We start from the raw sequence: 136,746 nt of genomic DNA, 5'->3' as shown, positions 1-136,746 counted from the left end.
AGTGTCTGTAGCAGGTGCTATCTGGAGAAGGGAGCAGGAGGGTCTGGGGACGCTGTGGGGAGGGTTCGGGGGGAGAGGAACCCTTCCAGGCAGCAGGGCTGGAGGTGGGGTGCAGTGAGGGGGTCTGGGGGTGCCTGCAGGGTGCCGTGTGGAGCACAGACTGCAGGGAGGGAGGGGTCCTGCCGGTCATCCATGCCAGAGAGGTGGCCGCCTGGGCGAGGCAGTGGGGGTGCTGCAGGTGTGGGAGAGGGGCCGCGGAACCAGGGTGGCTCTGAGTCTCCCCTGGGCCTGGGAAGGAGGTGGAGGTGCACGGGGTGCCCAGGGAGCGGTCAGGCAGGAAACTCGAACCTGGGACCTTGAAGTGCAGGTGGTTTTACAGCTGGAGCACGGAGGCCGGCAGAGACCAGCCAGGGACACATTTGCTGTGGTGTCAGGGGGTCTGGGGCCCCTGCGTGTCTCCTGCCCAGCCTCACTCAGGCCCGTGTGTCCAGGTACCTGGCCGAGCTCTGTGGTGTGGGCGCTGCACCCCTAGCTGGGAGCGGCGGGGGACCGAGGGCCGCATTCCCGACCGTGAGTTGTGCGGTGGCCCTGCGAGGTCGGGACCGGGGAGGTGGCCGAGGGCGGGCTCCTTGCGGCGAGGCGTGTGCTGAGCCCCCTCTGCTGTCCCCAGGGGGTGAGGCTGCTGTCCTGCCTGTACCAGGAGGCCCTGGACAACTGCAGCAACGAGCACTACCCGGTGCTGCTGTCCCTGCTGCAGACCAGCTGCGAGCCCTACACCAGGTGCCGCCCGCCCGTCCGCGCGCGCGTGCCTGTGGCCTCGTCAGGCACCTGCTGGGCGCAGGGGTGGTGCAGGAAGGGGGACCGCAGCTGGCCGGTAGCCCACCGCCTCACGGCTGCCTGCCCGCAGGTTCATTCACGACTGGGTCTACAGCGGGGTCTTCCGGGACGTTTACGGCGAGTTCATGATCCAGGTGAACCAGGAGTATCTGGGCTTCAGAGGTAGGTGGCCGCTGGCTGCTGGGCTGGGCCTCTGCCATCAGGTGGCTCAGGGCCCATGCCTGATAGTGGCCAGCGGCGTATCCTGTCCCGTGTTCAGATAAGTTTTACTGGACCCACGGCTACGTGCTCATTTCCAAAGAGGTGGAGGACTGCGTCCCCGTGTTCCTGAAGCACATCGCACACGATGTGTACGTCTGCGGGAAGACCATCAACTTGCTGAAGCTCTGCTGCCCCCGGGTGAGGCCCCTGTCCCCTGAGACCTAGACGTCTGTCCTTAGTTTGTGGTGATCTCTCCCTCAGTTTTCCCTGAGTGTCACCTGCAGCTCTGTTCAAAGACAGGAAAAGCAGAGGCATTTCAGAGGCACGGGGGCAGGGGGTTCCCTCCCTCTCTGTGTGCGGAGGGGGGCGCTCCGGTGGGCAGGGGCTCCTTTCCTCTGTGCGCGGGGCCACATCCACAGGGAGTCGTGTCCTGGTTGGGAGAGTGGGGAGGGAGGGGTGGCCAGGCTCCAGAGAGGAGGCCTGGACAGCAGCCTACCCGTCATCCGTGGGGCCGAGGCCCTGTGGGAGGAGGGGTGCTGCCGTCTGAGCAGAGAGGTGAGCGGGCTGCCCGGAGTGGGGCTGGGGAGTGGCCAGGCTCAGCCTGTGGCTCACGGGGCCCCTCTTGCGCTGGGATGAGAACAAACGGGAGCTGCCAGGACATGGGGAGGGCCGGGGCTCGGGGCGGCCAGCGGTGGGGTCTGGGCTGACCGCAGTGCGTGAGTGCCGTGTCCGTAGCCCATGGTCTTCCGGTGAGGGAGGCTGAGGAGATGCGCAGGTCTTCACAGCTTTCGGAGGCTTGTCCCTGGGAGGCAGGCACAGCCTGTGTTGTGGGGCCGCCTTGGCCTGGCAGAGACCCCACACGACCCATCTGTGATGGTCCTGGAGCTGTGCCCCTTGTTTGAGAAAGCGAGCTGTCCCCACGGGTCACCAGAAACAGGCGGGGCTGGGCGTGGGTCTGCGTGTCACTGGGCTCATTTCAGGTTTTCCCTCTTGGTAGCACTACCTCTGCTGGTCCGATGTTCCTGTCCCTCGGATCTCGGTGATTTTCTCCCCGGAGGAATTGAAGGAGGTCGAGAGGGACTGCGCCATCTACGTGGGGCGGATGGAGAGGGTGGCACGCCACAGCTCCGTCAGCAAGGAGGAGAAGGTGCCGGGCACCGTGGGCCCCGGGTTTTCCTTGCATCTCCTTCCCTCTGAGGGTCTTGGGCTGATGGGGAGTGGTGTGCGGGCTGGTGAGGCTGCCCCTGATGTTCTCTGTTCGGGTAGGGTACCTGGTGGGGGGTACCTGGGGCAGGGGCTCTGTCCTGTCTCTTCTGGGGCTGCTTGGGTGGTACACAGGCCCAGTCCTGGCTGATCCATGGCTCCAGGATGCAGGACCCAAGGCTCCTCTACTCTTGGCCTCTGAGCTCCTCGCCTGCCTGGAAGGAGCCGATGTATCAGGACCCGGGAGTTTTGTGTACCTGGGAAGGGGGTTGATGGAAAGCCCTTTGTGGCCTGGCACCTGGTGGCCGCAGCGAGATAAGAGCAGGGGCAGACCTGAGAGAGCGAGTGGGCGTGGCGTTGGGCAGAGCTGGAGGCAGGGAGGGGCACGGTCCTCCTTCCCTGTGGGGAAGCCCTGCAGGTGGGCACACACAGGCCTGGGGGCTCGGCCCCAGGCTGCTCTGCGGGTGGGTGCACTGCCTGGCAGTGCTGCCGTGCAGGATGGGGCGCCTTCATAGCTGGCGGGGGCTGCGCGGGCGAATGCAGCCCCCTCTCCCTGGCTGGCCGAGCCGAGGGCTGGGGAGCTAGGCTGTGCTGTTTACAGATGGCTTTTTTCAGGAATTACGAATGGAAATCGCCAAACAAGAGTTAATTGTCCAGGCCCGGGAGGCAGCATCCAGGGTCCTGCGAGCGCTCAGTGGTGCGTGGGGCCCGGGGCCTCCCCCTGCGGTTCTGGGCCCGCCCACTGCAGGTAACGCTGCCCCTCCCATCTCCACTAGACCGGCAGACGTCTGAACGCATGGCCTTGGACGCCCGGAAGCGAGAGCAGTTCCAGAAGCTGAAGGAGCAGTTTGTGAGGGACCAGGAGGTAGGCCGGGGGGCCGGGGGGCGGGGCCGGGGGCGGGGGCGGCGGGCCCACGGAGTCCGGCTCTGAGCAGCAAGACCGTGCGTGGCTACTGTGTGCAGCGGCGCCGGGCGGCCAGGCAGGAGGGCCTGGACGACGACTTCGGCTATGCCCGAGAGCTGCGCGACAGGGAGCGGAGGCTGCGGGCCCTGGAGGAGCAGCTGGAGAAGAAGGCGAGGTAGGCGGCCGCCGCGGGCTGCCCCTCCGGGGGTGGGCTTGTGATGGGCTTCTCTTTACTTGGAAGACTTCCCAGGCAGGGAGAGGAGGAGTCTGAACGCAGAATGTCCCCTTGCACTGAGAGCTCATCTTGCTCTGGTGCCATGAACGTGTCCTGCCTCCCCTGTGTCTCTGGGGTGTCTCCCAGCGGCACCTTTGTGGGGCGCTCTCACTTGCTCCTTGTCGTCTGTCTCGGGGCCCTGACCTTGGATGCTGTTGAAGGAGCCTGCGTGTGCGTGTGGGGCTGGATGTTAGTCTCCTGTTTGCAGCCGCAAGGCTGTGCCCCTGGTCTGGGGCAGCCAGGTGGGCACGAGCCAGCCCAGGTCTGAACCCGGGTGCCTGTGGTGAGAGGGCCCAGATCGCCGGGAGCGACGTGGTAGCTTTGGGGGAGCAGATGCAGAGTTTGCTGCCCTCTGTGTGCCTCTCGATTTATCTCAAGCTCTCTACAGTCGGCACCAGAGGTTGGGAGGCACATTTTGTGAAGCTCGGGAAGAGAGGCCCCTGACAGTCCCGGCCTCCTGCCTGTCCAGCGAGGCTCCAAAGGGAGGGACCGCCGGCCTGGGAGGGTGCCAGCTGTGTGGGCCGCCTGCCGAGGGCCTCTGCCAGGAGCCTTCCCAGCCCACCAGGCACCAGCTGGCCGGCGCTGGGCGGCTGTGGCAATATCTCTGGGTGTGGCTTCAGGCAGGCGTTGGTGGACCATTACAGCAAGTTGTCCGCAGAGGCAGCTCGTCGCGAGCAGAAGGCGCTGTGGAAGATCCAGAGGCACAGACTGGCAGGCGCACGGCTGCGCTTTCTCGTGGAGGACCGGAAGCATATTCAGGTGTCCCGTGGTTTCCGATGGGAGCTCTTCCCAGGCTCGGGGGGCTCGAACCTGTGGTTACACGCAGACTTGTGTTCTGGGGGAGGGGTGGTAGCTCTCGTCAGTTGTCACGAGCAGAGTGTAGCACGAGCCTCTCGTCGTCTCCATGCGCAGCGGTTTTGGGCGGTGGGTGAGGGCGCTGAGGCTTCGGGTTGGCTCAGTGGGCTGGGTGGTCATAGCGGCCGCCACACACCCTGGTGGTTGGATTTCAGGAGATGCTGAAGGACGTGTCTGAGAAGTCCCTGGAGGCACCGGCCGAGCTCCCTGGCGCACACTCCCAGGTGAGGGGCTGGGGGCAGGAGTCAGGCACACAGCATGGGGCTCTGTGGGCTGGATGCCCCGGGGACACAGTGGGTGCTGGGCCTGGCTCGCCCCAACACCTCCCCACTTAGTGTTCATACTGCTTGCAGAACTGAGCTTGGGGGATGGAGCCGGGTAACTGGAGGGACCGACACCCACTTCTGTTTCAGGCTTCGTCTGCAGGCCCCGCGCACTTAGCTGGAGGCAGCACCTGTGACTCTGGGTATGCGGGGCGGCACGTGGCTACTTGGGATTGCACGAGCTCACTGACACTGCAGCACCCCCAGCCTCCGGTGCCAGGGGCCTGTGGCCCGGGACTGGGATCTGGCCTGCAGCCAGGGCAGGTGCACAGGCCAGGGGCGTTCTCTGAGGGCCTCAGCATCCAAGACTTCCTGCCCACAGACCGCCAGGCTGAGCAGCCTGTGCACCCTGGTGCAGCCCCTGTCCTGGAGGAGGCGCTGCAGACCATCGGCTCAGACCTGCCTCCCTCTGCTGCGTGTGAAGTGGCGGGCACAGGGCCCCCTGGGCCACAGGAGTATGATTTCAGAACTATTCTGAGGCCAGCTATGGTCACCTTGGCTTCCCCAGGGGCTCTCCAGACCGTAGGAGGTGGCTCGAGTAATGACAGGCAGCGGCTGTGGGGAGACAGTCTCATGCAGCTGGAGGACACCTGTGTCCCAGATCTGCCTCACTCACAGCCCCCTAGGTCCAGATCCCCCCAGGAGGGGAGTAGCCAGGCCATGGAGCAGCTACTTGGGCACGTGCCAGAGAGCAGCATTCCCGCGGGGGGTTATGCTTCTGGGATGGCTCCCTCCCGACCACAGTGGAATATCTGTGCACACGTGTCTGATGCCAGCGTCAAGGTGGGAGAGAATGTGGACGACGTGGCCCCGTCCCGACCACGGTGGAACGTCCACGGGCACGTGTCTGACGCCAGCATCAAGGTGGGAGAGAACGTGTGCGACGTGGCCCCGTCCCGACCACGGTGGAACGTCCACGGGCACGTGTCTGACGCCAGCATCAAGGTGGGAGAGAACGTGTGTGACGTGGCTCCGTCCCGACCACGGTGGACTGTCCGTGGACATGTGTCTCAGTCCCACGTGGTGCTGGGTGCACTCGCTGGGGAAGGCCAGCCTGATACCCCCGGGCCCCACCAGAGCCCCAGTGACCATGCATCCCAGTCAGGCCTCGGCCTGGCAGCACAGAGCGCTGCTGGGGGGCAGGAGCCGCGGCGGCCTACAGACAGAGCCTCAGATGGCTCCTGTGGTCAGGCGGCAGGCTCCGGCAGCGGGGAGGCGAGTGGCCAGGCTTCGCTGTGTGCGGCGGCTGCGTCCAGGGTTCGGGGAGACGGCACCCCTGAGGAGCCAGGTCAGTAGCCCTAGGGCTGTCGTATCGCTGGTGGCACCGGGGACCCGAGGGGCTTGGGGCAAGGAGGAAGGGGAGGAAGCTGCAGCCCTGGGGACTAGGGAGGTGCCGCCTGGTAGGAGGCACTTGACCGTGATACTTCCTCCTGCCCAACTTGTGTTGCTCAGGGCCAGGGAAGAGCGGGGACAGTGAGGACCTCTCTCCAAGCCGCCCGCCAAGCTCACAGGTCAGGGCAGACGCGGTTGGGGGTCAGGGGTCAGCGGGATAAGTGGCGCTGCCTCCAGCCCGCCAGCCTTGCATGGGCAGTGAGGGCTTTGGCCTTTTGGGACGGGGCAGCATGTGTGGGATCCTCCCACCCTCGTCCGTGGAAGGGGCGAGTTTCTTGAGGCCCGGTCGTCCTAGGAAGGCGCGGCCGCTGGGAGCAGCCCTGGCCCCGGTGAGGAGGAGGCCGCCGCCCAGCGCTGCGGCCGGGAGCAGGCCTACCTGGCGGGCCTAGCGGAAGGGTACCGCCTGGAGCGGTACCCGGACAGCTACGAGGCCCTGTGTGAGTGGCCAGCCGCGTGGGGGGGGTGGGGGGTGGGGGCGGGAAGGCGGAAGGCCCCGCCCTGTCTTCGCTGCTTGACGACTGTCTGCCGTCCTGCAGCAGAGCCTCCTGTCGCCCACCTGCTACACCACGGGCTTCCCCGGGCCTTTGCCCTCCCGGAGGAGCCCCGGGTCCGGTCGGATGCGGATGAGACCGCAGTGGAGCTCAGCGAGCTGCTGCCGCTGCCCGTGCTCATGAAGCACTCCATCTCCGCGCCGCTGGCCGCGCAGTGAGTGCCCGCCCCGTGGCCCCGCCCCCGGCCGGCCCCGCCCCCGGCCGGCCCCGCCCCCGGCCGGCCCCGCCCCCGCACGTGACTCTAGGCCCCGCCCTCCCGCCAGTGTCTCCTTGGTGAACAAGGCCGCCGTGGACTACTTCTTCGTGGAGCTCGGCCTGGAGGCGCACTTTGAGGCGCTGCGGCACTTCCTGCTCATGGAGGACGGCGAGTTTGCACAGTCCCTCAGCGACCTGCTTTTTGAGAAGGTGACCCCTGGGCGAGATGTGGGTGCGGGCGTGGGTGGGCGGGTGCGGGGACTCCTTCGCTCCTTCGCGACGCCTGTGCGCTCTCCTGCCTCAGCTGGGGGCGGGGCAGACGCCCGGGGAGCTCCTCAACCCGCTGGTGCTCAACTCGGTGCTGAGCAAGGCGCTGCAGTACAGCCTCCACGGGGACACCCCCTATGCCGCCAACCTCTCCTTCGCCCTCAAGTTCCTGCCCGAGGCGTTTGCCCCCAACGCCCCGGATGTGCTGAACTGCCTGGAGCTCAGGTACAAGGTCAGCAAGGCCTGGCCGAGTGAGTGGGGCGCGGGCTGTGCTGCAGGGGCGGCCGAGCCACCCCCTCCTCCCTGCCCTCCTCCGCAGGTGGACTGGCCCCTCAACATCGTGGTCACCGAGAGCTGCCTGAGCAGGTACAGTGGCATCTTCTCCTTCTTGCTGCAGCTGAAGCTGATGATGTGGACGCTCAAGGATATCTGCTTCCACCTCAAGCGCACGGGTGAGGCCTGGCCGGAGCCCTCACTTGCCCCTGGCCCCCTCGCCCGGGGCCCTGGCCAACCTCTCTGCCCCCCACAGCCCTGGTGAGCCGCGTGGCTGGCTCGGTGCAGTTCCGCCAGCTGCAGCTCTTCAAACATGAGATGCAGCACTTTGTGAAGGTCACCCAGGGCTATATTGCCAACCAGATCCTGCATGTCACCTGGTGCGAGTTCCGGGCCCGACTGGCCAGGGTGGGCGACCTCGAGGAAATCCAGCGTGCGCACGCCGAGTACCTCCACAAGGCTGTTTTCAGGTGAGTGGCTCGCTGTGCCTGGGACTGTGGTGGTGGGACTCCCCCCACACCCCAGGACCGCCTGTCTCCCAGGGCCCCCCACCCTCAGTCTCCGCAGGGGACTGTCTCCCAGGCCCCCCACCCCCACCCCAGCAGCCGCCTGTCTCCGCAGGGGACTGTCTCCCAGGGCCCCCCACCTTCACCCCAGCAGCCGCCTGTCTCCCCAGGGGACTGTCTCCCAGGGCCCGCCCCCCACCCCAGCAGCCGCCTGTCTCCGCAGGGGCCTGCTGACTGAGAAGGCTGCACCGGTCATGAACGTCATCCACAGCATCTTCAGCCTGGTCCTCAAGTTCCGCAGCCAGCTCATCTCCCAGCCCTGGGTCCCCGCCAGCGGCTCCCGGGGCGCCGAGCACCCCAACTTCGCCCTCATGCAGCAGTCCTACAGCACCTTCAAGTACTACTCCCACTTCCTCTTCAAAGGTGACTGTCCCCCAGGGCCGGGTGGGCTCGGGGGCTGCAGGGCAGGAGCAAATGGGGGGGGCTGGCTGAGCTGCTCCCCCTCCCCCCCAGTGGTGACCAAGCTGGTGAACCGCGGCTACCAGCCCCACCTGGAGGACTTCCTGCTGCGCATCAACTTCAACAGCTACTACCAGGATGCCTGAGGCCGTGACACAGGTGCCCTCCCACCCTGCCAGCACCTGGTCTCCCTGGGAGGGCGGGCTGGGGCGCAGCGACCACAGAGACGTGGGAAAGCTGCTGGTTTATTTGGGGACCGTGGCCGCCCAGTAGGTGGGGGCAGGGCCGCCTGCTTCCCACTGCCAAGCGCCTGTCCTTGAGCGAAGCGGCTGTAACGGGGAGCGGCGAGCGTGGGGCGGGGCTGCGGAGTCTGTGTCAGACGGAGACGGGTCAGGTGCTGACTGGACGTCTCGGCCGTCATGGAGAGACGGGGCGGGGGGGGCGGCTGTCCGCGGGGTGCTCCCTGCCTCAAAGACCCGGTGGGGCTCGGGCCTCGGGGGCTCCACGTGTGGAGGCCTCCAAGGCAGTTACGAGGATCACGTCACGCACAGTTCTGCCGCCCAGAGCGGGGGCTTGGCGCTGTAGGGGTGCCCCCCGCTGCCTGCCCCGCCGGCCCCCTCAACCTCTGGCACCTCGGTGGCCTCCCCCTCCGTGCAGTAAGGGGTTTCCAGTAGCTTCAGCACCCGCCGCACCTGGAGAAGGGCAAGGAGAGGGGTTTTAGGGCCTGCCCGTGCCTCGCCCATCCCCTGCTGCTGGACGCAGGGACGGAGGGGGACAGGTGTCTGCTTGCCTCTGAGAAGTCTCCGTTCTCGGCAGCCTCGATGGCATTTTGTGCGATGTAGTTCCGCAGGATGTACTTGGGGTTGTTGGCACGCATGACGCGCAGGTGCTCAGCCAGCCAGGCGTCACTGTCGCCGGAGCCCTCCCTGTCCTTCTCCAGCCGGGCTCTGGAAGCACATCTGAGTTCGTCTTTCCAGCAGGTACCACCGCCCCACCCCTCCCGTGCTTGGTTCCCTGCACGGGGGTCGTCTGCAGCCCCGTCACGGGAGGGAAGATGGTGACACGGGCAGTCAGTGCCCCCGACCTGGAGCCTCACCTGTACTCCTGGAGCCAGTCAGCCCAGTGGCCCCTGTTCCTGCTCAGCAGCTCGGCCGAGCTCAGCTGCTCCAGCCGCGACTGCTGCTCCACTCGCTCCAGCTCCTTGGTGACGTTCGCCCGGGTGCCGATGAGCGCGAAGAGCTGAGGGTTCGACTGTGCCAGCATCAGCATCATGGAGAGCTGCCTGCGCGGAGGGGACGCGTGAGGCGCGTCCCCGCCACTGGCTGTGGGCCGTGTCCTGAGACCACCGGGCACCCGGAAGACGGCTGTCTGGGCACGGAGGAGGTGGCGATGGCTTCAGCGGCTCTGGCTCTGCTGTGCCACCACCGACAGCCCCGTGGGGCGGGGACCGGGGCCTGAGAGGCGAGGCAGCGTCCACCCCTGCTCTGCGGCAGCGCTTCCGTGTCGTGGCACGAGCGCGCCGGGGGCGGATGCTGCAGGCTGACTCCTCCCGGCCGCCTGGCATCTGCCCATGTCCCAGCCCCGCACAGACGTCCCCCAGGGGAAGGTCACCGCTTGCTGCTTCTCCACAGTGACCCCAGTGCTGGGTCCTCGAGGGCCTGGTGAGCAGGGACGGCCATGACACCCCCTCCCCAGTCACGCTGGCTTTGTGCTTCGCAGGTCCTGCTGGTCTGTCGTCCCTGCGCGTGCCGGGAACCGAGGGCCACTGGCCACGCCGCTGCACTAAATTCTCTCAAACCCCAGTCTGTTGGCTTGTCTATCAAAACCCGGAAACCGTGCTTCCCGTGTCCTACTGTGGGTAACGGGCTGCACCCTCAGGACCCCGTGGGCTCCTCCCAGGGGGAGGTGGTGCAGGAAAGCGCGAGGGCCCACCAAGTTCTTCCAGGGCAGGCGCGAGCCATTCTGGGAAGCTGTCCCCTGGCCTGTGCCACTGCCCTTCCCTGACCAGTGGGTCTGACCACCTCCCTCCCCCAGGTGCCCTAGCTAGCTCTCCCCAGCGTGCTCTGTTCTAAATGTCCTCTCCTTCTGGAAGCACATTCCAAGGCAGCGAGACCTGGGTACCCACCGGGGGTCCATCTGGGGTCGGAAGGCGAGCTTCAGCTCCTCCAGGGAGGCACACTGTGCGGTCAGCGCGTCCAGGAACTCAGGCGCGTCCAGGGGCTCCGGCCCAACTGGGAAGGAGCTCAGCAAGTAGAAGGTGTTCGTGAAGTCGGCACCTGGAACACGCCACTGCTCAGGGCGCAGGCGGAGGCCCGGTCCTTGCCCACCAGCGCCCACACTCGGGGGTCCTCGTCAGGGTCGGGTCATGGGCTCCCGACCCCTCCTCTCCAGCCTCCTCCTCAGCCCCCGCACACCAGCCACCCAGCTTGGCCACCACTCCGGGGCCCGCAAAGGCCCTGAGGTCATCCCCTGGCCACCCCCCGTGCTCACAACCCCCACTGCCCACTTCAGGAGCTGCCGGGCGTCAAGGAGAAGCCCCTGAAACAGAATAAACGGGGCTCAACATAACAACAGATACTCTGAGTCCTTGGCCTGAGTTGTTAAAACACAAGGAAAACATCCTAAAAATACACACAGACAGAGATGAATCAGGACAGTAAACCATGAAACACAGAAGCCGTGATGGAGGAAGTGAGGGACAAAAATGGGGTAGGACACAGCAACCCCGAGCGGAACGGCAGAGTCTTCATCGGTTGGGACTCCGAGTAAACGGATTAGCAGGCCGCCGCTCTGCGGCCCGGGCCACCCCTCCGCAGCGGCGCGCTCCACGAACTGCTCTAGCTTAGAAACGAAACAAAACCTGGCAGGATGGGTTTCAAAAAGGCGAAAAGACGACTACGGGGGCGCCCGGGGGCTCAGTGGGGTGTCCGACTCGTGGTTTGGACTCAAGTCATGATCTCACAATCTGTGGGCGCGAGCCCTGTGCTGGGCTCTGCGCGGACGGCCCTGAGCCTGCTTGGGATTCTCCCCGTCTCTCCCCTGCGCGCTCGTGCACATCCTCTCAAAGCAAAGGTACACACTATCCCTAAGACACTTTCAACTGGTCGAATCAGACGAGTCGATTTTCAGTAAACAACCCGCAAATGACAAGGGTTTTCCTTACATCTTGTTAAAACGGTCAGTTCGTCAGACTGTAAGTAAACGTGCCAAACAAGCACCAGAACTTACAAGTCAACGTCCAGAATGTAAGGAGAAGCGGGCAGTTCTCTGAGAGTTGGCGGCTCTAGCGGCCAACTCTGGACAACGGGGTGTCCGGACCGCGGAACCACAAGGACACGGGGGCCTCGAAGGCTGTCACGCGACTGCATCAGACCCCCACAGACCCCCATCCCATCTTCTCAGGCACCAGGGACGATCTCCAGGACAGGTGATGTGTTCGGCCATAAAACAAGTATCAATATGTTTAAAAAGACTGTTATCTCCTCCAGCCACAGTGGAATGAAGACAGAAATCACAAACAAGGAAAACTGGAAAATTCACAAATAATGTAACATTTAACCAGTGGGTCCAAAAAATAGAAATAAAAAAAATCACAAGGGAAATTAGAAAATACTTAGAGGCAGAAAAATTAAAAAAACAACATAACTGAAATTTACAGGACGCCACAAAAGCAGTGGTCAGAGGAACATTTAAGGTGCTAAGTACCTATGTTAAGAGACCAAATGTCAATTACAAGGAAAAAGAAAGTTTGTAGCTGTGTGGTGATGGATGTTAACTATACTTACATGGTGATCATTTTGCAATGTGTACAAATAGTCACGTTGTACACCTGCAACTAATAGTGTTATGTGTCAGATCTCAAAAAGATCTCAATAATTTCATGTTACACCTAAGGGACTAGAAGAACAAAATAAGACCAAAGCTGGCAGAAATGAAGGAGATAAAGGTTAGAGCAGAGATAAATGAAACAGAGAACAAAAATCAGTGAAACCAAGAATTAGCTGGTTCTTTGAAAAGGTACCAAGATTGACAAACTTTTAGCTACTGACAAAAGTAGGCGCATGTAACTAAAACCAGAAATCAAAGTGGGGACAGGAGTAGTGATCACACAGAAATAAGAGACTCCGCGAAGACTGAACAACAACACGCCGATAAGTTAGACGACGCAGATGCAATGGACAAATTCCCAGAAACACAACCCACCAAAACAGACTCGAGAAATAGAAAATCTGAGAAGTCTTGTAACAAATAAGGAAACTGAATCAGGGATCACAACGAAGGAACGTTAGGGCCAGACAGCCTCGCTGGTGAGTCCCCCACAGACCAGTTCTCACCAGTCCTGAAAAGCAGGACAGAACGTTTGCTGACGCATCGTGTGAGAGCAGCAGCGCCCGGGCCCTGACGCCGCAGGCCAGCCTCCTGCACAAGGACCGACGGGCCCTCCTGGGGGTCTGCGCCCGCTCTGCTCTCTGCCCGGAAAGGAGGCCCTCCCCGCACCTGACCACCCTGCACCCCGATCTCCAGCCTCCAAGACGTGACAGATCGATGTGTGCCGGGTACGCCGCCGGCCTGGGTGCTTTACTGCGGTGCTTCAGCCTGACTAAGGGTGTGACGGGAGTGCCTTCTCCTACGTGCTCCTCTCAACTGATGCAAAATGGTAAAAATAAACTAGAAAAGAAAGAAACGCTCAACTTCACAAAAGCCATATCTGAAAAAGCCACGGACAACCTTCTCCTTGACGGTGACAGACGGAGCGCGCCCCCCGCTCCCCTACGGGCAGGAGCGAGGGCATGCCCGCGGTACCACTTCCGGGCACCGCGGTGCAGGAAGTTCCAGCCTGAGCCCTCGGTCAGGTCCACGCGGGAGCGCAGCCCCAGGTAACTGAGCAGGGACTCAGATGCCTACCTGTACGTGTTTCCGCAGCAGTGTTTTCCACACCAGCCCAAGAGTGAAAACAAGTGTGCATCAGTCCATGACGGGGGAACAAAGTGTGGCCCCTGCACACCACAGGGTACCACTCAGCCCGCAAAGGAACAGGATCCTGACACGTGCTGCCCTGCAGACGAGCCTCGGGCACACTGTGCTCCGTGAAGGCGGCCGCACACACGGGCCACTCCTGTGTGGACCCATCTCGTAGGAGGGCCCTGGAGGAGTCAGATCCACAGGCGGAGGGCAGAGCGGGGGCGCGGGGGCTGGGAGGGGGCTGGGGGCGGGTGTCATGGGGACGGGGTGTCGGTTTCATACACAGGCCTGGAGACGCCAGGGACGAGGCTGCGGCACAGTGAATGCGCTTGGCGCCCCGACCCGCCTGCTTTACGGTTAACGTGGTTCGCCTTACGCGCGGTCATTTCACCGCGGTGAAGACGCCCGGCCCCACGTGGCGCACTCGCCCTGCGCACGCTCACCAGTCAGGCGCATGGTCTCCAGGAGCCCGGCCACCAGCGCCCCGTCGCCCTCCAGCTCGGCGCGCACCAGGCCCAGCTTCCTGCGCATCTTGTGCAGGTGGTGCCGGCGGAACTCGGCGTCGAACTCCTCGGCCAGGATGGCCTCGCCCAGCTCGCGGGGCAGCTCAGGCTCCAGGGCCTCGGCCAGCTTCTGCAGGTTCCATTTGCACACTTCGGGCTGCTTGCTGTATGCGTAGCGCCCGGCGCCGTCCGAGGCGTTGCACACGTGGTCGGGGTCGTACCTGCCACACGGGGGGAGGGGGCCTCGGGATGATGCGGGACCCCGGGGGCCCGGAGGCCACGCCTGTGAGGCTGCTGCTCTCCCACCCCTAACCCACCAGGGCCCCTGCTCACCGCCCGCTCCCGCCCTGGCCCCTTGGGTCCGTTTCCAAGCAGGCATTTCCAACAGTTACCCGCTGAGCAAAACGTCGGTGAGAACAGGTGCGCGCCCGCGGGCCTCTCCCCACGGCCCCCGCGCCGCGCCCGGGGCCGCACACCTGTCCAGGAAGCCGAAGGGCCCGTAGTCGATGGTGAGCCCCACGATGCTCATGTTGTCCGTGTTGAGCACACCGTGGCAGAAGCCCACACACTGCCACTCGGCCACCATCCGGGCTGTGCGACGTGTGACCTGCGGCACGACAGGCGCGGGTTGCCCCCCAGCCCCGGCCCCTTTCCCGCCCCGATTCCCGCAGGGCCCGTCCCCCCCACCGACACCCGCAGGGGAGGACGAGCAGGTGCCGTCTCCCTCTTCCTGCCTAACTGTGGCTTTTACCCAAGAAACCAAAAATCCCAGGGAACCTCGACAGCCCCGACCTGGGCCCAGGAGGGTGACTGCCCAGACACAAGGAAGTCAGCACCCGAGCAGACAAATCCTGCCCTCGGTCCGGGCGGCTGTGCCCGGGGCCCGTCTTGTCCTGTGAGCCGCTGGCCAAGGAGGCCGATGACCTACCCGCCTCGGCCGGGTGGGCCACACACCTCCCCCGCGCATCCGCCGCCCACGCGGCCCCCCCGGGGTTGGGGACGGGGAGCTACCGACAGAAGGGCAGGGACACCCGGTGAGACCCTCTGCCCACGAGCCCAGCAGACCTGGCCGCCGCACCCACCTCGCGGAAGAAGGCTGCGTTCCTCTGCACGCTGTCGGCGGCGTGGGCGGCCTGGATCTCAGGATAAAACGTGCCAATCACATAGTCAAGCATCTGTATGCGGATGTCATTCCTCCCCACGCTGGGGCCCTCGCGCCCTGTGTGCTCATCTGCGGACTTAAAAATCTCAAAGGATCCGAACCTGGGGGGAAGACCCAAGTTGGTAACAGGTCAAACAAGACTCTGCCCTGGTGGAGAGAAGAGAGGTGTGGCCGCCAGACCCTGGCCCGGAGCGGGAAACTCCCGGATGAAAACAAAACCCCGCAAAAGCAGAGCCCATCTTCCAGTGACACAGACAGACCCAGCCGGAATCTGGTCAAGTCCGTGCGGGAGGCCCAGGGATGCAGGGCTGACTCCAGGCACGAGGAGGGCTCTGTGCCCACCCCCCTGCGTCAAGGAGCACGTCAGTGACAGGCATCCTGCGGTGGGGTGACGAACAGGGTCAGCACTGGTTCTCCACTGGGGTGTTGGGGTCACCCAGAGGGTGAGGCTCTTTGGAGACATTTTTGGTTTTTAGGTCTGGCATCAGCCCCGGCAGCTGGTGGGTGGGGGCTGGGGACGCCTCCTGACCCCCTGCCAGGCTCAGGGCGGCTGCGCATGAAGAGCGGCCCGGTGCCACCGCGGGGAGAAGCCCTGGGTCTCCCAGGGCAAGGCTGATGACCTGCCTGGCTCCTCTGTCCCCCAGGGTACAAAAGAAAAAGTCAGGGGCTCTCTGCTTCAGGCGTGGGTGGCCCGCAGGTGCCAAGGGAATGGCCCTGTTACCCCGATACACACAGGGTCTGCCGGGCTCCGGGGGCGGGGGGACCAGGCCACAGCCATGTCCTGACAAGTGTGACTTCAGGGGATCAGAACAGAGTGTGTGATACCAGACAGCGTGGTGACATCAAGGGGTAACAGGCTGGCATCAGAAACGGGAACCGGAACGGACTCTAGTTAATGAACCGAGCATGAGAACGGCCACAGCCAACTGTGTGGAGTGGCCCTGTGTTCAGAGTGACACAAATGAGGCCATTTTCTTGGTGACTTTGATGCAGTTCTTTGTCACAAGCTCCCAAGTATGCAGCTCTGTACCTGCCCCTTCCCAGAGCCCCACATTTGGGCAGCCCCTTTTCTGGCTACCGGAGGCCCCTGGACCCGTTCACTGCTGCCTCAGGGGCCCCGCCCATGCCAGCCTCGCTGTGGCTACACAGCTGGTCACCTGGTGGGAACGGGCCGGGTCAGGGAGTGTGGGTGGGCCAGGCACAGTGACCCCCACGTGGGCCGGGGCTCCTGCCCAGAAAATGCCCAGTGCCTTTTACACTTGCGTCTCCCTCTTGTGGGTGCAAAGCATCTACCTCCTGGCTGGTGCGCTTGTGCTGTTCTAGGGCCCGCCGTGGGATGGGTTCCAAACAGGGGTCACCGTGGGGCGTTTGGTCTACCGGACTCCCCGCTGTTTAAGCACAGACCTACAGCCTGATACGGCCAGCGTGCAGACGGCACGAGGGGCCCCGGCGTTACCTCAGGAAAGTGGAAGCTATACGCAACACAACCGTGCACTTCTCGTATCTGGGGTTACCGTCATAGAACACGTCGCGAACGACTGTGGACTGGGACGTGACGCAGGCCCCGGCCCGCGTGGTGGGGATGCCCAAGTGGAACATGGCTTCGCTGCACAGGAACTCTCGGATGCTCGACCGCAGGACTTTGCGGCCGTCAGCCTGTCTGAAATCAAACACAGGTCACCGTGCCGTCAGGCGGGGGTCCATCCAACACCAAGCTTCAGGCAGCAGGTGGGAGGGACTGAAGGCATCCTAGGGGCTTCTTAAAACCATTCACCGGCAGCTCAAGCATTACGCTCACTTGCGCACCTGCAGCCCAGTTTTTATAAAGCATCTGTTGTACGAGCGCGCGCCTCCCGCAACGCGCACGGCATCAGCTCGGAGGGGGGGTCTCAGGGTCCCGTGGACGGCCTTGGACGGCCTGAACTGCTTTACCCCAAGCCTCCACTATGATGAAGACTTTATCAGAGCAGCTCTAGACTCGCGGCAGCAACGACAGGAAGGTGCCTAGGCCCCCTGCCGCCCCCACGGCCTCCTCTACCGTCAACGTCCCCACCAGGTGGGACACGTGTTACCACCCGCAAGTCACGCGCCATGATGGCTCAAGGTCCACGTTTAAACGCGGGGTCACACCCAGTGCTGTGTACTCTGTGGGTTTGGACGGAGGGGTAATGACGTGGGTCCATCATTATGGCACCACACACAGACCACGACTGGCTTAACATTCTCATGCCTCGCCTGCACCCCTTCCCCTCCCCTGCAACCAGTGATCTTTTCCTCGTCTCCAGAGTCCCGCCTGTCTTGGAGGGTCGCGGCCGGAGTCGCAGCGCAGACCAGCTCCTTTCGCGTCGGCCTCCTCCATGTCTTCTCCGGGCCGGAGAGCTCGCTTCTCAGCGCACAGCGGGTCCCTCTGTCCGGAGGCGCCACTGTCCACGCGTCCATTCACCTCCTGAAGGACATCTTGCGTGCTTCCAGGTTTTGACAGGTCTCAGTAAAACTGCTGCAAACCTCTGCGCGCAGGGCTTTGTGTGGACACAGCGCTGGGCCACGGGGCAACAGCGCAGCCTGGCACCCACTAGCAAGGAGCCTCCCGGCGCCCGGTGCCATCAGTGCCCTGGGTCTGGGTCCCCCGGCAGGCGCATGGTGGGATCTCGTCGCTGTGTGGCTTTGCATTTCCCCGGTAACGCACTCTGTGAAGCATCGTTTCAGGCGCTTACTGTCCCTCTGTACCTCTTCCTTCGTTCTGGTCTGTCCAGGTCTTTGGCCCATTTTAAAATCAGGTTGTTTTTGTTTTCTTATAGTTGAATTCAAGGTGTTCTTTGTATCCTTTGGGTAACACTTCTTTATCAGATGTGGCTTTTGCAAATATTTTCCCCAGTCTGTGGCTTTTCTTTTCACTCTCAATTTTGTCTATTGCAGAGCAAAAAAGTTTTACCTTGAATGGGGCCCATCTGATCAATGACTTTTCATGTCTTGCATTTGGTGTCAGATCTTAAAAATCATGTCCAAACCGAACGTTTTCTATTTTGTCTTCTAGGAGTTTTACACTTTTGTATTTTACATTTAGGTTTATGATCCTTCTGAGTTTATTTTTGTGAAGGGTGGCAGGTTCAGGCCTAGACACGTTGTGTGTGTGTGTCCAGGTGTCCCAGCGCCATTTGTTGGAATGACGATCTTTGTCGCTTTGTCAAGATCAGCTGGCTGTACCGAGGGGTCCGTCCATTGTTCCACTGAGTTCGTCCTTCACCAACGTGGGGTTTTCTTAATGACTTTAGTTTTATAGTAAAAGGCTCGACGTCCGCGAGTGCCGGTCCTCCAGTCTTGCTGTTCTTCACGTTACGTCCGTCATTCTAGGTCTGCTGTGTCTCCATATGAACTTCAGAGTCCTGCTACCCGTATCTGCAAAGCACCCGAGGTGCTGGCATTGAAGTCAAACTGGGAACAAGTGACTTCTTGACAATCCTGAGTCTTCCTGTCCAGGGACATGTAACGTCTTTCCACTTCTTTAGTTCTTCTTCGATATCTTTTATCAATTTTGTGATTTTCCTCATAAAGATCTCGTAAATATTTTGTTAATACCTAAGTATTTCATTTTGAGGGGCGCTAATGTAAGCAGAACTGTTTTAATTTCAACTTCGAATTGCTCACTGCGTCTACAGCGAAGGGACTGACTTCTGTAGAACTTCAGACCCTGCAGCTGTAACTGCGTCCTGGTTCACTTGTTTGGTCACACCCTTGAGATCGTCTACAGGTGTTCGTCTGCAGACAGGGGCGGTTTTGTGTCTTCCGTCTCCATCTGTACACCTTTAATTTCCTTCTCTTGTCTTACCGCATTGGCAAGGGCTTCCAGTATGATGCTGAAAGGCAGTGGTGGGGAAGCAACTTTCCCTGGTCTCTGATCTCAGCGGGAGAGTTTCCAGGCTCTCATCACTATGCAGATGGTAGCTGGAGGTTTTCTGTACATATTCTTCATCAATTTGAGGAAGTTCCTCTCTTCCCAGTTTACTGAATTTTATCGCAAATGCTTTTTCTGCACGTACTGCTCTGATCATGGCGCTCGGGGCTCTATGAGACACAGGACTCCTGCCTCGCCCTGCTTGTGTACGGCTCCTGCGAGTGTGACCCCTGGAAACCAGACCTGGCAGTCACCCCGGGGCTTCCCGTGTCGGCCTCTGGCCAGTGTGACCCTCAGTTCACAGCTGCATTCCACTCACCTCCCTCTAGTCTGCGTGAGGAGTTGTGACAAGGAAACCGGTCTTCAAATGTCACTCCACCCTCCCTGGCCCTGGGACTCCTTCTCACCCGGTTAGATTTCATGTTAGGAGGAAGTTGGCACAGCCCAGTTTAATCCTGAATCTGATAGAAATGGCCGTAAAAATAAGTAGGCGGTATTCTCGCTCAAGGCAGGTTCCCAAAGCAAAAGTCAGAACTGAACAGTCGATTACACAGCAAGGGTAAAGGGCCTCAGAGAGCAGTCCTGCCCCCACAGAGCCTAAGGACACATGACAACAGTCCCTTGTCCTGTACACCCGTGTCTGTTCCCAGCCCAGCTGCTGGGACGGACCCAACTGAGACAAGCTCTTCTGTACCTGCCAGGAGACGCATGTCCTAAAATCCTAACCCCCATGGCAGACAGGAGGCAGAGGCAGGAAGTCAACGGTCCACCCCCAAAACCCACACCTGGGTAGCCAGCAGCAGCTGGCTTTAAGCCACTGTAGCCACTTTGGATGTTAGCCTCAAGTCTTGCTGACACTGGGGACCACATGACACATGGAGGGGTGGGGTGGGGTACGCGGGTGCCAACCTGAATAAAGGTTAAATAACCCCTTTTCTTTAAAGAAAAAATATTCTAGGTGCACCCGGGCGACTCAGTTAAGTGTCCACCTCGATTTCGGCTCAGGTCGTGACCTCACAGTTTGTGGGACTGAGCCCCACGTCAGGCTCTGCGCTGAGCGTGGAGCCTGCTTGGGATTCCCTCTCCCTCCTTTTGCCCCTCTCCCACTCGCTCACTCACTCTAAAAATAAATATTTAAAAAAAAATATGCTAGCAGACCTCAGGTCTAAAAACACAGGACTTAAAACTCAAGTCTTCAAATATAAAAAGCAAGTCCCGATGGCATATTAGTCACGAAAAGGTTTGTCTTTATAATTGGCAAAAATAAATGACCAAAGAGGGATACGTGAAGTTTAAAGGTGCTCAGAGGACTGAGCAGGCCCCAGGGTGAGAGGCGTTCACATCATTACAACGGGCAGAAACTTCCATTAGGCCCTGGTGCAGGCGGCTCTGAGCAGGTGCAGGTGTTGGCGGTGGTGGCGCGAGGCTCAGCTCAGCCTTCATCCACAGAAAGGTCTGGAGGCTGGGGGACGAGGAAGAACCAGGTGTTCTATAGGTCAGAGATGGAGCTGCTGGGGGGGGGGGGGCATATTGCGTCCCTGGAGGGAGGGCAGAGGGAACTGGGCAGAGGAGACACGGCCTCAGGAGTTCTCTGAACCTAAAATGACAACTGAGGTATAACTTTTTCAGCCACTTAACAAGCATGGACTAAATGCGCGAACTGTTTGCCAGGAAAGGGCAGAACGGACGGTCAGCACAGTCTGTACCTAAGAGGCAGGACGGCCGTGAGAGCGCCTGCTGGGTCGGGCCGTTGGGATCTGGACCCAGGCTCTGGCCCACAGGTGCCTGGAAGCCTGTGCTTGGGAGAGCGTCCCCTGGGGGAAGGTTCTGCGGAGTCTTGTCCCTGCCCAGGGCCCCGGCCACACACCGTGCATCTGGGACGCCAGCGCTGGAGGCAAGCCGACTGCCCAAGTGGCTCTGAGAGGAAGGCTGTGCTGTCTGTGAGGCTGCTCACAAGTCACCCTGCCTGCCCTGAGCTGGCGGCCAGGCGGGGCGTGGGGGGAGGAGTGTTACAGAACGGATTCCAAAGTCCCTGTGTTGTTTACGAGGGCAGGGCGAGAACAGCTGCCAGTGCTCTGTGACCAGATGCCCCGACACCAAACGCGGCAGGGTCCCCTCACTGTGCCCGTCACAGGGGACGAGGGCACCTGGCAGCAGCATTTCAGCGGGCACTGCCCCTCCTCCTGTCCTCTCCTTTTGATCTCAGGGCCTTTGCACCAGCTGTCCCCGCCTCCAGGATGCTGGGACCCCTCCCGTGTTGTGTCCCTGGGCCAAACGTCCAGGGAGGGAAACGGGCCGCGCACACCGCCCGCCCCCGATCCCACCTGCCGAAGGCGTGCGGGCCCCGGCACCCGCCCGGGGAAGGGCCCACCTGGAGAAGGGCGTGGGGCCGGCGCCCTTGAGCTGCAGCTCCCAGCGCTCGCCGGCCGCCGTGCACACCTCGCCCAGGTACATGGCGGCGCCGTCGCCCAGCTGCCCCGCGAACTGGCCGAACTGGTGGCCACAGTAGCAGTGCGCGGCGGGCTCGGCGCCCGGCAGCAGCGCGTTGCCGCTGAAGAAGAGCGCGGCCTCGGCCTCGCGCGCCTCGCGGGCGGCGGCGGCGGCGGGCGGCGCGCCCAGGCCCAGCAGCGCCAGCGCGGGCTCCGACAGCGCCACGAGGCGCGGCTGCTGCAGCGGCGCGGGCCGCACGCGGCTGAAGCAGGCGCCCGGCACGGCCCGCGGCGCGGACGGGGCGCCCTCGGGGCCGGGCGGCGGCGTCTCCACGGGCAGCGCGCGCAGGGCGCGGTTGTCGAAGCGCAGCCCCGCCAGCCAGCGGGGCGCCGGCTCCATGGCAGCGCCGCGTGCGGCGGCAGAGGCGGAGCAGGGCGCGTGCGGCGGGCGCCGGCCCAGGGGCCGCGACCGGACACTGGCTGCCGCGAGCAGAGCTCTGAGCGCGGCCCGGAGAGCGGCCATCCGCGCTGCGGCGGAAGTCCCTCTGCCCCGACCGGAAGCCCCGGTCCGCGTACCCTGCCGCCCAATCACCGGGGGAGTGGCGTTTACTATTGCGCCTGCGCGGGCCGCGCCCGCGAAAGCCTGTCTCTGACTGGCTGCGCCGTGCGCGTGTCCGCTCCTGCGGGTCCGCCCCGCGGCCGCGGAGTTGGGGGCGTGGGGGAGGGAAAAGGACTCGCGCGCGCGTGGCTCGTCCGCCACGGCCGACGGGGAGGTGGGGCAGCGCGGGAGCGGCCGTCTAGAATGGCTGCTCTGCGTGAGGAGCCGGCAGGTCCCCGAAGGTCCGACCCGGGAAGCACCGGACAGTCTGGACTGAGAGCTCCGAGTGGGGCGACTGTGCCGAGCGACGCCCCTAGTAGGCCGCCAGGGCGAAGCCAAGGTCAGCCCCGGCCCCGCGCTGTGCCGAGGATCTGTCTTCGGATCGCCCTCCGCTAAGCCGGGCACCGCGACAGGAGGGGAAGTTTGTCCCGGAGGGTCGGTGGGGACAGGCCGGGAAGAGCCCCGGGGCAAAGCCGCAGCTGAGGTTGGACAGGACTCTGGCCTGGCTCCTCCGGTGCAGGAGCGCCTCTGTTTCCCTCTGTTCGCAGCAGGATTCCTCACATGAGCTTCGGATCCCGCGCCCACCCGGGCCCACGCCTCCTGCACCCCGTTTTCCTTGCATAGCACTTCTCTGAAAGGAGCCCAAGTCCGTATTTTCCTGTTTCTTCTGGGTCTCTCTCCTCACCCGTGCTCCGGGAGGGCAGGGTCTCGAGGAGCTGGGTGCCCCTTCTCCCACAACAGCACCTGGCCGTGGACGCGCAGGAGGCTAGAGAGCCGAGCCTGGCTTTGAAGGGTCTGCACCCCCCACCCCCGCCCCCTCAGGGTCACTCTGCAGAATAACTCAGGTGGGCACTTCGGAGGAGCCCTGACAAGACCCCTTGGTGCCTGCACGGAGCAGGTGGCCCTTGAAGGGTTTGCCAGCGGCCTCCCTCCCCCCCGGGGCCCCATGCTAGAACTGGAGACCAGAAGCCGGGCAAACACACAGGCTCTCTCCTGGCTGGATTCTGCGTTTAAGTTCAAGGAGCCACCTCTGGAACTTTCTCCCGGGGCCACACATGGGCTTCCCAGACCTCATGTGAACCATCTCTGCCGCTGCCAGCTGTGTGGCAGTGGGAGACCCCTCAACCCCTTTCCAGCTCAGAGTCCTCATCCGTGTGGGGGCAATGAGGTTAGGTCCCCAGGGATGCTCAGTGCCCCAGAGTCTCTGCACTGACACTTTCCCTCCCACCTGGGCCTACCTAGGGCTTCTTCACTTGGCCTGCTGCCAGAGTCCCCTGTTCCCTCCTTCCTAACTGCCCATGGGACCTGGCCTGAGCCTAGTAGCCTAGTGCACCCTTCCCGTCTGCCCCAGGTCCCGCCCCCTTCTGACTCATCTCCGCCCCCTATCCCACCCCCCACCCCGCCCCCGTCTTACCCACACTTTGGAATCGGGTGGGATCAGGTTCTTGGAAGGCTCAAGAGCACAGGCTCTGTATCCTGCGGGCCGCCCTCCCAGAGGTCACGGCCAGTGGGGGCATCTGCTGGGTGCCAAGAGTTCTAGCCCATCAGCAGGGACGGGTAGTGCCCTCCCAGACCTGGTGACCTTGCTTCTGGCCTCAAGGTTGGGCTGCGCAGCTTCGTGGATTTCCCCAGGTGCATGGACAGGTGCCCCGGGTGGGCAGCGCTGGGTCTGGGCAGCCAGGCTGGGCAGGAGCTGGGCCCAGCCCCTCCTCTGTCCCCACCCCAAGGAAGACACCGCAGACAGCCGGGCTTGAACATTTAATGAGGCTCGGCCGAGGACGGGCCTAGGCCTTGTGGGAAGCAGTGGTGCGCACGCGCAGCACGCTGGAGCGCAGGGTGGGCTGATGGTCACCCGCGGCCCAGCGCATGCCTGAGGGGGCCCCTCCGCGCCCCGGCCACAGCCCGTTGAGGTCAGCTTGGCCGCAGTTGCTGTACCACCAGCCGGCGCCTGAGCGATCGCGGCTGCAGCTGGTGAAGGTCTGGGTGCCGTCCGTGCAGGGCGAGCAGCGGTCATGGTCGCGGTCCAGCGTGCTGAAGCCACAGCCCTCTTGATTGTCTGTGCCACCGGAGCCCCGGAACGCGTCCCCTGCGCGGTGTGGTGGCGTGGGTGGCGGGCCGGCTGCCCCTCTGGGCCATGCTCCCATCGTGGAGCTGTACTGGCTGCCTCAGCGTCTGGGACCCCAGGGTGGATGCTTGGGGAGCGACAGTCTTGCCCAGAGCACAGAGGCTGGCAGATGTGGGCCCGAAGCCGGGGTTTCCAGGGACTCGGCCTTCCCTACCCGCCCTGGCCCCATGGCAAGATCACCCCTCCCCTCAGCCTGGAGAGCCCAGTGGGCAAAGCGGGACACTCGGGGGGCAGGCACAAGGCCCCCTTACCCCCCGGGCACTCACCTGTGTTCCCAGAGTACAGGCCAAGGGTCAGCCGGTAAAACAGGTCCTCCCCATCCACGTGGAAGTTGTCATAGTGGCCCTGAAGCGTGTGGTTGTCCACGCCCAGGTCCACCACGAGCTCTGAGCGCAGGCCAGGCTGGGAGGTCAGGTCAGAGATGTGCTCCAGCCCCAGCCAGTGGTCGCCTGCAGGGGGCACCCAGGCTGAGCTGCCGCGGGACGGCCAGCCCCAGCCTCCTCCCGCCAGCTCGGCCCTGCGCGCCCAGGGACCCCCAAACACGAGGCCTCGGGGTGCCCGCCGCAGGCACACAGCTCCCCTACCTCTCAAGTCTCCGAAGCCCTGTTTGTACTCCTGCCAGCATCTCTCGAAGTCCAGACGCCGCGGCCTGCCCCAGTCCCGGCTCTGAATCACCGTCCAGCCGCCGTCGTCGCGCATGTCGCACAGAGCCTGGGGGAGGGCCGGCACGTGCTGGGCAGCGCCCGGCTGGGCCCCTGGCCCCTGCGCGCGCCCCTAAACGCTCTCTGTCGTAAAACTGAAACTGTTTTTCTGCTTGTCCGTGTCATGTAAACTTTCATCAGGGTGAGTCTGGATTCTCGGAAACGGGGGGGATTCACGGTGGCGTCCCAGGCGCTTTGACGCGAGTCAGTCTGCACCTGCGCTGGGGCTTCGTGTTTTCGTCTAACGTTGGATTCTGGAAACTTTCCTTGTTCAAACCTTTACAGGTGGAAGTTGGGGTTTCTCTCAGCCTTTCCTGACTATAAAACAATGACTGTGGGGCTCAGTCAGTTAAGTGTCTGACTCTTGGCTCGGCTCAGGTTATGCTCTCAGTTTGTGAGTTCAAGCCCCGGATCGGGCTCTGTGCTGACAGTGTGGACCCTGCTTGGGATTCTCTCTCGCTCTCCTGCTCCTCCCCACTCGTGGACATACACATCTCAACCTCTTTCTTTCTGTCTCTCAGAATAAACACTAACATACACACACACACAAAACGTTAAAAAGCCCCCCAACGAAGTCCGTGACCACCTCTGTGCCCAGGGGTGTGCAAGGACGGACTCTACCAGCAGTGCCCGGCCAGCCCTTCCCTGTCACCTGAACAAGTGACTTCCCTTGTTTTGGCCCAAGCAATTGGCACGGAGTCTCTCCCGGCCCCCGGGGTGCTGCAGCTGCTCACCTGGAACGGGGCGCCGGCTCCCTCTGGCTGGACGGTGTACACTCCACTGGGGGCCCCGGGCCTCTCCCTCCAGATCTGAGAACAGTCCCTCCCTGCGGGAGATGCGGCCAGGAAGGCTCAGGGCCTGGGAGGGGAACCGGAACCCTTCTGCTGCAGAGGGGCAGCCACAGTCCCCTCGCTCTGGGCCATGCCTGCCTCAGGCCTCTTCCCTGCGAGTGGCTGTTCCTTGGGCTCTGCGAATTTGCTGGGCCCCAGCCCTCAGCCAGACCCTCAGTTCTTCCCGTGCCCCCCAGACGTACCCTCTCCCCTTCACCTGCTGCCCTTGGAAGGTCCATCATGGTTTCCCTACCTTCCCCCCCACCCCCTCCCCCAAGCCTGGCAGTGATGTGAGCGGCCCGAGCCCAGCCGGCCCCTCGTAACATAGGGGCACGGTGGGGCCCGGTCCTCACGGGGAGTGAGGCCTGCTAGGGGAGGGCCTGTGGCTGACAGGCCAGAGGCTGCCCAGGCCTGACCCGCCCAGCTCCTCCCCTAGGCACCCCAGCCAGCCAGACCTTGGGGCTCCAGCAGCACCGCCTGGACCTGTGGAGAGAGAGGACGTTGGTCAGGGCAGGCTCGGTAGCCCAGGGAGACCCACCGGCCCAATGGCCACTCTTACCGGCCGTCGAAGCCGCACCATGGAGCCGACCTGGGGCACAGAGCAGAGGAGAGCCGCGAGAGCCAGCACGGGGTGGGCAGCCATGCCGCCTGAGGGTGCAGACCCGGTGGTGGGGAGCCCGGCCTGTGGCCCAACCAGCCTCCCTGGGTGCTCACTGTGGTCTTTCTGGGCAGATCTGTGCCACCGGTCCCTGGCACCTTTTGTTGAAGTGCTAGGCTCGCCCCGCCTCCCCTCCTCCCCTGTGCCCGGGGGTGGGGGGGGGGCGGGGAGCCTGAGGGTGTGGACCAGGGAGGGGAGGGCAGGGACGGCTGACTGTCCCCGAGCATACTTCCCCTTGGCTGCTGTCCTCCCTGGGCCAGGGTCCACGCGCGGGATGGGCAGGGGCCTGGGGCCTCTTATCTCCTGCTGAGAGGCAGGTGGTGGTGGCAGGAGGTCCTCCGGGCCACCAGCACGCTGCCACGCCGCCTAGGCCGGGCACCCCTGCGGCCACCCATCACCTCCTCCCTATCACTCGTGCCCATTTCTACACAGTTCACAAAACAGGAGCTTCCAAAATTAGACTTTATTTCCATTTCTCAGCACGAGTACACGTACGACAGGAAAACACGGTGCAGCCCCGTTCACGGCCGTGGGTCTCACCTGGTTGTCAGACACCGAGTCAATATAAACACAAGCGTGGCCCTGGGGCCCAGGCTGCACAGGGGCCACGTCACAGACGCACACGGGAGCGACGTGCAGGGCGGGGCCTGGGGTGGGAGCCCCGCGGGGGTCGGCGCGCCCTCGCGTCCCCGTCTGTCCCGCCCCACAGCGGACACGCGTCCTCCGTCCGCCGAGGCTGGGGCGGCCCGGTGGACGCACAGGCGGCAGGCTCCCTCCTCCGTGGCCCGGGGAAGGCTCCGCCCGGGAGCCGTGGGCCCGGCGCCCCACTGGGGAGGCCGGCCTTTCCCACGGGCTCCCCCCCCGGATCATGGTCCCCCAACACAGACGTTCTCCTTGACCCAACCAGGTTTAAGGCTAGTATTTTCTGACATTTACTTCAGTTTTTCTCTTTAAGTTAAAATTACCTGAGTAAAAAAATTTCAGACATTTTTAAAAGCCAAAACCACACATGGTCCACAGGCGGAGCCAGTGCTGGCGCACACCCGCCGCCACCAAGCTCAGCCAAGCTGCCCAGCCGGGAGGGACGCTCCCAGGCGCCATGACAGGGCTGTGTGGGCGGCCTGGCCCTTCCCAAACATGCCGGCCAGGAGCCCGAGGGCCCAGAACCCACTGGGACTCGCTCCGGCCAGCGAGCGAGAAGGCACAGTGAGGTAGGGGATGGCTGGCCGAGCCCACCACACCCCTCCACCTGGGGGTGGGGGTGGGGCAGTGTGCACCTTTGGCCCCAACCCCCACCAGCACGTCCTGATGCCCGTGAACCCCGTGAACCCCATGAGTGGTCCCTGCAGGGTCGGGGAAGAGGGTGGGGAGGGGGCTGCTGGGAAGCCTGAGCTCAGAGCAGTTAAATAATCCTTTATTTGGGCGGGTTGGGGGAGGGGAGGTGTGGCCGGGCCTGGACCCCCACGGGGGGTGGCACCCAACAGCTCCTCAGGGGGCCGGCCCCAGCGCCCCTCAGCGGCTACCCGGGAGCAGTCACAAGCTGGTCCTTCCTATTTGCGTGGCCGGGCGGTGGACACTCTCTGCAGACAGTACTGAGCGACGGGCAGCGACAGGACCAGGCTGGTGGCGCGGCGCCCCATCCAGTAAAGGCCGTAGCCCAGCAGGCCCAAGAAGGCGGCCTTCACGGCCAGCCGGGACACTCTGCCGGAGATGGACGGCGGGGGGACGCTGGGGAAGGGAGGGCGGGCTGGGCCTGGCTGGGGGGGGCGCACGCCGCCCCAGCCCCCAGCCCAGGCTCTGTGCTCAGGGACCGCCGGGCGCGGGCGGGCGGCACTCACGTCATGATCTCCTGGATGTTGAGGTCGGTGGTCCAGTTCTTCTCGATGCCCGGCACGTGGCCCATGCCCACGACACCCACCACCACCGAGGGCACACACTTCCTGGGCTCAGCTGTGGGGGAAGCGACGCGTCAGCACCCGCCTGGCGGGGCCGGTGCCCGGGGAGCCCCCGCCCGGGGCCGCCGGCGCCGTCACCGTCAGAGGAGCGCGGCAGCTCGAGGCGCCGGGCGGCCTGGCGCAGCATGTAGGTCAGGTAGACGTCGCGCTCAGAGACGATGGTGCGGTGCAGGTCGGGGAACGCGCCCACCATCTCGGCCATCATCTGCTCCAGCAGGTCCTTCTGCTTGCAGCGCTCCACGTCGTCCTTGCTGGGGGCAGAGGGCACGCTGCCAGCCTCGCGGGCACGGGGCGGCCAGCTGGAGGCTGGTGCTGTTGACCCAGGGCAGGGACCTCGGTACCCTCTTTGTTTGGGATCACGGCGGAAGGAAGGGGTGGGAAGGCCCTGTTTGAGGAGGCTCAGCCCCAGGACAAGGGGGAACGTGCCACGTGGCGGGGCCGGGCCCCGCTTCCTGGGTGGGGTTGCCCGTGGGAGGCTGAGGGGCCCTACCTGATGGGGTCTGACAGAAAGCACAGGCCCCAGGCCAGCTTGACCTTCTGCCAGAAGGAGAGCGCAGCGATGGCCCTCTTGAAGGTGACGGGGATAGGCCGGTCGCCCAAGTGGAATTTGCAGAAAGGCACCTTGCTGGCCTGGGGCAGGGGCTGGGTGTTGGTTGGGGAAGCCTGAGCTCCGGGGCGGCTCCCGTGCGCTGAGCCCCCTTCCCGGCCGGACCCGGGCCCACCTCCTTGAAGGCCTCTCGGAACTCGCCACCAGGGGCCATGCCCAGCTGCTCAGTGATGTGGGCGGACACCTTCAGCAGCAGCATCTGCATGAGTCCGGACATGACCCCGTTCTGCCGTGGGGGGGGGGGGGCGAGGGTCAGCGGCCGCTGGGTGCAGAGCACAGGCTCCAGCCTGAGCACAGACCTGGCCTAGGCCGGGAGGCTGCGCGAGGGCCTTGGGCAGGCGGCCACCCCCGCGGCAGACACTGAGGCCCCATTTCCCTCCAGCGCCCCCAGCCCACACCTCAACTCCTTCGTCCATGTCCCCGAGGGGCGCACGGCGGCGTGAAGGAACGCGCAGAAGACGTAGTGGGGGGCACCGCCTGGGCCGGCTGGTAGGCGGGGCCGCACTCCTGACCGCCCCCCCCCCCCAGGACCCGCCCAGCAAACCCCCGGGTCCCTGTCCGGCCCTTGCCTTGGTGCTGAACCATCACCCGCCTGTTCTTCCTTGTCCAAACCCAGTAAAGGGGTGCCCCTCTCCCGCCACGGGCCGGGCGCCACCCCGCTGCCCGGAAGGTCGCCCGCCCAGCGCCGCACCTGCCTCACGGCCTGCTGCAGCTTCTCCAGGCTGATCTCCTTGGCCTCCTGGAGCAGCGTGGTCTCGTCCATCTTCAGCATGGACACGCGGTACTGACACAGCTCCACCACCACCACGTCGGGCTGCACCTCCCGGATGGTCTGCAACGGACCTACGGGCCGGCTCAGCCCCGGGGCCCTGCTCCCGGCCCCGGCCCCACCGGCGGAGGCCACTCCGGAACCGCCCGGGAGGCCCGTCCCCAGGGGCTGCCTCGGCTGCGGTGGCCACAACTCATTTCCCGAAGCAACGGAGAAGCTACAAAACAGGTGTGCTTGTCGCTAAGTAGAAAAGTGCCGAGGCCGCGAGGCCTCCCTCCTTTCTGAGGGGCGCCGGCGTCGTGGAGGATGAGGCGGTGGCTCACGGGAAGGGGACGCTCGGCCCGAGGCCGGCCCAGCGTGATGGTCCTCACCTTCACGACGTCCTTCTTGCTGTCGTCGCTGAAGTGGGCTGTGCCCACCACGTACACCCTGCTCCCGTCCTCGGCCACCAGCTCCGTCACGGTGCGCGGCAGGCTGGGCCGTTCTCGCCGCCGCCTCAGCTTCATCTCCAGGAGCAGGGACAGAGCGTCGGCGTCGGCTGTAAGGACAGCGGGCCGGCTGGGGTGCCGTGCGCACCGGGGCCCACGTTCCCGAGAAGCTCTGTCCACGGCCCCGCCCCCACCGGCCTCGCCGGGCCTCGGCCCACCCTTAGCACTGCGGCCCCGCTCACTACAGTGTGCACGACAGGGCACGGCGCCGTCGGACCAGACCTTCCCTGTGAAAAGGGGCCTGGGCCTTGGCGAGGGCTGCTGCCTCCACGATGGGAATCACCCAGTCATCGAGGGAGCCAAGATGGGGGTGACTGTGACTGTGTAGAGCCGAGGCCCCCAGGGCAGCTCTGAAGCACTTAGTCTCCCACCCCAACCACCTGGGGCTGGCCGGGGTCCCCGTTCACCACAAACTCAGCCCAAGCCCCTCCTCGCCAGGGAGCTACCCACTCCCCCCAAGCCCCCAGCCCCGAATGGTGTCAGGGAGCACGTACACAGGTTCTGGGGTTCTCCGGAAAGCACCCTGGGCACCACCTCGGAAGACCCCACTGGGACAACGGGCTCCACGTCAGCCTGCAGAGGGAACAGGGAGGTCTGAGTCAGGGCACTGCCCTCCCTGAAGGCTGCGGGACGTACGGCACCCACCTGTCCCCGGCGGGCCCACCGAGGACTCACGAGCTGCTGCATGAACTCTGCGTGTTCCCCAGGATGAAATCTCGGTGACCATCCCCTTGGACACAGCCCACCCCCAGGGCTCCCTGCCGAAGGGTCCCCCTCGGCTGACCTAGAACTTGCCCCGAAAACCACATAAAGCTCTTCTATGCATAAAAGCAGCCAGGGTGACCCCAGGCGGCCACACTGGGGGGGATTCCACACTCTGCTGAGCAGCTGGCTGGACGCTAAGCCCGAGGTTGTTCAGGAAACAGGCTCCCTACCCCCCCCCCCCCAATCTGGCCCAGGCTCTGACCTCCTGAGGTGGCTGCTCCTCCTCCCCCTCCATGGCGGGCGGCAGCTCCTGGCACTGACGAGTGACGCCTGAGGAGACACGGGAGGCACGTTCTCACCTGGAGCCCAGGGCTGCGCACAGGGCTCAGGGCACCATGGGGCTGGTCTGATTTGAAAGATCCGTATGTGGGATCACCGCCTCTGCCCTTCCAGATAGAGTGACACCTGTCAGTCGCCAGCTACGAAGTCCAGGTGCCCAGGTACGGCAGGGGTGAGACTCTGGCTGCGAGCAAGCGAGCGAGCGGCATGCAAACCCCATACCATGCCGCTAAGAACAGAGCCGGAGACGCCTGGCTTTGCCCCAACCGGTGAACTGAGGGTCCTCTGCCGAGCAGGACCCGTCCCCCCCACCTCCCATTTGCCCCACAGAGAGCAAGGCACTGGAGCTCAGGGTCCAGCCCCGAGGGGCAGCCAGGCCTGCCGGGACGATCCCTTTCTGACTCTGGACACTGCGCCCAACTCCCTCAAGTGAGAAAAGCAGGCAGAGGACGTGAACCAGGGTGCGGAGATGGTGCTGAACGCCCCGAGCGGAGTCACCCAGGCTGCTGTGGAGCCTGGACTCAGCGCGACGCCTGCTGCCCCGTCGGGAGTCACGGCGTCAGGGTCAGCAACGCGGAAGCGGGAAGGAGCACAGAACACGCCGAGATTTTTCCTTCTGGCGTGAGAGAAAGGGGCGTGGAGACACCAAGGCTCTGGGGCTGCCCCCCCACCCCGGGAGCCGGGAGCTCAGGGGACAGTCACGCGGGTACCGTGGGCGCGCCTCCTGGAAAAGTCTTTGTCCCCAGGGAAGGCAACTCCCAAGGCCGGCGGACCACCGGACCTCCGGGGCCAAGGGGAGTGAGGGTCGGAGGCCTGTGCCGGCACGTGTGCTCCGGGACACCGGGTGTGAGACGGCAGCATCGCCAGCGTGGTGTCCCCGTGTCTCCCTGAGACACCATGGAAAACTCAAGCTGGGGTCTCCTGCAGCCTCCGGGGCCACCTCCGAGTGCAGAGGGGCCCCTGGGTGCCAGCGGAGGGAAAGGCCCTGCTCCAGGGGGCGCTGGGCGCCCAGGCCCCTGGAGGAGTCTGACCGTGAGGGCAGGGGGCCACCCGACCTGCCTGAGGCTATGCCGAGGGTCCCACTGGGTGTGTGTCAGATGTGCCTCGGGGGCCGTGCTGGGGAACAGGGTGCGGCCACCCTGGAGCGCCACAGACCCAGGCCTCACCCGCTTCCCTGTTGCCCTGCACTTCTCTCAAACTTTCACGACAAGAAGGAAGCGCAAGTGATAAGGTCAGGGAGACGCTGCCCCAGGTTCCTCTCCCTCTGAGCCCTGTGGTCACACAGCAGCAGGGAGCAGACAGGGCTCACCGCGGCCCCTGGTGCAGGCAGCTCAGGGCAGGGCAGGGCTCCCCCCAGTGTAACCAACACCCCCACATGCCCTGGGGCTGACCAAGGTCGGGGGGCCCTCCTGAGGATGGCCCGGTTTCTGGAAGAGGAACTGGCTTAGGGCCAGAAGACACAGCTGGGACCCACGGCGGGGAGGGTGGCCAGCAGGGAGGGGGGCTGGGGAGGGGAGGAGGGCCTGGCCTCCTAAGCTCCTAAGCACCCCTCCCCCAGTACCTCCGGTCCAGGATCCCCAAGCCCCTCTTCCTGCTTCACAGATGAGAGCTCTCTGCCAGTGTAAGGTGCCAACCGAAATGCAAACAGGAAGCGGCGCCTGGAGTCAGAGGGGTGGGGCTGAGCGGTCACTGGAGCTCCCAGCACCACCCCCCCCAACCCCCCCGGCTCCAGGGCCGGCCCAGAAGGGTAGCCAGAGACGATGGCCCTTCGTCAGGCTCCACGCAAAAAAGCAAACAGTTCTTACTTGCAAGCAGCACACGGCTGCCAAGGTGTTAGAAAAACTTCTCAAGAAAACAGCCTGTGCCCTGGCAGGAAGACTCCCATAGGAACCCGCAAGCGGGAGGTCGCCCCAGAGGTCACCGTGGTGCCTCGGCCTGGCCCTCCTCCCTCTTCCCTCTGATGGCGTGGTGGCTTCAGGTCTAGGGAGCGTCCTCCCTCCCTCCCTCCCCCACCCCACGGCCATCTGGCCAGACCCACCCTCTGTGCCCACAGGGGACAGGCGGGCCCCACTGTGTGGGGGCCAGAGGCACCTTTCGGGGGAAGCTCCCGTCCTGCGTCCTATAGGCTGGGGACGTGGGAGTGGCAGACAAGCCTCGGTTCCGCAGAACCCGGTCCCCTCCTGCACTGCTCCCCAGAGCTGGGTGCCTGGCCTAGTCAGGCAGGTAGGCCACTGAGCCTCCTTCAACACCAAGAGTCCAACATTCTGAGACGTCTCTTGGTCTCTGATGCTGCCGCATCCACACACCGTCCAATATCCTGGTTTCCCTCAACTGTGGAGGTGGGGTCCCCTGGCAATACCCTTGTAGGATGTCACTTCCTTGGGTTGTTAACCGCCCCTACCCCCCACGCAGTTTCAAACACGGCTGGGCCCTGAGCCTCTCCCAGCTGCCAGGGGGGAAGCTAAGTGCCACCCGCCTCCCAGACCTCTGGGCCCCCGCCTCCATCTCCCTGCACCCGCAGGTAGAGGCCGTGGGGCATCCACGTTCCTCCTGGCTTCCTGCCACACGCTGTCTGGGTCTACAGGTGCTAGCAGCTCCCTCCACCACCGCGTGCGCAGCACAGTGAGCAGGAGACCCCCTCCAGGGACATAACCGTGCCCCCTCCCATACCATGCTCCAGCATGTGGCCCTGCTACCTGGCCAGGCCACAGCCACCGATGCTGGGAGCCCGTGAACCTGACACAAAGCAGGAAGAGCCTTCGGCCAGATCCAGCCACTCCTTGCTCCCTCCAACCTGCTGTGGCTGCCAAGCAGGACTGTCCACGGAGGTGACCTGTGGCCAGATGCCAGCAGCCGTGCTGCAGGGGACGGCCCGCTGGGCCCGACTTCAGGCCAGCGAGACCAGTGCCTTGGTGCGGCAAGGCCCTGGGCAGGACCCTTCAACCCCCTGGGCTCAGCTCCTGCCTCGAGGATTGGGGTGGTCAGAGTGGTCACCCAGCCGTCCCACCCGTCTGCACACACTAGGCCCCCTCCTGGCGGCAAGTCCTGGACCACACTCGGACTTCGCTTAGGCCCATGACTTCCAGACCTCCGTGGACTTACTCCTGTCGGGGCAGGAAAAGAGCCAGCAGTCTGGTTTCAGAAGACCCTGAAACACAAGTCCTCCTGGGCAGTCTCCTGATCAGCAGAGGACACGCCGCTATCTGGCGCTGGAAATTATCATCCTGCTTGCGGAGGACAGCAGCAGAATCACCCGCACGCTTCCAGAAGACACACTCCCAAATAGTGGGAATTCCCAACAGCTCTGGGACCCATCGTGTCCAGGACTCCAGCAAAGGGCCCGCTCAAAGGACGGGAAAAGCTCTGCCTCCATTGGGAGGCAGCCCGAGCTGTGGGCCCTGAGACACATCAGAGTGGCGGGTTCAGCGGTTCTGCACTGATGAAGTTATCAGCATCGGAAACTGTCCTGCTGGGTGTGAGTTTCAGGACTGAACCTGAGGACATCAGACAGCTCAGCGTGAGTGACGGGCCAGAGGTTCCTGCCTGCCCGGCCCAGGCAGCCGACCTTCTCCTGGGTGCCACTGCTGTGCACTGAACTGTGTCCCCTGAAGTTCAGTACTGAATCACTAACCCCCTGGGTGATGGTGTTTGGAGGTGGGATCTTTGGGAGGTGACTAAGGTTACATGAAGTCACGAGGGTGGGGCTCCATGATGGTTCTGGGGCCCTTATGAGAAGAGACAGCAGGAAGCTGGCCATGTGAGCACACAGGGAGAGGAAAGCCGTCCTCAAGCCAGAACGAAAAAGCCCTCAGCAGCAGCCAGATGGGCTGGCACCTTGATCTTGACTTCCATCCTCCAGAGCTGTGAGAAAACAGTCTGCTATTTAAGCCCCATCTCTGCTGTTCTGTTACGGCTGCAGAGCAGACTGAGACACCATCGCCGCCCCCTCCCCGCTCTAAAAATCGGGAAGCGGCAAACTGCCTCCTGGATCCCAGCCCGCTTCTCGGTGTGGCCAGGGGGCTGACCAGCACCAGACAGAGTTCCCAGAAGGCCGCATCTCTGAACCAGCCCACCAGGCTTGTTCAGGAGGCCAGAGATCCCAAACTGGACAGACCAGTGAGCTGTAGAAACAAATGTGTCCCAACTGGGACACAGCAGGACGTGGTGAAAGCCCTGACCTTCCCAACGCCCCCACTTCTTAAGCCTGGGCACCCTTGGCCACTGGACACTCCCTGGGTCTGGCAGCACTTGCTTCACGGAAGTGTGGCAAAGTTTGGGATTGGGGTAGAGGCCACAGGCCAGCTTGCACTGGCTGGCTCTGCTGGAGCCTGCACACTGCCCACCCGTGGATCCCCACCCTGACCACCGCTGCAGGGTGCTGCGGGGGGCGCACCACCAGCCTGCGAGCCTGCCCGGCGGTCCCAGGGTCCAGGCTACCTTCCAGTCACACTGCAAGGGGGCAAGCAGGAGAGCAAAGGGGACAAAGAGACCCGCGGAGAGCGGGGGCTGGCGGCCTGCCCATCTGCCTCTCCAGGGAACCCCAAAGCCGGTAGGTTTCCACCTGGAAACCACCCATTCTCCTAACGAGGCTGTGCTGATCTCCAAAGGTGGCGAGGACTTCCGAGCGGACTTCCTGGCTGTTTCTGAGATGCGAAGCCAAGGCAGCCTTGCCTGTGCTGGGACAGTTTTACTGAGACTCTCCTGCGGGGTACTTCGTGGCACCTAAGTTACAGCCCAGTGCAGCCGCTTCACAGAGACACAGTGCAGACTGCTGCAGGCCCGCGGAGCTCGGCCGCGCCGTCCACCCCGCCATATGGCAGCCCCGCTCGCTCAGCCTGACGGGCAGAGGCCACCGGCCCTCGGGAAGGGCCCGGGGTCTCCGCCGGCAGAGGTGCGGACCCCGCTTCTCGCCGCGGCCCCCGGGCTGGGAGCCCCACCCGAGCCCGCAAGCCCGCTCCGCCCGCCCCCTGTCCCCGCGAGCCCCGGCCGCTGGCCCGGCCCCGCGCGCCCTCCTCACGGGCCCGAGCTGACCCTTCCGGCCCCAGGCTCCACGCGGGGGGCTGACTGGGCCCGGCCCAGAGCGAGATGGCCCCCGGCCCGGCCCCGGCCCGTCAGCAGGGACCCCCGCCGCACAGCGTACCGAGGCGGGGCGGCGCTCCTCAGCCGGCCTCCATGCGGCTCGTCGCCCCACCGGACGGGGCGGACCGGGGCCGGGACCGGGGGCGGGGCGGCCGGACGGGCCGGGGCCGGGGGCGGGCGGCGCTCGGCATGCCGGGAAGCGCAGTTCCACACGCCGCCCGTCCGCTCCGTCGGCGCGCCCGGTCGCCGCCGGCGGACTACACTTCCCAGGGGTCCGTGCGCGGGCACCCGAGGACTACACTTCCCAGGGGGCTGCGCGCGAGGGCCGGCGGACTACACTTCCTAGGGGGCCGCGCGCCCGAAGCCCCGCCCCGCCCCGCCCCGCCCCCGGCGCCTCCGGTTCCAGGAGGAAGGAGGTGACTGTGGAGCCGTGAGTTCGAGTCCCCGGGCTTGCGGCTAATCCCGGCGGCCTTGAGAAGCACTCTTCAGTTCTCTGACTGCAGCTCCCAGTCTGGAAAAGGGATGATGTTTCCACGATGTCTGCGGAGCGGCTTGCAGCCCATAGTGAGATGCAAGCAGCAGAAAACCCTGGTTGTGGAGCGAGCCCGCGTGGCTCGTCCTCAGATGGGGGTGCCCAGACTCCCGCCCGCAGGCGACCCGGCCATCCCTCGACTTGGTGGGCGGGGTCCCCTGGGAGGGCAGGACCGACCAGGCTGAGACCTGGACCTCAGACCGCGACGGTCTGTATGGGGAGGGGGTGTCTCAGGCTGGAGCCCCGTCCCTCTGCCAGCGGAGGGGCCCCTTGTCTCCATGCGGCCAAGTGGGCGGTGAGGCGTGGGAGGGGGCTCCCAATGCCCACGGCCACCCGCAGGGGGCCTCCTGAGCCCGCTCTCCCTCTTCCCCGCCTGCGAGTGCTCCCGACCCCTCCCTCCGAGCGCTGAGCCCCGGAGTGGCTGCGGGCGGGGGCTGTGGGGGCCCGGGAGCTGCTGGCCCCCCGCGCCCTCTGTCCTCTGTCCTTGCACCGGGGCTGTGGGGCTGGGCCCTTGCAGGTGGTGGATGTGGAGGTGCCTTGCCTGCTGGCCACATGTGGACGCCATCCTGTCCCCATCCTGTCCCCCCACCTGCAGCCAGCTCCCCTGAGCTTGCGCCCACATCCTAGACCTGTCCCCGCCCCCCCCCCCCCCCCCAGGCCAGGTCGCCAGTCCCCACAGGAAGCTGGTGAATGGCTGGGAGGGATGCCCTTAGGAAAAGAAAGAGGGAGGCGGGTCTGTACTTCAGGGCCCCTGGGACAGGCTTCTCTCTGGGGCCACTGGCTGGCGTGGGGGGCCTCAGTAGTGACTGGCTGGAGCAGGCTGTCCTGCCCCCAGCCTGGAGCCGCCCGGGAGCGAGGGGACAGTCCAGTCCAGACGGGGCGCCGGGCTTCCTCAGGTCCCGGGAAGGGAGGCCGTGGCCACAGCCCCAGGCTTCTGAGAGGCACCGGTGACTTGTAGGGGTCACAGGTTCTCACGTTCCAGCTGATGTGGGAGACAGTCCCCCGGCCACTCTTGGTGTCTGGTGGGGGCGCTGTTTGCGGCCGAGCTCTGTCCACAGGAGACTGCGTGTGGGGCCTCCAGGCCGACACACATGCTGCCCGCCCCCCTCCCGCAGCTTCCTGGTCCCCACAGGGCCTCCGGGCCTCGGGGGGCATGGTCGTGTCTGCCCCCCCGACCCCTCGGCCACCTTCACACAGGGGAGCAGCAGGGTTTTGTCAGGCAGCACAGTGGGGCCCGCACTGCGGGCTGGGGGCACTTTCCCGGGGCCCGGGGTGCGTCTGCTTGAGACGCCCCCGCGGTGCTGGCATGGCCGGCCTGGGCCGTGTGGGACCGAGTGCTAGGGCCTCCCTGAGGCTCCTCCTCTGAGCCGGGACCGTTGCCCACACCTGCCGCAGTGCCCCGGTCGGAGGGAAGGAGCGGGCAGGTGGCGCCCCCACCCTCAGGGGGCCAGCTGGCGTCGCCCGGCACCTGCGCGAAGAGGTTTGCCTCTATGGGATGCCGCCATGGGCTCTCCTCTTCCCCAGCAAACCGGGGCGGGGGCTCAGTCACGCTCCAGGGACAGACCTCCGGATAGGCTGGGTCTGAAGTGTCCTGCCTGGGCTTGGCCCAGGGGACAGGTGGCCGGCAGCCTGGCAGAGCAGTCTCACCAGAGACGTGGGGGCGGCTCCGCCGGACAGGGGTGGGGGGTGGGGGGCTCCCCGCAGGTGTGCCCTAGCCTTGCCTGGGCCTGCGCGTGTGTGGATGTCCCTCACCTGGCGGTACTCGTGCTCGTGAGTGTGCGTGAGGCGGGCTCGCTGCACCGCGGCAGGGCTCTGGGGCCGCGTCCCCTCTGAGCAGAGCCACCGGGACAGGCGTGGGCTGGGCCCAGCTGCACTGTGTGGACGGGTGGGGAGGCGAGTGTGGCCTGGGGGGGCGGGGGCTGGGGAGGCTGGGCCGGACTCCAGCTCCACTCACAGAATGGCAGGGAGGCCGGGGCAAGGGCGGCTGCTTGAGGCCAGTGTGACTTGAGTGCCCCGGGTGGACACAGCCACCCTGCCCGCAGGGTCGTCGCGGGGCCGGCATGATGTGGGGCCAGGGGCTTGTCCCGCCCTGCACGACTGGCTGGGCCGCTCAGGGCCTGTGGGCACACAGGGTCCCTCCCCTGGACCCGTGGAAACAGTGAGTGCCAACCCGAGGGGGGGTGGGCTTCGCGGCCTGCGCGGAGGAGTGTCCTGGCTCAGGTGGGGGCGTGCTCCCTGGCGACAGGGTGTGTTAATGATGCCTTTTCACTGTCTCATGTTCTGATATTGGGCCATGCTGCCTCCTCCCAGAGACAACAGACTCCCTGGTGCAAACCGGCCGATCCAGAGCCCCGGCCCAGCACCCCTCTGAGGGGCTCCCACACTCGGGGCCTCCCTCACCTGCCCCCACCCCCCAGGCAGGTGCCCCACACCCCTGAGGAGCCTCAGGGCCCACGGACGGACGGGATCCACGCCAGCCAGTCCGGAGCCCACTCACCTGCCTCACCCCCAGGAAAAGCTCCCTCTCTCTGCCCCGTCTGCCTCCTGACTGCCTGCTGCTTCCCCCTGCGGCCCCCAGCCCGCGCGGCCGCCCCCTCCCCTGGGGACCTGTGAGTGACCAGCTGTCTTTCTGACAGCAGTTGTCCCCTGATCTGTCGGCCTCTCCAGACCGGAGTGGTGGTAAAACTTACGTTTAAAATCAATGGAGGGTTGCAGTCCTTTGCCTGTGCTGGAGGATCACCCAGCTCCGGGGAAGGTCAGGCCGCCCCAGGGAGAGGCCTGCAGAGGGCGCCGGGGGGCCAGGCCAGTCAGGCCTCTGTGGCACAGCAGGCGGGCCCACTCTGATCTCAGCCAGGCCTGACCGTTCGAGACCAGCACCCGCCCGCCCTGGCGCCCACAGGTAGCTGTGCTGGCTGCCCCAGCTACCTGCCTCCAAGGAGCCCGTCGAGGTTCTCCGGGTCATCAGCCATGGACCTAGGGCATGCGGCTCCATGCCGGACCCATGGGACTGCCCCCAGCCCCACCTGAGTCCTGGGCCCCGTGGTGTCATGCGCACCCCCAGGACACATCAAGGGGGCCTCTTCTGGCAAACCCTCTCAGCTCTCCCTGCTCCCCTGAGTGTAGCCTGCAGGCCCCCGCCCCCAGCATCTGATGGAGGGCACAGCTTCCTGAGGGGCGGGGCTCGCCTGAGTCACCCCATGGCACAGAGTGCGTGCGAGTTAGAGGCCATGACCTGTCAACCACAAGTGATAAACGCTTGAGCTTGGGTGCAGCAGAGCCCCCAAGGTGACCTCCCACGGCCCTGCCGTTCCCCAGTGCCCCCTGGTGACAGTGGTGAGCGGAGGTGCCCAGATGTAGGGAGCTCAGAGCACAGGCTTCCTGCAGACGGACCACATGGGACTCAGGCAGTATCAGAATAATATTTATTGATATGCTCGGTGCTACCTTGTTAATACTGTCACGTTGTCACCGTGGCTGAGGTAATAGGGACAGACCCCCCCAAGCGCCAGCCCTGGGCGCCCACGGGAAGTGGCGTGGGCCCTCGGGTGGGGGGCTGGTGGACTGGGTGGGGGGACGTGGTTATTGCGTTGGACTCCTTCCCTTGCACGCTGGCGTCACACCATCTCAGCCCCGTGCCCAGTCACACACCCGTGCTTACACACCGGCGCCCGCCCGCCCACGCCCACTCACGCACACATCCACTTGCACACCGGCACCCTCGCCCTCTCGCTCACGCACACGCCGTCCTGTCTCCTGATAACACGTACACTCGATAGTTACAGTAATCATAGTAAAATAAAGTACAGGTATGTCGGGTACAAGGAGAAAGTGCATATGTTGATCTGATGGAGGGTGGACCCTGGCACCTCCCGCCCCGGGGCTCCTGGTCCCTGCAGCGGGGAGCCCTGAGCATGGCCCCTCGGTGCGGCCACCCCCAGCTTCCTTCCAGGCTCAGGGCCAGAGGTGTCCTGCCACAGCCTGGCCCCTCAGGGCCAACGTCCTGGACCCAAGACAGAATGGACTAAAAAAATACACTCTTCAATCTCACAGCTGAGTGCCTGCTGCAGGGGGAGGGGAGGAGAGGGGGGAGAGGGGGAGAGGGGGAGAGGAGGGGAGGAGGGGAGGAGGGCGGGGGGGAAGGCTCCAGGCCTTTCTGGCTGGGGGCTCCGCTGGGGTCGAGGCCAGCCCCTGGCCCAGCCGGCACCCCGGTGATGCTGTCTTGGGGGCTGGGTGGGCAAGGTGCTCGGCCCCATGGCATGCGGACAGGAGGCCAGGAGGTGCGGGCGGCGCTGGGCAAAGCAGAGGCCACGTCCACGCGGGGCTGCGGTCAGCGGCTCTGCTGGGGCATGCGGAGGGTCCGTGGCGGCCAGGCAGCCCTGCCCCTCAGAACTCCACAGTGCTCACTACTGTCCTCGGCTCGTCGAAGGTGGCGATGAGCATCTGCTGGGGCGGGGGGATAGCGATGAGGCTGCCCACGTCCGGGGGAGCCCGGGGGCCCCCGTCCTCCTCCTCCCGGGCTTCGTACAGTGTGCTGATGTGCAGCAGCGGGTGCGTGGCGTTGCGGCTCAGGATAGCCAGGGGGTCAGGCTTGCCCAGGCTGGCTGGCGACAGAGGGGCCGTGGCGGGGGCCGCGGGGGGCGAGCAGACGTGAAACGGGCCCCCGGGAGGAAGCGAGGCCCGGGCTGGCTCTGCTGGGTACAGGATTTCCTTCTCGGGCAGCGGAGCATCTGCGAACAGCCAGGAACACAGGCGCGTCACACCCTCAGGCCGCCCGTCTCTCCGCCGACAGACCCGCCGGGGCAGCCTGACCGCCGCGGGGCCGGCTGCGCTGTGAGGCCCCCGCGCGCCCTTTGAGGGCTTGATTCGTCCTCTTTCGGCCTCAGCCAGCCAGGCGGGGCGGCCAGGACCCTCTGCAAGCCCCGACCTGCGTGGGCGGAATCTCCCGCCTCAGCAGCAGCAGAGCCCGTTTCCAGAACCTTCTCTAGAGCCTGGGCAGCCCTACCGTCAGATCCTCTTGGGCTCTGCTATCTGCTTCACCGGCGCTGCGGGGCCCGCCGGCTGCCCGCCCGCTTCCCGCACCCACGGCTCCGGCCCTGAGCCCCTGTCCCCGGGCTGCGGGGGGCCCGGGGGGCCCGGGGGGCCCCGGCTGCCTACCTTTGGTGGGTGCTGCGGCCAGGCCGAGGGGGCACTCCTCCGCCTGGGACAGGAAGCCCCCCTCCTGGCTCCGGGAGGCAGGCAGGGCCGCGGCGGGCACGGCCTCGGGCTTGGCCTTCTTGGTGCCCAGGATGTAGGGGTGCACGTCCAGCGAGAAGTGGCGCGCGTGCTTCTTGTCGGGGGCGGGCCCCGCGTCGCCGCCGCCGCCCTTGTAGTGGTGCGCGGCGCGCGCGCCCGCGTCCAGCAGCGGCGCGATCAGCGTGTCGGTGGCCGTCTTGCGGCGCACGGGCTTGGGCTTGTCGGCCTTGCTGTTCTCCAGGCGCATGATGGCCAGCGGCTCCTTGAAGGGCTGCGGCAGCGGGTTGCCGCCCGGCATCCACTTCATCTTGCGGCGCGGCCGCTTGACGACGGGCGGCGCGGCGGGCTCGGCGGGCTCGGCGCCGGGGTCCGCGGTCTGCACGCCCGCGTGGCGCACGGTGGGCGTCGCGTCGTGGTTGGACTGCGCCAGCGCCGCCAGCAGCTGCCGCACCACGTTGTCGTACATGAGGTCGCTCTCGTTGGTGATGAAGTCCAGCCGGTTGAGCGACTTGATGTGGTCGCGGTTCTCGTCGCAGAACATGGCCAGGATGTTGATGTCGCAGAACTGCGAGCGGCGCCACTGCCGGCGCGTCTTGATGCCCACCTTGTGCAGCTTGTCGAAGATGAAGTTGCTCTTGCGGAAGATGAACAGGTGGGTGAGGTTGACGAGGATGACCAGGTTCATGGCGCACAGCAGCGCGATGTCCACGCCCGCCACGATGCGCTGCAGCTGCACGGACGGCAGCTTGCAGCTGACGCGCACGGCCGCGGCGCCCGCCGGCCCGCCCGGGGCCGCGCCCAGCGCGCACGTGAACTCGTTCTGCTTCTGCGTGGCGTAGTAGGTGCACAGGTAGGCGATGGGCGCGGCGCTGAGCAGCAGGATCAGCAGGTGCCGCGCCAGGTACAGCTTGGCCAGGAAGTTGCTGCGGCCGCGGCGCTCCAGGTATTTCTCGAACAGGTTCTGCTCGGGGCTCTTCTCCTTCTCCGCGTTCTCGATGATCTCCCGCCGCTCGCGCTCCGTGATGCCGGGCCCCTTGGACTGGATCTGCTTCTCGATCTTGGGGGCGCGGCCCTCGGCGGCGCGGTGGTAGCAGTTGTCGATCTCCTGCAGCAGGAAGTTGAGCTCGGAGGTGAGGCGGGTGGAGGCCAGGAACTCCCAGCCCAGCGCGGGCACGTACATGATGGCGGCGAAGGCCAGCAGCGAGTAGGGCAGCAGCTTGTGCTCAAACAGCGACGGCCACAGGCTGGCGTCCACGCCGGGCAGCGCGTCCCGCAGCTCCGTCCAGCAGTAGCCGCGAGCGTACAGCGCCTGGTCGCGCGTGAAGTTGTGCGGCGTGTAGCAGTAGATGGGCTCCTCTGGGGGCAGACGGAGACGCGGGCTGGGGCGCGGGGAGCCACACTCGGGGCCGGTGTTCCCCACGCAGGAAGGCCCCGGGCCCGCGACTCGTTCTACCGCCTTGGGGGCACGGGGGTCCTCTCCCAGGTACCCCGCCCCGCCCCCCCACAGCTGTTGGCTGTGGGGGGGGAGGAAGGTACAGCCTTGCAGCCCCCCCGCCCCCGGGGGAATGACCTGCACTTCAAACCTCAGGTCCCTCCCTGTGTCCATAGAGTCTGTGTCGCCTGGGGAAGCCCAGTCCCAGAGGCCAGCATGACAGGCCGGGGCCCTTTTCTGGCATCAGAGTTGGAGCCGCCCCCTGGCCCCGCACTGCCCGCGGCTTCATCTTTAGGAGGGCAGATGGCCTGGGCAGGTCCTACCTGGCCAGGGGCACTTACGGTGGCACAACTTAAGGAAAACAGATGTGGGCCCTGCCCGCCCTGCAGGGGTGAGGGGTGTCTGTTCAAGACCCACTGTCCTGGAAAAGGGCAGGCCTAGGGATCCCGGCTGCTTAGGTGGGTGAGGGCGGGGCCCGGAGCCTGACGGGAAGCCTCTCGGGCAGGACTGTGGCATCTGCCACCAGGAACGGCGGACGCGCCTGCACTTTGTTTTCCCTCCCCGAGGACGATGACGCCAGGCACAGAACAGCAGAAGAATTGGTGCTGCAGGGGGGCCACCACCCGGCAGGCTTGGCGCTGTCTGCGGCGCTGGCGGCCCAAGTTCACGGCCCCTGAAGGACCGGCCCCTCTGCTGTCAGGCCAGCCTGAGCCCCCTCACCACACAGAGCGGGTCCAGGCCTTCCCGCAGCGGAGCCTTCCTCTGGCTGCTGGGGTCCCGCCCCAGACCTGGCTCATGGCCTCCACCACCTCCTTCCCAAATCCAGGGCCTCACAGACTTCCAGGTGGGGCGCCACGGCTGGCTTCCCAAGGTGTCCTGTTCCGGTGCCCGGAACCTGCGGTGAGGGGACCCGACAGGCTCTACAGGGAGATTGGAGTAGGACTTGGGGGGCGGGCACAGTGTCATCATGGGGTCCTTATAAGAGAGAGGCGGGAGGGTCAGAGTCGAGGATGTGAGGTTGGAAGCAGAGGTCGGAGAGGAGAAACGCCAATGTGCGTGCGGCCTTGAAGGGGGGGAGGGGCCGCAAGCCAGGGAACCTGGGGGGGGGGCATCTGTAGAAACCGGAAAAGGCAAAGAGCACAGTCTCCCTGGAGCCTCCCGAGGGAGTGGGGCCCCACTGATCCCTTGACTTTAGCCCCATAAAACTCACTTCAGCCTCAGAGCGGCCGAACGCTAAGATCATGAATCTGTGTTATTTTAAGCCGCGAAGTTTGTGGTCACTTGTTAGAGCAGCAGCAGGAAACTAACACAGGTGGCAGCCGGCAAGTGCCGCCTCCTCTGCCGAGACCCTTTCCTGCCCCCTTGTGCCTGCCCCAGTCGTATGGGGGGCTCGAGGCCAGAGCTGGGTGGGGAGACGTGGCCCCTGAGATGTGTGGCACCCCCTCCCCAGAGACCAGTCAGCCACACAGGCTTCCCCGGAGCCCCTCCTCCCCCGGGGCCCAGCACAGGCCTGAAGCACGTGCTCACCAGTCCTGGTCGGGGCAAAGCACTGACTTCTTTCCTTTTGGAAAAGGGCGCGCACTCTGGGGACACTGCACGCCTCCGGGCTACAGTGGCACACCCAGGTTACGTGGGACCCAGTTATTTGGCCACTTTAAGAAAAAGCAGCTGTCAGTTCCCCTGTGCAGACCCCGGACAACGTGTGAGGAACCTGGCTCCCCTGGAGGCTGCCCTCGCCTGTCTCCTCCACGCCCCCATCTGTCTCCTCTGTCCACTGCTTGGGGGTCGGTGCCATGGAGGGGCTGCTCACAGCAGCCCTGGCCAGGAGCCACGGGCCTTCCTGCTGCCCGCTGCCCCCACTCCCGGGACGTTCTAGGAGAGGAGGTCTGCGCCGCCTCGTCAGCCCCTCACCACCCTGGGTAGTGCCAGGGTGCTTTCCCTCGTGTCCCTGACGGGCAAACCCTGCTCCAGGGGAACCTGCACGTGGCGAGGACCCAGGCCCAGGGCACGGTCAGCGGGGGGAGTGCTGGAGCCCCGCGCTCCCAGCCAGCGCCCAGCGGACGGGGCACAGATCCTTCCGGCCGCTGCAGAGCGCATGCGGGACGCTCGCCCCTGGGCCGACAGCCTCACAGATGGACGCTGATAGGCGCTGGGGGGATGGGGTCCTGTCAGGGCGGACTGGGCAGATGGGCCGCCGGAGCCTCCGCCCTCACAGCCCTGTTGCGTCCCCGCCCCGGCCTGTCCTATGTGCCCGCAGGGCCTCTCCCGGAAGCCCACCCTGTGGACACGTGGTTCCCACCTGCAGGGCGCTGTTTCCTGCGCCCCACTGTCCTCGGATCTGGGAAGGGGACGCGGGCACTTCTAAGCTCTGTGTGAAGCACCAGGAGACGGGTGGCTTCAGATTGTAAGCCCTGTCCTGCCTCAAACCTTAACCCAGGAGAGCACGACAAACCGCGAGGGGAGCGCGGCAAGCGCCGCCGCAGTAATGCATCTCCGCGGTGCAAGAAGAGCAAACTTGGTCAGCTGTTGCCAAGCCTGCTTAGTCCTGTGATCTGGGACAAGCTTTCCCGGGGCAGCCATGGACCCCCGAGGCCAGGCGTGGTCCATGGGGCATGATCCAGGTCCCGGGGTGCCAGGCTCAGGGGGCCTGCCTCGTCCATGCTCGGGGGCCCAGGTGGACGCGTGCCTGTCCGTGTGCAAATGCAGGCCAGTGTGCGGGGCAGGCCGGCACGAGAAGGCTCAGGGCACCACCCGGACCAGGGACGACGCCGGCAGCCCAAGCCTGGCTGGACACAGAGGGGCCCCGAGGCTCCACGTGGGGTGAGCTGGACTCAAAGGAGAACCTCAGAATGGAGGGGATGGAGGAGTCACCTGAGGATGACAGTTCTGAGCCTGCCCTACTGTGCGCATCTGTAGGGGGTAGAATTGTGTCCCCCTAAAAGATGTTCGAGTCCCAACCTCTGGTACCTGTGAACATGACCTTGTTTGGAAGCAGGATCTTTGCAGATATGATCCGGATCAGGTCACACTGGAGTAGGGTGGCTCCAACCCAATGACTGGAAGTCCTCATAAAAGAGAGAAATTCGGACCCAGACACCAGGGAGAAGGTGCCCAGGTGAAAATGGAAGCAGAGACTGGGTGAGGAAGCCCCAGAAGCTGGAGAGCCCGGGGGGAGGTCCCCGGAGCCTCTGGGAGCGAGGCCCTGCCTGCACCTGCATTTGGTACCTTTGGTCCCCAGACTGTGACAGCTGTCCTGTTGTTTTGAATGACCAAGTTTGTGCGTGTTTGATCCAGTAGTCTTAGAAACAGGATACATCTGCATGTGCCCTGAGTGACACTTGTGGGTCACACCTGCATCTGAGTGTGTGGAATCTCCCGCGGCCCAGGAACTGTCCTATCCTGGGCGTGTCTGAGTGTCTGGGCTCGTCCACCGTCAAGTCAAAAGTTCCCAGGTCATGAGGACCCCTGAAAAGCAAGCCCTTTGAGAAGGGACCAGTGCAGAGTGCAAGAAGGCCTGCCAGTGTTGCTCCGGGGACGGGGTCACATGTCCCTCCTGGAGGGGCACACAGGAGCCCCTTCCCCTCTGCCATGCGCGGGCACCTCTGGACCTCAAGCACGGCCAATGGAATGCAGAGGGGCCTCCCTGGACCCACTTCCAGACAGATCTGTTTTGGGGGCGGTGCCGTTCCCTGCTTCCAGCCAGCCACCTCCATCTGCTGGACCCTGCTCCTTAGGGGGGGCCAGGGCCCTGCAGACCTCGCTTCCTCCTCCTCGGCACCGGCGCCCCCTCCCAGGCCTCAACCCGCCTCAACCCGCCTCAACCAGGGCCCTCCTGGCGCCCCCACGTCGGCCCACTTGAGGCCTCAGCACCCGGAACGTGCCCTGTGCGGGAGCCTCCCTGTCCAGCCTCCCTTCCACCTGCACTGGCCTCACAGGCTGCCCGCCTCCTGCTGGGCCAGGTGGGTCCGCGGCCCGCCGGCGCTGGGTGCTCAGCCCCGCCTCACGGGCCTGTGCCGTGTCCCTCCCCAGGCTCCCCAGGCTCCCCAGGCTCCCCAGGCTCCCCAGGCTCGCGGCGCCCAGACCAAGGCCTCTCCGCGCAGCTGAGCCGAACCGCGCGCGTCTCGGGGACCCTCGCGCGAGCCCAGCGCCCCGCACTCGGCCAGCCGCGCGGGCGCTCTGCCGGACCCCAAGCCTCATTTACGCCCGAGACCACGGGGTCCAGGACGGCGCGCCCCTGCCCGCGGGTAGCGCACGGAGAGTGGAAACGATGCACCGGAGGAGGAGGGTCTCGCAGGCAGCCCCGAGCGCCCGGCGACACAGGGCGGTGATGGGGCGCGGCCGTCGGGGGCGCGCCGGGAGCCCCCACCCCCCACCCCACCCCGGGCGCCGCCGCCGACACTGCCGGGCCCGGAGCGGGTGGCCGGCGGCGGGACGCCGGGGCGGGGACCGGGGCGCGCCCCTAGCCTCACCTGCGAAGTTCTTGGTGAAGACGAGGGTGACCAGCAGGATGGGCACCAGCACGGTGCCGATGGTGACCACGCGGTCGAAGGGCAGCTCGAGCTTGAGCTGCAGCAGCAGCGCGGCGAGCGCGCCCGCCTTGTCGTCCTGCGCGCCCGGCAGGATCAGCTCGCGCAGCTTCTCCCCGGCCAGCAGCGCCGTCGCCATGTCCGCCGACTGCTGCAGGAGGTGGTGCATGGGGGGCGGGGGCGCGGCCCGGGGGCGCGGGCGGGGGCGCGGGCGCGGCGGGGGGCGCCGGGCCGGCGCGGGGGTGGGGGGCGCTCGGCCGCCCCCGCGCGCAGGGGTCGGGCCGCCGGCGCCCCCGCCGCCCCCGCCTCGGCTGCAGCCCCGGCCGGGCCTGGCGCGTCGCTCCGGCGGGGGCGGCGGCCTCTGTCCCTGGCTGGGGCCCGCGCCCCGCTCCCGCCGCGGGGAGGGGGCTGTTTACCTGCGGCGACTCGCGGCGTGGCTCCGCCCCCCGCCCCCCGCCCCCCCGCCACGCAGCTGCGGCGCGGGCGATGACTTTGCAAAAAATATTTAAATTAAATAAAATGAATTAACGCTGGCTGGCCCCTCCTCCTCTTCCTCGGGGCGGGGGGGGGCGGGGGGGGCCTCGCCGCGGCTCCAGGCCGCGGGAGCTGCCCCGGCGAGGAGGGGTCTCGCCGTCCCGCCTCCGGCCGCCTCCGCCACTTCCCTGCCCGGAGCTCGGACGCGCGCGGGGCCTGGGCACCCCTCCCCGGTTTGGGGCCGCGGCCCGCGGACACTGAGAGGCGTCTTTCCCGCCCCCCCCACCCCCCGCACCCCGCATCACCTCCCGCGGCCGCGCTTCCTGCCCTGCCCTGCACCTCCTCCCCGTCGCCCGCCCCAGTCACTCATCTCTTTGCCTCGTTCCACAGACTCGCGGGGGGCCGGCCTGTGCCAGCTCCCGGGGGAGGCTCTGGGGTGCGGGCACCCCTTCCTGACCTTCGTCCCCTCCATCCCCACACCCCGTGCCCGCCCATTCCCGGTTGTCCCCCCGAAAACCTGCGCGCACACCTCGGGCAATGCGCGCAGCTGCCACCTTCACGCCGCGCTGCCTGCAAGGCCCTCGTGGGTCGTCGTTTTCCCCGTCAGCCTTTCATGACCAGGTCCCCCGATTTGGGATGTACACGCTCTCTTTGTGAGATAGCCCGCACCCCTGCGCCCACCCACACCCCTGCGCCGGGGCTGAGAGGGGGTGCTCTGCACCAGGCCTGCATTCTCTCCACACCTTGCGTGTTTTCACCTTTCTTGGGTCTCTATGATTTTCAAGATTCATGTATGTTTCTGAATGATGCCCGCCCGTGGCTTCCAGCCCATTTTCCTTGTCTACTACTTACCGAGGGGGCTGCCTTCTATTTCCCATCCCTCAGATAACCAGGGCACCCGCTCCTTACAACCCAGAAAACCCAGGCATGCCCCCACACAACCCAGACACCCACATGCATCCCAACTCCCTCAAAGCCCAGCTGCCCCTAGATAACCACACTCCCAAAACCCCAGATGCCCCCCATAACACTCACATCCCCCAGATAATCCAGAACCCGTGTAAATGAGCCAGACACCCTCGAAAATAACCTAGATGGCCCCCAGATCTCCCAGACACTCTCCAGCTAACCAAGGTGCCCCCGGGATAATGGCATGGGTATCCCTACAGCCCTCTGGGAACCCCCCAAGGGGTCCTGCTGGGCACACTTACTGTGTTGCTTTCCAGAAAGGCTGGACCACACTCTTCCCCCGAGAAAGGGGCTCTGCCCCCTAATATCCCCAGCCTTTGGCATTATTTGGTATCTGCCATCCTAAGGGCTGGAATGTGGTTTCAGTGTTCTGTTTGCCTGTCTCGGATCACCAGTGGCGTTACTGCCTGTTCAAGCCTTTTGCACATGGAGAGCCCGTCTGTGGTTCGTTTGCAAGAGGTCTTGGACTTACAACAGCCTTTTTGTTAATCCATTGTCAGGCCTCCTTCAAGTCTGTCTGTTCACTCTATCCATGGGGTGTGGGTAAAAACCCTTAATTGTGATGTAGTCAAGACCACCGGTTTTATTTTTATTTTTGGATGGTTTGTAGTTTTTTCTGTGTGACATCACAGAGGCATCCCAGCGACCCTGTGGAGCAGGACAGCTTACCCTCCACACTCATTCTTCCTGGCCTTCCAGCAGATGTGTTGAAATGTGCTTCATTTTGGCATTGCAGTGAATTGGTGAAGTAATCTGTAACGTGGAGATTTCGGATGGCGGTACCGGAAGATTGCAACCCAAGCAAATTCCATAGGAGGCTCTCTCCTTTAGCAGATACACTTTTAGCTGGAAGGACATGCATGGAGGTAGAAATGCAGCTTACTTTTCTCCATAAAATGAGCCGGTTTTCTCAGCACTGTTGACTGAGCAACATATGCTTCCTCAGACCACCAGGTGTCATCACCACATCTGGAATGGGTCTGTCCTTGTAAATGGCTTTGCTGTTTACCAAATCTGTGGATCGGCAGGTACCCCCTTCACTCTTTTTCAATGATGATTTAGGTATTTGTGACCTTTACTTTTCCATATACATTTTAGAAAGACTTGGTCAAGTTTCCGGAAAGGAAATCTAACTGGAATACCGAGATTGCCTTGAATGTATGCTAACCTGGGGACAACTGAAACGTGTACAGTTGTTAAGTTCTCCTATCCATGAACATAGTATGTTTATTTATTTAGATCTTCTTTATATACTGTAATAAAATTATAATCATTCCTCTGTAGATGTTGCACGGGTTTGTTAGGTCATGTCCTAGACATGTCATAACTTTTGTCCCTCTGCACATGGCATCCCATTTTCTGTGATGTATTTTAGCTGGTTAATCTGGTGCAGAGGAATGCCGTGACCTTGATGTGATCGCTCAGAGTTGGCCCGTGGAGTATAGTGGTGCAAGTGACCCTGCGTGTGTGAGAGAGGCTAGGCTGCTGTCTTCCCATCCCACGGGGGAAGCAGCGGGACGCCACAGGAGGGGCTCCCAGGGCAGAGCCGAGGCCTGGGCTGCAGAACCTGCACCCTGACCCCCTCCCCCCGCCCCCATGGCAGCAGCTGTCTTCCTGCTGCCCTCACTCCGTGGGGAGGACCATGGGGTGGGCCGGGGGCCAGAGCAGAGTGGGGAGGAGACCCGGGGCAGGGCTCACGTCCTGCAAAGACTTGGAGCGCAGCCCTCCTCCGTTCTCTCCCGGGAGAATGTGCAGGAAGGGCTGGAGAACAGGGGCTACACACCAGGCTGGTCCTGCCAGGCTGAAGCAGGGGACAGTCTTCCGAGTCCTTCTCTAGGGAGGACCACGCTGGGGCAGCTCGTCCTGTCTTGTGGGGAGACAGTAGCATGTGGCGCTTTTTTTTTTTTTCTAGGAGAGAGAGAGGGACAGCGTGAGCAGGGGAGGGTCAGAGAGAGAGGGAGTCACAGACTCTGAAACAGGCTCCAGGCTCCGAGCTGGCAGTCAGCACAGAGCCCGACGCGGGGCTCGAACCCACGAACCGCGAGATCGTGACCTGAGCGAAAGTCGGACGCTTAACCGACTAAGCCACCCAGGTGCGCCATTGAGGTGAATTTCTTGTTACCAGGTTGTCTTAGGGTTTTACAAACCAAAATGTCTCTCTCAGGGCACCTGGTTGGCTCAGTCAGAGGGGCATGCAGACTTGATCTCAGGGATCAGAGTTGGAGCCCCACATTGGGTGTAAAGATTACTAAAAAAATTAACTTAAAAACAAATGGCTGGGGTGCCTGGGTGGCTCTGTTGGTTGAGCGTCCGACTTCGGCTCAGGTCATGAGCTGATGGCTCACGAGTTTGAGCCCCACGTTGGGCTGTCAGCGGAGAGCCTGCTTTGGATCCCGTCTCCTCTCTCTGCCCCTCTCTCTCTCAAGAGTAAATAGCCATTTAAAAAAAAAAAAATCCCACAAAAATTGCTACCTCAATACACGCTTGGTTGGAGAAGCAGCAGAGAGTGAGTGAGAGGCCAGGTCAGTGGCAGGAAGCAGCGGAACAGCACAGGGTTCTCCTGGCCCACGCTCTGGTCGTGGGCTGACTGGGAGCTCCGTCCCTGTCTGTCCCCTCACTCTGGGGACTAGCAGCCACCATCCCAGTGGGATAGCTTCGCACCTCTGTGTTGCTTCTACTCATTCTTCAGGGGCCAAGGCTCATGCCCGGGCACAGCTGTGGGGTGGGGGAGGCCGGGCACACACTGTGTGCCCCAGAAGATGGTCTGTGATGCCCCCCACGTTCAACCCAGTACGTTTTGCAGTGGGTGTACGTGGGTGGGCGAAGCTCTAGGGGAGGGGGGATAAGGCAGAGTCCAGCCACAAAGGGTCAACTTGCTGGATCCTTTGTAAGTGGACCAGGATGAGTGTCAAGTTCCAAGTTCATCTTCATCCCAGACACACAGAAATGACCGCCGTGCTTCAAAATGGCAACACTTACAACGTGCTGGGACGCAGCAGTTTCAAATAAGAAGAATGGTATGCAACTTACAATCAGTGACGGCACGCAGCTTCCACGTTTCCTTTCCAGGATCTCCAAGCACAGGAGGAACCCCATGCAGGCCACACCTGCCTGCAGGAAACTCAGCTCGGTGACCCCGGGGGCCCACGCTGTGGGAGGCGGCTTGGCCTCCCGTGGGCAGGGACCCTGGCGAGGGCAGACCCACCCCGTGTGCTCTCATCCTGTGCCCCGCAGAGCCTCGGCCTGCTCACCGGAGCTGGCCCCCTACCCCGTCTCCTGCCTGCCCCAGGCCCAGCGAGGCTGCACTGAGTGCCCTGCTGCCCAGGCGCCCCGAGTCCTCTACAGAATGACCCCACCTGGTCTCCCACTGCCCCCGACAACTCCTCTGGACCATTGCTGAAGAGTATCCGGGCCGGGGCCCCCCCTCCACGACGCCAGCCCAGCTCCTGGCTGCCTGCAGGGCCGATTGCTCCAGCCCTGGCGTTTGGTGCCACCTGCCTCTTCACAGTACGAGCCCCGCACCCGCGGCCCCTTGTGAGCGTGGACATCCGGTCACCGCAGAGCCGGGCAGCGCTGGGCAGGTGCAGACCTTTCCCGGGGGCGGGGGGGGGCAGGGGTTTGTAGCCCCAGGACGCAGTGGGGGTGGGAGCGAAGGGTCAGTACTGGGCCCACAGTCTCAGGGGTGGGGACACAGCAGAGGAAAAGCCGGCCACTCAGCAAGGAGGAGCAAGGGTGAGGCCCCGCGGGTGTGCTCTGCCAACAGCGACTCCCCCTGCCAGGCTTTTCTGGGGCCTTCTGGTCACTGCTTGGTGTCCCCTGGAGAGGGAGAGGTGAGGGCAAGGGCCATGTGAAGGGAAGGCCGATCTCAGTGGGGGTGGGGCAGGGGCCGCGGGACGGAGACCCCAGCAGCGGCCCCACGAGGCTGCTCAGGGTGCCTGGCTCTGGAGCAGCTGCTGCCTGAGGCCAAAAGTGGGTGGTTTTTTTTTTTTTCTTTCCTATGTTTATTTATATTTGAGAGAGAGAGAGGGAGGGGAGGGGCAGAGAGAGGGAGACATGGAATCCAAAGCAGCTCCAGGCTCAGAGCTGTCCTCACAGAGCCCGATGTGGGGCTCAAACTCAAAAACCGAGAGACCATGACCTGAACCGAAGTCGGACACTTGCCAGACCTCATGAGCCACCCAGGTGCCGCCCAGTGGGTATTTCTTAACGCAGCAATACCAGCATTTTCTCCCATCCTGACAGCTCTGTTCCTGGGTGCAGCCCCTTTGCCACCAGCTGACCCACAGCACCCAAGTGTGAGGGGTCTGCAGTCAGGAGAGCCCCGTCCTCGGGCAGGGGGCCCAGTCCCCCACCTGTAAGGCCGAAAGATGGGATCTGCAGTGTGGCAGCAGTGGGCTGAGGGACAGAGCCCGGATGAGTGCCCTGGGGTCCCGAGGTGGCCTTGGGACCGATGTGGGCACGGTGCTGACCCCTCCCACCCTGGCCTCGTCCACTGCAGGACAGACCAGTTCTCACCTGCAGCCTCTGAAGCGCTGGGATTGTCACGTGGGTCTGGGTCGGAGGACTTCCTGTGGAAGGGGTTGCGTTTCTGGCGAGGCTGGTTTAGGTCTGCGGCGGGACACAGCTCGGGCTCCACACAGCCCATTCCCTTTCCTTCCCACCGCATGGCTCCCTCTTCCCTGGCTGGTGGGGGGGAGCGGGCGTCTGGGGTGGGGGACTTGATCTGCCAGCCCCCAGCTGGGTCTGATGCTGTTGACGACACTGGAAATCCCTGATTTTACCCAATGGCACCTTGTGCCCAAGGTCTGCTGCCCCATGTGCCCTAGAGCACAGACATCTCACCGACCCACGAAGGGCTCCCGGCCCTTTGCCTGGCCAGGCACTGGGCACGCCTGCGGGGCAGTGGTCCCTGAGGCCCAGAGAGGGGCCCTGGGTCCCACACGTCCATTGCATCCCCTTTTGCCACCGCAATAGCAGGAGCAGTGCGGGACACATCCTGATTCTGTGACGACTCTGGGCAGCAGCAGGGGGCCACACAGGCCACAGGTAAATCCCTTCCACGGGTGCTGCGGGCCAGTCACAGGCAGACGTGCACAGAGGTCTGGACCCCAGGCACGCCTGCCCAGGGCAGGGACTCCACGCACGGAACGTCAGGGACAAGTCCCAGACGTACCGAGGCCCGGACTCTGCTCCTGTCCTGATGATGCGCTCCACGACCAGAGAACATGGCCCCTCTCTCAGACCAGCTCTCAGTGTATGTTATGCGTGTGATCCCCCAAAAAGTGCGTGGGCGGGGGGGACCAGTTTCTGGTCAGGCTACCTCCAGTCCCAAACAGCTGTCTGCTCTTGGTTTATTTAGGAGCATCCAGGGTTCCAGAACCACCACCAGGGACCAGTTCCCAGGGCACCTTCCCCATGTCCTAAAGCCAAAGTTGGGAAAAGACACACAGACCCCTCCAGAGTGCTCTGCCTGGGCAACAGACCCTGGACAGTGCCTGTGGACCAGGGCCCAGACCCTCAGGAGGAGGAATGTGCACTTCTGGGGCTGGGGGGGAAGGAGCCCTCACAGAGCCAGAGGAGTCTCCCCATCTGCCCTCCAGGGGCAGCCCTAACAATGGGGCAGGCCCCTAAACCGTGGCAAGGGGCGAGTTTGGAAGCAGCGTCCCCCAGCGTGGAGGTTCTGGCGACTAGGGGCGGCCCTGGGCCCTGCACAGCTGGCCTCTGGCCTGGGCAGGACGGCTGAGCAGCCCCCCTCCCCTGGCTACTAGCTGCCTTGTCATGTCTGACTCTTCCTGGGAACAGCTGGTCTCATGTCTGGTGTGTGTGGGGCTCTGCCTGGACCTCCACATGCGCCCCCCCCCCCCAGTGCACCCCACCATCCTAGCTGCCTTCCTGGAGGAAGCAGTCATGTGTTCAGAACACAAGTGGGCACTCGGAGCCTCAGTAAGGAGCGTGCAGGCCCCAGTGTCTAAGCAATGGTCTGTGTCTTCATGTGGGGGGGTCCTCTTGGGCAGGAGGGTGGGGGTTATGGGCCTCAGGGTCTACTTCTCATGGACGGTGAGGGTGTCTGGGCATCTACAAACCCAGGGCTTGTCCGGTCTCCTGTGCAGGCTGCTGTGGGTCCCCCCTGCCTCACTGGGAGGCATAGCCAGAGACTTCACGCCTTCAAAGGACTGCTGGGTACGTGGGTCCCCAAGCCTGGTGCTGTTCCATGTAAATTGGGGGCTGCCTGCCTCTCCTAGAAATGGGTCCCTGAGGATTTGCACAGATGGCCCATCTTCTTGGCCAGAGGGGACAGGTCCCACCGAGCTGTCCCAGGGTTCCGGGTGAGCAGGATGCTAACCCCACTTCTGCACGGTCACCCATCCCCGGGCACAGCCCCCACTGAGGCCTCGGGCTCTGCACGGCTGGCGTGTGAAGGGAATGCTGGCTCAAGGACACGGAGAAGGTCTGTGAGCCCGCAAGGGTCAGAGGCCATACGGAAGCATGACTGGCTCCCAGCACTCAGAGCGTTTCGAGGTGGAAAGCCACGCCAGGTGTCCTACGTCGGCATTTATTTTGGTGATGGCTTGCAGTAACCGCCCAGTGGCAGAACGGGCTGGTGTGGGAACAGCAGATTCCATCTGACCCTGTGGCCCCGACGCTCCTGGCCAAGGCTGGGGTTCAAGGCAGGCTGCAGGGGCCCCAGCATGGAGGGCAGACAGCGGCTCCCTGTGGTGTGGCGCCAGGCCCCCCAGCCCTCCTTCCCAGCTGGGGCTGTGGATCCGGTCCTGTGGGGCGGGGAGGCCGCGGGTCCCAGGCTGCTTGTGGGGGAAGGGGAAGGGGAGGGGCCGGTGAGCTGCGCTCCGCACAGCAGCTCAGGCGGGACTGTGGCCTGTGGCCTCTCGCAGGGGCCCCAGGCGATGGTATCTGCGTTATCCGTACGCGGGACAGGACAGGAAGCAGGCGAGCCGGGCGGGCTGGCAGGGAGGGGCGGGCGGACGCTGGAGGACCGAAGCGGAGCTCTCACTGCGGCAGGGACTGCAGTTCGGGGGGCAGATTGCACCCCGTGTAGACACCGTTTGTGATGCTGTATTCCAGTAATGCACCGAAACAGGGGTCCTGTTGAAATACCGAGGAGCCCGCCTCGAACCCCAGGCCGTGCCGTGAGGCACCCTCTCCCCAGGCCCTTCCCTCCCAGGTGGACTCACTTTGACCAGGACGTGAGGGTTTCCCAGCACAATCAGCAAGGCTTTGGGTCTGGTGATTGCAACATTAAATCTTTTTGAGTTGGACAAGAAACCCAAAAAATACCTATCGTCTTCAAATCTATCTTCATTTGACCGCACCTAAAAAAACACGAAGATGAATAAAGACGGTATCATAATACACTTTTCTGGCATGGAAAGAAACTTCAGTATTTAAAAGCACTTAAAAATATTAAACATCAATAGAATGCCAGTTTTAGTTTAAAAAGAGGAAAAATGGGGCGCCTGGGTGGCTTAGTCGGTTAAGTGTCCGACTTTTGCTTAGGTCATGATCTCGCGGTTTGTGGGTTCGTGCCCTGCGTCGGGCTCTGTGCTGACTGCCAGCTCGGAGCCTGGAGCCCGTTTCAGTCTGTGACTCCCTCTCTCTCTGACCCTCCCCTGCTCACGCTGTCTCTCTCTCCTAGAAATAAAATAAAAATATTAAAAAAAAAAAAAAAAAGAGGAAAAACGGTGTCGGGGGGCCTCACTGCCCTGGTCTACACAGGAGACCCTCTGTTTATCTCTGGGTGTAGAGGTGTAGGCAGTTCTGATTTTCATTATTGTGTCTGAATTTCCTGACTTATCTGCTGCTCACACGTTCTGTGTAAAACATGGGAGTTTTGAGTCACAGCTGGGCCTCCTGGGGCGGCAGCGTCAAGCCGCCATGGCCTGCACGTGGGACCATTTACCAGCACGTTTCCTGCTTCTTACTGGATTTTGATTATTTTTTTTTTCTTGTCTGCAGATGTTGAGTTTTTTAAAGAGCTCCCTACGGCTACAGCTCGAAGGACACTGAGGCACCTCCATCCTGCAGTGCTGTTCTGTGCCACCGACCAGCCTCTGCCGCCTTCTACCGGGAGGTACCAGAAGCGCAATGGACAACAGTGGCGTCAGACACACGGTCACCCCCACTAAGAACAGGAATACCTACTGTGGAGATGACGATCACCAAATATTCTTGCCCTTGAAACTCCTCTACTGATCCAACCTTTATGTCCGTCAGATCAACGTTTCGCAAAAGAATTTTGATTTTTTCCACCTTTGAAGCAGATAAAAAAGGACAAAACTTTACAAATTTGACCATTTCTTTATACATTTAAGCATGAGCCAAATATTTACCAATATGCACTGTTGCTTATCAATCCCAATTGTATTTCATCTGATTTAAGTTGATGAGAACACCAACTCCGATTTCAGATACAGTGCAGCGGGGGAAGGGAAGGGGCGGAGAGCGGCGCTGGTGCCTGCTGCTGGGCGGCTGTGGCCATCTCAGTGGGGACAGTGCTGGGACCCGCCACCAGGCAGGCTCCAGGGTGCCAAGGCCCAGGGGCCTCAGGAGCCGGACGGAGGCAGGCAGGGGGAGACGTCCCTGGGAAAGCGCTAGCTCCTGGAGGAGTGGGGACGGCTGTCACGGACGCGGGGTTCGGGAGCGCGCGTGTGCAGACAAAGCTCTCCAGCTCGAAATCTTGGAGAAAAGTGCACAGAGGATGAAACCCAGCTCCGTGGTGGAGGGAAGCCTGACTACCCCCCAGGAGGACACGGAGGGTGGCCCAGTGCCCGCTGCCTGGCAACCACAGGTGGAGCGCCGCAGGCCGCTCCCGGGGTCTGGGCCCCAGCACCTGGGCGTGGGGCGGGCTGGGGGGAGCGGGCTGGGGCCGGGTGGGGCCGGGGGCGCAGGCGCAGCCGCTGGGGAGGGACTGCTGCCCAGAAGGAGCTGGTCTCCACCCTCCTCCCGGACTCTACAAACGAGGAAGCTCGAAGGGGTGGCGGGCAGGTCCACACCTGCTTCCGGTAGGGTGTGATGACGCCGATGTCGCCTGCAGACACTGGGCTGGAGGCGCCCCTGGCCAGGAGGCAGCAGTAGCGCAGGACCTGGACAGCTTCCGCCGCATTGAACCAGGACGGGCTCCTCCCCTCACGAGCTTCGCTGCCCTGAGTTGTCGCCGGGAGACAAGAGAATGGCGCACCCACCCCCGCGCCTCACTTCCTGACAGAGGCGGCGAGGGGGGCTGCGAACAGGGGAGGGGCAGTGGCAGGTGCTGGGGCGCAGCAGGAGCCAGGCGGTAACCGGCCCGCGCACACCTGGCGCTCCAGCGGGCAGACCACCTTCGGTGACCGTCCCGCCGCCGCCGCCGCCGCCGCCGCCGGGGCCCGGGCCGCGAAGGGCTGACGGGGGCGCTCTGGGACTTGCTGACACGGGAGCGGGCGGGAGGTGAGGCTCATGCCAACAGATGCACGTGCGGGAATCGCCAGGCAAAGGGCAGGGTGCCTGGTGAGGGAGGGGACGCGGGCCCTGACGGAGAACCGCAGGGCGCGCGCGCTATGAACAGGAAAAAGCAACCAGCGCGGCCCAGACCTCAGGAGCCAGGGCGACAGCGGGCCACAGGGCCTGCAGGGGCGGCCAGCCAGCAGACCCCGGTCCAGGTCAGGCGGGTGGCCACGCGCTCGTGCGCCCCCTGCCCCGCCACGTGCAGGCGCGGGCCCTCTCAGAGGGGCGGGCATCTGGGCAACACGGACGCGAAGTGCTCAGCGTCACTAGCCATCAGGGAGACGCAGGGAGGGCCGCAAGGTCCCACCTCACACGCGGCTCCTCTGAAGCAAAGCAAGTGCTGGGGAGGGTGTGGAGAAGTGGGCCCTGCACACTGCCGACCGGAATGTAAACGGCACAGTCACTGTGGGAAACAGTGTCACCCAGAAATATGACACGGTCCAGCAATCCGGCGCGTGGGTCTGAGAGACCGCGTGCGCCTGTACTTCAGCAGCACTCCTAACAACAGCTACGACGCCGAGGCGGCCCAAGTGCCCGTCAGTGGCTGGACGGATAAATAAAAGGCGGTCCGTCCATCCAGGCAACGGAATGCTCTTCAGCCTTAAAAAGAAAGAAATTCTCCCACACCTGCTACCACACGGATGCACCCAGAGGACTTTGTGCGGAGTGAAATAAGCCATCACAGAAGACAAACACCAGATGACTCCACTCATACGAGGCACCTACAGGAGTCAAATTCATGGAGACAGAAAGTAGGTGGTGGGCGCCCGGGGCCTGGGAGCCGGATGGGAAGTGAGTGTTTAATGCGGACAGAGTTTCAGTTTGGAAAGATGGAAAAGTTCTAATAACTGGCTGTAAAACAACATGAATCCATTTAACATTACCAAATTGTACACTTAAAAATGGCTAACGTTGGGGCCCCTGGGTGGCTCAGTCGGTTAAGTGTGAGACTTTGGCTCAGGTCATGATCTCACGGTTCGTGGGTTCGAGCCCCGCGTCGGGCTCTGTGCTGACAGCTCGGAGCCTGGAGCCTGCTTCAGATTCTGTGTCTCCCTCTCTCTCTGGCCCTGCCCTGCTCACGCTGTCTCTCTCTCTCTTAGAAATAAATTTTTAAAAAATGGCTAAAGTAAGTTTTATGTCCTACATTATTCTGGCACAATAAGAATACCAGACATAGCAATTGGAATGTACTAATTTTGAGGATGTTTCTTGCTGTTGTTAAGCCACATGGAATTTATCCAGGGCAGAAGGAGAGGGGGACACAGAAACCGAAGCGAACTCCGGCCTCTGCACTGTCAGCGCAAAGTCTGAGGTGGGGCTTGAACTCATGAACCGTGAGATGATGACCTGAATCATGAAGCTGAGCTGAAGCTGGACACTCAACCAACTGAACCACCCTGGTGCCCCTATTTTTATTTTTTCTTTAAAGTTTATTTATTTTTCTCAGTAATCTCAAACCTCAACATGGGCTTGAACTCACAACCCTGAGATCAAGAGTAGCATGCTCTTCTGATGGAGTCAGCCAGCTGCCCTGTAATTTATCTTTGAGGTTGACGATAGGTAACTACAAGCGGTTCAGTGGGATGAAACTTAGGGAAGAACTTTAAACTGAAAAGAAAAAATGTGCAATGAATAGTGACCAATCACCTACAAAAAATAAGAGAAAGGAAGGAACAACAAAAATTGGTAATAAAAGTGAAGATGAAGGAATAAAGGTAAGAAAGCAAAGGTTGGACTGATTCATCTCATTAAAATCAGAGACTCTTAACTGGGTTAAGCATGAAAACGAGCTGCTTCTAAGAAAGACACCTATGGTAAGATGATGAAGAGAGAAAAGGAAGAGCGAAGATACTAGATAAAAAGAAAGGAGCAGCAGCGACGTGGACATGAATTGGCAGAGGAGCCGTCCGGCTGGAGACACGAACCAGTGGGGAGGACAGGACACAAGGGGGAAGACAGTCTTAACTCGTGTGCAGGAAACACCACGGCAGCTCAATCTCTAAGGCAGAGACGATTAGGAATTCTAAGAGAATGTGATAAAAAAGCACGACTCTACTGTGAGACGTTACCACTCTTCTCCCTCCGTGGGCGTCCCGAAGTCAGGACACAGAAGAGCTAAACCACAGATTCTATAGATTTACCTAAAAATGCACATCCTCCCCCCTTGGGGCGCCTGGGTGGCTCAGTTGGTTGGGCGTCTGACTTCAGCTCAGGTCATGATCTCCGTTCATGGGTTCGAGCCCCGCGTCGGGCTCTGTGCTGACAGCTCACAGCCTGCAGGTGCTTCGGATTCTGTCTTTCCCTCTCTCTCTGACCCTCCTCTGCTCATGCTGTCTCTCTCTCTCAGAAATAAATAAAACATTAAAAAAGTATTTGAAACAAATGTACGTCCCTCAAGTACAGAATATACATTTGGGGAGTAGTCCTCACTCAGCATATCTACCCAACCTGACCTACTTGACCACAGAGTTTTAAAGCAGAGAGTTTAGAAGCCATTTGTTCTTGATTAAAACCTAATAAAATTAGAAATAAGAAAAAGAGGTAGCCGAAAGTATTAGCCGCTTGAAAATTAAGGAAAAAATACTTCTCTATAACCCTTGGATCAAAGAAATAAAGAAAGATGTCCGGAAAGTCATGGAGGGAAGGCCCCCCGGCAGACGCGTGCGAAAGGAGGGCTCCAGGTCAGCGGCCTGGCCCCGCCCTAATTCAGAGCACGAGGGGCTACAACAAGCACAATAAATCAGCAAGTCAGTAAGGGGGTGAGAAGGGACAAAGCTAAGATTAATGAACCCACAAAACAAAGAGGAGAAAACATCCATAAGTTCAAAGCTGGCTTTTCAGTCAGGCCAGGGGCTGCCACGTTTCTCCTGTCAGGGGCCAGGAAGGCTCTCAGACTCTGACAGGGCTCTGCTGCCCGACTCGACTCTGCCATGACACCAGCCAGTGCGCACATCGGGGCAGGCTTCTGACGACTTCCCTATGAGGACAAGACCACGGCTGCCTTGGTGGCTCCTCCGTGGGCCGCCCTGGGGCTCAGGCCTGCCCCATGATGTTCATGCGGCATGTCCGGCTGTGCTCCTTCTGCCGAGATGTGCTGGCCATGGGAACCGAGTGTGAGTCAGACAGACGACCTTCCAGAGCCTTCCCCGGGGAGGCTGTAAGTCAAGGTAACACTTCGATGAGGGGGTACCTGCCAGGGAGGGTGTCTGACACCACATCTCGGGGACCGGAGTGCCCTGCAGGTGAGCGTGCAGAGGGAGAGCAAGGGCCAGGCCTTGACAGCAATCCTGAGGCCACACCCTTTCTGGTCAAAAGATGGCAGTTGACCGTGTTCTCTGCAGCCCAGCTCCAGAGGCCTCATCCCCATCTTATACTCAGGGCCCAGAGTGGAGCCTGGGAAACAATAAGGCCCTTGAAAAATTCTTACTAAATAAATGTTTCTGTACTCTGTTCCACTGCTTATTTTTTTTTTTTTTTTGAGTCTAAAAGTATGCTTGTATTTGCCATTGCTTGTATGCACCTAACCGTCTTATCTCATTCTGCTACAAGCACTTTTTGCACACTTAAAACACATCTGAACATTTATAATCAGTTTCTCGTGACAAAACCCATTGTGACTTCTGTGTAGACCACATTAAACACAATTATTTAATTAACTGAATTAACCTGGGCAGAACACCAATGGCAGTCTGTCCGTGAACGAGCACCTGCCTCACTTCACGCACTCGGGCCACAGCAATCCTGCTTACCTCTCCCTCAGTGGAAAGCTCCGATCCCCTGCTACATTTCCTAACTTGTTTTTCTTTTCTTTCTTTTTAAAAATTTTTATGTTTTTATTTTTGAGAGAGACAGACAGATGTGAGCAGGAGATGGGCAGAGAGGGAGGGAGACACAAAATCTGAAGCAGGCTCCAAGCTCCAAGCTGTCAGCACAAAGCCCGACGTGGAGCTCGAACTCACAAGCTGTGAGATCATGACCTGCGCTGGTCGGTCACTTAATTGACTGAGTCACCCAGGCACTCCTTCCTAACTTGTTTTTCTGATATACAGAGAAGCTTCTGAGGATGGACAGAACAGGGGCAGAATGTTCTGGGAAGGTGGACGGCGATGTGAGGCTGGGAGAAAGCACTGGCCAGTAGGGGTTGTGCGGAGCACCCTAAGCCGGGAGGGACCGGTCTCTTTCCTCAGATTCTCTTTGGTCTGAAGTGTAGGCATCCACAGCCACAGCTGAGCAGGCAGCTCTACTTCCTTCCTTCCTCTCCTGAGAGGGCACAAGCCAGTGGACTGTCACCTGGATCCACGCACCCTGAGGCAGGCTGCGTGGAGGAGAGGGGCACACACCAATCCATGGGCACCCCCGCGCCACCAGCACCTCCTGTCCTGGGGTCTGGGTGCAGCCCCACTTTTGGATAAGAACTTGGGGACAGTTAATACAAAAGATGACTTCTGGTTCTAACAACCAAATTTCAGTACAGACTCTCTGACTTGAGGACACACTTGTCAGCGTTTGGGCTACTGAGCATCTAGCTCTTTCCTACTGGGGAACCCCCACCTGGTAAGGCCATCATGACGGGGAGGCTCTCCCCACCCCACAGCAGTCCCCTGACCTGACACAGGCTCACAGTGGTGCGGGCCCTCTTGGTGGGCAGGGGGCCTCCTGGTACCCAGCTCCCCGAGCTCTGCATGGCCCCCGCCTCCCCTCAGTCACAGGACATCTTCAGTGCCCTCCGCCCTCCAGTGCCCACGCAGGCCAGCACTTTCAAGTCTGTTCTGTGTAGTCTCCTGAGTGGCTGACGGGCTGGCCTAGCAGGGGCAGAAGCTCTCCTTACTGGTTTTACTCTTCGGCACCAGCATGGCCATCTGCCCACTGCCAACTGGTGAACACTTCACCAGCGACTGATTTGAACAAAGCACGTGTGATTAAGATGCACAGACCCGCGAACAGCACCGAGGGCTCATGCAGCCAGCCAGGGACCCCTCGCAGTGCACAACTCACCCTCACGCCGTGAAATATGAGAGGGAAGCCTTTCTTTGGTAACTTCTCCCAGCCCAGGAGGGAGGTCACCACCTTGGGGTCCGCGCAGACTTCGAGCTCTCTGTGGTAGAAGAGTCTGGACGGCAGTGCCAACAGAGCCGGGTGGGACCTGTAGTTCTTCACGAGCTTTGTAACCTGCAAACAGAGAGCTGGATGCAGGTCCGAAGTCAAATTGGCACATGTGTGTCTCATTTCTGTCCAAGGGAAAACTGCTGGGACCCATCTCAGATCACAGCCCCAGGACAGCCTGCTTCTGCCTGCCCTCCCTCACCTAGGCTGTCACCTGCCGCCTCATCAGGAAGTGCTCCCACACCTCTAATGACTTTCTGAACAAATGGTTTGGTTTCTTTTAATTGAAACATAATCAACATACAGTGTTATATTAGTCTCAGGTGTACAATATAACAATTCGACAATTCCATACATTTCTCAGGGCTCATCAGGAAAAGTACACTTTTTTTTTTTTTTAAGTTTACGTACTGGGGGGTGGGGGGAGAGAAAGAGAGAGAGCGCACACATGTGAACTGGGGAGGCGCAGAGAGAGGATCCCAAGCAGGCTCTGCATTGTCAGCACAGAGTCTGATGTGGGGCTCAAACTGTGAGATCATGATCTGAGCTGAAGTCAGATACTTAATCGACTCAGCCACCCAGGTGCCCCACAGTAAGTGCACTCTGAATCCCCTTTTTCACCCATGCTCACCTCCCCTCTGTTCTCTGTATTTAGAAATCTGTCTGCCTTGTCTCTCTTGTGAAACTGTATAGTTTCTGTCTTTCTCTGACTTATTTCACTTAGTATTATACCCTCTACATCCATCCATGTTGTTGTAAATGCAAAACTTCATTCTTTTTTCCTGGCTGAGTCATAGCCCACTGTATATATACCACAACTTCTTTACTTTATCCATTCGTTGGATCTTGGGTAAGAGCAGCCCTTTCTTGAGATGGCAAGGGAGGAGGGGGCGGGTCTGTGGCCGCAGGCTTGGGGGCTTCCTGGAGTGGCGGCTCCTCGAGTACTGTGGACTTTACCAGACAGGCTCTGGGGCAGGTTGAGCAAAGGACAGCATCTGCTCTGTGTCCCGCTGCACCCCTGGGCCCCAGCAAGAATCGGTCTAGGCCCAGGAAGGCCTGAGGCTGGGGGTAGGCAGCAGGGCAGGCACACAGGCTCCCCTGAGCCTTAGTCATGTGATCTGCTGGATGTCGGAGAGGAAACCCTCTTGCAATGCTGCTGCATGAAACTATGGGTGTCCCTACTCCAGCCTGAACTGGTCCTTTGTGCATCCTGAGTCCCTGCCAGGTTCCAAATCCTCCTGACCACCTGGACCCGACCCCAGCCTGGATGAGTCAGCTCAAAAGAGCTGGCACAGGCAGAATCTGACAGGCTGAAGCTGGGGTCCTGGTGACCACGGAGCGAGGTCCGTCCAATCTCCCGGTCCCTGTCCTCAGGACCTGGGAGTCCATCACAGTCTCCAGGGGGCTGCAGGTGCCTTTCACCTTGGACGAGTCTCTCCTCATCTGCAGGTCAGAAAACACTGAGGCTCTAGAGTCTGACTTGCTCTTCTTGCCCCTCCCTGCAGCGGCCACTCCCTACCCTGACCCCCTACTTCTCAACCCACCTCCTCTTCTTTGTGGGTTCCCCATCTTGGCCCAATAGCTTCCTGGGTGCCGCTGCCTTCCTGCAAGGTGTCGCCTGCTCTCTACCTCAGCCTCCTGCCCTGCCCCTAATGCTGGGCCACCACCGTGCCCCAGGCCACTGGCGCGCCAGCTGTCCTGCCCTCCTTGCTGTGGCCCAGCACAGAGGGAGGGGAGGCTCCTGGGCAAATCGGGTGCTAGGGCAGCTGCTGGGAGGGGAGGCCAACCACACCTGGTGGCCTGCTGGCATCTGTGTGGCTCTGCAGGATGGCTGGTGGCTCCCGCAGCTGTGGTGGCTGCGGCTGTGACCAGGGCCTGACGGTGAGGCAGGAACATGTTCAGTGCTGCCTGTGGCACCTGCCTGTGGCTGTGCTGAGCGCCCAGGCCTGGATCCCCACCGGCCACTAAGGCACCTTTGCTCCCACTGGGCTCCTTATGGACGCTAGGCATGAAAAATATGCCCTCTGTCCCAGGGACTTTAGTGTCCACCACTCTACTGGCACACACTGTCCCTGCCCGGAGAGCTCTTCACCCGAAGACACGTTCTGGACTGCAAAGCCCCAGGACCCACGGACCTGATGACACGGGTCAGCTGAGAAGTGCAGTGCTGGCGAGCTGGCCCCTCTGAACCCATGGGTGGGCTTGAAGGGTCTGTTTTAACAGAGGAGGTGAACATCAGGAAAAAAGAAGAGAAAGCTGCTCGATGGTCCCCTGGGTCCAGACAGCTGGGGGAGGGGGGTCTCCTGGGGGGTGGAGGGGCTGGTTGTGTGTCCGGCTGCACGCTCCCCTCTATAGCCACTCTCCTGCAGCCCTTTCTATGAACCCACGAAGCCTGGTCTCAGCTCAGCTGCAGGCAGCCACTGGCTCCTGGGTTGTGAGGCCTCGGTGGCGAAGGGCACATCCCCCTAACCCACAGCCAGCTTGAAGCCTGCCTGGGACCTCGTTAAGAGCCGCCGGTGACATCACCAGTACATGGAGCAAGAGGAACCTATGTCTTGCCTCCAACCGGCCTGGGGTGTCATTCGTTGCAAGTGGTCTTCCCTCACTCTGGGGTGAGAACCTGGCAGGCCCCAGGACTTTTCTGTTGATCGATGGTGACAAATTTCAATTCAGTAATTATAACAGGTTCAGCCTCCAAAATGCTAATCAAAATCCTAAACTCAATTTGGCATCTCAGCTTCTTGCTCCCCCAAGCCAGGCCCCATGTCAACCTACAGAGCACCTGGGAAGAGGCCCTCTACCCCTGGAAACTCAGAAACCCACTGCAGCTTCAGGGCCCCTGGGGAGAAGGAAGGGGTGGTGCAGTCACGTGTAGGAGGCTTTGCCTCCAATTAACTACTGGGGGACATGGCATACATGCATCTCCCACAGGCAGGGCACTCTGGCTGCCCAGTCTGGGCCGGCACAGGCCCACTGCTGCCTTGGGGCCGTCTTCCATGGCCCTCAGCACCTCCTGAGGGTCCGGCTCGCCCCAGCCCTTGCTACCTCCCACATGCTCTCTTGCTCTCTCTGTTCTCCACGTGGGTAAAGGGCCTGAGGGCCCAGAGCCTGGCACAGGTCCCAAGCCATTTCCAGGAAAACTTGCCCATGATCACTGCACGGCCTGTTTACTGTTAAAGTTTAGAAGGTACTCTCCTTTTGTTCTGCAGAAATTTAGAGAATATACTACTTCAGTCACCTTAATAAAGGACCCCAGAGACCCACGGTTCTCAGGCTCCAGTGTTCCTGGGAGGGTGGGGGCTAAAATGCAGATTCCAAGGCCCATCTCTCTGAAGTGGTCAGAGTCTGGCTGAGAAGGGAATCTGCAGGTTAACCAGCAAACTAGCACCACAGGGAGGAGACATGGCCTCTTCTCCCAGACTACAAACTAGAAGGCTCTTCACTGTTTTCCCACATTAACCTAGATCTAACTCTTCCCATGTTTGGCCCCACAGAACCTCAGCCATCAGCCTCAGATGAGACTGCCTGGAACCGCCGAGCATCTGGGAAAGTCCCTGCTGGGGTGGGGGGGCGAGCATGAGCCCAGTGCGCATGGGGACTGGGGTGGGATGCCACGAGGAACCACGTGCCACGGCGAGTCTGTACTTACCAGCAAGGGGTTGTAGGCACCACAGGCGCCAAAAGCGTCTTCGTCCCTCAGATACACGGGCCGGGACATCAGTCTTTCCAGCATAGACACGTTCAGCCCGTAGGCCATGGCGAGTCTGGACTTAATGACCGGGCCGAGCTGCATGGGGTCTCCAGCAAGGACAACCTGTGGCACACAGATGGGCATCCACACTAGTGCAGGGAGATGGCAGTCGCACAGACTTACAGCCACAGCCGGGAGAAGTCTGGAAGTAGGCCAGTGGGCCCCATGCGTGCACCAGGCTGGCCTCTGCCTTTTGGTGGCCAGGCTGGCTGAGGCCCCGAGTGCAGGCAGGGAGGCGGCTGGCCCCCACAATCACTCGGGCTGCAGGAGACAGAGGATGCAGCACAGCTACCGGGGCAAGGTGGCAGAGACTCAGACAAGGGTGGCGGGATGTGAAGAACAGAGTGGCCGGGCAGCCTCTGTCCCCGTGTCCTGGAAGTGCACTCTGTGCACTTCCCCCTCCTGCCCTGCTGGCCCGGCCCACATGCTGCTGAACCAGGTCTGCTCCCTGCTCTTTGCGGCCCCCACACCAGGCAATCAGGATGGGAGGAGGTCAGGGTCTGGGGGACCAAGAGAAGCTAGAAGGCCCCTCCGGAGTGACGTGAGCAGAGGACCCCTGTCACTATGAGGCTCCGTGCTGGAGGAAGGAACAGCTGTGAGTAGCAAAGAGCCAAAGCATCAGCCTGAAGGGGTTCGCAGCAAAGGGGCAGGGGAGGGAGCAGAGGGGTCAGATCAGGGCAGCGAGCTGGGAAATGCTCCTGGGGACTGTGTTACCAGTGACTCAGTCCAGGTAGAGCACCCTTTCCTCCTTGTTCATGCAAGGCTCTAGATGCACAGAGCCCCAGGGTCCTCAGCACCTCACGCGAGCCCGTCACCCTGGGGGTGTCCTGTGCACAGACCGTGGTTGGGTGCGCTGAGCACGCACCAGTGCAGGGGAAGCAGGAGGAGAAGCGCACGCTGAACAGGCCTCACCTGGCCGTTGGTGCCCGAAACCAGCCCCAGAGGAATGAGGCACTCCGGCTCACTCGCCTGTCCTGCTTCATCCACAAACACGTGCGTGAAGTGTCCGACTCTAGAGCCAAAGATGTACTAAGTGGTCATTTCTGTCAAGGTGTCTTAGCAAGTGACACCTGACTCACATGGCAGGGCCGCATCTGCACCAGGGCCTGGCAGGATGGCCAGGAAGATGGGTGTCGGATCAACTGCAGGCCGCGGGCCAGTCCTGTCCGCACCTGGGGCTCTGTGCAGGACGTACGTGCGTGCGTAAGCAGACGCAGGGGACAGAGGACAGGGGTGGGAAGGAACAACTGGGGAGAGGCTGAGGGGGCACGGAGACAGGGCTCATGGCGCAGCAAGTGCTCCTCACTCCCGAGGCTCCGACTGGCAGCACACGGGGAGGGGGAAGCACAGCTGGAACATGGCTCCTCCACCCACAAACCGTGTGGCCCCGGGCAGGTTGCATGGCCTCCCTGTGCCTCAGTTTCCCCAACGCAGCTGCTGCCCTCCTGGATTCACCTCACTAGCGTGCTCTCAGCCAGGACGACACCCCAACCCTCCAGGCCAATGGGGGCCCAGGGGATAGCGCGGAGCTTGTGCTCTGGGCCCCAAGCAGCCCGCAGAAAAGATCAGCAGCAGGGACACTGAGGTGGGACCACAGACCCACTGGCCACAGGATAAACTTTGGGGCGAGCCCGCCAGAGCCGCCATCGGAGCCCGCTGGCATGTGGTGAAGCAGCGCTGGGCCCTGCTTCTCTCCTTCCACTGGGAGTCAGGCTGTGGCCCCACAACGACACCCATAGGCCCCTCCCAACCAAAGAGGAGGAAATCACATGCTTCCGGTTTTCTACCTCATGTCCCCATTCCTGAAGAATCTCAACATTACATTATCTTTCTTAGAACATAAGCACTTAAGTTTTCAATTCTGCGTTCCTCAGTTAGTTACTTTTACCAGTCGATACCGTCCTGTGCGGTTACCTTGTAAGCTTCCCGCAGCCCCAGCTCCCCGCGGGCTCCCTATCTGCTGCCATGGCTCCTTCCTCATCCTTCCCTCCCTCCGGACAGCCTTGGGTCCCTCGTACCGTTGGGGTCTCAGCATGAGCGCGGGTTCCCTGTTCCCCTGCCCAGCATGCGCCCCCGTGCAGCCAGCCTCCCCCACCCCCAACAGAAGCTTCAGGAGGACAGAGACCCCGACCACGCACAGTGCCTACCTCACTCCTATTTGGTAGAAGAGCCCTGCGCTGCTGCACGTTGTGATTATTATCCTGAAGCGCGAGGCCTTCCAGATGTCTTCTCCATCTTTGCAATATGCTTTGATGGTGTCAATGATTGTCTGGAGGGAGGAGGTGCAGTCAGTTTACTTTTCAGAGTATTAAATGTTTCTTTCAAGTGGATGTAGTCACAGATTGAAAACAATTCTGGAAGATGGTGTTGTCCTGTTCCTACTTCTTATTTAAAACTAAGTAAATGACTGATAGTTGTTTCCTTAAGTCAAAATATTTTATATTTTCATACCAATTTCAGTCCATGTTCTAGAGACTCTGGAGCCACGAATATAACACATCCTGCAGATCCTTCCCCAAAACAAGTACATACGTTTTCTAGATTCAGTTTCTTTTGTTAAGCAAACCAGGAACTTCTAATTAACCCAAAGAGACATTTATAGCCAAACCAATAAAACAGAGCCAAAAAGAAACAATACATTTGGGTATCAGATAAAACAGGAATGCTGCCATTTAATACAGTGGTGAATGCCCATCCCGGAGAAGCAGCAGGAGAATGTACTAGAAGTCGGGAGCAGGTGGGAGGGCCTTGACGATGGCAGGCTGGGGCGGCTCACCTCCTCGAACCTGCAGGTGGCGTTCACCCGCACCATGGCACCCGGCTGCAGCAACTGGCTCTCGTGCAGCCGCAGACACGCGAGGTCGGCCGCACTGTTGGAGGGCGCGCACACCAGTATCCGACTATCTGGCAAAGCACAGTACACCTTCAACCAGGACACAGGAGAGACAGAGGGGTAAATGTCAACCTGCCCAGGACAGACACGAGAGGGGCGTCTGACGCCAGCACGCATGTGCTCACTGCTCGGGTTTGGCCATGTGGGCTCACGTCACATGGCGGGGACTCAGGCAGGGATGGTTCTGCCCATCGCAGGCACTTGCCAGCGAGACACAGGGCAGGTGAGAGAGTTCTTCGTCCTCCAAGATCCCAGACCACCCTCCCAAGGCAGAGACAGTGTCAGATTAATTCTCATGGGCGTAGCGCACGGTTCACAGTGCTGGCTGGGTACTTGGTACACGTCTGCTAATCTGAATCCTGAATGACACAAAAATACTATATATACGTGATCTCCACAAACTCAATGTATAAATGATGGAAAACATGAGAAACTTCTGTAGAACGATGGCTTAGCTACTGTAATGGGAACTTATTTTCTGTAGCAAAATTTCATGATGTGACTGGTCAACCATTCTTCTTATCTTTTTTAAGTAAGCTCTACCCTCAATATGGGGCTCAAACCCACAACCCCCAAGATCTAGAGTCGTACGTTCCCCTGACTGAGCCAGTTGGGCACCCACCCCAGAGTGGCTGACCAATCTAAGAATAGAGTCCTTTCTATATTATATATACGTATATATTTATTTACTCATTGCTTCCACCCAAACAAACTTAACCTGGAATGATAGGTACATTTTATTTTAAAAAAGTTTTATTTACTTTCTTATTTACATCCAAGTTTGTTCGCATATCGTGCAATAATGATCTCAAAAGTAGAATCCAGTGGTTCATCCGCTACATAAAACACCCAGTGCTCATCCTAACACGTTTCCTCCTTAACGCCCCTCCCCCATCCCCCCAGCCCCTCCAGCAACCCTCAGTTTGTTCTCTGTATGTAAGAGTCTCTTATATTTTGTCTCCCTCCCTGTTTTTCTATTATTTTTACCTCCCTTCCCTTATGTCCATCTGTTTTGTATCTTAAATTCCACATATGGGTGAAAGAGAATGCTTTCTAAACCAATGAAATAAGCTTTGAAAACACTACATAGTCCCATAAATATAGAACAGATGCAGCTAAACATGGAAGAAGGGGTTTTCGAGCCTGTCCCCGCTTTCTGACTCTGCGTGAGGGAAGTCCACCACTTCCCGAGGACGTGAACGAGTTTACTGGTGGCCGTGTCACCACCGGTGGTTACCTGTAAAACAGCCTCTATTATTGTCACGGTCTTCCCGGTTCCAGGAGGCCCAAACAGGATGTATGGGAGCGGGCGGCAGTCGCCACTGAGAATTCTTCGAACCGCTAACTTCTGGTTTTCATTGAGCACGGGATTGAAAAATTCCTTTTCTCTCGCCTTGGGGGTCTGGACTGCATTTGCTGGATTCGGAGCAGAGAAATGGGGTCAGGCACAGCCGAAGCACAGGACAGCACGGCCCCCATGACGGCCAGGATCCAGCCAGTAGGGGGGGGGGTTGCTCCTCAGCGCCTGCTGCTGAGTCGCTCTAAGGGCCTCAACTTTGTCAGCAGAGCCGGGAAAATCAACTCAGCTGAGGGCAAAACCAGAGGCCACTTAATTCATTTTTCTATTTTACATGTGCAGCATCACCTAACATGTTGGAGGCGTGCTCTGGAAAAGGTCAAAGAAAATAGTCAGTACTCACATCTCCACTAGAGGCCCCAACCTGAAACCTGACGTCCCCACTCAGTCTTCAGTGGAGACAAGTGTTCATCGCTCCGTCCAGTCAGACCACTCCCACCTCCTAACCCGACTTCTGCAGGAGTGGCCCTCGCACCCAGATTACCTGGTTTCCTGGCAAAGGCTGCCAGGTGCAGTGTGTCCTGGGCACCAGCCTGCCTCTCCCTTGCTGCGTGTTTACTGTGGTCCTTCGTGGATTTCCGATTCTAGAAATAATCATGGAGAAAAATGGCTTAAAAAAAAAACCCTTGTTTATGCAGCTTTGAAGAGTGAACACAAACACCTGCCAACATTCTACTTGTTTTGTTTTTTCTTTTTTTGTTTTGCCTGGATCCCCTGTTCTACTTGTTTGTTTATTTAACAGCTCTTTGCATGGATGATGGGTCATATGTTTCAAAACATAACAAAAATACACAGGATCTGATTTTTTAAAAAGCTGCTAAAAATGTTTATTTTTTTAAATCCCCTTACAAAAATAGATTTGTTAGATTAACAAGCCAAATCCCATGATGGTGACTGCAGAACAAAGGGTTGCACGGATCTGACAGGTGTAGTTTCTCTTTCGCATCCTTCCCGCTGCACCTGCTCACCTGCCAGGGAGATCCTGCAGCGGCTGAAGGCAAGTCCTGGAGTCCCTTGCTCCCCTGGAACCCCTGAGTCAAAACTCTTTTCTGTGCAGTGTGAACAAGCCCTCCCAAGCACAGCGCAGGCCGGAACTCGCTCTGAGCATCACAAGCCTCCCAGGCACGGCCACGGGCCGGCAGGACTTCTCTCGTCAGTTCCTGACCCTACACAGTTGGTTGTGGGTGAGTTGAAACATAAACGGAGTTTGTCCTGGACCAAGGGGAACTGGTTTTCAAATATCCCCCATTACACACAATGCTGTATCTTTGTGCATCACAGGACTACTTTCATAGGACAAATCCTAGAAGGTAAATAGTTACTAAAAGTTTCATTTAGGAGCACCTGGGTGGCTCAGTCAGTTAAGGGTCTGACTTCAGCTCAGGTCATGATCTCGTGGTTTGTGAGTTTGAGCCCCATGTCAGGCTCTGGGCTGACAGTTCACTGCCTGGAGCCTGCTTCTGATTCTGTCCCCGGCTCCCTCTGTGCCCCTCCCCGACTTATGTGTGCCCTGCGCTCTCTCTCAAAATATACACATTAGTAAAATTAAAAAGTAAAAGTTTCACTTAGAAAGTATATACATATTGCCAAATTTTAGTCCAGAAGGACACAGCAATTTACCTTCCCACGAGGCGTGTGCATCTAAGGTGCACAATCGGACAAGTTGTGACAACACGAACACACGACACCATCACAATCAGATAAACACAACTACTGAGCTCACAAAGCGTCCCCACTGTCAACAGAGCGGTTACAGTTCCTAGAATGCTTCACACACGGAGGCCGAGATTATGCACTGCTTGTCTGACACCTCTCCAGCGTGATGAACTCTTCCTGAGGCCCAGCAGCACCACCCTCACCGCTGAGTACCACTCCACCAGAAGAGAATGCAATTCCTCATCTACCCACACAGGGATGGACACCGGGCCGGTCCTGTACTGGCCATTACCGAGAGGGCGCTGCTGTCCTTGTGGGGACGTGTCACTGTGGTCAACGCCAGGAGCGAAGGGTTGGACGGTATGGCGAGTGTAGGTCTGGCTTCCTCAAGGAACTTTTTCAAAGCAGCTGTGCCGTTTTGCTTCCCCACCAGCCTGCGTCAGGCTCTAGCTGTTGCACACGCACACGACCCTTAGTGTGGGCAGTCCTGTTAACTTTGGTCATGCAATCCGGACGTAGTGGCAGCTTACTGTGTTTTAACTTGTGTTCCCCAATGGCTAATGCTGAGTATCTTTTCATGACTTCCAATTTGCATACAGACAGTCCCTGACAATGGTTTGTTTTGTGATGGTGTGAAAGTGGTATACATTCTATAAAAACTGTACTTGGAATTTTGAATTTGGGTCTTTTCCTGGGCTAGCAGTATGTGTGGTATGATCTTCCTGTGTTGCTGGGCAGCGGCCTCAGCTCCCAGTCAGCCCACGATCAGAGGTCAACAACCATCCTGTACCCAGACCGCCATTCTGTTTGTCCCTGAGAATATATATAGCATTCAATACATTACGTGAGATGTTCAGCACTTTGTTATCAACAGGCATTGCATTAGCAGATTCCACCCCACTGTTATGAGCGCATCTGAGGTAAGCTAGGCTAGGTAGGTTAGGAGTATTATGCATTGCCAACTTATGGTATTTTCCCCCTATGCCGAGTTTAACAGGGTGTGACCCATTGTAAGCAGAGTCAGATCTGGACATTCTTTGGTCAAGTATCTATTTGTGTCTTTGGCTCAGTTTTGAATCCCATGCTCTAGCGATGAGCTGGCTGGGCACTTTTTAGTTGTTTTAAACAGTATTTCTTCAATTACTGAAATTGCACACTTCTTTGTTCTCAACATGTCTTTTCTCAGATACGTGATTTCCAAATATTTTCAGTCTGTCATTTGTCTTTTCATTGTCTTGACCATATCTTTTGACCAGCAAAATATTTTATTTCATTGGAGTCCAAATTTATCAATTTTTTTTTATGGATCACATTCTTAGCATCATATCTAAAAACTCTTTGCTATACCTAAATATATTAAGATTTTCTCTTATGTAGTTTTCTAGAAATTTTATGATTTCAGGCTTCTATTTAGGGCTATGATCCATTTGAGTTAATCTGTGTGCATGCTGTGAGGTATGGACCCGGATGCATACCTCTGCATACAGACACCCGATTGTCCTAGTGCCTTTTGTTAAAGATGATCCTTTCCCTATTCTGACCGCCTCTGCATCTTTATACAGTCAATTGTCCAAATTCCTGGTCTACTTCTAGGCATTCTATTCTGTTCCACTGATACATTTATCTCGTATTGATTAAGATAATTGTAATTACTGTATTGATTGTTGTAACTCTGCAAAACATCTCAAGAATAGGGAGTGTGAGTTCTTAAAGTCTGTGGTTCCTTTTCAAAGTTGATCTGAAAATCCTAGGCCTTTTTCCTTTCCATACAGATATTGAAGTTGGCTTGTCAATTTCTACAAAAATGTCTGCCGAGATTTGGACCTGACTAGCATGGAGTCTGGGGATTGGTTTGGGTTTCCTGATACATGAACAGTTTCTCTCATCAGTGTTGTGAGGACTCCAGGGGTACAGTCTTACACATCTTTTGTCAGATTTATCCTTAATGTTTAAGAACATTTGGATGCTACTTTATATAGTACTATATAGTATTAAAATTTCAGTTCTTGGTGTTTAATGCTAGTACATACATACTTTTGTATATTAACCTCGTATCTTGCAAGCTTGCTAGTCACTTAACTAGCTCCACCAGCTTCTTTTTAGATCCATTAGATTTTATACACAATATGGGTGCCTCCTATTTTTCTTGCTGTGCTGCTCATCTACAACCTCCTTACAGTGTTGAATGTCAGTGGCAGGAGTGGATGTGTCTTGATCCTCACAGGAAAAGTGCGTTTTGTCTCTCACTGTGTAGGTTTTTAGGTGAAGGAATTTCCTTTCCATTTCTAGTTTGCTAAGCTTTTTAAATTAGGAATGGATGTTGGGTTTTGTCAGGTGCCTTTTCTAGGTCTATGGAAATGATGGGTTTCTCTTTGTCTATGGTTTTTCTATGTCTATGGAGATGATGGTTTTTCACATGATGATTATCATGGACTGATTTTGGAATGTTAAATCAGCCTCTCATTCCTGGGATGAACCATTCCTGGTCTCTTTCACATATAAACCCATATATATATATACACACCCATATGTATATATATATACACACACACATGTATACATACGTGTGTGTGTGTGTGTGTGTGTGTGTCAGGCTAGCTGACACGTCAAACTGACTACCCCAGTACTCTTCCTCGATCTTCTTCAAAACCTACAGACTATAGTGATGTCACCTGTCTCCTGGATTCTGGTCATCTGTGTCTTCCTGCTTTTCCCTCATCAGTCTTTGAAGTTTATAAATTTTATTGATCTTCTCTGAGAACCAGCTTTTGGGTTCACGGATTCCTCTACCATTCTTGTTTTGTATTTCACTGACTTCTGGACCAATGTTTATTATTTTCTCTCCTTTGTTTAGTTTGTATTTCATTTATTATTATTTTTCTAGTTTTCTGAGGAGGAAACTGAGGTTACTGATTTGAAGCCTTTATTCTCTTGCTGCTGTCACTCAGCACTATGGATCCCCCCTAACCGAGGGCTCTAGCGGCATCTTACAGTGTTTGAGGTGCTGCACTGTCACTTTCACATTGGTAAAAACACTTTCTAATCTATTGATTTCTTCTGTGATCAGTGGGTGGCATACAAGTATGTTTTAGCTTTTTCAGGATGTGGGGATTTTCCAGAGATCCTTCTGCTACTGCTTTTTAACCTGAGTCCATGTGGTTAGACAACACATCTTGTATCACTTTAAACCTTTTGAATTTGATGGCCTTGTTCTATGGCCCCAAATAAGGTCTACAGGAGCGAGTGTTCTGTGTCCACTTCTACATAAAGTGCACACATTCAGTTCTTTCTAGGTGGGGTGCTCTACCAACATCCCTCAGGTCAGAGGCCGACTACTGTTTAGGTCTCCTGCATTGTACCACCTTTTGTCCGTCTGTTCTGTGATTAATGGAGGGAGGGGTGCTGACATCACCCATCAGCACAGGGAGTTTGTCTGGTTCTCTCTGCAGTTTTATCAGTTTCTGTTTCCTGTGCCTGGAGTCTGTTATTAGGTGCAGAAGTGTCTAGGATTGTTAGACACTCCGGAGATTTTCTTTGATACTGTGACATCACCTTTACCCTACCTGGGCCCCAAAACCTACTCTGACATTTGCACAGCCACCCCACCCTGTGACTGTTGCCATCTTTTCTTGTTGATACCTTTTCTCATCTTTTACTTTTAACTTGTGTCTTTATATTTAAAATGTGTTTCTTACAGGCAGCATATAGGTGGGTCTTGTCTTTTTATCCAATCTGGCAATCTCTGCCTCTTAACTGCCACGTTTAGACTGCAAACACGTAATTTGATTACTGATCCTGTGACATGTAACTTTCTACCATTTGTTTTCAGTGTCTCAATTGTTCTAGATACACAACTGTAGCCAGAGATGTCAATACCCACTCTAAGTAAATCACTGCACAAGCGAGTAGGAAATAAGTCAGGTCATGGTACAGTTGTTCATGTATCCCTCTTTTTCTGCCTACTTTTGAATTATTTTTATAATTCCCTTTTATCTCCTTTGTTGGTCTAGCTCTTTATATTTGTTATTAGTAGTTGCTCTAGGATTTAGAGTGTATATCTTTAACTGATCACAATTTACTTAAAGTGAATTATACTAATATGGTGTAAGAGAAGTGATACTCTCGTCTTCCATCCCTTGTTTAGATCTATGTTATATTACAAACTCCATAATACATTGCTACTATTTCAAAGGCCTAAAAAACCGACTTATCTTTTTAAAAATTATGAAATGTTATCACAGTAAAAACATTTCACTTCAGATCTTCCTTCTTAAAAATTTTCCCGTGGCGACTGGGGCGCCTGGGTGGCTTAGTCGGTTAAGCGTCCGACTTTCGCTTGGGTCATGATCTTGCTGTTCGTGGGTTCGAGCCCCATGTCGGGCTCTGTGCTGACTGCCAGCTCAGAGCCTGGAGCCTGTTTCAGTCTGTGACTCCCTCTCTCTCTGACCCTCCCCTGCTCACGCTGTCTCTCTCTCTCCCAGAAATAAATAAAAACATAAAAAAAAAAAAATTAAAAAAAAAAAAAATTTTCCCGTGGCGAGTACAGCAGGTCAGAGCCATACCGCACACCTCCAGAGCTTGCTCCCTCTGCAGAATTCAGACTTCATGCCCACTGGTCAGCAGCTCTCCATTCCCTTCCCCCAGTGCCTGGCAACAACCATTCTACTTCTGACTCCATGGGTCTGATTATTTTAGAGATTTCACAGAGACAGATCCTGCAGGACATGTTTTTCTGTGACTGGCTTATTTCTCTGAGTCCTCCAGGTCCATCCATGTCATCACATTTTATAGAATTTCCTTCTGTTTAAAAAGTCCGTTATTGGGCCCCTGGGTGGCTCAATTGGTTGAGCATCTGACTCTTGACTTCAGCTTCGGTCACGATCTCACAGTTGTGACTGAGCCCTGCGTCAGGCTCTGCACCAAGTATGAAGCCTGTTTGAGGCTCTCTCACTTTCCTTCTGTCCTTCTCTCCCACGTGCATGTGCTTTCTCTCTCAAGCAAATAAGTTAAAAAGTCCTTTTAAAGAGAACTTTTTTAAGTAACAAAAAATTCTTTAAATGTACGTACCCATTGATCATTTCTGGTCCTTTTTGCTCCTCTGGGCAGAACCTCATGTCCGTCCATCTGGGGTCGTTTCTGCGTGCTATAAGGGTTCTCCCAGCTGGTGATGCAGGTCAGTGGGTAGCCGCTTGCCCCATCTTTCAGCTCATGCATGTCTGAATAACTGTGAGTGCTCTCTTTGTTTCCGAAGTGTTGACTGGGCACAGACTTCTGGGCAGACAGTTCTTCCTACTGGCACCTTCCAGAGCCACCCGTCTCTGGAGCTCACTGCTGTCAATAAGAAGTCGCTGCCATTCTTTCTTCTGCTCCTCTGCATATAATGAGACTTTGTTTCTAAGGTTTATAAGCTCTATCCAAGTGACTTGTAGGAATGTGGTGGTCATGTGTCTCAGTACAGTTCTCTTCAGATTTCTTGTTCTTTAGGTCTGTTAAATTTCCTGGATGTATATGTAGTTTACGACTTATAGTTTTCGAGTGAGGAAAATTTCCACTATTTTTTCTAGTATTTCTTATACGCCCCCTCTGGGACTCCGAGTGCATGGGTGCAAGGCTGCTGGTGGGTGTACCACAGCTCACTGACGCTTTATTTATTTTTTAATACACTTTAGTTTTTTTTTTAAATACACTTTAGTTTTTTTTTTTTTTTAATACACTTTAGTTTTTTTTTTTTTAGTTTTTGGAGATTTTGAAAAAAATGATTCTTCTTTACTGTTTTGCTTTATTGAGTTTCTGTGTTCAAGTTCACTAGCATTTCTGACTGTAGTGTCTAGTCTGTTAATTGTCTGACCTATTTTTCATCTTAAGACACTGGGTTTTTGCCTCTAGAAATTTGTCTTTTATTGTTTATATCTCCATTGAATGTGCCTGTGTTTTCCTCTCCTTCACAAGCTTATGGAATATAGTTACAGTAACTGTTTTCATGTCCATGTCTGCTAATTACTACCACTATTATTTTTTTGACTATTACAAAAGCTTATTTAACAATAAAGTTCAATATGAAAATGCACTACCTGATTTTTATACAGTAGTAAAACAGGAGCTATGGAGAGAGGACATGTAGAAGGCCCTGGTTTCTTCCAGAACACACCCACTGTTAACAATACTCATTCCAAGGCTTCTAACATGATGATACTATTTCCTGGAATTAGGGCCATTTCAATATTGTTCTCTTGCCCACTAGCTGCCATCTCTACACATTCATCTATTACAAGATTCATAAAGGGACTGAGCCCCCACAATACTTCCTGGACATGTCTGCCACCATTTACTTTCAATGATAATTTCTTGTCCGTGAACTTTTCAGCTCGGGAGGGTGAGCTTTGTTAATGGTGTCTACACCGCAAGCTCACAGATGCCTCCAAATGGAATTCATGGCATCCTTTATACTCCTGCATTAAGCCTGGCATACCACTGTTATTTTCTTTAGTTGATTACAACTGACTGAATTAAAAAAATATTTCTGAGACAGCACAGGCATGCACTCTTGAGACAACTCCAGGGGTGTCTCTGCAGACCAGATGGCTCGTTTTGTCCTGTGCTCTCCCCCAGTCCTCTGCCCTGTGAATGCCATCCGTCTTGTCCTTACGCTGCCAGGCGTGTCTCCTCAATTCTGTAGGTCACCGGCCTCCCTTTCTGCTCCCTGGCCTGGGAGCTCTGAAGCCTGTAAGCTGGGGCAATCACAGGAGTCCCCTCATTTGCTTCCTCTGTCAGGAATCACTGTCCTAGGATATGTTGAAACTGTTGTGTGTTTTGTCTGACTTTTAATTAGTTAAGGAAGGTAAATTCAGTCTATATTGGTTGATGTGTGGAATGACCTCAAGTTTATCTGCAATCTAAGCTTATCCAGAAGAAGATAACGTTCTGCATTTAAAAATATTAAGACTCAGCTAATGAGGAATGTGATCCACACAAAGGGCACCGGCTCTTCGATCTCACGTCCCCCACCAGAATTACAGACCCTCCCTGAGAATCAGGCCCCCGGTGGACCAATGAGCGAGGTGCTGTAGGTGACACTGCATCTGTTCCACTGAAGAGCCTTTCTACTTTTAAATCAAGAAATAAAGATGATTTTAATGGAAACTTTTTGCTGCTCCCTTCAGAGAACTTTCTGTGAATATGTAGGAGGTACTCTAAACCTATCATTTTTGCATTTTTGGAGAGGGGCTATAAAATGGTAAAAGACTTTCTAAATATTAGAATTAAAATTTTATATTTTTTATAAATTTAAAATAGGTTCAAAAAAGCAAATTCGAACAGCATAGTACTGTAGGTTACAACCTCCAACACAGACATGGAGAGTTTTTATTACTGGAAACACAATGATAAACCACTTCTGTTTTACTCAGAAATATATGGACAGCCTAGACAACAGCTGGCAGAAAGCAGGCACTATGCTATTCATGGAACCGGATTATATAAGTGAAAAATAAAATACCCTTATAATCTTCACAAAGATTACAAATGTTGGGGCGCCTGAGTGGCTCAGTCCATTAAGCATCTGACTCTTGATCTCGGCTCAAGTCATGATCTCAGGGTTCATGACTTTGAACCCTACATTGGGCTCTGTGCTGACAGCGTGGAGCCTCGTTGGGACTCTCTCTCTGCCCCACCCCTGCACACATATGTATATACTCCCTCTTGCTCTCTCAAAATAAATACTTAAGAAAAAAACCCCACAAAAAAACAAAGATTACAAACCTTAACAATTTGGTGGACATATATTCTTCCAGACATTTCCTATGCATATATAATCGAATAAATGTGCCTGTCTGAGTGTACAAGAAAAGCATATAATTTTAAAATAAAATGATAAACTCATATAAACAGATCTGCATCTTGGTTTTCCCCACTTACTGTACCATATAACTGTATATAAACTTTACACTAAATCTGTTGTACAAATATCTTAGACTTATTTATTTAGAGAGAACGAGCAGGTGCGCATGCATGTGAGTGTGGGAGGGGCAGAGAGAGGGAGACAGAATCCTAAGTAGGCTCTGTGTTCTTAGCAAGTCTCCTTCCAGACCTTGGAAGCCCGAGGTCCACTGTTAGCACAGACCCCAACACGGGGCTCGATCCCACGAACCACAAGATCATGACCTGAGTCTAAATCAAGAGTCGGACATTTAACCTACTGAGCCATCCCAGGCGGCCCTGAATATCTTACTTTTATTTGAGCTGTGATCTTGGGTTATTTTTGACCTACACCCTTCTAAAATTCCAGGTCATGGAGAGCTAATATATTAGCTATTGAAATATTTAAAAGTCGTCAAAGCAATACCTTGGTGGTGGGCTGTCCATCATGTTTGGTGTCTTGTGTGTAGTTCCAATTTACTGTCACTTGGGGAGACTGTAAAATGACTTCTTCTGGAAACAACACTTTTAAAACAAGGTAAGAAGGTAGATATTACTGAAAAGCTTAAAAAAGATGAATAGAAGCAACCTAGACCCTTCCCTTCTGGGTCCTGGACTTGGTTTCTCAGTTACAACAGAATACCAGTACTGTGTATTGTTCACAACGAAGTCATCTGCCTATTTGGAAGTACAAAAGTAAATTACATTAAGAAGGGAAAAGCACAGGGCAACACTTCATTTTCAGTAATTTAAGCATGCTATTTTCACACAGATGAAATAGTAAAGAGACACTGAAACTTGCCAATGCCAAAGAAAAACTCTGGATATCACAGAATTTTACTTGTAATATATGGCCGAGGAGACTGTGTTTTACACAGAATTTTACAAGGAACTTATAAAAACACTCTGGGAAGAAGTAAAACCATCATTCCACAAAAATAATACCTTTCACACCTAAGTGGATGATGTGTTCAAGCGCAAAGTGACACCGTCTGCTTGTGGTCCTGCCAGAGAAAGAACAATATAAAATAACTCACCTCCAGTGTAGACGTACTGAGACTAGTACTGGACACGGGAATCTAGCCTGAACAAACACTTATAAAGGGGGGTCTGGGGCACCGGGCGCTCCCTGCGCAGCGTGTGCCTGCACACAACAGGACAACGTCAGGAGTTTTACAGAAAAACTTTCAACAGAAACATCCCACGTGTCGGGACAGCAGGGACTCCTTCGTTTCTGGGAATGTTTCTCTGTTAAATATATGAAAAGAATACGATGGGGAAAAAAAGGAAATATAACCTAAAATATTAATACTGCTACATCAACAACAAAGTTATTTTGATTGTAGAGATTTAAACCTTTGAACTTCACAATTCAAAGTTAAAAGATAAACTGAGGCTTATTAACAGTTTTAAGAGTCTGAGCAAAAATTGATCCGACCAGGCAGCATCCCAGGCAGCATCCCGCAGGGCCCGAGCTGCTGTCTGACAGGAAGGGCTCCTGCGTGAGGGAGCTGTCCCAGGAGCCACAGGGGGCTGGCTCTCCCCAGCCCACTCCCTGCAGGGGCGGGCAGGGGGCGGGCAGGGGTCCCGCAGGCCCAGCCTCACCCATCCCGACCAGGCAGTTCCCCACTGGCCGGCTTAAGGTTCCGCTTCTGGAGGAGACAAACCTGTAATTACCTCCCGGTTTGGTGACGTGGTCCTTAGCACAAGCCACTCTGTTATGGGCCTATCTTACTGTCTTAACAAAACGAGATGAATAAAAAATGTAAAATAAAACCTCATCTTCAATGAAACAAGATCACCAAAGCTCCAAAGCACGAAAGATGGACGTCTGTTCGAGAAAGAACATCTGGCCTCAAAGAAACAAATACAAGAGCTGCTCCATGTCATCTCAGAAATCGGGCCACATACAGGTTTCTGGAAAATTCAGACTTATGAGCCCAAACACCCAATGATCGTTTCTCACCTGAATCATGAGGTGCAGAGCAAGCGCTTCGATGTCTCACAGTAGAGTTGTGGAGTGGGGGCAGGGGGGTGGGGTGGCCGTGTGAAGATGGGAAAACTGAGTGCACAAGCCCAGCCCTCAGAGACCCTCCCTCTGGGGCCCCAGGCACAAAGGCTCCTGGCAGCCTCACTCTGTCCCTGTAAGGAATCTTCACAAATAGTTACCTGGGATACAAGAAACTGAAGCGGATCAATTAAAGGGGAAGAAACTGAGGAAGGACTCCAGGCCTTCCAGGGGGAGGCTTTCCAGCCTCTGTGCCTGGTGAGCTGGTGCCACTCGGCCTCTGCCCGAGGGGAAGGAGATGTGAGCTTCCCACACCTTTCAAAAGGCACAGCAAAGACTGGAACATGTAACGAAGACAGCACCAAGCAAACCACACAAGCTCGTCACCCTGCAGATCACCGCCTTGCTTCCAAAAAGCACGCAAAACGGGAATAAAATATTTCTCAACAAATCCTAGAAGCACACTACAGGAGGAATTCACCAAAATAAAAATAACATTATGTTTTTCATTCTAGACATACAAGAAAGGTTTGATCTGAAGTTATCCAGTGAAAATACTTCATCTTACGAGTGCTCCAAAGGTAAGCAATAATGATCTCAAGAAACGCCAAAAAGGCAATGAGCATAATAGCTTAAAATGGAAACTGATGAATCATTTCCCAATTTGATTAATCTGAAGAACAGTAAGATACTAAATGGTAAAATCCTAGAGGTATTTGCACTAAAATATGAAACAAATCAGAGATGGAAAACCATGACCAAAAGAGCAGAACACACTGGGTGGGAGCAAACACTAAACGAAATTCCAAAGGAGGATCAAAGAATAAAGGAAAAGAACAGAAACTTTCCTAAGTACAATCTATTGTTGAAGAAGAGACTCCAAGTGGCAAGGATGCCAATCCTCCCTACGCTTTCACATCACTGTACGAAGAAGATGAGTTACTGCCTCACTATTTCTGACAGCAAACGCCTGGGAACCGAGTTAGACCCTGGCCGGGCGACTTGTGCTCCGACCTTCCACGGGACAGCACTCACCCAGCACCAAACTCCAAAATCACAAAGGAAGAAAGGTCTCGAGCCAATGACCTCAACTTCCATCACCAGAAACTAGAAAAAGGAGAGCAAACAGAACCCAAATAAATAAATCATAAAGACCAAGGCAGAAATCAGTGAAATAAAAAGTAGAAAGACCCTGGAAGATATGAATGAAATCAAAAGTTGATTCCCTCATAAGGCTTAAGAGAAAAGCCTATAACCAGATTGAAGAGGGGAAGGGAAGGTACGTATTTCCACTGTCAGGAATGAGAGAGGGTCACATCAGGACAGATTCGACAAGTACTACTACTAAGTAAATAATAGGATAGTTTCATGCAAATAGATTTCTTGGATGAAATGCAAATTCTTTTTTGTAAGACACATACTGCCAAAGCTGACTCAGTACAAAACTGATAACCTAAATGGTTACAGATTTATTAAAGAAATGAAACCTGTAATCAGAAAGCTTCCCACAAAGAAAGCTCCAAACCAACGCGGCTTTACTGGCAAATTTCACTAAACGTTTAAGGAAGAAGTGATACCTATTCTACACAAACTATCTTCAGAAATGGAGGAGGAAGTGATGCTTGTTAGCTTATATGTGAGGCCAACATTATCCTGATACCAAAATCAGAAAAAAAATAATTTCAAGAAACTATAGACCAACATATCTCATGAACACAGATGCAAAAGTTAATGAAATTTTGGCACATGAGATTGAACAGTATATTAAAGGAAATTACATTATGGCCAAGTGAGGCTTATTCCAACAATGCAAAGTTGATTTTACATTAGAAAACCATTCAGTGTAACTATCTTAATAGACTAAAAAAAAAAAAGGAAAACCACATGACCAGCTCCATACAGAAAGCATCTGACAAAAACCCATACGCAGTCATGACTGAGCGCTCGTGGCAAACTTGAGTCCATCTCCTCACCTGACGGAGGACTGAGCACAAATGGCCGTATCCCGCTCACCGTGGTGCCGGACGGTTCAAGACTGACAAATGCTACACCCTCAGGTCAGGAACAAGGCCACGTTTATGGAATGCTGTCGTAGCCAGCACAGTCAGGCAAGGAAAAACAATGCATCCAGATAAGAAAGGAAGCAGTAAAACTCTTTACCTGAACCAAAAGACTGTATATGTAGAAAATCCTACATAATCTGTAAAAGATACTAGAACCATTAGATGTGTTTGAAAAGCTCTCAGGATAGGAAATGAATATACAAAAATAAACCGCATTCGTAAATAGCAGCTAGAAACAATTTTAAGTTAAAATCGCTTACTGTTTACAACAGTGTCACAATTTTCTTAGAGTCGGAACAATCTGACAGGAGATAAGAAAACACGGCCAGAGAGCTGTACAGACACCCGGTCAGAGACATGAAACACAGCCCTGACTAGATGGAGAGAGGGAACATTTTCAAGGGTTGGAAGCCTCAATATTAACGTGTCAACTCTCCCTTAGGTGGACCTAAAAATTCAACATAATCCCAGCCAGAAATTCAACAGGTGTTTTGTAGAAACTGGCAGGCTGATTCTGACAGGCACAAAGGAACACCAAAGTCCCCAAAGAGCCACAGCAACGTGTCATCCAACGGACAGGGAGGAGGCACACCTTCTACTGCCTGGCTCAGGACCCGCCAGCAACAAGAACCCGTGTGAACGGCAAACAAGCACACAGAGAGGCGGTCAGCGCGGACCCAGGCCACGGTGAGGCGCCACCTCAGGACTAGAGCCAGGACTAAAAGCTTTAAGACTGACCAGCCCAAGGGTTGTGAGCAGGTGGGGCGGTGGGACCCTCACACAAGCCGGCAGAAATGCAAATGGCGCGTGGGGCTGCTTCAGACAGCAGCTCGGCACATCCGTAACAAGCTGAGTGCCCAGCACAGCAGGACCCAGCCGTCACACCGCCCCACCCAAGAGAAAGGGACACGTGTCCATCCAAACACCTGTGCACAGATGTTCACAGCAGCTCTCTGTAACGACCAGGGTATGGAAAACCCAATGTCCACCCACAGGTGACTGGACGGGTGAGCTGTGGCAGATTGCTACGATGAAACAGACCACTCAGGCAGAAAAAGGAACGAAACCAGAATCACCGTTATACACCTGAAATTACTGTGACACTGAGCATCAACCATAATTTTTAAAAAGACAACAAAATCATGTAACAGTGGGATTGATTCTGAAAATAATTCGGCCAAGAGAGAGAAAGATGCCAGAGAAACAGTATGTAAAACCGTACGGAGTACGAATGACTTAGAGACGAGGAAAGCGCCGCCCTCGCCCTGGGAGTGGCAGGCAGAGAACCACCAAGAAGGTGCCCCAGGAAGCGTCTGTGGTGGCGGATGTGCTCTTTCTCTGGACTGTGGAGCAGCTTGCACGGGACACACATACACGCAAATCCTCAAACCGCATGCTTTCATACGGCACAGGTGACCACACGTACGTTGTATCTTGGAAGGCCTGTTTTTTTCCCCAAAGGAACCGGCCTACAGGAAGTAAGCACTGCCCACCTGCCCTGTTCAGGGGCCCTGCCCCCAGCTCTGGGCAACCCGTGGTGCTGCCCTGCCCATCTTCCCTTTCCTAACCAGTGGGGAATACACATTTTCTTTGAAGTGGGAATTCTGGTTTTACATACCAACGCAAGCGACCTAGAGACTAACCGGGACAAGCGGAGATTCAGGTGTCAGAGGTGGCAGCTGGGCTCGTGCTGAGGCCCCCTGCTGCTCACACGCAGTCTCTCATTTCTTCCACCCTCCACCTGGCCACCCACCAGCCTGCTGAGGACCTGGGCCCGCGTCCTAGATCGCTGTCTGCCAGCAGCCCCTCACCGCCGGCACCGGGCCCGTAGACCCTCTGGCGGATCTTGGATACCTTCTCTCTGGCTCAACAGCCCGTCATGCCTGCTGTCTGTCCTGCGTCCTTCCATAAGGCCACTCGAGCACCACCTTCCTCCCATGCTAACTCTCTCCTCCCTCCCCAACTCCTCCGCCCCTTTGAGTGCTCCCGCTGCACGTTCCCGGGTCAGAAATGTCCGAGGACAAATCAGCTCTTTCGTCCTGCCCAAGGACGTGTCCCACCCGGCCAGGGCCACCTCCCCTCACAGGTGCTTCCTTGCCCCCGTCACCCCTGCCAGCACAGGGGCTCCAATGAGCTGGTTTCTCTCATTTCAAACAGCAGAGCGCCCCCTTCCTGGACTTCACCTAGTTCCCATTCCACCTGCTCTGCTTCCGTGGCGAACAGCAGCCTCTCCCCACAGACCCTCACCCCATTCACACCTGACACACTCCCCCTGGGGCAGTCCCAACACCCAAACGTTCCTTGAAAAAGACTAATATAATAAATCTCTGATCTATCTTAAAATTAGCACCTTCTCATACTTAAAAGATACAGACATTGAAACAACAAGCAACAGACCTAGAGAAGTTCTTTGCAGCGCGCCTACCCAGGAACAGCACAGCACAACGGACACAGAAAGGACTCCTATAAATAGCAAAAACCAAATTATTCAGGAAAAGATATGAGCCAGTATTTCAGAGAGGAAGACATTTTATGGCCAACAAACATGGAAATTCTGAACTTTACACACAGAGAAATGCACATCCAGACCATAAGAAGACATTATATACCTACCAAGCTGGCACAAATTTAGAAGGCTAACAAAGTCAGGTTTGGGCTGGCTTGGATCAAGAGTTTCTTACAGACACGGGTTCTGGCGATTTCTGATGTGACCATGGGTAAAAGCTGAAATGCACACCCCCCAAACCACAGTCCCATTTTTACGTGTACAGCCCAGAAGACACGAGCGTTTGAGCACAAGAAGGGAGAAGGTGCCCACAGAATACCTTCAGAGTAGAGACAGGGACAGTGTCCATCCACAGACCAGGTGGAATAGTGGACTTGCCCTGGGGGGAGGAAGCAGCAGGTGACACAGGACAGTGACACAGAACATGGAGAATCTTGGGAATATGCCAGTGAAATCCTCCTAAACGCTATAGAGACTGCAAGCTCAAAACAAAACCAAAAAATACCTGGCACACCTGGGTGGCTCAGTCGGTTAAGTGTCCAACTTCAGCTCAGGTCATGATCTCATGGTTTGTGGGTTCGAGCCCCATGCTGGGCTCTGTGCTGATAGCCCAGAGCCTGGAGCCTGCTTTGGATTCTGTGTCTCTCTCTCTCTCTCAAAATAAATACACATTAAAAAATACATTTTTTCTGTGTGTGTTAAAGATGCACAAACTGTGTGTTTTTTTTTTTTTTTTTTTTTTAAAGCAAGGGAGAGGCAAATACAAAATCCCAGTTACTGGTACAGGACGCAGTGGATGAAAGGGAGGGGAGAGCAGGTTAGCAGGGCCCCGCCCCAGGCTCATAAAGTGGTAAATGACAAGATCTCAGTGTACTTAAGGTTCAGAAAAGAATAACAAGCAAATAAATGTTTGCAACTTTGTATCTTACCACATATCTGGTAGTAAAGCTGGAATTGTGAACTAGAAACAAGAACACCCTAGGCTGTCTAACCCGCCCCCCCCCCAGCACTTCCGGTGGAGGGATGGAAGGAAGAGGCTGCCCATTGAGAGTTGAAGACACGCTTGCAGGCAGAATCACTAAAAGCCTTACCTGTTATATGTAAATTCCACATCCATGGGTTCAAAGTTATATGCTTGTTCAAATTCTGGGTTAAGTTTAAGAGTTACATCTTCATCATGAATCTAAAAAAGAAACAATTTAATTTCCATATTTTACATCTGATTTGTTGGGACAATCTTCTATCTTTATCTAGCAACACATCGTGAAACATTTCAGTCTATAGATTTGAGCTAAAATTTGGCATTCTAAATCCCTGCAAAAATAATCAACAGGATTAAATCATGTTGTTTGCTATCGTCACACTGTCCACACAGGAGGGCCTGGTCGGTGGCCACGCCCACACGAGCACACTTACTGTGCTTCTCACTGGCTGCACCCTAGAGAGCTGGGCTCTGTATAAATAGTGTGCAACACAGGCATGGTCTTTGAAGGAGACGAGAAAGCAAAGAATGACCAATGCAGCGAGGGGTACCTGCCACAAAAGCACCTCCATCAAGAGGTCATTCCAAGCCCCTCCTCCTTCCAGAATAGGGAACTACCCATCCTGGGACCATCCAGCCAAAACCAGCACCTGCCTAAAACGGCTCCTGGACAAGCGGAGCAGAAAGACAATGTCTAAAAAAGCAGGGAAGAAAAAAACATTAGGAAGGAAAGCCCTGAGTTGAAGAGAAGCGCAGACTGAATGAGGGCTGCCAGGGGGCGTGGGTTTCACAGAGGCCAGGTGGCTGGAGCTGGCTCTGGTTTGTGACCATTGTGACAGGAGGCTGGCAGGAACGTGGGTGGTGGAGCTGCCCCATCAACAGGGCCCCTCCTTGTAGCAGAAGCCACAATCCCCATAGATAGAGAGTAAGCCCCGCATGGGTCCCCAGGTTTCCCAGGGATCGAGACAGGAGAAAATGAATCTGTAATTAAAGATCACCAAGCACATGGGGAAGCAAATCCCCACGAGTGAGGGTCAGCACAAAGAGCCATCAACAGATTTGGGCGCCAAGGACTTCACACACCGACATAGTCATTTCTAGAAACTTGAAACACCATGCATGAAATTTTTGAAAAATCCAGAAAGAAAAAGATAAGCAAACCTAATACAAAAAATAAGAGGGCAGGGTGCCTGGGTGGCTCTTGGTTGGTTGAGTATCTGACTTTTGATTTTGGCTCAGGTCATGATCCCAGGGTCGTGAGATTTAGCGCCAAGATGGCTCCATACCGAGCGTGGAGCCTGCTCAGAATACTCTTTCCCTCTGTTCCCTACCACTCTCTCTCTCTCTCTCAAATAAAAAACAAAAACACCCAAACCTCTCCCCCTCCAAAAATATATCCAGGGCACCTTTAATGATTTAAGCAGAGTACTTGGAAATGAAAATCATGCTCAATGAGAAACTAAGGGAGAAGGGCGGAAATGACGATGTCTGTTCCCAGGCCACGTGCTCCTGGTGACAGGGAGGCTCCTCTGCGGAGGTGACTATGGTGCCAAGGGTCAGTGCTGGGACCCCTGGACTGGCACAAGTACACAGCATGCCAGCTGCACAGTGGGCACATTCTGGAATGTCCCTACCACTGGGTGTCAGGGTTAGGACACTGGGCCGCCTATCAAATAAGAACCCATTTGACATCAATGGAATAACTGCGCATCCTGGATGTGTGGCCTCTGCCCACCACACCATCTGTGGTGCTCCCTGAGGACCTCCGGAACCATCATGGTCCCCCACGCCACTGCACTGGCCAAAAACGAAATTCTAGAGAATCAAGTACAGCAATGGGCTGAGGCCTGTAGAGTTTTCTAACTCGACCATAAATTCCATCACTCAGAAGCAGCTGACTTTGTGGAGTATCTCACCCAAAGATCATTTGGTGCTCGACACCCCCAAGGCTGGGGTGCTTGTAGCTTCAGTGCGGGTTTGTCAGCTTATGGTGCTGGAGCCCCCCAATCAGTTTTCAGGACCCAGATTCAGATTCAGTGGCTGCTGCTCTGTGGGGGGAGGGAGGGCAGTCCGCGGTGCCATCACATCCCGAGGACGGTCAGCAGGAGGGGCTGGCAGGGCACCAAGGCTCAGCTCCCCCCCCCACCCCCCAAAGTCCTATGGCACTGTGTTCACAGCTGGCTGCGCTGGCCAGGGCTGGCGCCCGCGTGCTGGCACAATGCAACCACCGTGGCTGTAGGGGCAGGGTGTCACCCCTCTTGCAAGTCCTTACCAGACCTGTCCCCACTCCAGAGGCAGAGGTCTGAGCATCCTCAAGCTAGTTTTCTGCCCGAGGCAGCAAACAGTCTCCCTCTGTCCCTTGGTGGCAGCGTGATGCGCAGGGAGGCAATGGAGACCAGCTGCGGTCACACAACCGTGCACTGGGCCAGAAGGGGCTAGAAAAGCCAACAAAACTCCTCCACAGAAGCAGAAAAAGCTGGAAACTTTTAAGTGTATTTTTCCTTCTGAGGCTCTCTCTTCTGGAGTATAGTCAGGATGCCCAAATTGGATTAAATGCAAATATCACAACTTACACATAGTATATTTAAAAAGGTAAACATGGCTTATGTGATTGAAAATTACAGGACTTAAAAACTTTTTTTTTTTTTTTTTAATATTTTTATTTATTTCTAGGAGAGAGAGAGAGAGAGAGAGAGAGAGAGAGAGAGAGAGAGAGAGAGAGAGGAAGAGAGAGAGAGAATCCCACCCAAGCAGGCTTTGTGCTGTTAGCAAAAAGCCCAAGAGCCCAACATGGGGCTCAAACTCACGGAACTGTTAGATCACAACCTGAGCCGAAATCCAGAGTCACACACTTAACTGACTGAGCCACCCAGGCACCCCAGAAAAGTATCAAATTTTTAAAAAGATATTGTCTTTATGCATCAAATTTATATAAACAGTTACTTTATCCTGCATTTTCTGAAGTGCCGTCAGGGGAAGGAGCGCCCCCGCCCCAGCCATGGTGGGAAGATGGCCCCTGACTGCTGAAGGGCTGGTCCAGCACTAAGGCGGCGGGGGCGCCTCTCACCTCCATCACATAGCCGATGTACTCGATGACGTGTCCACTGTACTCTTGAGTTTTTAAAATCAGTTTATCACCTAGTTAAAAAACACAGTATGACATGTAAAATGAAAAAAATCGCAGAGCTTTGCTGCTAAACTATAAAATCAAATGCTCGGAACAAGTGAAATAAAACAACACCAGCGGGGGCAGCTGACTGGGCATAGCGTCAGCGTGACCGAAGTGAGGTCCCAGGGGCACCAGAGCTGCTGAGCGGGCTGCACAGAGACTCTGAGCCAAAGCAAAGGCAGTGAGACGACGGGGCACAGCAGCCACGTCACATGCTCTCTCCCCTGACGGGGCTTCAGCATCTGCTGGTCTGTCTAGTGAAACAGGACACGTAACAAACCCACCTGCATACAGAGAAGGCCTACTTTCAGCGAGTCCCGGGACCTCCAGAACCAGCAAATCCCCGTTTCTTTTCAAGGTGACCCCACTCATGTTATACTCTTTCAGTTCTACTTCTGCATGGATCTCCTCAAGCCAGAGCAAAGTCGAAAACTTCTCCTTGTAGTTCGACATGTTCAAAAGCTGAAAAAGAAGCCAGCAAGTTAGTGAGAGCAGAGTCACACACCAGCACACTCCTGTCCAGGAGCAGCCAGCAGACCGGGGAGAGAACAGCTGCCCAACACTGACCACCACCAGCACAGGACAGTGGCCTGGAAGTTGGGGAGACTACCCCAGGGAGCCCCGCAACTGCCCCGGCTGCCGCCCGACAGAGTCCAGGCCCTGGCGCAGAGGGGCCAGGGCAGCCGTGTGGTCTCTGCACTGAGGAGATGGAGCTGGGGTCCCAGGGGGCCAAGAGGGCAGAGTGCCAGGAAGAGAGAGCAGCACAGACAGAGGTCTGGAGAGCTTCAGATGGTCCCCTCCAGGCTGTCAGCTGAGCGCTGGTCAGTGCACAAGTGTGCGAAACCATGTCATGCTGGGACACCCCACCGATGGGATAAGAGCAGCGCTCGGCCACCTGTGGGCCGTACCGTTCTCGGGGGGGGGGGGGGGTCCATTCTGTGCATTGTAGGGCACTTACCAGCACCCCTGGCCCTACCCGCTTGCTGGTACTAGCACCCTCCCCAGTCATGACAGCCACAAATGTCTCCTGGGAGGGGAACTGTCATCCGTTAAGAACCACTGGATTAGACGGAATAATCCTAGAGCTCACACTGGGTCAAGAACAGTGTGGGTCCCATCAGCCCAAATGGAAAGGTTTGTAATAGACGAGACATAAGATCGAGTATTCAGAAAAGTATTAAATCTAAATCAAATGCCTTTCTAGTCTCACCTAACAAAGCCTTAAAGCCAGGCTTGAAAGAATTTGCTTCCAAATAACTGTGTCCCAGAACAAATTTCAAAATATTTTCAGGAATAGAAAAATGTCCAACACCCAACAAGGTAAAATTCAGAATGTCTGGCATCAAAAAATTACACGGAGAAGGGGTGCCTGGATGGCTCAGTCTGTTAATGTCCGTCTTCAGCTCAGGTCATGATCTCGTGGTTCATGAGTTTGAGCTCCCATTGGGCTCACTGCTCTCAGTGCAGAGCCTGCTTTGAATTCTCTGTCCCCCTCTTTTTATGCCCTTCCCCCCTTGGATGCGCTCTCTCTCAAAAATAAATAAAACATTTAAAAAAAAAAAAAAAAAGAGGGGCACCTGGGTGGCTCAGTCGGTTAAGCATCCGACTTTGGCTCAGGTCATGATCTCACGGTTTGTGGGTTCGAGCCCCGTGTCGAGCTCTGTGCTGACAGCTCGGAGCCTGGAGCTGCTTCGGATTCTGTATCTCCCTCTCTCTGCCCTCCCCTGCTCACAGTCTGTCTCTCTCTCTCTCAGAAATAAATAAAACATTAAAAAAAAAAAAAAAGATCAGCAGGCTTAGAAAGAAACCAGAACCACAATTCCCAACGGGGAGAAAAACCTCTCAACAGAACCAGATGTGACATGTGTGACAGAATCTGCAGACAAAGAACCTGAAATAACTGTTCTTCGAAGAATAAGAAAAGACTGAGCACATGAAGCAGGGACACAGAAGATCTAAAATAAGAGCCAACCGAACTGGTGGAGATGAGAACTGTCATGTGTGGCATTAAAGCACATTGGATCAGACTACACATCGCAAAAAAAAACCAACTAGTGAACCTGAGGACTGGAGACAGGAACCCTCCAAACTGCAGTGCAGGGGGGTACTGGGGGGGGAGAGTACTGGGGGTACTGCAGGGGGGAGCACTGCGAGGGGGCACTGCAGGGGAGATACTGCAGGGGGTACTGCGGGGGGAGTACTGCGGGGGAGCATCCCAGGGGGAGTACTGCGGGGAGTACTGAGGGGGGTACTGTGGGGGGAGTCCTGTGGGGGAGCACCCCAGGGGGAGCACTGCGGGGGGTACTGTGGGGGGAATATTGTGGGGGAGCACCCCAGGGGGAGTATTGCGAGAATACTGTGGGGGGTACTGCGGGGGGTACTGCAGGGGGAGTACTGCGGGGGATACTGCGGGGGGAGTACTGTGGGGGGTACTGCAGAGGGAGTACTGTGGGGGGTACCCCAGGGGGAGTCCTGTGGGGGAGCACCCCAGGGGGAGCACTGCAGGGGGTACTGTGGGGAGTACTGCGGGGGGAGTACTGTGGAGGTACTGCGGGGGGTACTGCGGGGGGAGTACTGTGGGGGGTACCCCAGGGGGAGTACTGCGGGGGGAGCACCCCAGGGGGAGCACTGTAGACACCACGCAGACAATCACTGAGCTGCGGGGCGGCTCCGAGGGGCCAACACACGAGCAGTGGGTCCTGTAAAAGGGGCTCAGCAGAAAGTATCTGAAGACAGAATGGCCAACAAATACCCACATCTGAAAATAACTATTAAGCCCACATATCCACGAAGTTCAAAGACCCTCAAGCCAAGAAACTGGAAGAACACTATACCAAGGCATGTTGTGAATTAAATTTTTTACAACTAGTGATAAAGAGAAAATCTTAAAAGCTGCTAGAGAAAAGGGCACACGGCACGCAAAAGAACAGAAGGTGAGCAGGAAAGCAGAGGCCGCGCTGTGAACGCCGTGGGCAGCTAGCCGCGACAGCAGAGCGGCATCTTTAAAGCTCCAGGCTAGAATTCAAGGCTCAGGGAAAAGTATCTTTTAAAAATGGAGGTGAAATACTTTACAGACGTACAAGGGCTGAAAGAACTGATCACTCGCAGATGAGCCCCAAAGATGTTCGCTGCGTTCAGCAGGAGAAGGCTCCCACGGGGTCTGGGTCCGTGCGAAGCAGCAAAGAGCACCAAGAACCGGAATTATGTGGCAGGCATCAAAAAAACCCCATTATCTTTTTAAATGCTTTTAAGAGATAACTGGGGGCTCCTGGGTGGCTCAGTCGTTTAAGTGTCTGACTTTGACTCAGATCACGATCTCACAGTTTGTGGGTTCCAGCCCCGCGTCGGGCTCTGTGCTGACAGCTCAGAGCCTGAAGCCTGCTTTGGATTCTGTGACTCCCTCTCTCTCTGCCCCCCACTGCTCACGCTGTCTCTCTCTCTCTCTCTGAAATAAATAAAACATTAAAAAAAGAGAGAGAACTAATTACATACATGTAAAGTAAACCTGCTAAAACGGTGCATGAAGTTCAAAGCTCATGTAGAAGCCGTATTTATGACGTTAACAAAAGGTCCAAGAGAAGAGAATGGGAAGGTGTCACCGTGCGGGGGTTTCGCCCTGCGGGACACACTGGATAGAGTTCTAGATGCTTCAAGCCTGTGCTGTCCCAACACCACCATCCACACGCAGCCACTTAACGCTACCCTGAAGTAAAATGAAAGAGAACTGAAGACTCGTTCCCCTTGTGCAGTAGACACATTTCAAATGCTCGACAGCCACCTGTGGCCGGCAACTCTCACATCAGAGAACACAGACACAGAACGCGTCTATCACAGCAGAAAGTTCTAGTGCCCAGTGCTGTCAGACACCCTGAAGCAACAATACACACGCTACAGAAGAAAAGTTACCAGTCAAAGGAAGAGATGAGTGGAATGAAAAAAAAAAGCAGAAAAAGAAGAAAAAGTAAACAAGGAAAAAACACAAATGGCAGAATGATAAATTTAAACAAAGTCATATCGGTAACCACACAAAATGCAGTCACGTAAACACAATTAAGGCAGAGACTGTCAAATGGATAAAAGAGCAAGATCCAACTGAATGCTTCCTATGAGAAACACAATTTTAAAAAAAATTTATTTTTATTTTACTTACTCTTGCGGTGCCTGGGTGGCTCAGTCAGTTAAGTGTCTGACTTCAGGTCATGATCTCACGGTTTGTGGGTTCGAGCCCCAAATCAGGTTGTGTGCTGACAGCTCAGGGCCTGGGCCTGTTTCAGATTCTGTGTCTCCCTCTCTCTCTGACCTTCCCCGCTCACGCTGTCTCCTTCTCTCAGAAATAAATAGGGGCGCCTGGGTGGCTTAGTCGGTTAAGCGTCCGACTTTTGCTTAGGCCATGATCTCACGGTTTGTGGGTTCGAGCCCCACGTCGGGCTCTGTGCTGACAGCCAGCTCAGAGCCTGGAGCCTGTTTCAGAGTCTGTGTCTCCCTTTCTCTGACCCTCCCCTCCTCACGCTGTCTCTCTCTCTCTCTCTCTTTCCCCCCTAGAAATAAATTAAAAAGAAAAAAAAAAAGAAATAAAAAACATTAAAATTTTTGTGAGTTTTATAATATTTATATATATATAATATTTATAATATAACATTTATAATGTTAATAAAACATTAAAAGTTTGGTGAGTTTGGCCCCGAGTCAAGCTCTGTGCTGACAGCTCGGAGCCTGGAGCCTGCTTCGGATTCTGTGGCTCCCTTTCTCTCTTTCTCCCCCTCCCCTGGTCATGCTCTGTGAGGGGGGGGGGGTCTCTGTCTCTCAAGAATAAGTAAATATTTTACTTGTTTTTTTTAAAAAAAAATTTTTTTTAATGTTTTATTTATTTCTAGGAGAGAGACAGCGTGAGCAGGGGAGGGTCAGAGAGAGGGAGTCACAGACTCCGAAACAGGCTCGAGGCTCTGAGCTGGCAGTCAGCACAGAGCCCGACGCGGGGCTCGAACCCACGAACCGTGAGATCATGACCTAAGCGAAAGTCGGACGCCCAACCGACTAAGCCACCCAGGCGCCCAAGAAACTGAATTTCTAATTAAAAATCTTCCCCCAAAGAAAACTGACCTGGACGTCTCACTGGTAAATTCTGTTGAAGATTTAAGGAATAAGTAACACAACTCCTGTATACACACTTGTAGGAAAATAGAGAGAAGGCAACACCCCAAACCATTCTAGGAGGCCCACACTGTGCCTGAATCAACACCGGACAGAGGTGTCACAAGAAAACCAGACTATGGACAACACGCCTCACGAACACAGATGAGTGTGAGTGCACACACGTGATTGGTATCAGAGGAACAGAAGGCTGACCTAACATCTGAAAAATCAAAGTAATTCACCACATTAACAGGACTAAAGAAGTATAACCACGTGATCCTCTCAATAAAGGCAGAAAAAGCAGCTGAAATTCACAGGAGATGGGCCATTTTCAGGTGGACAAGTGAGTGCAGGAGCACACTGGACAGTGTGGTGCGACCATCCGTAGTGACGCGCCTGAGCAGGTCAGCACTGCCTCCCCCGGGCCCTCTCCTCCAGCCCCCGGCTGCCACCAACACACACCCGCCTCTGTGGCCAGGTGTCCTCAGGATGGCTCACGTACACACAACCACACAGCGTGTGACTGTCTACCCCCGCGTAGCAGCAGGCGAGCTGAGGAACACTGGGACACACTTGCACGGTGACGAGGCAGCCCTAAGCAGCAGGGACTGCCGACACAGCAGTGCCGCCCGTGACAGGCGTGACCTCCTGGGGGCTCCTGGGGAGAATCGCATCCTCCCGCCCGTTCCTCTCCGAGAGGCACCAGATCCCAGCCTTCACAGGCCGGCCGCCCCCCCCGCCCCGGAGTCTGACCCCGCCGGTGCCCTCCCATACGGACCCCTGGGCTCCGCTGGGCCACCTGGAAAATCCAGGGTCACCCCCCCCCCCCCGCCGCGTCCCCTCGGAGGTACTGGCGTGAACTGCGGACATCTTTCGGGGGCCGTTCTTCTGTCTACCACACAGATGGATCTTAAGCCAAAATAACTACACTGAATGAAAGAGCCAAACCAGAAAAAGAATCAACACTAGGATTCTGTTCATAGAATTCCAAAAAGGAAACAAACCTCTGGTGACAGAAAGCACAGTATATGAGGCCGAGAGCTGGGTGGGGACAAACAGATGCTGGGGGGCTGATGTGTCCTTCATCTGGGCCGTGGGGACACCGCGTGCTCATCAAAGCAAGCGCCCACACCCACGCGGGCTGCGGGGACGCTGACCAAGAGCACGCTTCCCAGGCAGTCACACGACTCAACAGACCACACCTGTGCCACAAGTCTGGAACCTTCAGCTGCACAAGTTGATAACCCATCAACGTTATTACCACTGTTTTCTTCTGCGAACTTCTAGCTTCACAAGGAAGGTCGCTTCCCGGTACCCAGGCTCACGTGGAGTTAGGGACACACAGACTCTCAGGATGGTCTAGTCACTTGGCCTCAGGGCGCCCCCTGTTTCTTTTTTTTTTTTTTTTCTGAAGTCAGTCTTTTAATAGCCTATTTTCGAAAGTGACATAACATTGCTTCTATCATACTTTTTTGGTTACACAGAGCAATTCAAGTCAAATGCGGAAGGGACCCATACACAGGCATGAACACTGGATTACTGGGGGCCATTTTGGATGCTGCCTAGCACAGCCTTTAAACAAAGTGGGATTTGTTTATCCAACGGTTTCTTTTTTTCTTTAATCAATTAAAAAAAATTTACATCGAAGTTAGCATACAGGGCAACAATGATTTCAAGAATAGATTCCTTAATGCCCTTCACCCGTTTAGCCCATCCCCCCCCCCCCCCGACAACCCCTCCAGTAACCCTCTGTTCTCCATATTTTAGAGTCTCTTATGTTTTGTCTCCCTCCCTATTTTTATATTATTTTTGCTTCCCTTCCCTTATGTTCATCTGTTTTGTATCTTAAAGTCCTCATGTGAGTGAAGTCACATATTTGCCTTTCTCTGACTAATTTCACTTAGCATGATACCCTCTACTTCCTCCTGCTGCCACGGAACCGAGTCCAGGTGGGGAACTCATTACAAATACACACACCTTCCTAACAAGCTTCCCCGCTTCGTCTGAGGCCCACCCCATCCACGCTCTGCACACCGGCCCCTCCGTGAGGCCGTGCCAGCACCCCAGCCACGCAGAGCTGTCCCACCTGGCCCCTTGTCTCTGAGTGCCGCTGGCTGCTGGCTGTATGCGGCATCTCCTTCCCTCTCCCAAGGAAGGCTGGCGAGTGGGGGCGGGGCACCTCCAGCCTGTGCCTCCCGCACCCTGCAGCACTTCAGGAGCCTCCCCCAGAGCCCCACAGACAGGAGGGGCCCCACGACCCCTATGGGCATTTGCTCCGGTTCAGACAACCACTCCCCAGGCTCCCCTGCTTCCCCCTAAACCTTCCTTCCTCCGAATACAGCTCCACGTCCACCCGCTTTCTCCTGCTGCACTCGCTCAGGGCTCACACGGGCCCAGGCTGCGAGCTCTGTGGAAGCGCGGCTCCCTCCGGCTGCTGTCTGGTCTCCTGGGCGTCACTAGGACACCGCACAGGCCCACGGCTTTGCCTTAGCTCGTGCTCCTCAGTCCGTGGACCCCCAAGCCCCATGGGAAGTGCCCTCCCGTACACTGGGCAGCACACTCCCCTCCAACAGCAGACGGACACGTTCCTTCCCCATGGGCTCGGTCTCCACGTGCTCCCAGGCGCGTGCTCTGCTGTCCCTCAGCTCCTCGGTGCCACCCCTTCCCTGCATGGGCCCCACTCCGGGTCTGGCTTCAGCCACCACCTCTAACAGTAGACAGGCTGGACAAGACTTCCTCCAGGGGCCACCTATGGGCCTGAGCACAAGGCGGCACCACTAAGGCACGGGGTGGGCGAGGAGAGGCTGCCCCTTCAAGGGCGGCAGCCGTGTGGGACTGCTGTCCCGGCTCTGGTCCCTGGAGCCACGGGCTTTCCCACGCATCCTGTCTTCTTCGTTGCTGCGAGTCTGACTGGACTGAAAGCTGTGCCCAGCAGAGACGGGCTGGGCTGGTGGCATCCCCACAACCAATGTCGGCGGCAGAGGGCACCTGTCCCTCATGGAGTGGAAATTCCCAGCTACCTGTGGTGAAAATGAACCCGGGCAGAGTTCCCCCAGATTTCGTCAGAGAACTCAAGTGTGGCCAAGAGTACTTCATCTCAGACCCTTTCCCTACCTCTGCAAGTAACGGCTGAAAAGTCAGAATGTCGATTTTTTGTTCCACACATTTCTTAAGTCTATCTGGTATTGGATACTGTGGAAGGAAACTTGGAAGCTGTCGTCTTGAGTTCCTTAAGAAAAAAAAAATCACAGTCAAAAGTAATTCTTAGTCACCCACCCATTTTACACCAGCCCTTTTTACTTAGACATCCTTGCCCGTTTCAGAAAGCTAAAGATCACTCAGTAGCCAAAAATAACAGGTGAACTGCTGAGTTCAGCAAACTCAGCTGCTCTGGGACCTTTCTCTGCCTGGGCCCTCTCGTGTCCTCAAGGGGAGAGGGGGCCACACACCCAAGGGCCCCTTAGATCCCATGAGTCTGAAAACAGCCGTTCTTAAGCTTCCACTCAGCTGGCTCTTCCTGCTACCGCGAGCCTATCATTCTCAGAACCATTCCCGCACCGCTGCGGGACCACACGTTCAGGGAAGGCTGCTCTGTCTGGGTCCTGCCTTCCTATTTTTCAGCCCAGAGCTTCCCTGGGGAAACAAGCTTCTGCGTATCCCAGAAAGGGCTGTGGGGAGGAGTCGCTGGACTTGGCCACCACCACGATGAACAGCATCACTGCTGCTCTAGGCCGATCTAATACAGAAGAAGTGACCAGAAAGGAAACAGCTGGGAGAAGAGACAGTCGGAAAGAAGAGAAGGGTCACGAGGGAGGCCCAGAGAATCCTCGACTGCAGGCTGTCCAGCTGCATCAAGTGGAGACAGGCACCGGGCACTCCTTCTCATTCCAAGTCCTGCCTCCAGCCCACGCCTGAGGGCTGGCGGTGGGAGGCGTGTCCCCTCGCCTCCTTCCTCCAGTCGCCTCACCCCTACATCCCTGGAGCTGGGCTCCGGACAGGAAGGCGGCTTAGAGAGCAGCTCTGTGGCGGAAACGTGCCCATAAGCGCCAGCGCCTCCACCCCCAGGAGCACTGGGAAGGGCCGCCACCTCCCAGCTGAGACACAGGCTGTGACAAGATCTCCATCAAAGCATGGGTGTGAAGTACATGTCAAAAGCAGAGGCCTTCAGTAAGTGACAGCAAAGTATCTGGACACCGGAAAGGGGGCGTGATCATCACTACACACCCAGTGAGGTAAAAGCCCTGAACGGTCTCCCCACTCGGCCTCACGATGCACACTCAGTTAGCACAACACGTGTGTTTATAGCTTAGAATGGATGCGGCTCAGCCGAGGAGGTCCTGGCACAGAGAGGCCCTCCAGAGGCTGGCTCGGCGAGCAGACAGCGCCGTCCTGGGTGGGGAGCGAGGACGGCAGATGTGCGTGACGGGGCCGCGCCAGCGGTGCAGGTGGCCACCGCCAACCAGACGGGGCACTCTGGGTCACTACCCTGACAACGGGAAACCAGTGTCTCCTGTCTGAGACAGGCCCCCACAGCGAGCAGGGAAGCAGCTGACCAGGGTGGGTCTAGTTCGCTCCTCTAGTTAAAGCCAAACTGTAGCCAGGAAGCTGCCTGGTAGGCGACTACTGACCACCCAGCGTTCTCAACGCTCCTATAATTAAGACCCAACCATTCAGGCGCTCTCCTGCCTGCGGGCTACCGTAACTGCTCTCACGTTCCAAGTCCTTCCCCAGAGCACGCCCTTTCCATGACCAACGGCTCTTACTACTTACTGCTCACTACTGCTCACTGCAGGTCAGAAACTACATGTTTTACATATCTTACCTCATTTAATCCTTGTAACCATGTGAGGGAGAGACTATCGTTTTATAAATAAGACTAAGGTTCAGAGAGGCTAAGAAACTAGCCCAAGGTCACACAGAACCTGGCTGGCAGTGCTAGATTCAAATAATGGTATAATCCCAGAACCAACCACATACTACTCTAACAGCTTTTTTTTTCTTTAGCCTGCAAATTAGTCAAGTCCTTAACACCTTACCTTAAATTGTTACCGGGCAAAAATGTGATGTGATATTCAGGGTTTTCTAATATTAGAAAGGAAGTATCTGTCACCCTGAGGATTCTGGGCTGGACCACGGTTCAACCTGTCAGTTCCTACAGGTGGGGGCAAGCTTTCACATCACTGAGTAAAGTCCGGAATTGTCCTCACATCCCTTTCAGGTTTTCTGGCACCAAACTTAAAAAAAAGCCCTGCTTTTCAGAGACTTCTGGGTGCAGCGGCTGCAGACAGAGCGTGCGGACCTGCAGCACTTTCCTGAGGCCACTCCCTTGGTCCCTGCCAGAGCGGCGGCCTACCAGCCACATCTTGTGGAGCCCTTGCTGCCGCGTGGGGCGCAGGAGGGAGCTGGGCTGGGCTGGGCTGCTGGGAACACGGGGGCGGGGCAGGGGCGGGGCCACCACCACCGTTCTCACACTGCAGAGCCCTCCTGCAGACAAAACAGACAAAACTTGGGGCAACCGGGTGGCTTAGTCGGTTAAGCGTCCGACTTTCGCTCAGGTCGTGATCTCGCGGTTCGTGGGTTCGAGCCCCACGTCGGGCTCTGTGCCGACTGCCAGCTCGGAGCCTGGAGCCTGTTTCAGTCTGTGACTCCCTCTCTCTCTGACCCTCCCCTGCTCACGCTGTCCCTCTCTCTCTCTCCTAGAAATAAAAACATTTAAAAAACCAGACAAAACTTGAAGAGCTGCGTGAAAACACATCCTTCCCCCAAGCATGGCAACCAAAAGAGGTGCCCACCACAGCGCCGCCCCCGCACGCCCCCCATCCCAGGACCACCCCCCCGACAACACAGCAGCCACACGCGTCTTTCACACACCACGAGCACACACGCGGATCCTGAGGTCTCTTCTGCTCACGGTACCTTTTCTGTGTGGTCACAACAACTGTAGTTTTGGTGGATGCTAACGTGGGTGCAGTTTTAGACTTTTTCCAGGAAAACGGTTCCCGGACAGCTATCAGCGACTCCTCCCCGCTGACCACGTTCACCTCCAGGAACCGACCGATCGTGAAGCTGGAGAAGCAGAGCAGGAGGAGCTCCCTGCAGCGGCCGGAACTCCTTGCAAACACAAAACACGTGTGAGTCGTGGTCAGAGGACAAGCGGGGCGGCGGAGCCTCCCCGCACGCGCGTGGGAAGTCAGCTGCAGACCCAGGTCGCCCCTAGTTTTTGTTAATTCTTCTCAGAGGAAAAAAGGAGCTTTCGAAGACAAGGAACATACGGTTTTCCTACCACAGAATCAGCCATGTAAGCTGTAATTCTCCAACTTAAGAACAATGGCAAAGGCCGTATTCTAAGGTTTAAATCAGAACTACGTGCGATGTTACCAGAAATCTTGTTTTTAGTCTGCTTTCTGCCCAGTCTCCTGCTGCTGCTCTAATGCAGGCTCTGCTGGACACGTCACACACTGTGCTCACCTGCTGCCTTTTCACAGACTTCTTACCGTCACGTTAAAGGGATCATTAAAAGCGGTGGCATCACATACCGCTGACTGAAGGGCAACTTGTGTGAATGGTCGGTCGTCCATGGGTTTGAAGCAAGGTGGTGGTTTAATCGGAGTCACATTTTAATTATTATTATTTATTTATTTTAATGAAGACCATGCGCACACGAGCGGGGCAAGGACAGAGACACAGGGAGAGAGAGAATCCCAAGCAGGCTCCAGGCTGTCAGCGCAGAGCCCTATGCGGAGCTCAACCTCACAACCCTGGGATCATGACCTAAGCGGAGATCAAGAGTCGGCTGCTTAACTGACTAATCCACCCAGGCACCCCAGAGTCCCATTTTAGAAAAGATTTAGAATTAGCAACGTAGAGGGCTATCAAGAAAGGAAGAGGCCTGTGGCCCAGATGCCCAGCTGCTGGGAGCAGAGGCAGGGCTGGGAAGCTCGGGATTCAGGAAAGGAGGCAGAGGACAGGGACCCTCACCCTCCTGCCACACGCAGCCTGCGCAGGGAGACAGGCCTCAGCCCCCTGCCCCAGGAGCCTGCATCGGGGCCAGCTGCCCAGGTGGGGACGGAGGGCAGGCAGGCAGGCCTCGGCCGAGAGAGCGGGAGGGGAGGGGAGGGGAGGGGAGGGGAGGGGCGGGGCGGGGCAGAGGCTGAGCTCATGGGCTCCACCAGGACTGAGGCTCAGGGCTGTGGCCACTGGGGTGGGGGCAGCCGGTCAGGCTTGGGGAGGCAACTCCTTCAGTCGTGAACTCACTCAAGCCGTTTTCTCCACTAGTGCTTTTTCTTTTATATTTTTTTAGTGCTTCTATTTATTTTTGAGACAGAGAGAGACTGAGCATGAGCGGGGAAAGGGCAGAGAGACAGGGAGAAAGAATCGGATGCAGGCTCCAGGCTCTGAGCTGTCAGCACAGAGCCTGATGTGGGGCTTGAATTCATGGACCACCGTGAGATCATGACCCGAGCCGAAGTTGGACGCTTAGCCAACTGAGCCACCCAGACGCCCCCACCAGTGCTTTTTCTTAAAGTTTTGTCTCATCAAAATAGTTAGGAATATTCTATAACCTCCAACCTAGAAACATCACACAGGAAACCTACAGAGACAAATGTACGAATGTTCCCAAAGTAAACTCCCTCCCAACCCTCTGGCCACGTACTTTGCATCACAAATAATCATAATCAGGGTTTTTCCACCTGGAGGGATGAGCCCTCCAGGTTCCAGTTTCGTTGCCTGCTTCCATGGTGTCTTTTCTTTGTCTCTGTTTTCTCCTCTACAGGCACAGTCATCTGGGAGATGAAATGTAAACCAAAATTAGATCGAGGGAGGCTGCTCCTGACAGGGGCGGTGTGTGGGCGGAAATGAGCGCTCACCCACAGACAGGCGTGCACACACCCAAAGCACCAGACAGCAGTGGACAGAGGGCAGCCTTTCCTGAGTTCAGAGCCATTCATAGCAACCAGCACGTCTAAAGCACTTCTGGGATCCGTCAAGCTATTTTTGCTCTTCTCAGTCACAAAACATCAGAGAAGAGCCCAGAACCAAAAAGCTCGCAGGATCATCTGCTGCACCAGCTGCAGTGCTCTGGCCACTCCGGCCCCCAGCCCCCCAACAGCAGCTTCACGGTCACGCGGGCCCGGCAGGGCGCAGGGGCAGCAAAGCCCTGGCGGGCCGAACACGGCAACAGGAGAGACGTCTACCTGGAGAGACGCCTTTGCTGTTCCCCGAGCTGCTCTCCGACGCCTGAGAGGTTTTGCTTTTTTGGTAGCTGTCTAGTGAGTTAACATTTTCATCTGAAAAATTCTTCTCCTTCTCAGGAACGGGAACGAGAGACCCTGCAGGGCACGTCTGGCCTTTATGCAGCATTTGAAATCTGAACTGTTTAGCTTTATCCCAGCCAGCCAGTTTACAGCTGACTAAGTTTTGAGGAATGTCTCCTTTATTCCTGGAAAAAGAAAATGAGCCATGAATACAGACAAGATTCCTGAAGCTAAAATAATCAGCTACCATAAAACATAAAATTCAATCTGATGAGTGAAAGGTTGGTGCTACGACAATTCTTCTTAAAAAAATCTTTTAAAAATATTTATTCATTTTTGAGAGACAGCACGTGAGCAGAGTAGGGGGAGGGAAAGGAGGGGAAGGGCAGAGAGATTGGGAGACAGAGGGTCTGAGTGGGCTCCATGCTGTCAGCAGAGAGCTCGACATGAGGCTTGAACTCATGGACCGTGAGAACATGACCTGAACTGATGTCAGATGCTTAACCAACTGAGCCACCCAGGCGGCCCTATTCCACAGAAATTCTTAAATCACAATTTAAAACCCATTAAACATAATTTGAGTGCTAAACTTACTCTATCCAGATCACCATATTCTTACTTCCTCCTTCTTTTAATGTTCCAAAATTTGTCATTCTCGTGACTTCAATATCACCTTTATTCTTCAGTAGAAGGGCTCCACAGAACTCATCGGCAGTCTCTTCAAAGGCAGAAGAGTCCCTGGAGAGAGCACCCAAAGAACGGCATGACTGTGGCAGGTGTCCTGAACACCCCTCCCCCCACGGCCACGCTCCTTCTAGACACACCGACCTCAGGGCCAAGTGGAGGGACGAAACACCAATCCCCCAGGGACGTGGCTACAAAAGCGCAGAGTTCCTACGACACTCAGGATTTCAGAGAAGGACAGCAAATCATCCTGAAGAAGAAAATTACAAATCCTAAACCATCTAGAAAAAAGGAAACGACACAGTGGTGACATCCTGGAGTTCCTGATTCTGGGAACACGACAGGGACCCACGTCCACCAGCAGCACGGACGCTGGGGAGGGAGCGATCAATCGTCCTCTCCTCAGGCTACCAGGAGGGTGAGAAAAGGCGCCGGGACTCACTCACCCTCCCTCATAGACCCTCTTCTTCCCTTTCATTCTGCGGACATTGCTGGGAAGCAGGTGGCTTTGCCCCTCACTGCATACCCACGCAGCTGGTCTAGACAGTAAACCTGGCATCTCCCCTCCCTGCCCGGCTGCAGCTCCGTCCACACACAAAGGGACATTCTCAACCACACAGCGCCCCCTCCTCAGATTCTCAACCACACTGCGCCCCCTCCTCAGCCAGCTCCTGCCCCTCAGGCTCCTCCCGCCCACCCGCCCTCCTTGTCCATAGTGCACACGTGCCGACAGCGCAGCTCCTCCTCCCATACCTCCCACAGCTCAGACAGCCTCACCTCTGCCCTGGGCCCTCTGCCCTCACCCCAGGCCAGGGGGCCATGCAAGTGGTGGTGGAGGCAGAGTCCTGATCCTGGCGGACAGCCCACATCTAACATCTGCTAGTGGAGGGGCGGGAAGTATGAATGGAGAAGGGAGTCAGGAATGACTGGAGATAGCGGGCTCACCCCACCCAGGAAAGCGGGATGGGGAAGACGGTGGGAGACACTCCAGAGGAGAGCGGAAGCTCGGCCCTGCGCTCACTAACTGGGACGGTCTTTCAGATGTTCAACTGGGCGGGCAGACAGTGGGCGTTGAGTGGGGAGCGCACGTGGGGCTAACGCTGTGGAATGGGGTCCAGCTCGTGGAGGGAACCCACACACACAGACCCCCGATGCCCCACGCTGCCCCCAGCAGCCGCTTCTCTGGACACAAGGAGCCCGAGTGGGGGGGACAACAGCTAAGCTCTCCGAGGGCAGGAACACGGTCTTCTCTGTCCGAGGCAGTACTCCTGGGGCCAGAATGGTGTTGGGCCCCCAGAGAGCATTCGCTGAGCTTCTGTGAAGGGCGGGACATTCATCTCTGTTACTAACTCAGGAAATGGGCACTGACTGCCCATTGGCTATGAGTTCCCTGGGACCCAGTCAACTCCCTTCACCCACCATGCACCCTCTGATCCCGCACTCTGACCAGCGTCAGTGACGGAGAGGGGAGTATGTCCCCCTTGCCCGTGAAGATGACTATTTGAGGCAGTCAAGGGAGAAGCCTCATGCAATCCACCTGGGATTAGACTGACCCTCCCCAAGATGAAAGTGCACCCCCAAACCTACATCTGAGTCCACCGCAGCCCAGGGGCCACTTGAGGCGGCTCCCCAGAAACTGACCACCCACAGCAGGGAGCCCACTGGTGGTGCCCCCACCCATTCAACAGACGCCAGGCCACGCCCACTGTGAGCCACCACTCCCCTCAAAAACACGACAAACTGATAAGCCACAGAGCATGATAAAAAGTAAATGTTTAAAGAAACCCAGACTTGGCAATAAGGATCTAGAAGTTGAAACAAATAAGTCATTCCAATGAATACACTTGGCCCTGAGGCCTAAGATGGCAACTGATTTCCCTCTGATGGTCAGTCAGGGTCAGCACTGGCCACCATCCTCCGAGCCTCCTGTGCCCGTGGCAGCCAGGAGCCCAGTTAAATGTATTTTTGAGTATTTCTGACCAAAATGAAGAGCAGGCAAGGGGATGTTTTCACGATATGAAGGAGCCACTCTCCCCTTGTGGCACCGTGCCGGGCAGCGAGTCCCGCCTGTGTCAGGCCCGCTGCCCCCAGAGCGCCTGTGCCTCCCAGGCCTCCCGGGCTGTGAGGGGAGGGAGGGCAATGCATCTGGCTTCAGGGCCCCACAGGCGGGCCTGAGTCGTTCTCCAGCGGGGAGAAGCAGGGTCCTGCGGGGCAGGGGAGCAGACGGGGGGCACTGAGTGGCCATGGTGACAGTGACTGCTAGATAGGATGCGCAAGGCTCCCATGTGGCAGAGCCTCCCCACCCCACCCATCTCCATAGCCTTGAGCCAGGAGGCCCATCCTCCTGCTTGTCTCGTGTCGCCTGTGAACCAGCGGCACCCCCACGGCGCTGCTCCTCCCCGTCCCCACACACGCCCCACCCCCAGGTGCACAGACAGAGGCAGGAGCTCAGTGCACAGCAGGACCCAGGACACAAATTCCTTCCTGCAGAGAACTTGCATTCTCTGAGAGGAGAGATAAAGAGTCACTAAGGGACACGCAGAGCAAGCTCACTGGAGGTTAAGTGCTAAGGAGAGAAAGCAGCAGAGGAGAGAAGCAGGAGGGGGGAGGAGGGTAGCAGGAGGCAGGGCAGGGCACTGAGAGCTCAGGGGAGGCCCCACTGTGTGTTACACACACAAGCAGACATGGTGGGAGGTTGCTGGGGCCACGGAATGAAGGACACAGATACAAGAAATTCAATAATTCTAAGCACCCACTACATCCAACGCATCAAAAAGATGCCAACACGTGAAAGATGAATAAAAGATATAAAAGCCCACCAAAATGTGCAAACTGCCAGTAGAAGACTAAGAGTTAAGAGGGAACCGTTAACTTGAACTTCAATCAAACACAGAGACAGCTGAAAATCTTCCAGAAGATACTCTCCCTTTAACTACCCAGCTCAGGATTTGGACAGGCTATTACTTGAGCTTGTTAAAGCCACTCTTTTTTTTTTTTTTTTTTAGTATTTTTATTTATTTCTAGGAGAGAGAAAGAGAGAGAGAGAGAGACAGCGTGAACAGGGGAGGGTCAGAGAGAGAGGGAGTCACAGACTGAAACAGGCTCCAGGCTCTGAGCTAGCAGTCAGCACAGAGCCCGACGCGGGGCTCGAACCCACGAACCGCGAGATCATGACCTAAGCGAAAGTCGGACGCTTAACCTACTAAGCCACCCAGGCGCCCCTTGTTAAAGCCACTCTTAAACTACACGTAAACTGGGCCTCTCCCTTCCCAGAGGAGAAAGCCATTTCGTCCTCACCGCCTCTTCACTGGGGTCATGCACAGGGCTCTCCAGACGTAGCAGGACTGGCTGCTCTCCACTACCACGGCGCTGACCACGTCATGTCTTCGCGGCACATACCCTTCAGCAAGTTTCAGGGAGTCCAAGGTAAAAAAGATGCTGTCATCGAGCACCCCATTTCTCCCACAGAGGCTGGAAATGCAGACCTGTGAGCACAGTGGCAGACAGTTGTTCAGGCATGTGCTGCATGGGTTGGGGGGGGGGCTCCAGGACCCAAAACACCTGCCGAGCCGATGGGCACCACCTCCCCTAGGCCCCACTGCAGACAAAGTCCAACCTCTGGGGGGAGCAGGGAGCCGGGTCCTGGAGAAGCAAAGCCCTGATGGCTTCGTGAGCATAGAAGGACCCCGGAGCCAAGGCCGAGGTGGCACGGCAGGAGCGTGTCGGGCGGTGCCCTCAGCGCTGGTGTCCAGTGCCCAGACACGCCCGTCATCATAGGCAGGCTCTGGCCCCACACCCACCCCACTTGCTCCCAGCGGTCACATCGTTTTCACATTCTGCGCAACTACAGAGCCTAGAGTTTGACGAGATGAGTGAGCCAGGCAACCTCCAATTACGTCCCCGAGGAAACCAGTGCTCCCGGCAGGGAAACGGGGGGGGGGGGGGGGGGGGGGGTTTTTGGCCAAGACTGAGCCTTATTTAGCTTGACTTCCCGATGCACCCAGAAGAAGGCCAGGCTGTGGAAACGCAGGGCGACAAGGACAAGCAAGGGCGAGCACGTACCCTGTCCACGCGCTTGTACCTCAGCGGCTTCACGGAGATGGCCTCACTGGTCCACGTGCCCGGCCGGATCCAGTACTCCGCCTCCACCCAGTCTCCCTTGCAGGGCTCGAAACCTCCAAGCAGGGAAACCATGGTGCTTACTCAGTAATGCTGCCAGTTATCAATGCGTACAATTCATTCTCAGGTTACGATACGCTGACACCGCTTCTGTCCTCCCTAAGGAACCGTTTACGATCTTCGTTCTCATCTAGGTTTACCCAGCTGAACGGAGCAGACGACGTTACATGCGACCTTCCGACCTTTCCACAGCCTTACCCCCCTTGCCTGTGAGGACACAGCTGGGAAATGAGGGAGGGCTGTGGCCATCCTGGTCTGGCCCGTCTCAGGGCCTTATCTGGTTTCAAGGACTCCCCACATGCTTCCTAAGTATTAGTAACGACTGCCACAAAATCAGCTGGACAGCAAATTCCACACCTCCAGCTTCTAGGCCGGGTAGGCACGTGTGTGGTGGATGGGTTCTCTGGGAGGTGGGCACTGCTGCATGCCAGCTCTTTCCAGAAACAGTGTGAGTACCCTCCCCCTCAGGTACACACAGGGTACTCGGTGACAGAGTGGAGTGTTCTCAGACCCAGAGCTGGGCAGCCCTCAGTGCCCCTGCCAGACCCCGGCCGTGCCAGGGAGCTGTGCTGCGGCCTGCAGGGTGCAGGGTGCACAGCGCCACTGGGCCACCACTGGCAGGGAGGCTGGGAATGCTGGGAAACTGGAGGGTCAGCGACGGGCTGGGAATTAACCTCCGAGGTAAAACAGGAGGAATCGGAACAGGTTTGCTGTGATGCATGGTGTAAAACTACCACTTATTAAAAACTTTTTTATTATTTTGCAACAAATTCTTTTCAAAATATTTTATTTTTTTTAAGTTGGATCAAGAGTCACACCCGCTACCGACTGAGGCACCCATAAATACTTTTGACAGCAATCAGTTCAAAAAACAAAAGTGCATAATTTCAAACTGAGTTTGTTTCTCAAGAAAGCTAGTGATAAATACCTAAGTTGGGAATCTTTAATCAAAATACTGAATATATGTGGAACCAAAAATCTTCAGCTTTTGAAGCCTTTTGTAAATTGCAGTTACTGAAAGTACAGCTTGAGGCGGCAGGGGTGGCTCAGTTCAGCACCTAACTCTTGATTCCGGCTGAAGCCATGGTCCTGGGGTTGTTGGATTGAGCCCTGCACTGGGCTCCGCACTGAGCATGGAGCCTGCTTAAGATTCTTTCACCCTTTCCCTCTGCCCCTTTCCCCAGCTCACGTTCTCTTTTAGGAAGGAAGAAAGGAAAGAAGGAAGGAAGGAAGGGAGGAAGGAAGTATAGCTTGTAAACAGGAAGACAGTGACACCGAATAGCACCAAAGGAACAGAGGAAATGAAGCAATGAGACCCCAGCACAGCCTGCGTGGCATATATAGATCAAAGCTCAAGTCTTAGGATTGGATTCAACACTACCTCAGCTTGTGTCAAAAGAGTCTTCTAACAAAAAAAAAAAAAAAAAAAAAAAAAAAAAAAAAAAAAAAAAAAAAAAAAAGTTTATTTATTTTGAGAGAGAGCAAGCACAGGTGGGGGGAAAGGGTGGAGAGAGAGGAAGGGAGAGAGAATCCCAAACAGGCTCCTCACTGCCAGCACAGAGCCTGAAATGGGGCCAGAACTCATGAACCATGAGATGATGACCTGAGCCGACATTAAGAGCTGGACACTGACCTGGAGACCCAGGCACCCAAAGCCCTTTACTTTTTTTTTTTTTTTTTTTATTTATTTCTAGGAGAGAGAGAGACAGCGTGAGCAGGGGAGGGTCAGAGAGAGAGGGAGTCACAGACTGAAACAGGCTCCAGGCTCTGAGCTGGCAGTCAGCACAGAGCCCGACGTGGGGCTCGAACCCACGAATCGCGAGATCATGACCCAAGCGAAAGTCGGACACTTAACCGACTAAGCCACCCAGGCGCCCCTAAAGCCCTTTACTTTTAATTGGATAATGGATCTTCTGCGATAGAATGAATAAAATTGATGAGACCTATGAATTTACAACATCCAAATTTGGTGTAACATTCAAAAAAATAGGGATGACTTATTTAATAAGATTTAGTTTATGATAATATTTGAATACCTTTGTACTTGTAAGGGCAAAAAAAACCCAAACAAACAAACAAAAAAAACAACCCACAAAAAAATAGTACCTGTAAAAACATCTGGCCTGAGATATTTACACATTTCAACAGAAAAAACCCTGTACTTGGGAATGCAAACTGGCACAGCCACTCTGGAAAACAGTATGGAGATTCCTCAAAAAATTAAAAATAGACCTACCCTACGACTCAGAATGTGCACTACTAGATAATTACCCAAGGGATACAGATGTGCTATTTCAAAGGGGCACATGCACACCAATGTTTATAGCAGAGCTACCAACTACAGCCACCGTACGTAAAGAGCTCAAATGTCTATCAACAGGCGAATGGATAGAGATGTGGTGCACACACAATGGAGTATTACTCGGCGATCGAAAAGAATGAAATCTTGCCATTTGCAACCACACGGATGGAACTGGAGGGTATTTATGCTAAGTGAAATTAGTCAGAAAAAGACAAATATATAACTTCAGTCATATATGGAATTTAAGATACAGAATAGATGAACGTAAGGGAAGGAGAGCAAAAACAATATAAAAAGAGAGAGGGGGACAAAACATAAAAGACTCTTAAATATGGAAACCAAACAGAGGGTTGCTGGAGGGGTACTGGGAGGGGGGATGGGCTAAATGGGTTAGGGGCATTAGGAATCTACTCCTGAAATCATATGTTGCACTTAATTTATAGATATAAATTAAGAAAAAAATGAATTATTAAAAAAAAGAAAAAAACCCTGGACTTCTATCTTACATTTAGCAGGATTTGTTCTGAGCTTACTAATATTTCCTCAATTAAAAATGCCTACCGGGGGGCGCCTAGGTGGCTTAGTCGGTTAAGCATCCGACTTTCGCTTAGGTCATGATCTCGCGGCTCGTGGGTTCGAGCCCCGCGTCAGGCTCTGTGCTGACTGCCAGCTCAGAGCCTGGAGCCTATTTCAGAGTCTGTATCTCCCTCTCTCTCTGACCCTCCCCTGCTCATGCTGTCTCTCTCTCTCTCTCCTAGAAATAAATAAAAATATTTATAAAAATAAATAAAAATAAAAATAAATAAATAAATAAAAATGCCTACTGGGAGAGCTAATCAGAGCTAATTCAGTTTCACATTCATCAACCATAAAGTACTGTTTTGAAGAAGATTCCAGACCACTGTATGAAAGAATGAGATTAGGATACTGAAAAATACATAACATTCTTTAGAATACCAGTCACATGGGGCGCCTGGGTGGCTTAGTCGGTTAAGCATCCGACTTTCGCTTAGGTCATGATCTCACGGTTTGTGGGTTCGAGCCCCGCATCGGGCTCTGTGCTGACTGCCAGCTCAGAGCCTGGAGCCTGTTTCAGTCTGTGACTCCCTCTCTCTGACCCTCCCCTGCTCACGCTGTCTCTCTCTCTCCTAGAAATAATAAATTAAAAAAAAAAATTAAAAAAAAAAAGAATACCAGTGACATCGTATTAGAAATACTGAGAAACTAAGATATTATGTACCAAGACTATAATGATTAATGAATATTAAATTATTTTAATAGACCCAAATATTTTTTTCTAAAAAAAATTTCAGTTTTGCAATTTCCAAATCATGCTACTTTAAAGGTCCACCATTATAATAAAATCAATCTGTTAATCGTAATTATTTAAAAAATAATTTAATTTTAATTAATTTTAACATCCCTTTCCAGGGCTCACCTGTGTACCAATCTTGACCCTAACTTATCTGGTCACCCTGGCTATAGCTCTGGCCACTGGAGAGGAACATGGCCACCGTCACAATGTGAGGCAGGGGTGTAATCCTACTAATTTCGCTCCACTCTCTTCTGCCAACTGGTGGGTGCTGGCTGATCCCAACCTGAAGCTAGAGGGCCAGGCTGGGCAGTCCATACTGGGCAGGACTGGGGGCAGAGTGGTGCGGATGCAGAAAGCCATCCAAGACTGTGCAATTCCAAAGGATAGAGAACTCTGGCCAAGGGAGAGGGTGTCAGAGGGCTGTGTGTCGACCCAGGAAGGAGGGGCCAGCTGTTGGGTGAGGTTTTCAGACAGAAAATCTGAGGACTTCATGGAGGCTGGCAGAGGAAGGGCAGCCCCAGGGAGGCCCACGGTCACTACAGAGCACCCTGGTGCAGGGCACAGCACCCTGTGCGACGTGCGGCATCAGGTTCTCGGGCCTAGGGAAAGGTCTCAGAAGGGATCCACAGGACTCGATCTTTGTCTCAGAAGTGGGTCCGTAAACCAGTTTAACGTGAAAATAAAGAAATAACCTGACTTACGATGCAGGCTGAGAGCTTGGACCACACTGGTTATACGGATATGCAGGTGCCATTAGGCTGTCCCATGCTTATGCGGAAATAAAGAGGAAAGACACAGGTCCACCGCACAGACGTTAGCCCCACTCTTAGCCCAGCAGTGATCCGCACCAAGGGCCATTCTGTCCCCCAGGGGCCACGTGGCAGCCATGTATGCAGACGTTCTGGGTTGTCATAGCCCGGAGTTGGGATGGCAGTTACTACCATCTAGTGGGCAGAGGTCAGGGATGCTGCTAAACACATGCCATAAGTCATAGGGCGGTCACAACCAAGGGACCAGCCTCAAATGTCACAGGACAGAGCATGAGAAAGCCTGCTTTAGGCTGAATGCTTAGCTCCCTTTCTGCCTTGGCCAAAGGGGTTAAGGATTCAATGGCTACAGCTTGAGCCCTGCTACTGATGCTAAGAATTCCCATGAGAAGGGAATAGGGCACCTGGCTGGCTCAATGGGCAGAGCATGTGACTCTTGATCTTGGGTTTGTGAGTTTGAGTCCCATGCAGAGGGCAGAGTTTATGTTAAAAAAAAAAAAGTAAACAAAATAGAGTTCCCGTAAGTGTTATTTGTGGGCCTACATGTGAAATGTATCCACAAACCTGGGCGGACGGCCACACTACCTCTGTGGTCAGAGAGTGTGGGAAGCAGTGATCCTGAGACCCCACCTCCCACCTTCACTGTCCCATATTCACAGTCACTCACACCTCTCCCCAGTGACACCCCTTCCTGAAACGGTCAGATCTTGCTCACCTCCTATGCTCAAAATACTGTACACAACTGAACCGACTTGCTCAGGTTACCTTGGAAGGTTTGGGGCACAACCCGTGCTTCACCCGGACCCTGCCCACAGAGGCCGCAGTCTGCTCTGCACGCAGGGAGGCCGGGCCTCCCCGTGCCCCGGGGGAAATCCCAGGCTGGTCCCCCTCCCACCGGAGCAGATCCTACAAGCGGTACCGGGCCGGGAGATGGCCTTCTGCGACCTGCTGAGTGACGGTCAGGAAAGAGATGGCACATCCTGACTGTCCCGTGGGCGTACAAAACCTCTAGCCCAGTCCCTCCTCCTCTTACCTTCTGGTAAGAACTCGCGTGGCAGCCTGCCTCCTGCTCTTGTGAACAGAGCCGCGCATGTCCACGGGGGCGCTGCCAACCGCCGTGCCCGTACTGCACCAACCCAGAGGTAAGGAGCCGTGAGCCAGCACGTGGCCCGCAGCCTTGCTGTCTGGCCTTTTCCAGAAGAGGTCTGCGACCTCTGCTTTGGACTCCCGTGACCTTTCTTCACATCATGTTTTCCCTCAAGACTGTTCTTCTTGCTAAGTATGGTGGGTCATCAGCTATTTGCACTCCCTGAGCGTGACTCTCTCGGCTCAAGAAGACCGGAGACTGGGTGAGGAAATCCCTGCACCTAGGCCTCTGGGGCCAGTCCTCATGGTGAACTACTTGTGCACCTTCCAGCAATATCTGCAGCATGAACCATGTCCCAGCCTGGGAGTGACTTTCTGTTGGCACAGTTGCAGGGACCTAGGGATTTCCTTTGGAGCTGAGCAACTGTAGGATCAGTTTTCCCAGAATTGTGAGTTTCTCTGACAGAACAGAGATTTTAGAATCCCAGCCACCTAACAATTTTATTCTGGAAACTCCCAGGGTTAGCAATAAAGGTCAGAGTCCTGGCTTTTACACCCAAGAAAAGCAGACCAGCAAGCTGCCCAGTGGGGTGGCCTCATCGCCCTCCTGCACGGGGCTCCCTGGCAGCCACGGTGGGAGAGAATTCCGGCTCCTCCCCATGTCTCCACGCGCGGCTGGCAGGGCACGCGGCTGGAGGTCAGCTCAAGCAGCAGCCCCTTACTCCCCGGGGCAGCTTTGCCAATTCCAATTCCAAGGCGTGTACAGGTCTGCATCTCCTTGGGAGACAGCAGGTACACAATAAATGGTGTTGAGTCAAACTCAAAAATGGCAATAACAAATGATTCATTTAGATATAAAAATAAAGCTTGAGATCAACTAAAAAAAATGATATATGCCTGTGGAAAAATACAACGTTATCTCCAAGCCCTATGTGAAAACATCTGAACTATGGGGCGCCTGGGTGGCTCAGTCGGTTAAGCGTCCGACTTCGGCTCAGGTCATGATCTCATGGTTCGTGGGTTCAAGCCCTGTGTCGGGCTCTGTGCTGACAGCTCAGAGCCTGGAGCCTGTTTCAGATTCTGTGTCTCCCTCTCTCTCTGACCCTCCTCTGCTCACGCTGTCTCTGTCTCTCAGAAATAAATAAAACATTTAAAAAAATTAAAAAAAATCTGAAGTGCTGTAAAAACAGCAGTCCCCTTAGACGTCTGTAACACTGCTGACTTACACTAGGAACAATGCTAATGTGAAAGGAACAATTACTCAGAAGTTAGTGACTCCATTCAACAAATGACACAAAACAAATCACAACAGTCTACACCATCTACACCACTTGAAGCCAATGCCTGGTGAACCCATTCTAATCCAAAACTCTCTCAACAAACAAGGCATGCTCAAATTTGACCCTTTCAATGTGTATAGCCATCGCAAATCTAAGTCATAAAATTAACCCCCCCCCCATAAAACCTAACCTTAAATTTAAGTAGAAACCCATCTGGCATACCTTCACAAACACTCTCCAGAGAGAAGTATGTGGTCTGACTGATGTAGCCAGCGCCTTCCATCAGCGATGTCACACAGCCAATCAGCACTCGGGGGCTGGAGTCTGACAGCCCTCTGCCATGGTTTTTGCTGTCATCTTCCCATTTATCGGAGACAGCTTCCACCTGTAAGACAAACGAACCATTATTCAAACCATAAGGAGACTACAAGAGAAGCAAACTAGAGGCCAGCATTTCCTATGACTATAGATATTAAAAACGCTCAACCAAATACCAGCAAATCAGACATGGCAGTGTTTTAAAAGGGTTACACACCACAATCAAGGTGGGTTTATTCAGAATGCAAACATGGTTCAACGAATCAATCAACACAATATACCTCACGTTAGATAGAACAAAGGAAAAAACATGAAAACGTCAGTTGTGTAGAGAAGGCATTTGATAAAACATCCTTTCACGAGAGAACACTCAAACCAGGAACATAAGGAGACTTCCTCAACATGATAAAGCTCATGTATGAAAAACCCACAACTAACATCACACCCAGTGATGGCAAGACTAAAAGCTTTATCCCTAGGATAAGGAACTAGGCAAGGATTTTACTACCTCAGTTTAAAAAAAGTGTTGAAGTCATAGCCAGAACAACTGGGCAAGAAAACTAAAAGGCATCCTAACTAGACAGGAAAAAGTAAAAACATTTGTTTACATATAGCATGATCTTATATGTAGAAACTACTAAACATTTCACAAAAGGTCTGTTACAGCTAATAACCAAATTCAGCAAACTTGTAAGCACAGAAAATCAACATACAAAAATCAGTTGTATCTGTATGCACTTGTAATGAACATTCCATAAAAGGAAATTAAGAAAATTCCATGGGGCACCTGGGTGGCTCAGTGAGTTAAGTGTCCAACTTTGGCTCAAGTCATGATCTCATGGTTCATGAGCTGGAGCCCCATATCGGCCTCTGTGTTGACAGCTCGGAGCATGGAGCCTGCTTCGGCTTCTATGTCTCCCTGTTTCTCTGCCCTTCCCCCGCTTGTGCTCGTTCTCAGGTGCTCTCACTCTCTCTCAAAAATAAATATTTTAAAAATTAAAAAAAAGATGAGTGTACAAAGTGTAGTCTATACATACAATGGAGTATTATCCAGCCATTAAAAGGAATGAAATTCTGATACGTTACATGGATAAACCTCGAAAATATTATGCAAAGTCTGATGATGCAAACACAAAAGGACAACAATCACATGACTCCACTTACAGGAGATACCTAGAAGGGTTAAATGCATAGAGATAGAAAAGAGAATAGTGAATTATCGTTTTAGGGATGATGAAAAAGGGAAAATAGTGGTCATGGGTGAACAATAACGTGAACATACTTAATGTCACTGGATTGTGCACCTAAACACAGTTAAGATGGTAAATTTTATATTTATTTTACCACAATAAAACCTACATAAAAATATGCAAAGAAATTCCACATCTTTCATGAAATCATTAAATACTACCTAATGTTGCTAAATCGAACAAAGGTGTAAGCGTATTGTTCAAGTGAGTCAGGAATCTACCGATGAGCTAAGAACAGAAACCAAGAGGAACACTGGGCCTGAGGAAATAAAGCATGGCAGGAGTGTATGCAATTTTTTTGGGAGCACTGTAGGCCAGAGCAATCTACTAGAACTTTCTGTGATGACAGAGAGGTTTTCATGGTTGTGCTGCCCAATGTGGTAGCCACCAGCTGCATTTAGCACTTGAAATATGTGGCTAGTGAAGCTGAGGAATTAATTTTAAATTTTATTTACTCTCAATAAATCAAAATTTCAATTTAAATAGCCACACGATTGGTGCTATCATATTGAATAGTGTAATTCTAGAATTTGATATTTAAATGTACTACTTTTAAGATTTAAGATAATATTAAGCACTAAGATACCATTTACTAACCATAATTATAATCAACTACATCTTAACCATTTAAAAAATATATATATTTAAAGCATATTTATTATTGAATTTGAAAGGGGAGGGCAGAGAGAGAATCCCAAGGTGGCTCCACACCATCAGTGCAGAGCCTGATGCCGGGCTTGAACTCATGAACCATGAGATCATGACCTGAGCCAAAACCAAGAGTTGGACACTTAACTGACTGAGCTACCTATGCACCCCTCAACCTTTTTAAAAAGGAGTTGAGCTCAGTAAGTCCTCCAGCTACCAAATTAGGTAACAAAAAGTTCTGGGTGCTCAGGTAGCTCACTCGGTTGGGCATCTGACTGGTTCAGGTCATCATCTCCCAGTTGGTGGGTTCAAGCCCCACATCGGGCTCTGTGCTGACAGGTCAGAGCCCAGAGCCTGGAGCCTGCTTCAGATTCTGTGTCTTCCCACCTTCTCTGCTCTTCCTCCACTCATGTTCTGTCTTTCTCTCAAAAATAAACATTAAAAAAATCAATAGCTTTCCTACATAAAAACATTAATTTAAAACTACAAAGCAAAATTATATTGATAATGAAATGAAACAATAACATTTTCAGACATAAACAAGAAATTTGCAGAACCTAAATAAAGAAAGCTACTGAGCAGTAAAAAGAACATACAGAGGGGCGCCTGGGTGGCTTAGTCGGTTAAGCATCCGACTTTCGCTTAGGTCATGATCTCGCGGTTCGTGGGTTCGAGCCCCGTGTCAGGCTCTGTGCTGACTGCCAGCTCAGAGCCTGGAGCCTGTTTCAGTCTGTGACTCCCTCTCTCTCTGACCCTCCCCTGCTCACGCTGTCTCTCTCTTTCTCCTAGAAATAAATACAACATTAAAAAAATTAAAAAAAAAAAGAACATACAGAAAGGCTTAAATAATTGGGACAAATTGTAGTTGCATAAACCTATATATGATATCACTTAGCCTAAATGGATGCACAATGTCAGTGCTATCCAAAGTGAATCTGAGCCGAGTAGGAGAAACAGAATGACTCTAATGTTAATCCAGAATAATCAGAGAGTGGGAGATTTCCAGAGAGTAGGAGGGAAACCAGCCTACCGACCAGGGATGAGACAGTGTCACAGAGGCCCACGGACAGGCATCAGGACTAAGAGGGTCCTGTGCACACGGGGCTCTCATGTATGATAAAGAAACGTTCCTAATCAGAAGGAAAAAGAAGTGGGATGACTGCTCAGCTACTGGTAAAGAAATATATGGTTCCCTCCTTCAGTCTTACGGCAAATAAATTCCAGGCAGATTAAATATTTAAATGTCAATAAACAATTTTCAGAGAAAACCAGAGTGCATATTTATAAGCGGAATAAGCCTAAGGATCCTTACAGAAACAAAAGCCACAGAGAAAAGATAGACATATTTAAGTACATAAAATGAAACTTCATGAAACAAAATCAAAAGAGAACCTTGGGGGAAGTATCTGCAACACTTTCATATAATAATTTTCTTTAAAAAGTTCTATTTTCCCAATAAGACAAGGATTTCTACTCTTACCACTTTTATTTGACAGAGTGCTGGAAGTCCTAAGCCACAGCAATTAGACAACATAAAGAAATAAAAGCATCCAAACTGGTAAGAACACCTAAAACTCACAATTCACAGATGACATGACACTATACATAGGAAACCCTAAAGATCCCACCAAACAGTTACTAAATTAGATACACGAACTTAGTAAAGTTGCAGGATACAAGTCAGTATACAGAATTGTTGTATTCCTATATACATAATAACGAAGCAGCAGAAACTGAAATTAAGAAAACAATCTCATTTACAACTGTACCAAAACCAATAAAATATCTAAGAATAAACTTAGAGAGAGAGAGAGAGAGAGAGAGATGAAAGATCTGTACCCTGAAAACTATAAAACACTGATCAAAGAAACCCAAGATGACAAAGAAATGGAAAGACATTCCATGCTCATGGGATAGAAGAAAAAATACTGTCAAAAACGTCTATACCACCCAAAGCAATCCACACATTTAATGCAATCTCTATCAAAATACCAACAACATTTTTTGTAGTACTAGAACAAACAATCCTAAAATTTATTTGGAACCACAAAAAACCCTGAATAGCCAAAGCAATCTTGAAAAAGAGAAACAAAACTGGAGATCTCACAATCCCAGATTTCAACTGATATTACAAAGTGAGAGTAATCAAAACAGTATGGTATTGGCATAAACACAGACACGTATATAGATAAATGGAAAAGAATAAAAAAGTCAGAAATAAACCCACAATTACATGATCAGTTAATCTTTGAAAAGGGATGAATAAATATACAATGGCAAAAAGACAGTCTAGTCTCTTCAGGAAATAGTGCTGGGAAAATCAAACAGCTATATGCAGAAGAATGAAATGGGACCTCTCTCTGATACCATACACAAAAATAAACTCAAAATGGATCAAAGACCTAAATGTGAGACCTGAAACCATAAAAATCCTTGAAGACAGCAGAGGCAAGAAATTTCTCAGACACTGGCCATTGCAACACTTTTCTAGACATGTCTCTTGAGGGAAGGGAATTAAAAGCAAAAATAAACTGTTGAGACTACATCAAAATAAAAAGCTTCTTCACAGCTAAGGAAACAATCAGCAAAACAAAAAGGCAACAGATGGAATGAGAAGACATTTGCAAATGACATATCAGATAAAGGGGTAGTATCCAAAATACATAAAGAACTTACACAACACGCAAAAAATGAATAACCCAATTAAAAATGAGCTGATGACACGAAAAGACATTTCCCCAGAGAAGACATGTAGATGGCCAACAGACACTTGAAAAGATGCTCAACATCACTCATCATCAGGGAAATACAAATAGAAACTAAGGAGATAACCATCTCACACCTATCAGAATGGCTAAAATCAACAACATAAGAAACAAAAGGTGTTGGCAAGGCTGTTGAGAAACGAGAACCTTCTTGCACTGTTGGTGGGAATGGTGTGGCCACTGTAGAAAAGTGTGAAGGTTCCTCAAGAAATTAAAAATAGAAATTACCCCAGAATCCAGTAATCGCACTACTGGGTATTTACCCCCAAAATACAAATATGCTAATTGAAAGGGATACATGTACCCCCCTATCTTTATAGCAGCATTAGGTACACTAGCCAAATTATGGAAAGAGCCCAAGTGTCCACTGGCTGATGAACGTATAAAGTGTACTAAATATATATAGTGAAATATTACTCAGCTATAAAAAAAAATGCAATCTTGCCATTTGCAACAACATGGGTAGAGATACAGTATAATGGTAAATGAAAAAAGTCACTTAGGGAAAAACAAATACAATATGATTTCACTCATACGCGGAATTTAAGAAACAACACAAATGAGCAAACGGGAAAAAGAAGAGACAAGCCAATATATAAGATCCGAAACTACATAGGAAAAACTGATGGTTACCAGATGGGTTGCGGGGGGTGAAATAGGTGATGGGAATTAAAGTTTAAAAAATTAAATAAAAGTAGAAATGACACTTGACAAAGAAATTTTGAACCCTAGTTCTCTGCTAAAGGAATAGCAAGCCATGGGGAGCGGGAGAGATGAAGAATGCACAGGCTGACAAGGTGAGATCATGCCTGAAAAAGAAGTGATGCAGAAAATTCTGCCCAGAGAAAAAGTTCTTGATTATTTTATTTTATTTTATTTTATTTAATTTTTTTTTAAGGTTTTATTTATTTCTAGGAGAGAGAGAGACAGCATGAGCAGGGGAGGGTCAGAGAGAGAGGGAGACACAGCTACCGAAACAGGCTCCAGGCTCTGAGCTGGCAGTCAGCACAGAGCCCGACGCGGGGCTCGAACCCACGAACCGCGAGATCATGACCTAAGCGAAAGTCGGACGCTCAACCGACTAAGCCACCCAGGCGCCCCAATTCTTGATTATTTTAAAAGCTTATGGCTTTGTGGTAATGGTTGCAAAACTGTGAATATATTAAAACACTGAATTGTATACTTTAAACGGGTGAACGGTATGATGTTAATTATATCTCAATAAAACTCTTACCGAAAAGAAAAACAGGCTCTCATATCCTTACATAGAAACCTTAAAGAAGTTGAATCCAACAAAATGGGATAAAGAACATAAAAATAACTCTTAGAAAAAATGTGAAAAATTAATCTCTTTTAAGGCTTAAATTCAGATAAAAATTATGAGGTCACTTTTCACTTATTAGATTGGCAAAGATTTCATAGACTGATAACATCCACATCCTTGACAACTCTGAGTAACAGGCAGTCTCATTCTGCTCCTGTGAGTATAAATTAATTTGTATGTTACTGGACAATAATCTGATAACCACTGACATGCTGGGTGTGCATGTCCTTTGACTAACAATTCCACTTCTAAGCATTATAGCACAAAAATACCAGTTTTAAATGAAAAAAAATTAATAACACTCTACTAATTATATTTGCTAATTGGATAACAAAGGGTCTGCTGTTTCCACCATCTTGGAGCCTGTGGAGGCCTGCTGGGAAGAGGATTCTGAAAATGACAAGCACGTCTGGAAGGCTGTGGTCTGAAGCCATTTTTGCTGGCGGTAAGCGGAGTCTCTGGAACCTGAAAGAGCACGTAACGCTTCTTAAAACTGAAGGTGTTTGTGCTCCAGATAAAATGGATTTCTATCTAGGCAAGAGACGTGCTAATGTGTACAAAGCAGAGAACAATACAGTGACTCCTGGTGGCAAATCAAACAAACCAGCTCAGAGTAACCTGGGGAAAAGTAACTCGTCCTCACAGAAACAGTGGCATGGCTCTTGCCAAATTCTGCTGAAGACACTGGGCACAAAATCCATGTGATGCTGTACTCCTGGAGGATTTAAAATAACTAGAAAGTAAATAAATAAAGCTGTAAATTTGTTCTTCTGTATTTTTTTAAAAAAGAGGTTCAATCGTTTTTTTAAATAATATTTTATTTTTAAAGTAATCTTTACTCCCAATGTGGGGTGATTTCAAACTCAGAACTCTGAGATCAAGAGTTGCACTTCTCACTGACTGTGCCAGCCAAGCACCCCATTATTATCATCTTGAAAAAAAATTTTTTTTTTTTAAATTTTTTTTTTTTTTTAATGTTTTATTTATTTCTAGGAGAGAGAGAGAGACAGCGCGAGCAGGGGAGGGTCAGAGAGAGAGGGAGTCACAGATTGAAACAGGCTCCAGGCTCTGAGCCGGCAGTCAGCACAGAGCCCGACGCGGGGCTCGAACCCACGAACCGCGAGATTATGACCTAAGCGAAAGTCGGACGCTTAACCGACTAAGCCACCCAGGCGCCCCTCATCTTGAAAAAATTTTTAAAAGATTATAAGAAATAGGGGCGCCTGGGTGGCTTAGTCGGTTGAGCGTCCGACTTTCGCTTAGGTCATGATCTCGCGGTTCGTGGGTTCGAGCCCCGCGTCGGGCTCTGTGCTGACTGCCTGCTCAGAGCCTGGAGCCTGTTTCAATCTGTGACTCCCTCTCTCTCTGACCCTCCCCTGCTCGCGCTGTCTGTCTGTCTCTCTCTCTCTCCTAGAAATAAATAAAACATTCAAAAAATTAAAAAATAATAATAAAAAAAAAGAAATAGGAATGTTGTGGCCCCTGGGTAGCTTAGTCAGTTGGGTGTCCAACTTGGTAACTGGCTCAGGTCATGATCTCACAGTTCATGGCATTGAGCCCTGAATCTGGCTCTGCACTGATGGTGGAGAGCAGGACTGGGATTCATTCTCTCTCCTTCTGCCCCTCCCTCACTTGTGCGCATGCTCTCTCTCTCAAAATAAATAAATGTTAAAAAAAGAAATAGAAATGTTACGTGTTCTTTGCCCTCGCATAAAATTATCAATGAGCTTTATTTTTTAAATTACAACTTTCTACGTTGTCTGAATAATATACAATAGACCCCATTGATTTTTTAAGACGAAACCATTATAAAAACAAAAGCACCCTCAAGATGGTACAGACCACTCCCTAACTTGCCCATGTCGTCTCTAAGAGGTTAACTAAACAGAAGGATGGAGGGGCGCCAGGGTGGCTCAGTCAGTTAAGCATCCAACTTCGGCTCAGGTCATGATCTCACTGTTCGGGAGTTCGAGTCCTGCGTCAGACTCTGTGCTGACAGCTCAGAGCCTAGAGCCTACTTTGGATTCTGTGTGTGTCTCTCTCTCTCTGCTCCTCCCCCCTTGTACTCTGTCTCTCTCTCAAAAATAAACATTAAAAACATTTTAAATTAAGAACAAGAAAAGAAGGGTGGAAACATGAAGCCCCACAGTGAAGAGAGGCTTCGCATACAACTCAGGCCTTACCCTAATTGCTTTCAGTCCATTTGACACTTTATCTTCTTGGACAACCGCAGTAACTTCCTGTCCAACATTCAGAAGCACTTTGCGGGTCACAGCCTCACTGGAGAAGTAGATCAAATCATCAATCATGCCATAATCGCCACAGTACCTTGTCACGACACCCTGGACGGTCTTGAGCTTGGTGTCACCTGAGATGCATAACAAAGAGATTACATGGACCATGAGTAAAACAAGCCTACCCTACAATTAAACCCCACCAGAGAAGGGCGGAGTACAGGCGCAGCCAGGGAGTCTGGAACCCTCCCAGGGTGGGGTATCTTCAGAAAGTAAGGCTTTTGAGGTAGACGGCCTGGGTTCCTCTGAGGGGCACAAGCAGCCGACTTGGTGGGGAGGGCTCGGACTCCAGAGCCGCACCGCATGGGTTTGAATCCCAGCTCTCCCGCTCTCACTCGTGTATCTCTGGGTTAGGTCCTTACCCATTAACCACTCTGGGCCTCTTCCCACCTGTAGGGCGGAGGCAGCTGGTCGGAGCCCCGGGGGGCCGGCCCGGGGGCCGAGGCTCGTGTACTGTGCTGCTCGCTCTGGCTAGGGCTCCCGCCACCCTCCCGCCTCCCCAGTCCCCCGGCCACAGCAGCTTCTGTGTCCCCTCCCCGAACAAGGAGCCAGAGGCGGCTCCGGGCTTGGGCTGAGGCCCGGCCCAGCGGCAGCGCCGCTCGCCACGGGGCGCGGGGCTGAACCCCGGCCGGCGGAGGGGCTGGCGCCAGGTTACAGAGGGCCGAGCGGGCGCTGCTCGCGGCGCGCTGCCCTGACTCCCAACGCGGCGGCGGCCTCGGGCTCCTCTCGGGAGGACGTCGTGTCTTCGGAGACCAGAGAAAGCGACTGGACGATCACCACCCCTGACCCCGTCGGCTCAAGGTCACCGTGTGCCAGAGTCCCGACACAGTCCCGACTGGACCAAGGCCTCGAAGGCCGCCTCGAGAGAGGAAAGCAGGACGACACAGGGCTGTTGAAGGACAACCTGGGGCAGCTGTGACTGCGCTTTCCAGACCTTTCCAAACACGCACCTGCAGGTGGCAGTGAGGACCGAAAAGAGGAAGCCCGCCCCGCCCGCCGCGCTTAGGACTTCAACGCAGAGACCAGAACGATTAAAGGCGGCGCCAACCCGCAGGAAGACCAAGGCCCCAAGTCACAGCGCGCACGAGGCCTCGCTCCACTGCGCTCACGCCTTCGCTCTGGCAGCAGAGACCGAACGAAAGGCGGCGGCCCCCTCGGGGTGCGCTCACGCGGCACAGCGGCGCGCGGCCGGAAACCGCGTCAGCGACCCCGCGAGCGTGACCTCCCGCCGCCCCCCACGCCCGCCCAGGCCTGCGCTCGCTCTGGCTTGGGCTCTGGCGGCTCGAGCAACACCCCGGGGCGCCCAGGACCCGGGCCCTCCCACGCGAGGCACCTTCCGTGAGCTCGGGCCCCAGCTGCCGGGCCTCCTCCTCCTCGGGGCCATCCGCCCTCCTCCAGAAGAAGGCCACCAGCTTGGCCGCGAGGCGCAGCATGGCCCTGCCGCCTCCAGAAGTGTCCGCTCCTTGGGCCAATGAGCTTGCCGCGCCTGCGCCCCCTTCTCCCCCCCAACTTCTTGGTTTCGGCCAATGGGCTCGCAGCGCCCACGCCTGCGCAGGTGCCTGCCGTCTGGGCCAATGGGGTTGCCGCGCGAGCCACGACCGTTAGTAGCCAGTGGTTGGCGACCTTTTGCACGCGGCTCAGCGAGGCTAGATGCCGGGTGGGCGAGACGCCGCCCGGTATCGCGTGGTGGGCGGGGCCTCTTGCGCGTGCGCGTGGGCGGACCGGGTGTCGCTCCCCCTCGCTTCGTTGCGGGCCTCCGGCCGCCCTGAGGATGTTGTTTCTGCCCTTCTGGAGTTCTTCCGTGCCGCCGGTGGAGTTTTCTCGAATGCTGGTGGCCGCACCCTCCTCCAGTGCGAGGCTGTTGGTAGGAGTGAGTGTCCCTGACTCTGCGGCGCTAACCACCCGCTGCTCCTCCGGCCCAGGGGTTCCCCAACTTAACCCATCTCTTCAGAAAGCACGTCTCGGTGTCAGCGCGAACTATTTTTTATTTCATTTTATCTTTTCTCGTTTAGTGTGTGCTTTTCTAACTTCTTGAGAGGGAAATTAAGGAGTTCTGGAACTTTCTTCAGCTCAAACCTGGGCATTTAAGGCCGTAAGCGTGTCTCGGCTCGAATCCGGCCGCATCCTTCAGAGAGTGGGACTCGTAGTTTCGTTCGTTTGGCTTCTCGTTGCCTTTGTGGGTGTTGCTTCGAGTCCCGGGACTTTCTTCTCTAGAAGGAGTGGTGTTAGTTTCCGGGGGTTCGCGGCCTTCCCGCCGGGGTCCGGGAACCGGCACGGCTCGGGGGGCACGAGGCTGCCGTCCGCGGCCCCGCCCCCGACGCCCCGCGGGCTGGGGCTGCGGGCTGGGGCTGGACTGCCGGTCTGCGGTTCTGCGCAGCTCGTGTCCCCGCTCGCGTCGTTGGGCAGGCGGGTCCCTGTTCGACGGGGCCGCGCGGCCGCTCGAGCGCAGTGCGACCTGGATTCCTCGCCCGGGCGGCGTGCACACCGCGCCCGGAGCCTGAAGGCAGGCCTGCCGAGTCGGGGCCGTGCGCTGAGAGTGGAAGGACCCCAGGACCTCCGCGGGTGCGCGGGGAAGGACGTGCAGCAGGAGTGTCCCCCAGCCTGGATTCGGGACTCCTCCTGGATTTCAGTGCGTCCCCCGATGCCCAGCAGACACCACCTCACGGTGAGAAGGAAGCTGCCTGGGCTCCCTCCACACCCGCTCTCCCCGGGCTCGACTCCTCACGTGGGACAGCTGCACCTCCCCTACTCAGACTGAAGCCTTGTGTCCCCTGGACTCGTCACCCTCTCGCCCCACGTCAAGGGGACTGCACATCGTGCTGGCTCTTGAGGATCCCCCAGGACATGGCCACTTCTTACCACCCCTGTGCCCCAACTCAGTCCCGGCCAGCACCGGCTCTCACCTGCTGCCCCGTCGCCTTTTCTCCACCCAGCAGCCGCTTGCTCCTCCACCCAGAACCTTCCAGTAGGTCCATCTCAGAGTCCAAGCCAAGGGTTTCTCCATGCCCACAGGTGCCTCCTATCTGGTTGCCTCATTTCCAATGTCCGTCGTCCTCCAGCCTGGCCACCTCAGGACCTTTGCACCTGTGGCACCCTTGCTCCAACTCTCTGTGAGACTCCCCACCTTGCCTTCTGCATGTCTTTGCTCAGATGCCTCCTTGTCAGTGAGGCCTGCACTGGCTCCCCCAAGCAGCAAACCCCGGTCCCTCCTCCTACTTAATTTTCACCACAGATTACACTGTTTATCTTGTGTGCTCCTGCCCCCCCCCCCCCATTAGAACGTAAACTCCAGGTAGGAGGGACTGTGGACTGCTCTGTTCCCTCTGTAAATATCTGTTGAAGGACAGTGGAAATGCTGAAACAGGAATAGGATCTGAGCGGGCAGAAAAAGGACGAATGACATTTTAGGAACAACGTTGTATGTGAAAATAGTGTAAAAAAACAGGATTTGTTCTGGAAGTTGGTATTGCCAATGGAATTGACATTTTCTTCAAACAAAAAGAAACACGAGAGGTTCAGTCTCATCAGACCAATTCCTACTAATTCAGTTATCACTTAAAAGGGAGTCCGTAAAGAAGTTTGGGAGGTTTTTCAATCCCTCCTTGACTTCCCAGGTTATAGTTTATGAACACTCTAATCTTTGCTTGGTGGAAAAACTGACAACAGACCATCCCGTTATTCAAAACCAATGCCTTTGCTCAAGCTTTATGTGGATTTACAGTTTGAGGAGCTAGTTTTTCAGAATTCTTTGATTCGTGCCACTTTATGGCTCCCGTGTCCACAAAGAAACTGTCGTCATAAGTGTCAGGGTGCCAGTGTCTCTGGGCGAAGCACACCCCCGTCCTTTTTCTTTGCTTAGTGAGCAGAAATAAAAGGCCCAGCAGGACTGTGTGGGCTGCCCACGGGAACGGAGTCAGGGTTCCAAGCAGTTCCAGGGCCAGGCCAGCCACGTGGAGTGTGCACATGTGTATGTGACCTCACGAAGGAGATCTTCCTCTGTGATCTCAGAGCATCCGTGGAAGAAGTCTGCTTGGAACAGTTCTATCAAGGCGTTTGGATAGAAAGTTGTTTGTTCCAGAAATGGACACCCAGCACTGCACGCTGCCTGGACTCTGTGCTCGGTGTTGTGCTACTCTTAGGGACACTTCTTTCTTGTGAGATGCCCACCCTGGCACCTGTGTGCGACCCAGCTGCCATCGGTAGAACTGAGAGGCCCCTTAATTTCTAGTGGAGTTGAGACAGGAGGGAGCAGTGCTCTGAGCCAGCAGTTATACAACCACCGCGGAACTTTCCAGGGTCACTCTCTTCATCTCCTCATTGAAATTCAGGAAGCGGCACTCCTTCCCCTGGCTTAAGGGCAGTTTTGCTGGGCTTTTGTTCCGTTTATGAATAGTTCTTGCTAGAAGCCCAGGGCAGGATGACTTGGTAACAGCAGCCCCTCACCCAGAGAGCAGCGCTCCCAACACCAGAAACCACTGGAGGTAAGTGTGCCTGTTAAACCGTTAAGTGTGTGTGTGTATTTAGCGATCTTACCTTGAGCAATTTAATGTGCTCTGGGAACCAGCACATCATGGAACTTGAACGTGAAGCTGCTAGTGAGAGTGAAGGTTGAAATGTCCTGGAAAACCCGGATCAGCGAGGCACTTTTTTAAAACCTAAAATTTCACCTTGAATCCAGGCTGTTCAGGGTTTTACTGTGAAAGTGGTCTTACTCATAGACTTCAGTGCTTGCTTTTTCCTTCAAATTTGTAGCATCTTGGTGTGAATTCTGTTTCTTCTGCTGAAAACAACGTGCTTTAATTAGAGTTGTTTCAGAGTGATCTAAAATAAATAATGATTTTATTACTGGTGAATACGCGGCAGCAGAGGTGACTCCAGAGCTCCAGGTACAGCTGTCGTGTGGCTTGTGTCCTCTGAGCACCATGACACGGGATGAGCAGTGCAGGGAGGAGCTCAGTTACGACCGGATGCCCACCCTGGAGCGGGGAAGGCCGGAGGCCGGGAGCTACGCCCCAGACGCCAAGCCCAGCGACCTTCAGCTGTCAACAAGGCTGCCCCCATGCTTCAGTCACAAGACGTGGGTTCTCTCTGTGTTGATGGGGGTGAGTAGTGCCTCATCATCCACCATGAGGTTTCCTCTGCTTTGGGTACCATTCCTGAGTGGCCTGGGAGAGGGCAGCTCCTAGCTCACTTTTGCTTCTAGAGAGCCTCATGGGCGCTGATGTGCATTTTGCTTATATTCTCGGAGTTATTTTCCTCAACCCGTGAATATCTACCGCAAGAGCCCTGCTGGCCTCTGAGCTGTGGCTTCTCTTTGTCCCACTAGGGTTGGGACAGCCCAGGGCCCATGCTGACCATCTGCTGCTAGGGTGGTCTCCATGACCCTCCACTCCTGGGGTGGGGGGTCTGGAGTCACCCTCCAAAGATGGGAGGAGGGGCTGTGCTCTCAGGGCAGGCCTCTGGCAGACTCAACAGTGGGTCGGTGTCCCAGGATGGGAAGCCAGGGCCCTGGAGCAGGAGAAAGCCCAGGGGCTGGAGGGACAGGGTCAGCAGAGAGCTGGGGACAGGCCTGAGGTCCAGGACATTTCCCTTCAGACGTGCTTGGGTGGGCACTTGACTGCTAACGGGGTCATTTCAGCCTGAGAGCTGGCTTGTCTGGGGCTCGGCCATTGGATGCATCTCTCTTCAGGCAGGACCCCAGGTCTCCTGTGTGGGCCAGGCTGAGAGCCAGGATCCAGGTGGGGACCTCACCCCTCACCGGGCTCCCCAGGCCCCCCAGCAGCACCCCCAGGGGTCCTGCCCACGCTCCCTCTGAGCTGTGACCCTGTCCCACTGAGATCGGAACCCCCATCTGCCTGGGCTGCAGAGGAAGTCCCTCCTCCCTGTTCCTGGGGCTGGTGTCGTGCAGCTGCTCAGCCTCCTCATGGTCCCAGGGCCCTGGGCTCTGTGCACTGCCCACAGCTGTCTGCGGCCAAGGCACTTAATCCTGCTCATCCCCTCCTGACTTAGGTTGCACCACGGTGTCCCTGGCTTCCTGCCCCGGGGTCCCAGTGCTCAGGGAGCACACATGACCTTCCCCAACCCCCTGGTCCAGACCTTTGTCTGAGTCTTTTAACACTGCCCCCTGCCCTCTGCCCCACAGCCTCACCCTCTATAGTAAGTTTCTGTCTCTCAGGCCTGACCTGAGGCCTGAGTGTCACTTGGGCCTTGTCCTTTGGGCTTGCACCCCCTGGCTTGAACAGTCATTTTCTAGCTGTCCATTTGGATTAGCTTTACAGAGAGCATAGGGTGGGGCTGTTTGCTAGCCCCCGAGGCTGGCCCTGAGGGGGTTCCTAAGGCCCCTGATCCTGTACATGCTGAGGGTGTGTTCTGGGGAGAAGTGCCATTTCTTGCTTTAAATTTCGACAGAGGCCTCTTCCTCTCTCCTTCAAATAAATGTTGAGGCCCTTAGTCTGACACTGGGGGGAAGATTGGGCCATGGCCGTTCTTCAGGGAGGAGTCAGGTCTGGCGGAATCCAGGCATCAAGGTTGGCATTGTACACACTGCTGAGTTGCAGTCAGAGGACTAGTTGTTTAGCCGTCCGATCTTCCAACGTGCTTATGTTGTAACCTGAATTGTGCTGCTACTTTGCAGAGCTGTCTGCTTGTGACTTCGGGGTTTTCGCTTTATCTGGGAAATGTGTTTCCTTCTGAAATGGATTACTTACGTTGTGCTGCAGGATCGGTAAGCGTCGTTCCTCCGTTGTGTTTTGGTACCGAAATTTGAGGTTTTGTGTGAGTTTTTTTGCTCTGAAATTTACCTGTTGCTTCCTCTTCTCATTCAGAATCTCATCTGACTTTAGTTTTAAATGAGATTTGTTACTTTTGAAAATGATTGATGCAGCAAGTCTGAACCTCACTCCACAGACTCCCATTCGAGAACCGGCACCTCGATTTCTAACTGACAGCTGTGTGCCGCTTTGGTCTGTCTTGTGGGCTGACAGGGAACCCAGCCTCTGCCCTTTTACGAAGAAAGTTCTTGCAAAAATTTGACCCATATTGTTCTCTCTGGAACCTTCTAGGTGGTCCTTCGTCACTACTGGAGCAGTCTTCCTCGGGAGTCACCATGATTTCTGACTTTTGACCCCAGTACTCTAGGGCAACACTGACCTGGGCTGGTTATCTCAGCCAAATCCTTGGCGGTGCCCTTCACCTTCAGAAGTGACAGGCTGGGGAAGCAGGCCACATGGTCCCACCGGCTCCCCCTCCGCTCTTGGAGGCCTAGCCCTCGGGGGGCCCTCATCCAGCTTATGCTCCATGTCCTGCAGGCTCTGGGCTGTGTTCCCATGGCTTGTGCTGTGCCCTCTGCAGGGTCTTCAAGGGTCCTGTCACCCACAGGGGCAACACCTGGCATGGCCCACAAGCCCCGAGCTGGTGCCCTGTCCTCCACCTCCCCACCGCCCTGACACCTCCACTCTTGCCTTGTCCTTTGCTCCTGTGGAGATCAAGCCTCCTAGGAGCTCTGGGACTCTTATCGTTTTCACATCCTTCACACATAGATGTTTTTCCCTGTGGGGTAATTCTTGAGCTAAGATGAACTTTGCTCTTGTGCAGTTGATAGAGGTGACCATCTGACTTCTAAGTACATTCAGCAAGGATAGGTTTCATTATCTATCTCTTTCATCTCTTCAGAAAAGTTAAACATTTTCCAGAATAAATAATTTTGAAAATCATGGGAACTTTCATCGTTGGCAACGCTCCTGTGCCCAGTACACTGGTGGCACTCGTTTGGCTGATGTGTCTTCGGTCATTCTGGAAGCCTATGTAAGCATTGCAGTGCAAGTAGGGATGCCCAGGTGATTCATCCCTGGCTCACGGAGCTCTGATTTCTTTCCAGTGCCTTCCCTCGGCAATTGTGAGCTTCGCTGTTTCAAGGAGAAACATCAATGCGGTGAGTCCAGCTTTCTGTGCAGTCTCTGCAGATGTGGCGGCAGGGGTGTGGCTCTGGGCCGTGCAAGATCCTCCATGGCAGCATACACCAGCAGGCTGGGGGCTGGGGAGGCAGGCCCAGGCCACCTGTGGGGCTGATGGGCCCCTGTGCGTGTGTGCGCATGTGCGTGTTGGGATGCGCCTCCACTGCCTGCAGCCCTGTGACCCCACTGCAGGGCTTCCTGGAGTCCTCCCCCCTTATAATTGTGGCGTTTTGAATTAATGATCTGGAATTTGGTTCAATGATATCCTTGTTTTAGTTCTGTAAAAAAGAGTGAACCCGTTTTCTTTTCCAGATCCCCAACTTTCAGATCCTGTTTGTGTCCACTTTTGCCATCACCACTACATGTTTAATCTGGTTTGGATGCAAACTGGTCGTGAACCCCTCAGCAATAGACGTGAGTCATTGGGTAGTACTGTGGGTCCCAAACATTTTCCTGTTTTCTCCCGAACATGTCTTTCTGCTGATGCAGATACCCAGGGCTCTGGTCCCACTGAGTCTGGGCCTGAGACAGTGCTGTCATTGGGTTGACACAGTACATGTGTGTCATAGCTGTGAGTCTGACAGATTTTGAGAATTTATGCTTTTGAGAATTGCCTTTGTTTGATTGTTGCATTGACTCCAGCAGATGGATTTATTGATAGTATTTCTAATATCTCTTTGGCAACGTATTTCATCAAATCTGTGATGCTGCTGATTTGAAGGTGTACGGTTATTTTATGAGCCACTAAGAGAAAGAAAAATCTTTCGATTTAAATTATGATGCCAGAAAGGAACTGTAGTCTCCTAAGAAATGAATACTCATCAGAGAAACCTCAAAAAAAGAGAAAAAAGCCTCTGTTTTGTGGGAAATGTTGAACTCACTTTTTTCAAGATCAGGAAAAGGATGGGGAGGCCTGAGAAAGTCTCAGCCAGGCCTGTAAGGCAGAAACATGAACACGCATGGACCCAGAAGGGACACTCACACTGACATTGTCTGCAGAAGAGGGGTTCCCACTGACTCAACCTTAGAATTGAGCACATGTAGCAAGGTTGCAGGGTGTGAAGATCAGCAACAGAAGACTTTGAAAATGTAATTTAAATATAAGCATGTGAAGTTCCTGGAAATAAATGTAGCAAAAGTTTTGTAAGGCTGTTTTGTGGAAAATCATGAAGCCTTACTGAGAACCGAGATTTCTTCATTAAAGCTTCCTTAAGCCAGGACTTCATTAAAGCCCCAGCTGAGGGCCTGTGAGGGTGCCTCTCAGTGGGTCCAGAGCAATAGCACCTGTCGGCAGGACCCAGCATGTGTAGTGACCAAGGGCCGGGGAAGGCAGCCCTCTGCCACCAGGCTGGGAACTCAGCCCACAGCCAGGGGGTACGAAACAGCCATCCCAGGAAGGCAGGGGAGCCCTCCTGGACCAGGTCCACCTGCAGCCACCCCGCGTGCGCAGACTGCAGCCCTGGACTTGGAACGTGGCGGTGCTGCGCCCCTCACGTTGGAGCCTAGCCAGGGGAGACGAAGGAGCGCATGCTGGAAGAGGGCCTGTCCAGGGTGTGTGGGGAGCTCCCGCTTCAGATCCAGGGCACCGGGATGCTGCCTCAGGCGCTCACCAGGGAGAAAAGCCCAGTGCCGCCAGCCCCCTGGAGTGACTCTCAGCCTCACTGTCGTCAAGAAGAGGTAAATGAAAACCACAAAGAGTTGCCCTTTCCAGCGTCAGATGGGCAGGAGCCCCAGGGGCTTGCCTCCCATCTGGGGCGGCTTTTACATCCTTTGGAAACAGTCCGGCATTTGCAGGTACGTTCTGAAAGAGCACACACACTGTGACTCCATGTGCACACCCCCAACGGTGCAGACCTTGGAGAAACACTTGCATACTCAACCAGCAAGTGTGGCTACTAGCAGCACTGGGCATCAAGGCAAAAACCCCAAACCAGAGCGCGTACTGGAATGTTCACGTTGCCTAGGACAGTGCCCCTGAAGACCCTGAACAGAAGAGTAAAGGCTGAAAGGTCGATGAAGCCGTATGCCACCCAGCCTTCTCCTCAAGCGTGGCCGTGGCGCTGCTCCTCCTGCCCAGGCCACTGTGCCAGAATCCGCGGGTGACCAGGTCCTCGGATAGCTCCTGACATACGAAGGCCAAGCCACGCAGCGCTGAAAGTAGCACTGAGGACTTGTGGCTCCAATGCCTGAACCACCATTTTCTGGGGATGTGCGTGCACACACACACTGGGAAATGGAAAACCACGAGTGTCATGGGACTCATGGGGCTGTGGCTCCCATGCCCCCCTCCCTGCTCATCTCGGGCCCTGGATCCTCAGCTTCCACCCCCCTTCCCCACACGATGTACGCAGGGGAGCTCATCTGTTCCCTACCATTCTGCCTGCACTTGGGGGTCCACCCAGCTCACAGCGAGTCTGCGCTGCTCACCGTTAACACGCGCCATGCCCTCTGTGGGATCCCCCATCTCCCCAGGGTCCTTTAGGGGTGGATCCAGAGGGTCACCTCCGATGCCCCACTGCCAGGAGCAGGGCCCATGTGGACACGTCTGCAGGGGTCTCATATACCGAGGGGTGCTCTCTGCCTGGACTCACTTGCTCAAGATCAGGGCCCCCGTTCTTGCCCTAACTGCGTGCTCAAGCTTCTCAGAGCCCAAACCTTCCCTACATTTGGTGGCATCAACTGTCTACTGTGTCCAATCAGACAACTGTAGCAAGAGCTACTTGTTACTTCCCTTCATGTTTTCTCATCACTGATGCTCCTGAGCACCCCTTCCTCTGCTTTTATCTCCTAGCTTCCTTCACCAACAGCTGCCTGCTCTCACCCTCGGCTCATCTGTAGATTGAGGTGGTTCTCTCCTTGAGTCACAGAACTTGCTTCTCCCAACCCCCACAATGCGTCAGATTCCCACACAGAAGTGATTTTGCTAGTTTGTCACCAGTTTGTTACTGGGCGACACCATGCTTTTTCTGAGGATGCCCTGGGGTATCCTGCGGGAGAGCTACACCCCACCTCCGGCTCCTTCACAGCTGGCCTCTCTGACTTTAAGTAGATCTTAGAATAGGTTTACTGAGTTTCTCAACAGCTGCACCT

At 55.9% G+C, this 136,746-nt stretch overlaps 7 protein-coding genes and 1 pseudogene across 21 annotated transcripts in view; 2 read left to right on the top strand and 6 right to left on the bottom strand.

The window, feature by feature from the left end:
• The window catches only part of TUBGCP6 (tubulin gamma complex associated protein 6), a 21,757-nt gene extending 12,414 nt beyond the window's left edge, over positions 1-9,343 (top strand). Inside the window, exons 6-27 of one of the 5 annotated variants that reach the window (XM_039236293.1) lie at positions 492-570; positions 671-780; positions 908-999; positions 1,097-1,236; positions 2,036-2,185; positions 2,857-2,938; positions 3,018-3,106; positions 3,205-3,320; positions 4,040-4,178; positions 4,430-4,498; positions 4,688-4,740; positions 5,374-5,885; positions 6,050-6,108; positions 6,285-6,426; positions 6,526-6,694; positions 6,786-6,945; positions 7,040-7,234; positions 7,322-7,454; positions 7,532-7,745; positions 8,005-8,204; positions 8,295-8,399; positions 9,221-9,343. In XM_039236293.1, the coding sequence (XP_039092224.1) occupies positions 492-570; positions 671-780; positions 908-999; positions 1,097-1,236; positions 2,036-2,185; positions 2,857-2,938; positions 3,018-3,106; positions 3,205-3,320; positions 4,040-4,178; positions 4,430-4,498; positions 4,688-4,740; positions 5,374-5,885; positions 6,050-6,108; positions 6,285-6,426; positions 6,526-6,694; positions 6,786-6,945; positions 7,040-7,234; positions 7,322-7,454; positions 7,532-7,745; positions 8,005-8,204; positions 8,295-8,386 (2,995 nt within the window). In that variant the 3' untranslated portion in view covers positions 8,387-8,399; positions 9,221-9,343. Of the gene's footprint in view, positions 1-491; positions 571-670; positions 781-907; positions 1,000-1,096; positions 1,237-2,035; positions 2,186-2,856; positions 2,939-3,017; positions 3,107-3,204; positions 3,321-4,039; positions 4,179-4,429; positions 4,499-4,687; positions 5,886-6,049; positions 6,109-6,284; positions 6,427-6,525; positions 6,695-6,785; positions 6,946-7,039; positions 7,235-7,321; positions 7,455-7,531; positions 7,746-8,004; positions 8,205-8,294; positions 8,400-9,220 lie in introns of those variants that run through there. The other 4 variants (XM_039236282.1, XM_039236277.1, XM_039236302.1 and 1 more) reach the window with 4 other exon arrangements.
• Positions 8,470-21,711, bottom strand: SELENOO (selenoprotein O). Its single transcript, XM_039236313.1, has 9 exons — positions 21,131-21,711; positions 16,324-16,527; positions 14,788-14,968; positions 14,182-14,312; positions 13,646-13,926; positions 10,366-10,516; positions 9,337-9,522; positions 9,031-9,187; positions 8,470-8,932 (listed from the first exon to the last, which is right to left on the bottom strand). The coding sequence occupies exons 1-9, from the start codon at positions 21,709-21,711 to the stop codon at positions 8,768-8,770; spliced, it is 2,037 nt and encodes a 678-aa protein (XP_039092244.1). The 3' UTR covers positions 8,470-8,767.
• Positions 21,712-23,565: 1,854 nt separating this feature from the next.
• On the bottom strand, positions 23,566-26,469 carry LOC120234422 (angiopoietin-related protein 5-like). The gene is made up of 6 exons (XM_039236266.1): positions 26,002-26,469; positions 25,898-25,925; positions 25,347-25,438; positions 24,496-24,622; positions 24,178-24,360; positions 23,566-23,872 (listed from the first exon to the last, which is right to left on the bottom strand). The coding sequence occupies exons 1-6, from the start codon at positions 26,083-26,085 to the stop codon at positions 23,571-23,573; spliced, it is 816 nt and encodes a 271-aa protein (XP_039092197.1). The 5' UTR covers positions 26,086-26,469; the 3' UTR covers positions 23,566-23,570.
• Positions 26,470-27,493: 1,024 nt separating this feature from the next.
• On the bottom strand, positions 27,494-36,174 carry TRABD (TraB domain containing). 4 transcript variants are annotated; one of them, XM_039236251.1, is made up of 12 exons: positions 36,104-36,159; positions 34,066-34,187; positions 32,525-32,621; positions 30,887-30,954; positions 30,414-30,492; positions 29,803-29,969; positions 29,354-29,494; positions 28,778-28,888; positions 28,546-28,685; positions 28,134-28,306; positions 27,939-28,050; positions 27,494-27,828 (listed from the first exon to the last, which is right to left on the bottom strand). In XM_039236251.1, exons 4-12 carry the CDS (start codon positions 30,917-30,919, stop codon positions 27,651-27,653), a joined length of 1,134 nt encoding a protein of 377 aa, XP_039092182.1. In that variant the 5' UTR covers positions 30,920-30,954; positions 32,525-32,621; positions 34,066-34,187; positions 36,104-36,159; the 3' UTR covers positions 27,494-27,650. The 4 variants fall into 4 exon arrangements, with proteins under 4 accessions (XP_039092182.1, XP_039092193.1, XP_039092175.1 ...); XM_039236262.1 differs by having other exon boundaries at positions 27,494-27,801; XM_039236244.1 differs by lacking the exon at positions 34,066-34,187 and having other exon boundaries at positions 27,651-27,828; positions 36,104-36,151.
• Positions 36,175-40,700: 4,526 nt separating this feature from the next.
• PANX2 (pannexin 2) lies at positions 40,701-47,933 on the bottom strand. 2 transcript variants are annotated; one of them, XM_039234740.1, is made up of 5 exons: positions 47,708-47,750; positions 46,464-46,703; positions 46,206-46,294; positions 41,729-43,162; positions 40,701-41,301 (listed from the first exon to the last, which is right to left on the bottom strand). In XM_039234740.1, the coding sequence occupies exons 3-5, from the start codon at positions 46,213-46,215 to the stop codon at positions 40,958-40,960; spliced, it is 1,788 nt and encodes a 595-aa protein (XP_039090671.1). In that variant the 5' UTR covers positions 46,216-46,294; positions 46,464-46,703; positions 47,708-47,750; the 3' UTR covers positions 40,701-40,957. The 2 variants fall into 2 exon arrangements, with proteins under 2 accessions (XP_039090671.1, XP_039090668.1); XM_039234737.1 differs by lacking the exons at positions 46,206-46,294; positions 46,464-46,703 and having other exon boundaries at positions 47,708-47,933.
• Positions 47,934-55,744: 7,811 nt separating this feature from the next.
• On the bottom strand, positions 55,745-127,149 carry MOV10L1 (Mov10 like RISC complex RNA helicase 1). Of its 3 annotated transcripts, none has more exons than XM_039235751.1 (26): positions 127,038-127,149; positions 125,594-125,778; positions 117,328-117,490; positions 110,239-110,351; positions 109,474-109,661; positions 106,087-106,230; positions 105,433-105,677; positions 104,892-105,021; positions 103,154-103,348; positions 100,352-100,466; positions 92,389-92,566; positions 92,003-92,073; positions 89,045-89,136; positions 82,322-82,380; positions 81,804-81,901; positions 72,291-72,390; positions 71,687-71,865; positions 70,333-70,479; positions 69,704-69,825; positions 68,469-68,568; positions 67,455-67,619; positions 63,698-63,871; positions 58,216-58,365; positions 57,365-57,472; positions 56,398-56,535; positions 55,745-56,276 (listed from the first exon to the last, which is right to left on the bottom strand). In XM_039235751.1, the coding sequence occupies exons 1-26, from the start codon at positions 127,135-127,137 to the stop codon at positions 55,761-55,763; spliced, it is 3,975 nt and encodes a 1,324-aa protein (XP_039091682.1). In that variant the 5' UTR covers positions 127,138-127,149; the 3' UTR covers positions 55,745-55,760. The 3 variants fall into 3 exon arrangements, with proteins under 3 accessions (XP_039091682.1, XP_039091687.1, XP_039091694.1); XM_039235763.1 differs by having other exon boundaries at positions 56,127-56,308; XM_039235756.1 differs by lacking the exon at positions 58,216-58,365.
• Positions 79,627-80,815, bottom strand: LOC120233406 (annotated as a pseudogene).
• Positions 127,150-129,672: 2,523 nt separating the features above from the next.
• Positions 129,673-136,746, top strand: part of MLC1 (modulator of VRAC current 1) — a 23,406-nt gene continuing 16,332 nt past the window's right edge. For 2 of the 5 annotated variants that reach the window (XM_039235772.1, XM_039235787.1), the window contains exons 1-5: positions 129,674-130,185; positions 130,571-130,806; positions 132,339-132,428; positions 133,581-133,634; positions 133,969-134,070. In XM_039235772.1, coding sequence (XP_039091703.1) covers positions 130,627-130,806; positions 132,339-132,428; positions 133,581-133,634; positions 133,969-134,070 — 426 coding nt within the window. In that variant the 5' untranslated portion in view covers positions 129,674-130,185; positions 130,571-130,626. Of the gene's footprint in view, positions 130,186-130,567; positions 130,807-132,338; positions 132,429-133,580; positions 133,635-133,968; positions 134,071-136,746 lie in introns of all 5 variants that reach the window. The other 3 variants (XM_039235796.1, XM_039235804.1, XM_039235780.1) reach the window with 2 other exon arrangements.

This window comes from Hyaena hyaena, unplaced genomic scaffold (genome assembly GCF_003009895.1).
Source record: "Hyaena hyaena isolate Hyena2069 unplaced genomic scaffold, ASM300989v1 scaffold_4, whole genome shotgun sequence".
Taxonomy (NCBI): Eukaryota; Metazoa; Chordata; class Mammalia; order Carnivora; family Hyaenidae; genus Hyaena; species Hyaena hyaena.
The sequence above is the reverse complement of the archived record's forward strand: the minus strand, read 5'-3'. Positions and strand labels throughout refer to the sequence as shown.

Bases quoted from the DNA above. Each gene is read 5' to 3' on its own strand.
- LOC120234422 (XM_039236266.1), bottom strand. From the start codon at position 26,085: ATGGCTGCCCACCCCGTGCTGGCTCTCGCGGCTCTCCTCTGCTCTGTG. The intron at 24,623-25,346 runs GTGAGCAGCTGC...GCCCTCCCCCAG, and splicing joins GAGCCGGCGCCCCGTTCCAG to GCTCTGTGCGACATGCGCGA. The intron at 23,873-24,177 runs GTGAGTGCCCGG...CACACCGCGCAG, and splicing joins CCTGTACTCTGGGAACACAG to GGGACGCGTTCCGGGGCTCC.
- TRABD (XM_039236238.1), bottom strand. From the start codon at position 30,919: ATGGAGGGGGAGGAGGAGCAGCCACCTCAGGAG. The intron at 29,495-29,802 runs GTGAGGACCATC...GGTCCGTTGCAG, and splicing joins GCAAGAAGGACGTCGTGAAG to ACCATCCGGGAGGTGCAGCC. The intron at 28,051-28,133 runs GTGACGGCGCCG...CTTCCCCCACAG, and splicing joins GCTGCCGCGCTCCTCTGACG to CTGAGCCCAGGAAGTGTGTG.
- PANX2 (XM_039234737.1), bottom strand. From the start codon at position 47,933: ATGCACCACCTCCTGCAGCAGTCGGCGGACATGGCGACGGCGCTGCTG. The intron at 43,163-47,707 runs GTGAGGCTAGGG...GTCTGCCCCCAG, and splicing joins CTTCACCAAGAACTTCGCAG to AGGAGCCCATCTACTGCTAC. The intron at 41,302-41,728 runs GTAGGCAGCCGG...GGCTGTTCGCAG, and splicing joins GGCCGCAGCACCCACCAAAG to ATGCTCCGCTGCCCGAGAAG.
- MOV10L1 (XM_039235751.1), bottom strand. From the start codon at position 127,137: ATGCTGCGCCTCGCGGCCAAGCTGGTGGCCTTCTTCTGGAGGAGGGCG. The intron at 89,137-92,002 runs GTGAGAGGCGCC...TTTCTTTTTTAG, and splicing joins ACATCGGCTATGTGATGGAG to ATTCATGATGAAGATGTAAC. The intron at 81,902-82,321 runs GTATTATTTTTG...TTGTTTTAAAAG, and splicing joins CATCCACTTAGGTGTGAAAG to TGTTGTTTCCAGAAGAAGTC.